At 40.9% G+C, this 144,179-nt stretch overlaps 2 protein-coding genes across 3 annotated transcripts; one reads left to right on the top strand and one right to left on the bottom strand.

Annotated features, from left to right (window-relative positions):
• Positions 1 to 40,860: 40,860 nt before the first annotated feature.
• On the bottom strand, positions 40,861 to 56,616 carry LOC126187680 (zinc finger HIT domain-containing protein 3-like). The gene is made up of 3 exons (XM_049928914.1): positions 56,459 to 56,616; positions 55,715 to 55,875; positions 40,861 to 41,930 (listed from the first exon to the last, which is right to left on the bottom strand). The coding sequence occupies exons 1-3, from the start codon at positions 56,527 to 56,529 to the stop codon at positions 41,758 to 41,760; spliced, it is 405 nt and encodes a 134-aa protein (XP_049784871.1). The 5' UTR covers positions 56,530 to 56,616; the 3' UTR covers positions 40,861 to 41,757.
• Positions 56,617 to 56,675: 59 nt separating this feature from the next.
• LOC126187681 (ubiquitin-related modifier 1) lies at positions 56,676 to 114,004 on the top strand. Of its 2 annotated transcripts, none has more exons than XM_049928915.1 (5): positions 56,676 to 56,891; positions 81,521 to 81,591; positions 100,911 to 100,992; positions 106,774 to 106,822; positions 111,790 to 111,962. In XM_049928915.1, the coding sequence occupies exons 1-5, from the start codon at positions 56,848 to 56,850 to the stop codon at positions 111,856 to 111,858; spliced, it is 315 nt and encodes a 104-aa protein (XP_049784872.1). In that variant the 5' UTR covers positions 56,676 to 56,847; the 3' UTR covers positions 111,859 to 111,962. The 2 variants fall into 2 exon arrangements, with proteins under 2 accessions (XP_049784872.1, XP_049784873.1); XM_049928916.1 differs by lacking the exon at positions 56,676 to 56,891 and adding an exon at positions 57,935 to 57,971 and having other exon boundaries at positions 111,790 to 114,004.
• Positions 114,005 to 144,179: the final 30,175 nt, after the last annotated feature.

The following is a 144,179-nucleotide window of genomic DNA, read 5'->3' as shown; positions in this document are numbered from 1 at the left end:
TTTGCACAGCAGCAGATGGTATTTGGACTGGTCACATAAATTCAACTTCTGTATGCTCTGAATGTAATTCTGGAGGTCTGTTTTATGGTATCTCTGGACAGAAACCTGAGTTTTAGTAATGCACTGAGCTTCTCAAGTACTGTAAATATAAGGGGCATTCAAAAAGAAACAAGTCAGAGGTATAAGTACAGAAATCAGTACCTGACATTAGAAGTACTGACACTGGCTGCTGAGACACTTGTCCCACTGTGACACAAGGTGGTGAATGGCTGTCTCATAAAATTCCTGGGAATGTGATGTTAACCAGTTCCACACATACAGCTGGGTGTCATTGTCCAATGTGAATCATTTGCCCCTCAGAGCCTTTTTAAGGGGACCAAAAATGGCAAAATCACAGGGAGAGAGGTCCGGAGTGTATGGAGGATGGCCAAGAACCTCCCATTTGAATTTCTGCAGGAGTGCCACGACTGTGTTGGCCATACGAGGCTTTGCATTATCGTGGAGCAGAATGACCCCACAGGTGAGATTGCCTGGTCATTTTGATTTGATCGCTTGGTGAAGTGTGGTCAAGGTTTGTGAGTAACGCTGGGCATTCACTGTCTCGCACTGCAGGAAGTGAATCAGAAGGGGGCCATCTTGGTTAAAGAAGAACATCAGTAAACCTTTCCTGCACTCATATGAATGGCCTTGTTTGTTTGGTAGTTGTGACCCTGGATGCTTCCACTGGATACTTTGTTGTTTTGATTCTGATTCAAAGTGATGACACCATGACTCATCTCCAGCCACCACTCGTGCCAGGAACACATTCCCTTCCCAAGCATAGCGCTGCAGATGAGCAAGACAGTTGGCCATTTAACATGCTTCCTGGTGTGGTTGAAGACTGTGGGGCACCCATTGGCACACACTTTGTGCATATGCAGTCGTTCCTTCATGATGGTGTGAACAGTTCTGATGCTCAATCCGACCATGGTGGCTATGGCTTTTACTGTCACTTGGCGGTCCCGGGTAATGAGTGCATCCACCAGCTGGATAATGTTACTGGTAATGCAGTGTGGTGTTCCAGACTGTACAACATTGACTAACAACACCCGTCCTTCCCTGAAGTGCTTGTGCCATGCCTTGACCCTTACAAGGAACATGCAGTGTTTGCTGTACACTTGTGACACTCATCAATGAATGTCTGTTCCTCCTACGCCTTCTGCTGTCAGAAAATGAAAAACATCTCTCTGCTCTTCTTTTGATACCTCCATGTCACTGTTTGCAATGAAATTGGCAGCGTTGGATGATTGATGTGTGCTGCTGCTAGCTCTGTATAGTCACATGATGTGCATGTGTGCCCTCTAGCAACGGGCTGTGAACTTCCATGCTCTGGTCGGAACCACACCTCATTACACATGCCACGATATTAACCTCCTGTCACTGGTTTGCACATTCCAGACTCCAGCTCATTTCTTTTTTAACACCCGTTACCTTTGGCAGACCATGGCACTAGTCTTGTGTTGGTTTAACTTTTACTTTATTCTCACAGAAGAGTTTCCAAGTGCCCGCATCTCGTGGTCATGTGGTAGCGTTCTCGCTTCCCACGCCCGGGTTCCTGGGTTCGATTCCCGGCGGGGTCAGGGATTTTCTCTGCCTTGTGATGGCTGGGTCTAGGGGACTTATGACCACAGCAGTTGAGTCCCATAGTGCTCAGAGCCAAGTTTCCAAGTATACAGTGGATGAGGTCAGCAATTGCAATAGATATATTCTAGAAAAGACCAGTTCTATAAGATTGAGCACTGAGAATTATTTCCAATTTGGGTAGGTAGCATTTACCAAATTTGAAATGGCATAATGAGGCAAAGTCAATGGTTGCTTGTAAACTCCAAGACAATGTAACACAATAAAAGTTGTCAGTGAAGTAATTGCCACTGTGGGTAGTAGTGTTCATAATTATTGCTTAGATTAGATTAGATTAATTATTCATTCCATAGACCCACAAAAGAGGGGATCCTCCTGGGTGTGGAACATGTCAGATAAACACACTGCTTCTCCTGAGTATTTCTTTGGTACTTTATCCAGTACAGTCAATGGGTATGGGTAGGTTGAGCATCATTGTTACATCATGGTTACTAGAGTAAAGTTGAAATTATGACTCACTGTGAATATAATGCCAAGATTGTTATTAAACACAGCAGGTTGGCATCACTAAGCGGCTGTCCTCTGCTTGATGTAGTGTGGTAACATATCAGGCTGCCCTGCAAGAGGCTTCCTTAATAGGAGGGCCAGTGTCTGTTTTGTGTCTTCAAAGGGCACATATGGCACCACAAATGTCATCCTAACAAAAAGTTCTGCTTCTCTAGGCAGGGGTGGCTGGTGAGGATGATCTCTAACCAAGTACAAAAATCCAAACCTGATGTGAGTGCTGTGGTGTTACCGAAAGTTTGTATTGAGATTTGCTTTTTTAATACTGTTGATCAATGAAAAAAGTATAGTACCCATTTGATAAAGTCACTGGAAAGATAGTAATTGCATCTGAGAATCAGTATGGGAGTTTTGAAATGGTTAATAATAGTTTTTGTTTAAACTGTCAATTTAATAGAGCAGGGCTTGTTCAATCTGGCTCTAGCAGTGAAGTGTGAGCATTGTTAAGGGAGGGAAGTATTAGAATAGGTTGTGAGTATTAAACTGAAACACATCTTACTAGGAATTATTTTATCCTGGGTTACAGAATGGTATTGGACCACAAAATAAGCCTTGTAGTATGCAAATTTTCAAAGTCAGTTGTAATTAATTTGGTAGCAAAATAAGGATTGGATCAAGTAAATATTTACGATGAATAGGTTGGCCAATGAGTTCAGAATCACAGGTTTGAAAGGTTTATTGGAATGTGAGTATCAATTGATGATTAGGTACCTTCCATTCAGATGCCAGAACCAGTCTTCCTCCACATGCAGACACACCATGTGCTGAACTGACCAGTCATGTTTAAACATGTGGCTCCACCATGTTGCTGTCACAAGGGTAGGTAAATGGCTTGAAATCCAATGGTAAATGTCAATTAAAGGTTTTGAATTATTCACATCATCTTCTTTTATCTGCCAGGTTATAATGACCAAGTTTTTGTTCATAGTGAAGAACTAGTTTAAATTCACAGCTCATATGTTACTAACAAAAACACAGTGAAGCAAATTAATTGTTATGATTTCCTGTAAACAACCATTATGGTACATTATTTTACTAATTAGAATGCATTAGAGTACTGGTGTTGGGGAGGAAACTTTAATTGTGATGGTGGATGATGTGGCTAATTTGCCAAAATTTAATTTTTGTTGTGTTCCAGGGGATAAATTCTCTCAGTAACAGAAAGAAACAGTTTCAGTGACAGAGTAGGTTAATGGTTTGGTATTGGGCTAACAGATAATTCAAAAGACAGAAGGAAAAGTTATTTATCTCTGCACTACTAGGTTTTAATCACTGTTCAGTTGGAGGTAACATTCAACAGACCTCAGCGACTCATTTTGTGTGAACACAGATTGAATATTTTACTATCAGATACAACTAACAGTAGAGCGGATAATGTTATTATGGGAACTCATGCTATGTGCAGCAACTATACATGCATTTGAAAGGCAGGGCCCAGTAGTACATAATCATCAGCGGCTGGTCTCTGATTGGCTGTGGGCCAATATGGCTGCAGTGCAGCCACACCTAGCAAGAGCAAGCGTCATCTATCCCAAGTGTTTCATTTGTCAGACTGTATGGAATAATGATTCATAATTATAATTTCTTCCTTTCATTTATAATTTTACAGCAGATTTGACAGGATTGTTGTGGAATAGTAGAATATTATTCTCTCAACTGTTTAAACTGGGTTACTGACAGAATATTACAGTATGAATTGTTCAGTGTTTGGATAATGATCTCACAGCTGTTAGGTAGGTATGGTGGGACATGTGCTTACTGACAAAATAGTGGTCCAGTGTATACAATTTTCTTTGCTAGATGGAACAACCATGAGGCAAATATGAAATACCTCTGTTTGATTTAGTTTTTAATATTGCTTCAAACACAGATAAGAAAACTCCTTGGTTCATATAGTTCAAATTACAATGTATCGCTTTACTGTTTCCACTGATCTATTGTGTGTAAAGCAAAATGGGTAGTTCTTAGTAATGGAATTTCATTGAAGATAGTTTTAACTTACTAGAACACTGATCCCGCATTGTAGTGTACAATACTGGTCTTTATGATGACAGATCATTAGGACAGTGTGTTTGGCGGCCTCTTCAAGTGTATCTAGATCTAGTGTTGGTAGGTAGCTTCTTGCTCGTGTTTCCGGTTAGTTTCCAATACTGAATAATGACTGTCCACAGTTGACCATGGCTGAAAAAACTTTTCTTACATAGAAAATTCAAGTAGTGCAGTGTATAATTTCTTACTGGACACAGAATAAACTGATTAGCAAAACTATCTTCCCACTATTTTGTTGGTTCTACACTGAGGAAACTATTAGGTTATGTTTTACTACATTCATAATCTGATCAGATGTACTATAGCTCACTTATGTTTACTGGCCATGGACTGGCATGCTAACAGTTCAGTTTTACCAATTCACTTCACTTCACAATTGTTTATTTCATCTTCACCCTTTAAAAATCACTTATGGAGGAGTCCCTTCTCTCTTCACTTTACTAATCCTTATAGTAAACTAACTTAGGCACAGCACGTTACATCAACAAATCATTGAGAATTTCCTACCCTACATCTTGTTTCTTTGTGCAGAGCACAACAGAACATTTCCTCCAATCACCATCAGACATCATCTTGCTGAAAACCTGCTGCTCAATTTCTTTTGCAGCACAGAACATTAAAAAAATTACAGAAAAATCTCCTGCATGACAATCAATGGAACAGAATGCCTTTGCAATCTAGTCCTCTCATACTGATAACAGAACACTTGAAAATGATAAATAGTTACCTGGAATTCATAAAACCACAGTTAGCAAAGATTTACACTGAAACAAGGCACAGTTAATCTCAGGATCTCAAAGCATTTATATGTTTGTTTCTCAAAGCATAACATAGGAGGGTAGGAGGCCATTTCGTCATTGTTTTTCTTTATTTTGTTTACTACAGCATCTTTTCCTTGGGATAGGCCTGGAGCTGCAACAGGGGGTAGCAGAACTTGTCTGTGGCGTAGTTTTAATCTATAGAAATAGACAATAACAGCACCGTCTGGTAGTTGAATCTTGGCATTGACAGGGGGTTAGACATACGATTGGATAAGGTCTTTCTTATGAGGGTGAACATTTATTTGTTTTTCCTCTTTTTAATGACTGGATTTCAGAGCAAAAGGGAATCACCAGCTTTGTAAGGGGGATGGACAACTCATTTGTTACCACACTGCAATTGTTTAGTGGTAGCTTTGTCATTGTTCTGTTGCACCTTTTCCCAGATACTTTTTAGGCGGCACAACACTCCTTTGACTTCGACACACTCTACACCAGGTGGGAACTTGTCAAGTTCGAAAGTGCTTGTAAACTGTCTTGGCACTGAGCTATTATATGTAATTGCAACTTTTTTGGAATTACCATTCTGCTGGAAATGGGGTCTTATATATATACACAGGGTGTTACAAAAAGGTACGGCCAAACTTTCAGGAAACATTCCTCACACACAAATAAAGAAAAGATGTTATGTGGACATGTGTCCAGAAACGCTTAATTTCCATGTTAGAGCTCATTTTAGTTTTGTCAGTATGTACTGTACTTCCTCGATTCACCACCAGTTGGTCCAATTGAAGGAAGGTAATGTTGACTTCGTTGCTTATGCTGACATGCGACTCATTGCTCTACAGTACTAGCATCAAGCACATCAGTACGTAGCATCAACAGGTTAGTGTTCATCACGAACGTGGTTTGGCAGTCAGTGCAATGTTTACAAATGCGGAGTTGGCAGATGCCCATTTGATGTATGGATTAGCACGAGGCAACAGCCGTGGTGCAGTACGTTTGTATCGAGACAGATTTCCAGAATGAAGGTGTCCCGACAGGAAGACGATCGAAGCAATTGATCGGCGTCTTAGGGAGCACGGAACATTCCAGCTTATGACTCGTGACTGGGGAAGACCTAGAACGATGAGGACACCTGTAATGGATGAGGCAATTCTTCGTGCAGTTGACGATAACCCTAATGTCAGCATCAGAGAAGTTGCTGCTGTACAAGGTAACGTTGACCACATCACTGTATGGAGAGTGCTACGGGAGAACCAGTTGTTTCCGTACCATGTACAGTGTGTTCAGGCACTATCAGCAGCTGATTGGCCTCCACGGGTACACTTCTGTGAATGGTTCATCCAATAATGTGTCAATCCTCATTTCAGTGCAAATGTTCTCTTTATGGATGAGGCTTCATTCCAACGTGATCAAATTGTAAATTTTCGCAATCAACATGTGTGGGCTGACGAGAATCCGCATGCAATTGTGCAATCACGTCATCAACACAGATTTTCTATGAACGTTTGGGCAGGCATTATTGGTGATGTCTTGATTGGGCCCCATGTTCTTCCACCTACGCTCAATGGAGCACGTTATCATGATTTCATACGGGATACTCTACCTGTGCTGCTAGAACATGTGCCTTTACAAGTACGACACAACATGTGGTTCATGCATGATGGAGCTCCTGCACATTTCAGTCGAAGTGTTCGTACACTTCTCAACAACAGATTTGGTGACCGATGGATTGGTAGAGGCGGACCAATTCCATGGTCTCCACGCTCTCCTGACCTCAACCCTCTTGACTTTCATTTATGGGGGCATTTGAAAGCTCTTGTCTACGCAACCCCGGTACCAAACGTAGAGACTCTTCATGCTTGTATTGTGGACGGCAGTGATACAATACGCCATTCTCCAGGGCTGCATCAGCGCATCAGGGATTCCATGCGACGGAGGGTGGATGCATGTATCCTCGCTAACGGAGGACATTTTGAACATTTCCTGTAACAAAGAATTTGAAGTCACGCTGGTACGTTCTGTTGCTGTGTGTTTCCATTCCATGATTAATGTGATTTGAAGAGAAGTAATAAAATGAGCTCTAACATGGAAAGTAAGCGTTTCTGGACACATGTCCACATAACATATTTTCTTTTTTTGTGTGTGAGGAATGTTTCCTGAAAGTTTGGCCGTACCTTTTTGTAACACCCTGTATATCATCACATAGAAGAAGGTGTAATTAGATGAATGACGAACACTAACTTCACTTAACGCAGGTTTATTCAGCACTTGCACATACAAGAGCGTGGAGAGAACTGCCTACGGCCAGAATACATACAGTATATATACAGTTACAGAACATTTCTGTACAATGATTCTTGACATTTGTGGATACTGCTAGAATGTACTTGAACCAAATATAGTAATTAAAATTGCACAGTCCAGGTGAGTTTTGAACTCACTACCCTCCATGCAACAGTTTAGTATCATGACCACTACACCACGGTGGTACTCAGCTTCTTCTGCGACACTGCTCCCTCCTTAAGGGAACAGCGTCTCTAGAATTTCTTTTGCCACTACACTCTTCATCACCTTTTCGCTGTTGCCTGTCGCTGGAGCATCAAATTTACGCTGGGTTGCAGGATCCTTATAGGGCTTCAGTCAAAGGATGTGGACTGTATCTCTGATCATTTGTTGTCTTGTGTCGGGGTCAAAATCTTCAACTTCATTAGTAACATCAGGCAACTGTCTTACAACCTTATAAGGTCCAAAGTAGCGCCTGAGGAGCTTCTCAGAGAGATCAATCTTCCAAACAGGAGTGAAGATCCAGATGAGGTCACCAGGCTGGTAGACAACAGGGTGGTGGCTTGCATCATACCTTCGCTGATCGTTTTCTTGAGCCTGCAGCGTGCGGAGTCGAGCTAACTGCCGAGTTTCCTCAGCTCTGGTTAACACCTGGCCAATGTAGTCATCGTCCATGTCATCAGGATGTAACAAAAGCACAGTGTCTATCATTGTAGTCACCACATGCCCATGTACCAGGAAAAAGGGCATAAATCCTGTGGTGTCTTGTTTGGCAGTGTTGTAGGCAAACGTCATGAAAGATAGCATCTCATCCCAGTTGCTCTGCTCAACACTGATGAACATTGATAGCATGTTTGCCAAGGTCTTATTAAGGCATTCAGTAAGCCCGTTAGTTTCTGGATGGTAGGCAGTCATCATGTGATGAATAATGTTGCACCAATGGTTTATCTCTGTCACAAGATTCGATTGAAAAACTTTCCCTCAATCCATAATTAATGACCTCGGGGCACCGTGTTTCAATACAATGTCTTTCATGATGAATTTGGCTACCTCAGATGCTTTGGCTGTTTTCACTGCTTTTGTAATGGCATAGCGTGTCAGATAATCAGTGCAAGCTATAAACCATCTATTGCCACTAGCAGATACTGGAAATCATCTGAGGAGGTCAATCCCATCAAGCTGGAAAGGCGTTTTGGCTGGTGGAATTGGTATGAATAGGCCAGGTGGTTTCTGAGGAGCTGCCTTTCTCCTCTGGCACTCTCAACAGTGCGACACATAGTGATGGACACTCCTAAATAAACTGGTTGGAAAAATCTCTTGTGGATTCTATCATATGTCTTAATAAATCCTACATGTCTGGCCTCAGGTGTGTCATGGAATTTCTGTAGAACATCTAAGCGCATGTGTTTAGGAATCGCTGGTAGCCACCTCTTTCCAAACAGATCAAAGTTTTTCTTGCAAAGTTATCCATTAACTACCTTAAATTGTCCTTACACATCCTCTGACTGACTTAAGGCAAGCATAATTGGAGATATCTTGGCGTCCTTCTTCTGCTCAGCAGAGAGATCCTGGAGTGCAGCGAGACAGTCACTATCTTCATCAAAGTCTTGATGATCTTGCACAGGGTTTCTTGAAAGACAGTCAGCATCTTGGTGTTTTCTTCCACTTTCGTACACTATGGTACTGACGTACTCTTGAAAACGTAGTGCCCACCTGGCAAGTCGTCCTGTTAGATCCTTAAGACCTGTCAGCCAACAAAGTGAATGATGGTCTGTAACAACTGTGAATGGCCTTCCATAGAGATACTGTCAAAATTTGCACGTGGCCCAGATCACAGCAAGACATTCTCTTTCTGTAGTTGAGCAGTTTCTCTCAGCTTGTGTAAGTGTCCTAGAAGCATAGGCTATAACCTTCTCTTTTCCATCTGAAATTTGTACCAGAACAGCACCAATCCCATATCCAGTGGCATCTGTGTGTAGTTCTTAGATTAGTTTTTCGTTCCATAGATCCGTGCTGAGGAGATCCTTGTGGATGTGGAACAAGTCTTTTTTTTTTTTTTTTTTTTTTTTTTTTTAAAGCTGAAATAACAATACTAATAGTATGAATATATACAATACATTTGTTTCTATTAAAAAAATTGTCAATGGAGTATAAGGAGTTGGCCACTAGTAAGTCTTTCAGGCTCCTTTTGAACTGATCTTTATTTGTAACTAAATTTTTTATGTTTGCTGGCAAATTATTGAAGATGAGTGTTCCTGAGTAGTGGACTCCTTTTTTAAATAAAGTCAGTGCTTTTAAGTCCTTGTGCAGATCATTTTTGTTCCTGGTATTGTATGTATGAACTGAGCTGTTTGTTGGAAAAAGAGATATATTACTTAGGACAAATTTAATTAAGGAGTAAATATGCTGAGAGGCAGTAGTTAGTATACCCAGTTCTTTGAAGAGGTTTCTACAGGACATCCGTGAATTTACTCCACAAATAATACACATTACATGCTTTTGGACTCTGAAAACTTTTGTTTGACTTGAAGAGTTACCCCAAAATATTAAACCATATGACATTATGGAATGAAAGCAGGCAAAGTATGCAAGATTTTTCATTTTTATGTCGCCTATGTCTGCTAACACTCGAATTGCAAACACAGATTTGTTAAGGCGTTTCTGCAGTTCTGTGGTGTGGTCCTCCCAACTGAATTTATTATCAAGTTGTAATCCCAGGAATTTAAGACTGTCAACCTCTTCTATCTGCTCTTCTTCATACTTAATGCACATGCTGGGTGGAAACCTCTTACAGGTTCTGAATTGCATGTAGTGAGTCTTTTTGAAGTTTAAAGTCAGTGAGTTGGCTTTAAACCATTTATTAATATCCATGAAAATATCATTAGCAGATCTTTCTAGAACTACACTTAACATACTATTTATTGCAATACTTGTGTCATCTGCAAACAAAACGAACTTTGCTTTTGGCAGTGTAACTGATGAGAGATCATTAATGTACACAAGAAAAAGCAATGGCCCTAAGATGGATCCTTGTGGGACACCACATGTAATTTCTTCCCATTTTGATGATGACTTAATTCACTAGCCCCTCAATCAAAAATTAAGTGTTTTAGAAAACTGCCCAAAGATATGAACTGGAAAGATGTTTATAGTGCTCATGACATGAATGAAAAATATAACACATTCATGAACAATGTCAGTACCATGTTTGAAAACTGTTTTCCTCTAAAAGTTACTCAAATTAAACAGAAGTCTATAATAAAACCATGGATTACATGAGGAATAAAAATTTCCTGTAAGACAAAAAGGAAAATGTATCTGTCGACCAAGAATAGCTCCAATGCTGATGATTTAGCTAAATACAAGGAATACTGTAAAATATTAAAAAAAGCAATTCAAACATCTACACAAATGCACTGCAAGAAGAAGATAGCAATGTCAGGGAACAAAATAAAAACAATATGGGATATAGTGAAAGAGGGAGACTGGTAGAACCAGAAAGGAACAGGGGCAAATAGCACTAAGGATAGATGACACATTAGTAACCGATGGGCATAGTGTGGCAAATCTATTTAACAAGTAATTTATATCCGTTACTGATAGAATGGGACTGTCAGGATCAGTAAATAATGCCCTTGAATATCTGAAACTAGCCTTTACAAATAGCTTCAGGTACATGAATATGTCACTCACTTTGCCAAAAGAAATAACTTCCATAATAAAATCTTTAAAAACAAAGCATTCTAGTGGTTATGATGAAATATCAGCAAAGTTAATTAAGGCATGTTCTTGTGAGTTTAGTACAATTCTAAGTTACTTGTGTAACCAGTCAATTATAAGTGGGACATTTCCTGACTGGCTAAAATATGCAGATGTTAAGCCAATGAATAAAGTGGATAATGAGATACCGTCAAACTACTGACCGATTTCACTTTTGCCAGCATTCTCAAAAATTTTAGAAAAAGTAATGTACAGGCAGCTATCGAAAGAATCTTGTTGAGCACCACCCCAAATAAATTTAGTATCAGCTTTTAACAATTCTTGGAGTGGCCTGGCTTTGATACAAAAGCCTGTGATAAAATGATAGTAATAAGAACATAATCCGAGGAAGCTCCTCACATCTCTAATACTTTCAGGAATAGGAAATTCCGTTACAGATCTCACATTTTCTGAGTCTGACTGCACACCTTTGTTTGACACAAGGTGTCCAAGTATTTTGATTTCTTTTGCTCCAAAGAGACACTTTCTTGGATTAAGTTTCAGTCCACCTTGTTGGAGACACTTAAGAATGTCCCTCAGTCTTTTTATATGTTCATCAAAGAACTCTGAGAACACTATAATGTCATTTAAATAACAAAGACACCTCGTCCACTTCAGGTGATATAGAAGATTGTCCATCATCTGCTCAAAAGTTGTTGGTGCATTACACAAACCAAACGGCTTCACCTTGAACTCATACAGGCCCTCAGGGGTGATGAATGCAGTTTTCTCACGATCAGCCTCATCTACTTCGATTTTCCAGTATGCCGAGTACATGTCCATGGTTGGGAAAAACTTAGCCCCCTTCAGACAATCTAGTGTATCGTCAATTCATAAAGAGGGTAAACGTCCTTTATAGTTATCTTATTAAAGTTCCTGTAATCAACAAAAAAAGGGCCAACTGCCATCCTTCTTCCTGCCGAGGACCACTGGTGATGACCAAAGGCTCTGCGAAGGCTGAATGATGTTATTCTTCATCATTTTCTCTACCTCGTTGCGAATTATTCGAAGCTCCGATGCCGACATGCGGTATGCTCTCTGGCTTATTGGTTCATGGTTTCCAGTGCTAATCCGGTACTTCACCATCGATTTGTCTAATTTGATCTTCACCTGTGGATTGAAGCATACAGAGAACTCTAGAAGAATAGCAAGTAGCTTCTTCTGTTGTTCCTTAGTGAGTTCTGGTGATAGTTGAGCTAGAAGATCTTGTCTTGTAGTGGTGGTGCTAATTTCGCCGACAGACTTGGCATGGGAGGTTTCTATGACATTCAGCTGTTCTTCAATTAATGGCTCGGCATTTGATATGCACATGCATCTTGGAAGGATCTTCGGTTTTCGGCGACATTTAACTATCCACAATTCACCGAATCCATTCTTAAACGAGATGACAGAGGCTGGGATGACCAGTTATTCTTCAGTGGTATGCTTCTCTTACATTCCACTACAACATCCATGGGTTGATGCATGGCATGACACATGATGGTTACTTTTCTAGTGCTGACTGCGGGAATGATCACTTCACCCAGCACACAGTCTCCACACACTCGGATGCGCATCTTCCTGTCCACAGTATTTCATTTCATCTAGCATAATCTTTGAGATATCACAATCTATAATTGCCTAAGAAGCTTTCAAAAAGTCCCATCCGAGAATGATGTCATGACTACACCCTTGTAAGACAATGAATTCAATATATGGTCACTTATACTCACATGAATGGTTTTCTGCAACTGGTGACGGTACTTTTCCAAAATGACTGAATATGATGCTCCAGAGTCCACAAGAACTTGGGCTGGTCAGCCATCCCTGAGGATATCGAAGTAGTTTCCTATCATTTTTGTAGTGACTGATGGCGGACGATTTTTCTCTTTGGCAGCCTCACCTCCAAGGAAGGTCACACCCTTTAGTTTTCCAGGTTGTGGAGGCTAGGTGATCGGCTGGAGATTCTAAATGGTGATGGAGATGGTCGTCTTGCAACCACAACTTCTAGTTCATCTTCGTCATCCCGGAGTTGGTGTCGGCTAAGATCATTCTGCTTTCTGGCACAGGCATCATCAAATATCCTCCGTGTTTCTCGACAATAGCGCACCACATGTCCCGGTCGTCCGCAGTGGAAACATACTGGTTGGTTATCCCTGGTCCTCCAGAGGTCAGTCTTCCTTGGTGTCCAAACAGGTTCCTCATGCGGCATTGTAGGAATGTAAATCCACCTGGGTCTTGACTTTTTCACCGTTTTAAACAGAAATGACGGACGAGAGACTCGGTTCAATGTCTGTTCTAATTCCTCCCTAATGACGTCTTGAAGCGTCTCAGTTTTTTGCTTGCCTTGTAATCCAAGTGCCTTCTGAATTTCCTCTCTCACTATCAGATGAAGAACACTTGTGAAATCAGTTGCTTCCTCCATCACAGACATTGGTATGACATTCGGAAGCCATTCAAACATCTTGCATGTAATTCTTTTTGGATGCATTGTCTTGATATACTGGCACCAATTTATGACGTCTGCTTTCGAAACTTCCTTCTGGAGTAGGGCTTGATACATGTCCTCAGCAACACCCTTCATGAGATGTGCAACCTTGTCTTCCTCCTTCATTCTAGGATCCACTATTTTACACAGCTCCAAGATGTCTTGAATGTAGGATTGCTGTAGTTTCTCCTGGATGCTGTGCCCTGCACTTCAATTTATCTTCAGCCTTGCACTTCTGTCATTGTGTGTCGCCAAAATACTTGCGCAGTTCTGCCTGGAATACTTCCCAGCTTGTGAATTTCTCCTCGTTGTTCTCATATCATTGCTTGGCAGTGCCCTCCAAGTAGAAAAATATGTTAGCCAAACACGTGGTGTCGTCCCATTTGTTAAATTTGGCTACACGCTCACATACCTTCAGCCTCTTGTTTGGATCTTGGCGATCATCACCAGAGAACCTGGAAGGAGGTCTCATGTGGTGGCACACCTTTGCTGTCATCATAACATCTTCTTCTTCTTCTGTCTCTGGTAGATTGCGATCTGTTGAATATGGCACGAACTCAGGTTTCTCCCCACGTAAACAGTGGCTCTGTCATGGCCTGATGGGAGCCACTGTGTCATCAATAATGTGCGCTATCACAAGTTCCAATACCTGGTGTCTCCACCAGAATAGTGTCATGTATAAGAAGGTGTAATTAGATGAATGACAAACGCTAACTTCACTTAACGAAGGTTTATTCAGCACTTGCACATATAAGAGCATGGAGCGAACTGCCTCCAGCCCGAACACATACAGTATATATACAGCTACAGAACATTATAATACAATGAGTCTTGACATTTGTGGATACTGCTAGAATGCACTCAAACTGCATATAGAAATTAAAATTGTACAGTCCAGGTTAGTTTTGAACTCATGACCCTCCATGCAACAGTTTAGTATCATAACCGCTGCACCACAGTGCTATTCAGCTTCTTCTGCGACTGTATTATACCATTCTCTGCAACAAAATCCAGATGGGAGGCATATTGCTGACATTTCTCATCTCTTTCTTGTGATTCTTGTATTTCTTCTATTAAAACATTGTCTGCCTGCACCACCATGACTATTCGGCTTAAAATATCTGCATTCTGCTGCAAACGACCCAGTTCGTGAAGCCCATCATAGACATATTCTGATAATCTTAATCCCCAGTGAGTTAAATGACTACTGGGATCATTTAAAATTAACATCTACAAAAGGGCAGCATTGTCAGTGACCACAGTGAATTTTCTTCCATGTTGTTGTTGTTGTGGTCTTCAGTCCCGAGACTGGTTTGATGCAGCTCTCCATGCTACTCTATCCTGTGCAAGCTTCTTCATCTCCCAGTACCTACTGCAACCTACATCCTTCTGAATCTGTTTAGTGTACTCATCCCTTGGTCTCCCTCTATGAGTTTTACCCTCTACGCTGCCCTCCAATACTAAATTGGTGATCCCTTGATGCCTCATAACGTGTCCTACCAACCGATCCCTTCTTCTAGTCAAGTTGTGCCACAAATTTCTCTTCTCTCCAATTCTATTCAATACCTCCTCATTAGTTATGTGATCTACCCATCTAATCTGTAAGGTCATTTGCAAATATTTTGGCTGAACTTATCTCCAGCTTTAGACAGCTTTTGGTGTCTATAACTTGAGCACCAGTGCTTTCTATTAGTGCTTGGAGCTTTGGTGTTTTCCCAATACAGCTATGACAATTCACAACTGTTATACAAATGGTTCCTAGATCTATGTTCTTCCTGTGTTTGACCTGCACTCTTTGAGACCGAAGCCCTTCTTGTGTTTCCTTAAGACCCTCTAACCTAAAAAACAGCCCAGTCCGTGCCAAAGATAGGTACCTAGCTTCACTCCAGACAAACTTAGAACATGCCCCAGGTACTGGCTCTATGGCTTGCATAAGAACACTTCTCTATTCCAAACTTAAGTGCACACGTTGCAAACTAGACAATACAATCCTCAATCATTCAATGGAGTATGAGAAAACAATGATTTTGTCCACAGCAACGTCTTTCTGGGACTCCATTATTAAAGAATCCGTAGAAATACGACTGGCAGAAAATCTGTTACGCCGTGACAGCGGCTACCAGCTGGACAGTGCATGGAATCCCATCATCTCCACAATTTGCTCAAATCGAACACGACAGAGTACATCGACGGCCGTGGCAATCAGCAATGCAGAGGGCAACTGAGTTCCGCTATTCCACCAGCGAGGGCGCTGCCGGCGGGCAGTGTGGTTCAACTATAAAGTTTTCGACGCATGCGCAGAATAGTTACAGTACGCTATATATTGCGGAACAGAGGACGTTTTCGCCAGTCTGCGACGGCTCACCTGAAGATGACTGGCAGGTGCCCAGTTGAAATATTGTGCAAAGTATTGAACGATGACCGCCTGCAAGCCCGAAATTTGTTTGAACAGTCTATTCGCTGGGGAAATTTTAAAATTCACATGTAAAAATGGTCAAATCTTCTGAAACCAGCAATTAAAACACAAATAAATATGAGCAGAGCTAAAATAATTACATGAAGAAATGTGACTGACTGGTCACTTACAAGAAATGTGGATGAATTAGCTATCCTGATTATAAACTTCTCCCTAAAAATTTAGAGAACAAGTTGGACATTCCACAAAACCTTAGAAGTCTTACCACATTCATTTGACTGTCAATCAAAACAGAGGGCAAATCTGTCAGCAAATGAGCTGCTGCCCTCTTGTTTGAGTATTAAATATAGTCTACTAAAATGTGGTGCACCATGATCTGTACACCACAAGCACCACACATGGAATGGTTCTCTCATTGGAGCAAGAAGTCATGCATCTGAGGACTGTATCCTATGGGAAGGCTAGTGAGAAGAACCTCTTCATATTTCTGTGGCTGAAAGGAGGTATGCCATGGCTGAGTGCATCATAAAGTTGTGTCCTTTGTGAAGGACCTCATTCCATCTGCATGGCTGGAAAGAGGTATGCCATGGCAGAAGTAGACTTCACCAGGTGCAGCTTGTTGTCTGCCAATTCCATCCACTCTTCTTCCCATTGACGCATGACACTCTGCCTCAACAGTGAGGTTATAGAATGTGTGGGGATGGCAAATTGAAATATCCGAGTATTGTGACACACCTCTTTGACTATTACATGAGCCATGTCAGCTCCTTTTCCTTTTAAAAATTGTCCATCTGATCCACATGCGTTCACAGCCACAGTATAGAGTGAACTGTTTATCTACAGGGCGTGGTGGTGGTGTCACGATTGAGAAAGCGAGGCATTGCCTTGCAGTGGTGAGCTGGGACCAGTGGTGCTTGGGCAGTGACATCCTCCTCTGTTGGTGTCAAGGGGGTTTACATGGCTGAATATGGGGTGAGGTGCACTGACTTTGGGCATTGGAAAGCTTGTTTGTGCATAGTGACTTTCTTAGAATAAAGCTCACTCAAGTCTTCTGGAACTGATTAATCTGTCATGTGGTAATCTAGTTGCACATGGTAACTGATTTGTGGCCATGAATTAAGTCCCCTTGTTCGCCTAATGGGAAGTCTGGCTCTGAGAAACCCACTTATTGTTTGAAAGGGTACATCAAATTATAAAAGTGAACATGACTGTTCTGTCAGTGTAAGAGTCCCATTGTCCGACGTGTCTTGTTCCCGATGCCTTTGTAAATCAGAGTTGAGCTGCTAATTTCTGGGTGTTTAGGTTTCTTAGTCCATGCTCAGAAATACTTGTGGAATTATCTTTCTATTCTACCATCTTTTGTGATACCCACAGTGCTACAGTGCAATGTGTACTATAATACTCACTCAACTCGAGCCTTCTCACTGAGGACTGTAACTGTGTTGAGTGTGCAACAGTTGCCTGGACTTAGACACACCTTTAGTTTGTTCTAGCATCATGGACAGTGTGGTATGCTGCCTTATAGGACTCTTGCACCATAGTGCCTTCACAGCTGTGCTTCTACATTCCTGTAATCTGTTAACTGTTCCAGGTAACTGCTGTTTTCCTCATTCTAAAGGCCTAAGCAGTCAGTGGAGGTTGCCACTTGCTAACTTACATAATTGTAATCTAGTAATTCTTTTATGTAACTACTGTTTTTCTCATTCTAGGGGCCTGTGCAGCCAGTTATTCTATGCCAGTTTGGTACCCCTCATTTTATCAGTGTAGTATTTTAGAATTTGGCCAATTCTTTTTTAAAATTACTATGGGAAGCCACTCCTGTTGTACATTGCTCATTCTTTTGGTTTAGGAGTGTATTTAATGTGATACACCCCCCCCCCCCCTCCCGCCCTTCTTTTAATGTCAGGGGCTGTAACAGCACTGGCTTTGCAGACCTCACACTTGTTTTTAGTTATTCCTTATTTGATCAGGTCATTGCCCTGTTGGCTTCTGTTTGTGTTTGGTGTTAACAGTCAAATCTTGTGAGAAGAAAAGCATTGCATTGCTTAAACCTAGCATTTAAGGGATTTTTCTAAGGTTAGTCACAGCACCAGAACTTGTTTCTCATTGGAGATATAGAGGCAGCAGCCTAGCCCTGACATTTCACATTATTTGTTGTTTTTTTTAATTCTAGTATTTAGGCTGTTGTCCCTTAGTTTCATGGTTCTTTAATGTTGAGTCAGCCCCGTGGGGCAATCTGTAGTGTTTTTGTCAAAAACAGTGAAAGTTATATTTAACTTATTTGTGCCAGTTACTGTTCTCCCAAGCTGTGCCCTTTGTTAAAATATATACAGTCTGTGGTTTAGGTGATAACATTTGGTAATAGTTTGATATCAATATTATGAGGAGTTATAATTTGATAGAAGGCCCTATTTCATTTTAAAACTGTTGTTGGTGTCCGAGCTGTTGTTCCCTTTTCAACTGCTGTTTCATGTGATTGTTGCTGATCTCAGAAATTGTTTCTCATAGTACATATAGTGTCCTTTTAATGGTAATAAAGTTTGTCAGATGGTGAATGATGTGTACTCAGAATCCTGGCTCAGTTCTTTCATGGGTCTGATTTTGCTTAAGCCACACTCTGAAAGATGACGTTTCACTACATCCGTCATTTTGTTTCACCATGTGCCCTGGCACCCATCGGAAAGACAACTCCTTCCTGACACTTTGTAGGTGGAAAAGGACATACTGGATGTCTAGGACTATTTTATCTGCTAGATACAAATGTTGTAGAGAGCGACAGCAGTCAGGGAGTCAGAACAGGTGAGGAAGTTAGTGGTCACAATTCATCTCATCTGCTCCAGTACCCTCAAGATTACATGTATTTCCATATTAAACACGGTGAATCCTTGAAGTAGCTGGATCTTGAGGACATGATCAGGTGAAACACAAGAGAAACCAATGGAGTCTCCCTGTTTAGGCCCCTTTGGCAACACAGCTATACAGTTGTGATGCCCTTTTAAAATGTCATAAAATATTATAGGAAAAATGTATGCAAGAGGGCAGCCTCTCCTGTACCGCACTAAACCTAAAATTACTCTGGGCCTCTGCAGTAACCAGGATGGCAGTTAACGAAGTCCCTGGATTTGCTTTTATACATCACACCAGCTGACTCCGGTACATGCGTCACACAGATCCCAAGAGACCTTACTGCATATGGATAATTGGAGAAAAGGTGTTCCATAGCTGAACAACCAACAGTGTAGTATGCTGTAAGAAGGTCTTTCCAATCCATCCACCACACACCCATAGCTAGCTGCAATGTCACGCAAGTCTCTCTCTCTCGAGCTGCCCTAAAATACTGTGTCTCCAAGTAGCATTGTACACCTTACTGATGTCAAAGAATATACCTAAACATACCGTTTACATAGGAAAGCCTGCTGGATAGCTGCCTCTAGCATGAGCCAGTTGTCGGCAGTGCATTGACATCTCCTCAATTTACACTGAAAGTGGCTAAGGAGCTGCCTAGTCTCTAATATCCAAACTAGGTGATGATCGACCATTCATCTGGAGCCTCTCCTATGCAGCTCATGAAAACAACTCTCTGGTAACACATGGACATGTTCTGTCCTTGCTTAGTTTGAGGAGAGGTATTGAAGTTGCCTCCCTCAACAAGTTGGGAAATTATCCTGTCTGTCATATCATATTAAAACAATCTTGGAGGACTTTCTTTGACACTGTTTACAAGTTTCACAGCATGCTGTAGTGGATTTGATCAAGATTGGGTGCGGTAGCATAAGTCTTAGACAGTCCATCTCCCATACGGAGAAGGGGCAATGTTGTGATTCACAAATGTTGGATCCAAAGTCCAACTCACCCCTTTCCATGGTTGTATGGTAGTGGCAGAATACTAGATCCTGGCTGGCAATGGCAGTTGTCATTACAAAATGATCTGCCATTGTCTGTGCGATGTCTCTGGATGTTTGGGGACACCCCTGCTCCATCACTGCTGCTATAGGCAGATGACTGCTTTACCTGATAGTCTCTTGATGGCTCCCCCATACATTTGTAGAACAAGTGGAGTAACTGATAGAGTCGTGGAAGACTTGCCTTTACCTTTTTTTGCTGCACTTGAAGATGTGTCAAGATTTGGCTCTTGATACTCGAAAGACTGTGAGTTTTTCTGCTGTTGGGTGGCACTGAAACTGTTGCAGAACTGCACACCTGACACAGATCACTGTGTGGCATGCAACAGGTCATTGAGGTACAGTCTGCCTTTGAAGATGATCCAAGAAATTCAGGATGGATAAGTTGAGGGCATGGTGGATCACTAATGTGATGTGATCCACCCATTTCTGGGTGCTGCCTGTTTTCAAATACTGCCAGCCGGATAAAGTGTCCAGTCAGCTTTGCCATCTAGTTAGCTCCCTTTCAATTATTGCTCCATTTGTTAGGCGATCCATAGTGAGAAGAAGTCACTGGAATAAAGATCAACAGCAACTTCCCACTCAGAACTATATGTGAGAGTGGAGTTGTCCATGTTGACAATGCATAGCTCCTGAGGCATTATGAAGTTCTCTAAAACTCAGTTACTGGGGCAAGTAGATGGGAGCCCCATAAGAGCCCATAACATATTAAGGACACTGTAGTCTCCCAGTAGGAGAAAATATATTGAAATTGATCATTAAAATTTGTGGAAGCCTCTTTCTTGTGGAGGCAAATAAAGTAAGCATAAAGTGAACCTGTGATCCACATGAACTTAAACTGCAGTTGCTTGCAGTTCAGTAACCAAGAATAGAGCAGAGGAGTGGTGTGTGTGTGTGTGTGTGTGTGGGGGGGGGGCTTTCTCTACTCATGTCATCCTAGTGGTGGATGGTATAGCCACTTAGTACCGCGATGCCAGTCAGTTTAAAATGTATCTCCTCTAAACAAAAGCACAGGAGTCATTTCCTTCACATGTGTCCTGAAACTAGACATCCTACTGTAGTATGGGACAAATTTTATTAGTGAAGTTTTTCTTTCACCCTGTCTCTCTGCTTATGTGGGGATCCACCAACATTTGGGGCTTAATCACGGGCTAATGGTTGCTTCAGGCAGACTTCATATTCAATAACCTCCAAAGCAGAACAATTAGAACTGTCAGAATAAGGTCTACATAGTCTGATGTTTAGCATCAGTCTTTTACTGATGTTGACACTTATGTGACAGTTCATTTGCGTCACATCACTAAGCCATTTAAACACCCGCCAAACATCATACATCCTGTGTGTGCCACCAGAAAAATATACAAGTTGACTGTAACTGGTGAGGTGCTCTGGGCTTTGCTCTGTGGGGCACAGCTTTCTGAGCTTGGTCTTCCCCTTGAACCATCATCAAGGGAACATCACCTGACATCATACTGGCAGTGCATGGGTTTAGTGCCACATGCCTCGATCTGGTGAGAAATTGGCATCATCAACAATATTCACTGCCAGCATATTACCTTGGGTTTGTATTAGCTCAATTAGCTTGTACAAAATTACAATCAATTGTATCAAATGAACTGTTATATTCTTACCTACTAGAAACCTGTTGTGTGACTGCAGAGTTGGGTTTTGGACATCCTGTGAACTTTGTTAAAAGGCAGTTGTAGTAAGCTGTGCTGAATGATGCATGCTGGTATTGTCAAGCTCAATTTTTTTTTTAATTTCTACAAAAGTTTTTTTCTGTTCACTATTGACTAATAATCATAGGCCTCATGTTAGATTACTGAATGAATGGCAGTTGTAGTTTTCATCACTGGTGTCCAATAACTGGAAGTCATCTTTATGTTTTGGGTATTGCATGTTTTGGATGGTCCCATTTAAACTAAACTGTGTTTCCTCAAACTCTGGTGATTAGTGTTTGAGGTTGAGTTTTTGGAAGGATCAGTCTTGAGTTTTAAAACTGTAATGGTATGCGTGCTGTGTACTATCAACAGTGAGTAGGTGGCTAATGTACTCACATGAATTTGTGTTATGTGATCTTTTTAAGGGAAATGTAAATGGCATCATAAACCTGACATCTCTAGGGTAGTTCTTTTCTTTGCAGCATTGGCAGCCATTTACTGTGGGGGTTAAATTTTGTAAATTGCAGTAGAAGTGATGCGGTATTGTCTTTTATTTTTTCAACGGCCATGTATTGCGATTATTATATGTTGCGTTATTGAACTGTAAATGTGAACTGGAGCTTGATTTTGATCTGCTATTTGAGATTTTTAAGTTGTTAATAAAGATGTTACCTAAATGTTGCTGCACACCTCTCAACCTAGCACCACCAATCTTAGCTGCCCTCACACATTGGTAGAAGAGTGAAGAGTGGCGATTAGTGTGCAAAACGGAAAATTAGCACAGGTGACAGATGTCAATTTTCAAAATTTTAAATTCTCATAGTTTTAATAAGGACATTTTCTTTTGTCTTTGCCTGCCCTACCAGACACTATTTGTGGATAATTGTGTTTCAGAATGTCTGAGAGGGTGTTGCCCTGTGCCCCAGAGCTATGGAAGGATGAGCTTGTGTGTGGATTATCCATGAGAGGTTGTGACATTTCCTGGAGGATGGCCAATCTGGCCACTGGCTGAACAAGGCAACTGACTGCATTTTGGCCCCACCAAACTTGTACCTGACTGAGGTGAGTGATGCTGTCACCAGCTTTCAGTGGCTGCCAGGAAAGCTTATTTCGTAAGGGTCTTCTTTCATACTACTCAGCCATCACACTTGGAAATTAGTTGAATTATGACGTGAGTGGTGCATTATGCTAACAGTTACAGGAGCAAGCTGAGATATTGCCCAGGAGAACATACAGATTAATCAGTTGTTCCACTGAATCAGTGATGAAGGAGGCAGCTTGTATCTATGTATCAAGAGCATAGTGAGAGAACTAGCCAAGAACCGTATGTGGGTTATTCAGCCTTTTTACAAAATTGCCTAACCCTCAAGCAGGACTGCTGCAGGAAGGGGGACTGTAGTCTATGATGTGCAGTGAGGTGGTCAAATGGTCACTTTATATTCTCTTGGATTTACAGGAGTATGGATATGTGTTAAACCTGAGAGACAAGTAGTTTTACCAACTTTTGTGTCTGATGGCCACTTGGTGTTTTGATCAAACTATTTTTGAAGGAGGATTTTTGGAATTTAGGCGGTCAGTATCTAGGGACTTTGACCACACAGAAGTGCCATTAGCACATAGAAAAGCGTTACTTTGGTGTATCGCTGCATGATGAGCCATTACAAAAATACATATGCTTACAGTTTCAGGAGCATGAGATTATTTGTAATATTTTGAAGGGAATGCTCCCCAGAAACTGATGAAGTGTCATTTTTAGTGAGCAACGTAAGAGCTTCAAGAAGATGGAAAGACTGATTTTGAAGGTGCAGGCCATATGCCATACTGAAGATACTCATGTGGGGATTGAGTTAAGGAGTCAACAGTCACATGAGAGTATGGCAGCCATATGAGAGCAAGGTGTCAGACAATAGATCACACTCATCAGGTATCGGATGTTATAGGTGCCAAGTTAAGAGCCAACTGGTGAGGAATTTCAAGTAGCCAAAGAACAAGTCTGGTATAAGCCAAGAGGTGAAGGGTATTTCAACTTAAATTCCATTCTGTAAATGGATCTTGGATATTTGTGTGTGGGAGCATCATTGAAGAACCAATGTGTGCATTTTGGTTTTTGGAAGTTCTATGAGCCTGGTCAATCTGGCATAGAGCTGGATATGCAAATTTCCTGTGTCACTGGTGGGAGAGTGTCCTTAGGGTAGCAAATTCCAGGGAAATGTAGTTGTTGGGGGAAGTTCAGATTAAAGTTCAGATCCACTTACCGAGATGATTAAAGCCAAGGTGGCTTGGAATTTGTCAGTTCCCACTACTTTGGGGGCGAATTATGTCCAATATATGGACCTAACCCCAGATTGGAGGAGAGGCAAGTTTTCCTTTGGCGCCCATAGGGTGCATGCCTAAAACTTTCGTAAACATTTGTCAGGAAGAGTTGCACGGGAATCAAATAAGACTAGTCATGACAGATGCTGCTGAGAGAGAGAATTACAATTTTAGTCATTTATCTCCTGAACAGGTTCATTGGCTCTGCCAGCTATGTAGTCATGCAGACACTAAACATGTCTCGATGAAATGAAACGGGAATAATATAGAACAAAGTTTACAGAGAATATCCCCATAAGGTATCCACCATATCAAATGTTTCCATTTTGGATTAAGCATCTTAAGGCTGCTATAGATGAGATGCTGGAAGAGGGGATTATGAGACTGTCTAAATCACCCTATTCTTCCCCCATCTTTGTTGTACTTAAGGGGCAGGATGGATATAGACTGGAATTTTGGATGAAGCTTTTTCGTATCAGCAGTTTTGGCGTCTTGTAACTTTTAGTGAATGTTTTGAGTAACATCTTGAGCATATTACAATGCTGGATTCGCTGTTAAGTCATCAAAGATGAGCTTTGTGCACTGTGATACTTTCTTTCTGGGTCACGTAGTTTCCAGTCAGGGTGTTGGATTAACTATCTGCATAGATGAATTAGAGTCTTCAAACCCAGCTGACATAATCTGCCTCTCTGAACATCATGTGACCACTGGTATAGAACTTTTAAGTGTTACAGGGTTTAGGTTAGCATCTCACTTTTGTAGATCAGAAATGGAGAAAGGAGGAGTTGCCACATTCATCAGGAACTGTCATAAATTTAAGAACATAGACATTCATAAATTTTGCCTAGAACAGCATATGGAAGCATGTGCAACAGAATTAGATTTTCATAAAAAATCTTTCATAATATTAAGTGTATATCGAGCACCTGCAGGTAACTTTAATCTGTTTGTAAACCACCTTGAAGCTGTACTGGCCTATTTAACAACAAAAAACAAAGAAATAGTGGTTGCTGGTGATTTCAATGTAGATTTCCTTAAAGACTCTCCCAATAAGAACTTATTTGAGTTAATAACACTATCATTCAACTTAATTCCCACAGTAAAGTTCCCCACTAGGATAGCCACTTGCTCACAAACAGCCATTGATAATATCTTTATAGAAAAGTCAAATGAACAAAATTATATTACAAAACCAATAGTCAATGGCCTCTCAGACCATGACATGCAGTTCCTTCTGTTAAATGTTAATACTGAACAGGATATAAAATCTGTTAAATCTGAGCTCAAGAGGGTAATCAGTAAACCAAAAATTGATTATTTTAGGACACTCCTCAGAGACATTCACTGGACTGATGTTTACAGTGCTCATGGCATGAATGAAAAATATAACATTTTTGCTAATAAAGTGCTTACCTTATTCGAACACTGCTTTCCCCCAAAACTTACCAAGGTTAGAGCAAAGTCTACAAAGAAGCCATGGATTACTCAAGGAATAGGGGTATCTTGTAAAACAAAAAGAAAACTGTATCTGTCAATCCGAAACATTTCCAATGTTGATGCTATAGCACATTATAAGAAATACTGCAAAATATTAAAGACTGTAATACGGATGTCAAAGCAAATATATTACAAGGAAAAGATAGTCATATCAGATAACAAAATAAAGACAATATGGGATATAGTGAAGGAGGAGACCGGTAGAACCAGACATGAAGAGGAACAAATAGCATTAAGAGTAAATGATACATTGGTGACAGATGTGTATAGTGTTGCAGAACTTTTTAACAAACATTTTATAACTGTTACTGAAAAGATAGGGTTGTCAGGTTTGGTAGGTGCTGCTATGGATTACCTTAGACCAGACATTTCAAGTAACTTCCATAATATGAATTTGACCCTCACTACCCCAACAGAAATAATGTCCATCATAAAATCTTTAAAATCAAAAACATCTAGTGGGTATGATGAAATATCAACAAAGTTAATTAAAGAATGTGATTCTGAGCTAAGTAACATATTAAGTTATCTATGTAACCAGTCGTTTATCAGTGGAATATTTCCTGAATGGCTGAAATATGCTGAAGTTAAGCCACTGTTTAAGAAGGGAGATAAAGAAATAGCATCAAATTTCCATCCAATTTCACTGTTGCCAGCATTCTCAAAAATTTTCGAAAAAGTAATGTACAGTCGTCTTTATAACCATCTTATCTCAAATAACATACTGTCAAAGTCACAGTTTGGATTTCTAAAAGGTTCTGATATTGAGAAGGCTATCTACACTTACAGTGAAAATGTACTAAATTCATTAGACAAAAAATTGCAGGCAACTGGTATATTTTGTGATCTGTCAAAGGCATTTGACTGTGTAAATCACAATATCCTTTTAAGTAAACTAGAATATTATAGTGTAACAGGAAATGCTGCAAAATGGTTCAAATCTTATATCTCTGGCAGGAAACAAAGGGTGTTATTAGGAAAGAGACATGTATCAAGCTATCAGGCATCATCTAACTGGGAACTAATTACATGTGGGGTCCCACAAGGTTCCATTTTAGGGCCCTTACTTTTTCTTGTGTATATCAATGACCTTTCATCAGTAACATTACCAGATGCCAAGTTTGTTTTGTTTGCTGATGATACAAACATTGCAATAAATAGCAAATCAAGTGTAGTCTTAGAAAGATCAGCCAATAAAATATTTGTGGACATTAATCACTGGTTCCTAGCCAATTCTTTGTCACTAAACTTTGAAAAAACACACTATATGCAGTTCAGAACTTGTAAGGGGTGTCCCAAGAGTATATGTCTAACATACGATGACAAGAAGATAGAAGAAGTGGACAGTGTTAAATTCTTGGGATTACAGCTTGATAATAAATTCAACTGGGAGGAGCACACCACAGAACTGCTGAAGCGTCTTAACAAATCTCTGTTTGCAATGCGAATTTTGTCAGACATAGGGGATATAAAAATGAAAAAGCTGGCATACTATGCTTACTTTCATTCCATAATGTCATATGGGATTGTTTTTTGGGGTAATTCATCAAGCCAAGCTAAAGTTTTCCGGGCACAAAAACGTGCAGTAAGAATTATATGTGGTGTGAACTCAAGAACATCCTGCAGAAGCCTGTTTAGGGAACTAGGGATACTAACTACAGCTTCCCAATATATTTATTCCTTAATGAAATTTGTCATTAAAAATATATCACTCTTTCAAACCAACAGCTCAATTCATGGAATCAATACTAGAAATAAGAATAATCTTCACAAGGATTTAAAGTCACTTAGTCTTGTACAAAAAGGTGTGCATTATTCAGGAACACACATTTTCAATAACTTGCCAGCAGCCATAAAAAGCTTAACAACCAATGAAATTCAGTTTAAGAGAAGCCTAAAGGATTTATTGGTGGCCAACTCCTTCTACTCCATTGATGAATTTCTTAGTAAAACCAACTGATTTGTATATAAGTACAACATAACTTCTGCACCATTTCAGTGCAGTAATGTGTTCATTGTAAATAAGTATTACAGTAGTTGTATTACATGTTTATTACCTTATAAATAAATAGAAAACTTTTTTATTTTAAATTCAGTGCATTAGTATTTGTAAAATGACTCTTAGTGTTCATTAAAAAATGACGATCATTCCACTTGGGACCTGTGGAATGGTACATTAGCTTATTTGTTTTAGTTGTAAATATTTGTCATGTATTGTTGTTTTTCTGACATGTTCCACATCCTGGAGGACCTCCTCACTACGGATCAATTGGAATGAAAGTAAATCTAATCTAATCTAATCTAAACACTAAGTCCATTCAGTCATGCTCACACCTGAAAAATTCGTAGGGAATAGTGCACTTTATTGGTTTGGTATCTGTGTCTGTCTATAATGCCATGACAATAAAGAACTTGGAACTAATGATGCTGGCAGCCAGCAAATTTGTTATGGTGGACAACGAAAGGGGCATCTGTGTCATGGTATTGGAAAGAGCTTCTGGTGTCAGAGACAACAAGGTACTGTGGCTGCCAACTCAATGCACTTCTATGTTTGCTAGTTTAGGAAGTCAGACATGATGATATTCTACCACTCATAGACGGCTACTTGTTGTAACATCCACAAGATAAATTTTAGCTACAGTGCAACGAGAGGAAATTATGCCTCTAACAGTTATAAACATTATCTATTCAACATATGAAAAAATGGTGAAAACGATGATAAATATTAATTATTTATATAATACACTCCTGGAAATGGAAAAAAGAACACATTGACACCGGTGTGTCAGACCCACCATACTTGCTCCGGACACTGCGAGAGGGCTGTACAAGCAATGATCACACACACAGCACAGCGGACACACCAGGAACCGCGGTGTTGGCCGTCGAATGGCACCAGCTGCGCAGCATTTGTGCACCGCCGCCGTCAGTGTCAGCCAGTTTGCCGTGGCATACGGAGCTCCATCGCAGTCTTTAACACTGGTAGCATGCCGTGACAGCGTGGACGTGAACCGTATGTGCAGTTGACGGACTTTGAGCGAGGGCGTATAGTGGGCATGCGGGAGGCCGGGTGGACGTACCGCCGAATTGCTCAACACGTGGGCCATGAGGTCTCCACAGTACATCGATGTTGTCGCCAGTGGTCTGCGGAAGGTGCACATGCCCGTCGACCTGGGACCGGACCGCAGCGACGCACGGATGCACGCCAAGACCGTAGGATCCTACACAGTGCCGTAGGGGACCGCACCGCCACTTCCCAGCAAATTAGGGACACTGTTGCTCCTGGGGTATCGGCGAGGACCATTCGCAACCGTCTCCATGAAGCTGGGCTACGGTCCCGCACACCGTTAGGCCGTCTTCCGCTCACGCCCCAACATCGTGCAGCCCGCCTCCAGTGGTGTCGTGACAGGCGTGAATGGAGGGACGAATGGAGATGTGTCGTCTTCAGCGATGAGAGTCGCTTCTGCCTTGGTGCCAATGATGGTCGTATGCGTGTTTGGCGCCGTGCAGGTGAGCACCACAATCAGGACTGCATACGACCGAGGCACACAGGGCCAACACCCGGCATCATGGTGTGGGGAGCGATCTCTTACACTGGCCGTACACCACTGGTGATTGTCGAGGGGACACTGAATAGTGCACGGTACATCCAAACCGTCATCGAACCCATCGTTCTACCATTCCTAGACCGGCAAGGGAACTTGCTGTTCCAACAGGACAATGCACGTCCGCATGTATCCCGTGCCACCCAACGTGCTCTAGAAGGTGTAAGTCAACTACCCTGGCCAGCAAGATCTCCAGATCCGTCCCCCATTGAGCATGTTTGGGACTGGATGAAGCGTCGTCTCACGCGGTCTGCATGTCCAGCACGAACGCTGGTCCAACTGAGGCGCCAGGTGGAAATGGCATGGCAAGCCGTTCCACAGGACTACATCCAGCATCTCTACGATCGTCTCCATGGGAGAATAGCAGCCTGCATTGCTGCGAAAGGTGGATATACACTGTACTAGTGCCGACATTGTGCATGCTCTGTTGCCTGTGTCTATGTGCCTGTGGTTCTGTCAGTGTGATCATGTGATGTATCTGACCCCAGGAATGTGTCAATAAAGTTTCCCCTTCCAGGGACAATGAATTCACGGTGTTCTTATTTCAATTTCCAGTAGTGTATTCTATGATGTAATTGGACGTATCGATGTGTATCATACAAAGACAATGATAATTGTAAATTCCTTTTATGATCTGCGTTTGTCTTCCTTTGTTTTTACCTTTTGTTGGTTGGCTTTTGTAGGTTGTGGACGCATATCAAACTGAGGTCAGTTAAGAAATTGTAATTATTTGTTAATTATTACTTGAGAATAGAGTTCATTATTATTATAAATATGAGTGAATAATTATTTGTAACTTTAATTCCTCTCTCAGTAAGCATTATCTGTGTTAATTATTTCTTTCCGCTGCAAGGAGCGCAGCCATTGATGATAGCGATTTGTATTGTGTTTTTGTCTGTGTTTTCCTTAGAAACAAATCAAATGTTTGCTTGATGAAGTCTAAATAGTGCACAATACGAAAGTAGAGTTTATAGAGTTTAATAAGCATTTCAAATACTTACTTATTTGGTCTAACAATAGAAATTCTCTATCAATTTTCTGCCCCAATCTTAACAATTATCTCAGCGGCAAATTCAAATTACGCAACTCTGCAGACATAAATGCCAAACGTAATACAAATGTGTAAAAATAAATGTGCACCGGTGGTTCTGAACTCATTTTAATGAAAATAATTCAAATCAGATTGGTTTTTTAAAAACAGTGCTCATAGCACTATCATTATAACAAACTTTTCTAGCTGATGTATGGAGCCAAAATTAATTACGCACGAGTTGCGAAGAATATTGTTTCAGGTAACATACATCAGTGTTGTGCGCGGCTGATATTCGGTGGTTTTAATGATCATTTTGCTGAAGATAACTATTTCCATCATAATCCATAGTTGTATAGAATCTGTTGTATGAACTGTGATTTAGCAACACTTACACAGCTTACACACAACACTTTAACATGATGTTAACTTGGAGTTCTTTAGCAACTTGACCAATTCTTTAGCCGGGAGAAAAATTATTTAGTAATTACTCAATGTAATAAAATAAGATTATAATTTTCATTTACAAATTAGTTAAATACCAAACCACAGAATAACACAGCGAACGCCACATTGTTTAGAGATCTCTCTCCCAATTTGCTCTCCTGACATACTTGCCATTTTGTACTTGGACAGTTGATGTTCCAGGCTTGTGTATGGTTTAGATTGGTTCAGTTCTTTGTATGTTATTAATATCAATGATGACTGCTTCGTATGGCCCAGAGACTGTGTGGTGTTTTCCACCTTGTTTGCAAGTTTATACTTTTAAATCTGTACCCCGGGAATAAGTTGTAAGAACTGGCATGATCAATGTTTTTCAGAAATTTATTTCCAACTTTGCTCAGCTTGTGCACCTCTTGATGACCACAGGGGAAAAAAGGAGGAAATTTGAATGTGGCTTTTCCCAGCAAACAGCATGCAAAGCCTTGAAGGTAGCTTTGGCTTGTGCCCCTGTGATGGCAATGCTCAATTTTAATAGGGAATTTACTGTCCAGACTGAAGCATCAAAAGTAGGTGTTGTGGCTATCCTTCTACAGGAGGATGCTAATAGGAGACTGCCTACTGCATATGCTTTGTATACCCTCTCCTCACTTGAACCAAAATATTCTGTGTAGGAACTAGAGGCCCTGGCCTTTTTGTTTTGAGTTGAGAAGATGAAAATCTATCTTGAACACTGTCCATTCTTGTTAGAAACAGATAACAGGGACCTCAGTTAGGTGTTGACAATGCCAAGATGTATTGCAAGATGGGCAGTGAGGATATCTGCTTTCTAATTCTGGGTTAAGCACATCTGCAGTACCGAGGATATTATCGCTGATGGCCAAAGCAGGATGTTTGGGGAATAATGAGATAAACTTCTGAATGAAAAGACGTGAACTCTGTAAATTGGATGCCTCATATAATTGAATTTGCTCAGTATTAACCACATGTTCTCTTCTTTTTTAAAGATGTCAGGAAAACACCAGGAATCTGTCCCACAGCTAAGCAGATTGAAGGAGGGAATTAAGAAAGGGGAAATTGTTATGCTGTATTTCATGAAGGGGAATATTCTGTGTTGTTCTGCTCAGGTAAGCCATGGTCATAAAATAGTGTCACCCATGGATTTAGTCTCTCGTTTCTAAATACTACAATGAAACTCCTGCAGGAGGTCATTTGGGGGTTTAAGATGAAAGCTATGGAAGGCTATCAATAAGCAAATTTGGGGTTTTCTATCAGATTATAAGATGCATCGCATTAGCAATCTAGCATTAAATACCTAACAATGATTCCTATCATTGAAAGTCATTAATCAGCCCATGGAAAAGATGTATGTTGATAACGTGGTGGTGTTCCCATGCTCTTGAGACTGCAATCAGTATATGTTTTGTGTACGTGAATGTGTTAACTTTTACTAGTTGCTTCTTATTCAGGGCACTAGAACCCAGATTATGATAAACTGCCTCCAATCAATATGTGGGACATTTGGGGCGTGCATGGTTTTAGTCACAGATAAGGCCAGTATCTCCGTCTGGGCATCCGTCCACTATTTCTGCTTTGGTATTGCTCATGCCACGACAACACCATATTACCCTAATCAGCCATTTGTGGGGGTAGGTAAACCACAGATTTTGCACTGCCATACTGACTCCCCATCACACAGACCATATCTGCTGCGATAGTTCCCTACCCTGCTTTGGGTACGCCTTCAATATGGCCATGTATGAGGCTTGTAACCAAACACATTACTCTTATGTTTGCCCTTAGTCTGAACTCCCCCTTGTCCAACCTATGGTCATTGAATGATCTGCTTTTGGAGATTTGATGCTATGCAGATTTATGCTACCTGGAAAAGTATGAAAATGACATGAAGTTTGTCCACATGAAATTGGAATACTGCTAGAATGCTGGGACGTGGCCAATCATATTAAAGCCGGATGACAGGATTTGGGTATTAAACTTTGGGGCAGTAAGCTGGGAGAAAGGCAGACAAGGTAATGGGGAAACATTTGCCCACGTTTATAGATCCAGTGCAGGTCCTCTCCTTGCGACGTCTGTCACCTTGCTTGTCAGAAACCCTAGGACAAGGTGAATTTTAGGGGCTATGTTTCTCCAACCAAACCATTTCAAGATGGTGAGCATAAAGTTTATTAAATTATGCACTAAATGCTACCCTTTCATTTTTTGTGGCACTTTTCAATGATAATAAAGTTAATCAAATTATGCACTACATGGTACCCTTTCCTTTCTTGTGTGTGGTAGGTCCTCCACAGGTTGCCCACTAATGATGGTTTCACTTCAATAGCCATGCAGCATACCTTGAGATTCAGTTTTTTTTTTTTTTTTTTGGGGGGGGGGGGGGGGGGGTTGTACCATCCTCGTAGCCCAGGCCATTAAATCAAGAAACTCATTCCCTGTGACACACCAAGTTCCACTGCTGTGATGTATGGACTGACTACTGATACAAAAACTTGTTGTCAAGACTATTTTTCATCTCAGCAAGTGGGTTAAAATAGACCTTTTACAGCAATTCAGTTTCTGCAAATGCTGGCCCCATATACAAGGTTGTTTTTACACGAAAACGGAAGAAAATATGTTAAGAAGTGTTTGACTATTACCTCAACAACAGTGTCACCATTTATGACATTGTTTTCATGAAGAATATCCCTTTTCATTAATTAAATTATGCTTGTCATAACGTGTAAAAAATAAAATTATGTTTTGGGAAAGGCATGCACAGCTGCTCTGTGGTGTACTGAACCCCAGCACCATATATTAGTTAGTTACGTGTTCCATTAATCAATCTCATAGTAACTGTTATGATGTGGAACGTGTCAAGTGTAAAGAAATTTACACATGAATCATGGTTTCCTTTTTTTTCTTTCTCTCTCTCTAAAAAAGCTTACAATTTTTATTACCTACCCCATTTCCTTAAATGGTACAAAACACACATATTATACCTAATAGATTAATTTATTCGAATATAATAGAGGGAAACATTCCACGTGGGAAAAATATATCTAAAAAGAAAGATGATGAAACTTACCAAACAAAGGCGCTGGCAGGTCGATAGACCTATGTTTGTGTGTCTATCGACCTGCCAGCGCCTTTGTTTGGTAAGTTTCATCATCTTTCTTTTTAGATTAATTTATTCCTATTAAAGAACTCATCTATGGTATACAGGAAGCTGTCAAGGAGATATGATTTCTATTTATTTTTGAAACTATTACTGCTGTCTGTCAGTCATTTTATTTCATCTGGTAATTTATCGAAAGTTTTACAGCAGCATATTTTACCACTTTCTGTGGTAAAGATAGGTTAAGTAGAGGACAGTGTAAGTCTGTCTGTCTTCTGGTATTACAATCATGAATGTCACAGTTGTTTTTAAACTGGTCCATGTTGTTGAGAACAAATTTTATTATTGAGTAAACAAACTGTGAGGCTGTTGTAAGAATTCCTAACCTTTTAAACAGGTGCCTACAATATATGCAACTATGGGCCTTACACATTATTCTCACCACTTACTTTTGAGCAGTGAATACCTTTTGCCTAAGTGTTGAGTTTCTCCAAAATATTATTTTGTATGACATCTGAGAAAGTATGCAAAGTAGGTTTGCTTGCTAACTTCTATATCCTCAAAATTAGCAATTATTCTGACTGCTGCACCTAGTCGCTTTAGGAGATCCAATATTAGAAAAATAGATGTACTGTGTTTTTTCAAAGTTCAGAGCAAGCCCATTCATAGAAAACCAATCGGTAACTTTTCCAGAGATATTATTTGTATCATTTTCTATTGGAGTCTCTTTTGCTGGATTAATAATGATGTTTGTATCATCAGCAAACAGTGTCAGTTTAGCTTCTTGTTTCAGATAAGAAGGGGACCCACAATTGAACCCTGTAGAACACCTAATGTAATTTCACCCTAGTTAGGTGAAGTGGGGAAACTTCCTTAAATCACTTAAACCATATGAAGAAACCTTTTGCTTCCTGTTCTGTAGATATGACTTAAAGCAATCATATGCTGTTCCATTAATACCATAGAATTGCAATTTCTGTAATATAATGTCATGGTTCAGACAATCAAATCCTTTGGCTAGGTCACAGAAAATTCTTATTGGTGACATTTTACTTTTTAAGGACTGTTATGTAGGCAGTGGAATTGTATATTGCTGTTTCAGTAGAACAGCATTTTTGAAATCCAAACTGTGATTTACTAAGTACTCCATTACTGTTGAGATTGCTAACCACCCGAGTACATTACTTTCTCGACAATTGTTGAAAATGCTGTAAGCAAGGATACCAGTTGGTAGTTATTGACATCTGTGGTGTCCTCCTCCCCCCCGCTCCCCCTTCTTTGAGAAGCTTGACAATCATATTTTAACCTGTCTGGGAAAAATACCTTGAGTTGGTGATGCATTACAGATGTGACTGAGAACATCAGATGTAACTGCTCCACATTGTTTTAATATCTTGTTAGAGATATCATCTAATCAAACAGAACATTTATTTTTCAAAGATTTAATGATCCTCCTCATTTCACAAGGGGTTGTTAGATGAAAATTAATCTGACAAGGATTTCTCAAAACTGACTCTTCCATGTACTACTGCTTTTTCTTTACTAATTCTTGCTGTCTCGCAATTTTCTTTTTCTTTCTGAAGATACTTTAATACCTGTAGTAATCCAAGGTTTCTTTGAAAACTGGTGGTACATTTACTAATTTTGTTGGGGGTAACAATGTTCAAAAGGGGATATAAATTTATCCAGAAATAAGTTGCACTTGTCATTAGCATTTGGTTCATTATATACATCTCCCCAATTAACATTTCTTAAAGTTGCTCTGGAGTGCTCTATAGATACTGGGTTGACCAGCCTTACACTTTTACTTAATGGTTTCTGAACTGTACACCCTGCTAGGTTCCGTAAGTTAATCAACTGTGCATCATGGTCTGAAAATTAATTTATCACAGGGAAAGCATGTGTTAGTTTTAAAGCCTCTTGCTGTACAAATACATTATTTGGTTGACTGCTACTGTCTTGAGCTATATGTGTATGGAAGGTGATCACTGATTCTAAGTTGTATGTCATTAATAATACTTCTAGTTCACTTTTCCTATCAGAATTGCTTAGAAAGTTTACATTGAAATCACTACAGATTAATAACTACTTCTTTTCTGATAGACAGCATAATAGGGAGTTACACTTCTTTATGAATATGCTAATATCAACACTACATTATCTAGCTGTAGTTCACATGCACAAACTTCAAAATGCTAATTGGCACAAAATTTGCTTACATATGCAATTTTGTACTTATACCCTTGATTTGTGTAAATGAGAACTCCTCCTCTATCCATGCTAGATCTGCGAGTGTAAGATGCTAAATTATACCCATTTATACTGACACTTCCCATCCCCACAGTTATATAGTGTTCAGACAGACAAAGTATATCAATCTCACTATTGTTTTTTATATCAATTAAACACACTAACAGCTCATCTACTTTACTCTTTATTCCCCTAATATTTTGCTGAAGTACTTTGGCACTACCCTTAGCTTTATCCCTATTTAGTGTACATGAAGCTTCTTTTATTCTATTTTTCTTGAATGTTGTTTGTCTGGACTTTGGCTTTAACCTAAAAAACCTGTCTGCCTGGTCCCATTAACTACAGGGATCATCCTGTGTGTGACTGTGGTCCCCCTTACAGTATCAGCTAGTAGAGAAGCTAACATATTTCCCCTTCTTATTTAGGTGCAGGGCATGTGTAGTGTATCCCCACCTACCAATAGCATCAACTGGAACTCCACTTACGTGAGATTTTGCTGGTGTCTGGACCATCCTGTTCAGCTCAGTGTAGACATGTCTTACAGCAGTATTTACCCAGGGTCGTCAGGGCACTGAAAGACCTCCACAAACCCCACATTTGTGTGCTCAGTTTCTGCTCTTATTTTGTCCAGGTTGCTCTTAATATTATATCTTGGATTCATAGCCAGGCTGTTTCCTGCTCCCCAACTACAATTACCTGATCTTCCTTCTCAAAGTCCCTGCATAGCTGACATAAGTTTCCTGTCACCTGGCTAAGTCTAGCACTTGGTTTCACAAAACTTGTGACCTGGTACCATGCACCTCTTTTCTCCTGAAGCTGCTAGTCTACACGCCTCCCATGACTGCTACCTAGAAGCAGAATTCTTCTTTTACTGTTCTGTTTTGATCCCCACCTCTCTTTTTTCTTTAATCAAATATTCTGCTTCAACCTACATTCAACTACATCTGGACGAGGCACTTCCTCCACTACTTCAGATAGCAAGCAAAACTGATTTATTAACTGAATTTCCAAAGTTTTATCAACAGTTTCCCTTTTTCGCCCTCTGCTTGCTACCTTTTCCCAGCACCGTCTCTTTTTCCTCCCGTTGCCTACATAATTCCAAATTTGTGTTTTCCAATTCAGCATTAAGTGCACAAATTTTTGTCTCCTGTTAAGTGATTTTTCTGTCCTTTATACATAATCTGCATTGCCATGGAAGAGCCTCATTACCAGTCTCCATTTACTTGCCGCTACATTCGCCCCAATTAAACCGTAACGTACAGTTTTCACAGAAAACTTGCCCCTTTAGATTTCTAAGGCAACCACCACATTTTTCACACATAGTTTGATAGAAAAATTTACATAAAAGCACAAGAGCACTGAAGTTTCTAGCACTTACCAATATGTAACTAAACGCTAATGTAAACAAACTTTTAAACCTACTTTTGAAAGTTTTAATTAAATACCTAAATCGTATACAACAGACATGAATTAATTTAACTTTGAACTGCTAAGTCTAATAATAATAATAAAAAAAAGAGGATCTACACTCGCATGAGATTCGCGACTAAAATGTAAACAAAACTAACGACTATCAGTCTCTATTAAATACTTCCTTTTTGATCCAAATACATTCAGAAAAGCAAACCCTTCAATAGATAGCCTAGATAAAAAGTAAATGCACTAGAGTGGCCGGCACAATAGTAGAGTCCTCAAGGTCACGGCCCCTTCCTGCCGCCAGGAGGGGCTGCGGATTGAGATTCGCCCGCCTCTCGGCTTTGTTTCCATCTAGGTCCCATTAGCGGTGCGGTAGGTCAGAGGAGCTGAAAGCTCAGTGTTACCGTGCTATATCGAGTGTTCACATCTGATCTCAGACTTTAGAAAGGTGCTTTGATGTGTGTTCGGTGGTGAATAAGAATGCAGGAGCAACGGCCTACTTGTAGTGCTCCTCCGGTCGGTGTGCATAAAGGGCAGAAAGACAATCGAAAATTGCCCTAAAGCGTGTGGTGTCTCCAAGTCAACTGTAGGCCGTATTAGCAAATCTGTGTCAATGGCAGAATCTCCAAATGAATGAGTGTTTCGATTCTCCAAGAAAGGGATACGAATGTGAATGGAAATCAACCGAATTTGACAATTTTACCAAAGAGCTCGTGCGTAGAACTGTACTTGGATATTATGACAGAGGAGAGTATCCAATGGCTGGGCTCAGGAACCTCCGTTCTTCATCTTCCCCACTCCCTTGGTTTCCGATTCACGAAATGTAATGACGGACGGAAATTATTAATAGAACGCAGAGACACTGCAGCAGAAAAAGCAAAGTCTTTGTGTATGATGCACTTCTTGTGTGTTGAAGACACCAGGCCTGTAGTGCACTTGGATGAAACTTGGGTATCACAGAACCACACCAATAAGTGTATATGGCACGACTCCAACGGAAACGGTGGTTTGAAAGTGGCCATTTAATCATCATCCACACTGGTTCATTAACCACAGGCTTCATACCGGAGGCCAAACTTGTTTTTCGTGGCAGGAAAAGTTCTTGCCAATCTGATTACCATTCAGAAATGAATGGAGAAGTTTTTAAGAATTGGTTTATTCAACTGTTGTCTGTGCTGGAAGAAGGGTCAATTACCATGATGGATAACGCCAACTACCACTCCATTCAGATAGAAAAGTTGCCACATTCAAATTGGCGCAAGGCAGATATTATGGTGTGGTTATAGAGAAACAATGTTTCACTTTGATTCAATGAAACGAAGGCTGAAATCCTGTCTAAGGAAGAAATCGTAGGTGCCAAAAAGACTTGCAAATTAGATCAACTGGCAAACAAAATGGGACACCAACTGGTCGTCTACCACTGCATCACTGCCGGTATAATCCCATTGATTGATATATGCCCAAGTAAAGTGAGAAGTGGCGAAAAGAAATACTACTTTCAAACTTGCTGGTGTCGAGAAACTAACACACGAAGCTCTTGACAATGTTACTCAGCAGGACTGGGAGAGGTGCTTAAAACATGCAGAAGCATTGCAAGAAACTTATTTCTTGAACCAAGGTTTAAGAGACACCATAGTGGAATCTGTTATGATACACCTGGATGAAACAAGCAACAGTAAATCTGAAGACACGGAGCCAGAAAAGAGGACATACTGCGAATGTTTTTCCCTTACAGTATACGTCTGATAAATTTATCACAAGTGGTGGCGATTGGTTTACTTGACAGTTAGTGTCAATTAAAATAAGATTGTCAATTCTGCATTAATTAACAACAGTTTTCCCTAAAAACCTGTATCGAATGTCTTTACATTTGGATATAATCTTACTGCATTCAGTTTAATTGTACATTCGAAATTTAACTCCTTGTTTTCATAAAAGGATTTACTGGCTGTTTTGTAGTAAGGTGGTAATGCAGTTCATAAAATCACAAAACGTTGTGGTGCTTCTGTATCGACTCTATATATAAACAGTGCAGTAACATCAGAACAGTCTCGGCACTTATTCTGATTCTTCGAGAAGAGCATAGAAATCTATGATATTTGACAACTTTTACAAAAAGCTAGAACGTTGAATTGTATTACTTTAGTTTGACAAGAGGGTAGTATCCGACGTCTAGAGAAATACAGGGTAATGCCCCTGATAAAATTGATTATTCTGGCCAGTCACTTCAATGCGCTATCTTCTCCACCAACGTTTTTTAAAAATTCAGAACTGTAATGATGGATGAAATTTGTAACACAAGACAGGGACTTTGTAGTAGTAAGAACGAAGTTTTTGTGTACCAAGCACCTATTATGTGCGGAGAATAATAGGCTTACAGCAACTTTAGATACAACCTGGGTTTCACAAAACCTTTTGAACAAATATTTTGCTAGACTTCAGTGAAAATATTGGTTTCAAATTAACTACAATTACTTTTGCATAGCGTATGGTGGCATTTTGAGTGATGGATGCAATGACAAAGGATATGTATTAGCAGCTAGTAAAATATTTTTGGGAAGGAGAAAATATTCTCTGTCATATTAAAGCAAGCCGTTCGAACAAAACTCTTGGCGATAGCCTACAATGACTCGTGCACTGCTGCGCACGGAATATCATGGAAGTAATTTGTCTCTCTATGTGATACAATACAATAATGATCTCTAAAATGTTACCAAAAATAATTCAGTAGTTTTCTTAACAACTTTCTTGTGGGAAGTTTCTTCGCAGTCCTACAGAATGAAAATACATCAGCGACAACATTTTTTGCTATGCAGTCAGCATGGTTTCACACCTCTTTTAACATTTTATTTTTTATCTTGAAATGCTTTTAAGTTTCCGAAATAAAAGATGGAGCATATGTATCTGTAAACTTTGAGGATGTTCATATATTTTTTTCAGTTAAATTACATTAGTGATTCTGTTGCTACCACAGGTTGAAGTAAAAAAATATTTTCCTCCAAAATTTCTTGTAATGGTAGTTTCATTTTTTTCTCTATCAGCTAGTGAGAATTTGCTTTTGGAAAGCACTCCATCATATTGTAGACTAAAAACAGAATTGCCCAATACGTGACTGTAGGCTTTCCCGGCGTAAACTGTTGAAGGTTTCTCGGGTTTCCAGCCAGGTGGTAGCGTTGATATCTCACGACGTTTCGGGTAGTATGAAACTTCTCAAAACAATGAGAGAGATCAACGCTACCACCCACCTGGAGACCCGAGAAACCTTCATCAAGAGTTGTCCACTATTTTTCTTAAATTTTTATGAACATTTGAAATTATCAGTGGGAAAAAAGCTGGCAATGCTGTAAGACGGAGAGATGACTTTGAAGCCCTTTTTTTCCATGCCGGCCACTATAGTCCAAAATGTAATTTTAACTAAACTAGCTTCGATTTCAATATTAATCACTTAACATAGCAAGAGCTTCATGGACGCGTGTCTGCCAGAGATCTGAGGCACATTAGGAATTAACTTTTAATTACGACTTTGCCCTGAATGAGTTCCAAACCATTTTCATGCAGCTGTTCCATTTCCAGATGACCCAGAACACTCACTTGTTAACTGGTTCAATAGTGTCTATAAATTTGTACTGCTTTCTTTTCAGCATACTGATTAAACATAATTCTTTCTTACTTTGCAGATAGTTCACACATGAATTACATTACAATGGCACATTATTTTGGGAGAATGCACACATCTTTATTTCAACTTAAAGTGCACCAAAAATTCCATTAATTCTGAAAACATTCTTCATACATTTATCAAACAGGAACACTGAATACGACAAACAAATAGATTTTACTGTAGCGATTCACTTATTTGCCTTACAATACAGACTAAAGCAAAAAAGTATTTGGGGTTGAAAGGAGCTGTTATTTTACATGAACAGTTCCAGGTGATCAAAATAATCTGCTTTGAAAGAACAGTATTGGTACCTTTGGCATATATGAATGTCTAATATTAATGGCACTGTCAATGCAGATATTCAATTGATAGTAATCATGTCTGACATAACAGATCTAAAGTATTGCAACTGGAAACAGTTAAGCACCATTTGAAACTAGCTTGTTATGCACAATGACAAACAATGAGAACTTTTTCTAATTTTACATTTTTTAGTTACAGAAATGAAACTATGCCTACCTACATTTATATATTTTTCCACATACGTATATGGATAACAAAAATTATTTGGAGAGGGACAGTGGTCACATGTATGGTGCCCTATGACTAAAGACTGGCTTATTTGCACCAGAAACAACAAGTAAGTTCTTGTCTTATTTTGCATTCTTGAAACTATTAGCTAGAAAATGTGTGTATTCATTAGAAATTTAAGCAACAGCAACATAAATATTATGCCACAGTCAATACATTTGTTCTGCTACTAAAACGAAGCATTTTTAATGTATAACAAATTTATAAAATGATGTTTGCGGCAAGATAATTACATCACAACAATCTTAAATAAATAATTTTTCACATACACAACAATATTTTCACATAAAGAACTTAATGCAGCACGCACAAATATTATATGGAAAAAAACCATTCCGAGTATACAAATAGGCTTTTCATTCTGCTGGTGGCTCAACAATTTTCAGGCAAATGTCAGCAAATTCCACAAACATAGGTTCCATCATTGCCGCCTGTATTGCTTGTGAAGGAAATTTAGACTTATCAATTGCTATTAACATCTCTCTTAATTCATGGTTTTTCAGAACATCTTTGAGTTCATCCGATTCCGCTGAAAGATAATTACAATAAGAGTATTTAATTTAGTTATATGTAATCTGTTGTTCAAACAATCATCAATGCAGTATATAAATGTAGAGAAGTATTCAGTATCATAGCAACCACAATATAAAAACCATTTAAAATTAAATTTTTTTCCACATATATTTTTGACTGATATAACAAAGTTACTTTTTTTGTAGTTTTCTTTCATAGAAATACATTTTCAGGCAACTTCTTGACCCTTCATCAAAGAAAGGTGAGGGACATTCCAACAACCAACTGCACATTTTCTGTTTAACTGTTCCACTGTCACTGAATTTTTGTCCACTAGACACTTCCTATTCCGGTAAGAACCCCAACATATGCAAGTCACACAGGGATAAATTAGGTTCCTATGAAACACATTCAGTGGGTACCCAGTGAGTTCCATAGTAAGGCTGCTGATGCAACTGCACCTCTTCTGGAGAAGCGGAACATCAGTAATTGGTTCCCAGTATTATTTCCTCAGAGACAGCATTTACATCCACCAATAACGTACAGTAGTATGCTATATTTATAGTCTTCATAATAAAGAAATTTAAATAGCTACACTTTCTGAATGCGGGGGAAAAAATGCATTTCTTAACAAAGTGTCCAGGTGCCAGGGTGAGGAAAAGAAGATTTAACAGCTAAAAATAAAAAATATATATATATATCTGATACAGGATACATGGGACACACGATGGGGTGGTGTATTTGTCACCAGTCATTCAAAGGGACAACACAAGTCAATGATTAAACAGAGTCCGAGAAGTTATCAGGAAGACATAGTGGGAGAGTCATGCCATAACAGGCTGAGAATCAAGTTCAGAGAGAGATAGAATGTGCCTCCCAACAGTGTGTTGGTCAAGTCCCAACAGAGAACATGTAGTTCTCTTCCCATGAATGTTATTGGTTGCCAACAGATGCCACTTGGGGAAGCTCTGCCTATCAGCAATCTTAACTAGAAGTAACTGCATCTAGCATTACATCCTGATTGGGTTGGATTTTTTTTGTTTTAGGGTGCAAAAACAACTGGGGTCATATGTGCCCAAGTCAAAACTATGGAATATGAAGACAGGAGTTAAAAAGTGATTGCACATCAATCCCAATCGACATGAGAATACAGCTAAAAACAGGGATGTGGAGAAAGGTCTGATACAGGGCGCACAGAAATGGAGGTCCAGAACTAAAAATTAAATGGCCTTTGCCATATTGCTACGACAGATAAAAAGTAAAATGCAGTCTACAGCCGAAGCGCCGCTCGCCAAAACGGCCAATAACTAAGATGGCAAACCCAAGTGGGAATGTAAGCGGTTAAAAAAAATGGGCATTCCATCGGGAAATGGCAAATAGTTAAAACTTGGGCACAATGTGCACAAAGTGGTGGGGGGAGCGCTACTTTACAAATGGCGATGGCTAAAAAGGCAGTGCCCAATACATAGCGTAATTAAAATTACCTCCTCGTGGCGGGAGGGCCGAGAAGAGATCGTCCAAGCCACTGATAGAGCCTTAATGATCTGGAGCTTATTCCCATTAAGCGAGGATCAATGTTGATGCCAAAGTGACACCACCACATGTCAGACAGCACAACAGAGATCGTCAGAGGGAACATAGGAACTAATGGGCTGAGGTACGAGGACTGCAGCCTTGGCAGCAGTGTCAGCAGCCTTGTTTTCTGGCAGACCGACACGACCAAGAACCCACATAAACATCATAGTGGCTCCATCAAGAGCGAGAAAGTGACAGTTTTCCTGGACCCATTGCACTAAGGGATGGGCAGTTTACAGCGCATAGAGACTTTGAACGGCGCTGAGAGTGTCTGAGCAGAGGACACAATCAGAAAGCCTGTGTCGCCGGATGTGCTCTGTGGCCTGATACAGGGTGCTTCCATCCTGATGTCGGCCAAACAAAAGAGTGGCGAGTACTGGCTTTAAATCAAATGTGAGAAAAATTTTTAAATTGTCAATAAAGTATTTCCTGCAACTCCCTAAATGGATGCTGACTTGGACAAAAGGAATGTACGTATAGGTGTTTCATCATTACAAATCTTGAAGAAATAAGTGCTACAGGGTAGAGCATACACTCCAACCTTCCGTAGTGCCCACTTAATAGCCTCAACTGCCCCACTGATAGATTGTGATTGTTGTTGGTGTTATGACCACATTTCAAAATCTTCTATCCTCCTTTTGTCTGTGCTTTTTATCACTTCTGTTTCACTTCTGTATAAGGTAAATACTGTCACAACAGATTTCGTAACAATTACTTATATTAGATTGTAACAAGTTTCTCTTTTTCAGAGATGGTTTTCTTGGTATAGCCTGCCCGCATTTGATACCTTTTCTACTTCAGTCATCAGTTATCAGTTATTTTGCTTCCCAAATATAGCAAAACCTATCTACTACTTTTAGTGTCTGACTTTCTAATCTTTATTTCCTCAGCATTGCCTGCTTTAATCTCATTACACTCTATTAATCCTTGCTTTTACTTTTGTTGATTCGTTCTACAACCCATTTTCAGAAACTATCCATTTCATTCAAAGTATCTTCCAAATACTTTGCCACTTCTGACAATTACAATGACATCAGCAAACCTCAAAAGTTATTATTTCTTCTCCCTTTTCGAAATTTCTTGTTTCCTGTACTGCTTGCTCTACTTACAGTTTAATTAACATAGGCAATGTAATACATCCCTGTCTCACTTCCTTCTCAATTACTGCCTCCCTTTCGTGTTGTCCTAATCTAACTGCAATCTGTAACATGTTGTAGAGTTTACACCATCTAACACTATCAAACAAAACCTTTTATCTAAGCCCACAAATGCTATGAATCCCGGTTTGACTTCCTTCAGTCTATTTTCTAAAATAGGTGATTCTATATTGCTCTGGAAACCAAACTTAGATATCCCCTGAGGTAAATTTCTGCCATTCGTTCCATCCTTCTCTACATAATTCATGTTACTATTTTGCAAGTATGAATTGTTACACTGATAGTTTGTTGACACACACATCTCCAATTGCCTGCCTTCTTTGGTATTGGCGTTATTGCATTCTCCTGGGTGTCTGTGGGAACCCGTATATCTTACATACCACGTGGAACAGTTTTGTCATGGTGGATTCTCTCACGGATCATAATAATTCTGAGAGAAAATTAAGTACTTGAGGTACTTTGGTTCAGGTTAGGTCTTTCAGTGTTTTGTAAAGTCTTTTTGCAAGATCATGGCCCCATCTTACTTTCATTCACATCCTTTTTTCATAATACTGTCTTCAAGTTTTTTCCCCCCTTTTTTGTAATATTTCTTCACACCCCTTCCCAATTTCTCTTATGACCAACTTAAAATTTTGGCTTTTTATGCTAATACGGATGCTTCTCCTACTTTCAAAGTCTTTAGTTAATTTTTGTATAGTCATGCATGCTTCTACAACACTGCATTTCTTCCCTAGCCAGCCCTGCTTTAAGTGTGCCACACTCATTTTTAGATATCGGTATTCTCTATTGTCTGCTTCATTTGCTGCACTTTGCTATTTTCTTCCTTCCTCAATTAAATTCAATATCTACCGTGTTAACACAAAAATTTCTGCCTTATTCTTCTTTCCATGTATTCCTTTCATTTAACATTTTCTTAATGTTCCCTTTGGAACACTCAACATCCTCTAGTCCTTTCAATTTATCCAGGTCTAATTTATTAACCTTAGAGTAGGTGCAATGGGGGATCGAGTACCCCATTGCAGAATTTCTTAGTGCTGTAGCATAACACGTAGCCCTGTGACATGGCAGCTCTAATATTTGTCCAGCTGCCGCCCCCTCCCCCCTCCTCCTTCCCTCTACTACCCTCCCTCCATGACTCAAGAGCCCACAGTATTGTGTTGTTTTATAGGGACAGCGGTAGTGGGCACTTCAGACCCTGCGCACCTGCTTGTGTTAATACTTGATTTTTTCCTGAGAATTTTGAAGGTTTGTACCATTTTCACTTTCACTTTATCTACTAACACAGAACAGGATGACAAAAGCGAGAGTGAGTAAGAAATAAGTTCAGAAATTGAGGTGTTCTTAGGAAAACACAAACTTTCAAAATGGAATAAAAAAACTGGCCTCTAAAACAAAACCAACTAAGCAAAATCATAACACAGAAGTTTCACCCAGTCTCACAAAATATCCAAACATTATTTATAATGAAGTTTATACATTTTTCAAGCTTTTCCAAACTGATATGACTGATAATTTAGTATCCCATTCTGACAAACAAACGGACAAACTTAGAATACACTAGAAACATACAAGAGATTGTTAAGTTACATAGAGATGTGAAATTATGGCACTATTTGCATCTTATTTTTGGTAGATTTAAAGAAAGGCCAACATGTAAATTTAAAACAATCATGGGAGTCAGTTAGTACTGGCATGGATATCCTGAGGGCCACAATGAGCTATAAGAGATTTTTAGACATAACTTATCATAGACACAGACAAGTGATATGGGCCACCATCTCCTGTGCACAATCCTTTTATTCAAAACTAGCCTGTCGATTGTACTGCAACCAATTTGACCTTTGTATCGTCCATCTTCGTGGTCTCCTGTCAGCCACTGCTCTAGTCGGCAGATGTATCCACACTGGGAAGTGGTCACTAGAATGTAAATCTGTAGCCACTTCCCACTGAATGGCGTCTGCAATAGCTGGGGGAACAAAAACAAAGGCCTATGGCTGAAGAAGGCCCTGTGGCTGTGGAAAAGTGTGTCATCTGACCCATGTTCAGAAGGCAGATATTTTCAGAATGGACAAGTTGCTCGATCATCCGAACCTTGTAACAAAGGGTAGCCGAGCCCAACAGCACACTGTGTGCATTGAAGTCTCCCACAAGGAAGAATGTTTGGTTGGTTTAAAAGAGGACAGAAGGGACCAAACTATAAGGTTATCGGTCCCTTGTTCCTAACAAAACAATGCCACAAGTGTGAGAAGAAAATGGATGAAACACATAACACAAAACAGAAAGATAGGAAAAGCCACAAGAACGAAGGGAAGGCAACCAACACTAAAAGGAACAAAAGAGGACAAGAAAACAACAGAGAGACGCTAGAAACAGAAGAGAGCAAAACATGAAAGCAGATTACAGTGGCTGGCCAACCACGAGAATAAAAAGGGAAAGCCAGCCACTCTGCAACACATTAAAACCACCACCCTAAAAGCACTACGGGGAAGGACACAGAGGGACAAAGGACATATGCTAAAACCTACATAGAAGTATAAAACCCACTCTCACGGATAAAATGTAAAACTAAAGCTGCTGTGGAGGCATTGTCGCCCAACACCGAAGGTAGTGTACTGGGACAGTTAAAAGCCTGCCGCAGAGTGGCAGAAAGTGGGCAGTCCAGCAAGAGGTGAACGACTGTCATTTGGGAGCTACAGTGACACTGAGGTGGGTCCTCGCGATGGAGTAGGTAACCATGCGTTAGCCATATATGGCAAATGCAGAGCCGGCAGAGGAAAACTGATTCCCTGCGAGAGGCCTGCATCAAAAACTTCCACACATTCATAGTCTCCTTAATGACACACAGTTTGTTGTGCGTACTGTTATGCCATTCAGTCTCCCAGAGCCGGAAAACCCTGCAGTGTAAGACAGAACGCACGTCAGCTTCGGAGATGCCTATCTCCAGAAGCGGTTTCCGCATCACCTGTTTGGCCAGCCTGTCGGCAAGTTCGTTGCCGGGGATTCAGACGTGTCCTGGGGTACACACAAACACCATGGAACGGGACTACTCCTGAATGGACACTACCAGAGGGTGGCAAGAGTAGCACTGGTCGATAGCTTGTAGGCTGCTCAGTGAGTCAGTACACAGGAGAAATGACTCACCAGGGCATGAGCAGATGTACTCAAGAGCACGAGATATGGCCGCCAACTCTGCAGTGAAAACACTGCAGCCAACTAGCAAGGAGTGCTGCTCAATATGTCCTCCATGAACATATGCAAAGCCTACGTAACCATCAGCCATTGAGCCGTTGGTGTAAACCACTTCAGAACCCCGGAACACGTCAAGAATCGAGAAGAAGTGACAGTGGAGAGTGGCAGGGTTAACAGAGTACTTAGGGCCATGCAAAAGGTCCAGACGAAGCTGCGGGCTGAGGCGTATACCATGGAGGCATACGTGAACGGACCACAAGTAGAGGTGGTACAGGGAAGGACTCTAGTTCGGAGAGAAGAGACCGCACGGGAACCGCAATCGTTAGCCCCGATGTGGGCTGCTGATGCAGGAGATGGACTGCGGCGGGTGCGAAAAGGAGACGATAATTCGGATACTCAGGGGAACTATGAATGTGTGCTGCGTAACTGGCCAGCAGTTACATCTGATCTGCAGTGGAGGGACGCCAGCCTCCACCAGTACACTGGTCACCGGACTTGTCCTAAAAGCTCCTGTCGCTAATTGAACCCCACAGTGGTGCACAGGGTCGAGTGAATGCAATGCTGAAGGCACTTCTGAACCATAAACCACACTCCCATAGTCAGTTTGGGATTGGACAAGGGCTCTGTAGAACTGCAGCAGCGTACAGCGATCTGCAACCCAATTGGTGTTGCTTAGGCAACGGAAGGCACTGAGGTGCTGCCAGCACTTCTGCTTAAGCTGATGAAGATGAGGGAACCAAGCCAATCAAGCGTCAAAAACCAGTCCTAGGAATTGCTATGTCTCCACTACAGTGAGTGGATCATCATTAAGGTGAAGTGCGGGTTCCGGACGAATGGTACGAAGCTGACAGAAGTGCATGACACACGACTTTGCGGCTGAAAACTGGAAGCCGTGGGCTAGAGCCCACGACTGTGCCTTTTGGATGGCTCCCTGGAGGTGCTGCTCAGCAACAACAGTATTGGAGCAGCAGTACGAAATGCAGAAGTCGTCTGCATACAGAGAAGGTGAGATGGAGGGCCCAGCAGCTGCCGCTAGACCGTTATTGGCCACTAAAAATAGACACTCTCAATACAGCGCCCTGCGGGACTCCATTCTCCTGGATATGGATGGAATTATGGGAGTCACCAACTTGGGTGGTGGTGGTGTGTTGGAGCTTACGGGCGCTCAACATCGAGGTCATCAGCGCCCACCAACTTGGGCACGGAAAGTACGGAGCGACAGGAAGTTTTGGATAGAAATCTGGAGTTGTCCCCGGAGACCCTACTCATACAATGTGGCAAGGATATGATGTCACCAAGTCATGTAGTATGCTTTATGTAAGTAAAAAAAGACGGCAATCTAGTGTTGCTGTCTGGAAAAGGCTGTTTTGATGGCAGACTTGATGGACACAAGATTATCAGTGGTAGAGCGACCCTGGCGGAAGCCGCCCTGACATGGAGCCAGCAAGCCACGTGATTCCAGGACCCAACCCAACCGCCGACATACTATACGTTCCAGCATCTTACGAAGAACGTTGGTCAGGCTGATGGGCCGATAGCTATCCACATCAAGCGGGTTTTTACCGGGTTTTAGCACCGGAATGATGGTGCTCTCTCGCCATCGCACCAGAACTGGTTGAAGATGACGAGAAGATGTCACTTGCAGTCAGATGAGAGGTGTTTAATCATTTGGCTGTGGATCCGATCTGGCTCAGGAGCTGTGTTGGGGCAATGTGCAAGGGCACTGAGGAGCTCCCACTCTGTAAATGGGGTGTTATAGGATTCACTGCAGCATGTAGTGAATGAGAGGACGTTCTCTTCCAACCGTCGTTTGAGTGTGTGAAAGACTGGGGGGTAATTCTCCAATGCAGAGGCTTGAGCAAAGTGTTCGGCAATCACATTTGCATCGGTACAACTGTTGGGGCCTGGTACCCAAAAAGACGTTTGATCTTTGCCCAGACTTGGGAAGGTGACGTGTGGCACCCAATGGTGGAGACGTATCTCACCCAACACTCCTTCTTCCATTGTTTGATAAGGTAGTGAACAAGGGCATGGAGCTGTTTAAAGGCTATGAGGTGCTCCATGGAAGGGTGCCGCTGTAGAGCTCGCCGATGCTCCTTAACTGTTTCAGCGACTTCCAGTGACCACCAAGGGACTGCCTTAGGCCTCGAGCACCCTAAAGACCAAGGATCACGTTTTCTGCCGCAGAAACAATTGTGCTAGTCACCTGCTCAACCATCACATCGATGTTACCATGTGGGGGAGATTCAGCGGTGACAGCAGAGGTGAAAATTCCCCAGTCCACCTTGTTCAAAGCCATCTGGGGCAGGCGTCCGTGTGCCTGATGCTGGGGCAGTGACAGGAAGATGGGGAAGTGGTCACTACCACACAGGTCATCATGTGCTCTCCAGTGGATAGATGGGAGAAGTCCTGGGCTGCAAATTGATACATCAATGGCCGAATAACTACCATGAGCCACACTGAAATGTGTGGTGGACCCAGTATTTAAGAGGCAGAGGTCGAATTGTGACAGTAAAGTTTCAACATCTCTGTCTTGGCCAGTACGCATGGTACCACCCCATAAGGGGTTATAGGCATTAAAATCTCCCAGAAGTAAGAAAGGTTTAGGGAGTTGATCAATCAGTGCAGCTAATACATTCAAGGGTACTGCACCATCTGGAGGAAGATATACATTGCAGACAGTTATTTCCTGCGTCGTCGTCATTCTGAAAGCCACAGCTTCAAGAGGGGCTTGAAGGGGTACATGTTCACTACATGCCGAGTTTAGGACATTAATGCAGACTCCACCTGACACTCAAGATTATAGTTGCTACAGTACCTGTAATATCCCTTATAGCTGGCAGGGGTCCGCATTGCTGGGAACCAGGTTTTCTGGAGTGCAATGCAAATGGCAGGTGTAAAGCTTAACAGTTGCCGTAGCTCAGCCAGGCGGTGGAAAAAACCGCCTCAATTCCACTGGAGGATGACATCGTGAGACTGGGTAGGCATGGAACATTCAATGAGGCAGTTTACGCCTCCGAGTCACCTGGTGCCACCGATTTATTGCCTGAGCAGTCTATATTCATTGTGTCTGAGGGTCTAGCGAAATCTAGGTCCTCAGCGGACACCAAAATATCCACCCCCATCCTCAGCTGCAGAGTTTGTAGGTATCAGTGGTGTGGGTGCCACCGCAATTTCCTTGGTCTTAGACGGGTTTTCTTTTTGGATTTCTCTTGCTGCTCCTTGGGTTTCCCTGGCTGGGAGGACTTCACTGGCTCAGCCTCCAGGACTGAGGATGAGCTTGAAGCCCTACAACCAGCTGCTTTTGGGCTCTTCAGCCGCTGGCAGGTGTCATCTTTCCCACTAGAAGAAACCTGGGAAGGGAGTGACCCAAGGGACCCCGTCCTAGCGAGAGGAGCCAGAGAAAACTTATGCTTCTCCGGCTTACAAGTGGGGATGGATGTTGCTGATGGTTGAAGGCGGTGTTGCTTCCAAGGTATGTGGTGCAGGAGCAACACGGAAGGAAATGCCCCCCACCATCAAGGGGGCAGGTGTAATCTTCCTGCTCTGAGAGATCACTTGGGTTGGTGGAGCTGATGATGCCAGAACTGTTGTAGTGGTGGCGTAAGGTGATGTCATATGCACAGGATGCAGGTGTTCAATTTTTCTCTTAGCCTCAGTGTAGGTTTGTCGGTCCAGGGTCTTGTACTCTATGATTTTCCTTTCTTTCAGGAGAATCCTGCAGTCAGGCGAGCAAGGCAAATGGTGCTCTCTGCAGTCGACACAGACGGGAGGCGGGGCACATGGAGTATTGGGATGTGATGGGCGTCTGCAATCTTGGCGTGTGACGCTGGAAGAACAGTGGGAAGACACAGGGCCGAACTTCCAGCATTTAAAGCACTGCATCGGGGGAGGGAGATAGGGCTTTACATCACACCGGTAGACCATCACCTTGAGCTTCTCGGGCAATGTATCTCGCTTAAAGGCCAAGATGATGGCACCGGTGGCAACCTGATTATCCTTCGGACCACGGTGGACATGCCAGACGAAATGTACACCTCGCCGCTCTAAAACTGGCATGCAGCTTATCGTCAGACTGCAAAAGAAGGTCTCTGTGAAATATGATACCCTGGACCATATTTAAGCTCTCATGGGGAGCGATGGTTACAAAAACACCCCCCAACTTATCACAAACGAGTAACTCCTGTGACTGGGCAGAGGATGCTGTTTTGATCAAGACTGACCCAGATCTCATTTTGGACAAGCCCTCCACCTCCCTGAACTTGTCCTCTACATGCTCAACAAAAAACTGAGGCTTTATCGTCATGAAAGATTCCCCATCAGCTCTCGAATGTCCTCTACATGCTCAACAAAAAACTGAGGCTTTATCGTCATGAAAGATTCCCCATCAGCTCTCGAATACACAAGGTACCGGGGCGAATAATATCCGCTACCATCCTTAACCGGGTGTTCCTCATATGGTGTGACCAGGGAGGGGAGCGATTTGGGGTTGTACTTCTGTGCGTTGAATTGAGCTCGTGATCGCTTAAGAGACTGCTAGTGTTTCACCACCAGCAAGAGATGATGGACTATGCTTCATTGCGTGTCATCCACCCTGATACCATCCACTCCAACCAGGTGCCCTCCCAACAGGCGCCACCCAGCCGCACCAAACGCCACCTGGCAGGATGGCTATTGCCAGGAGTCCCAACGCCCCAGGGGGATGGGCATCTACCCCTTGGCATACGTGGGGAGTTAATGCCGCAGGCATCAGCAGAGAGATACCTGTGTGTTCAGGGGGCTACAACCAACAGGGTACATGGCAGTCCCACCACAATGTGCTGGATATCAGGTGCAAAGAAGTCCATGGTCATCGTCGACGCAGAAATCGACAGTGCATGGTGGAAAACGCACCCAGGAAGGTGTTTTCGACCAAGAGATGGAGAATGGGCAGGACTGCAATGCGACTACGAGAAAATGGGCTAAAGATCTCAATGCACGATGGACAACATGCACCTTGTAAGGCGCCCTTCCCCAATTGGCTCGCTCTTCAAATTTTGAAGAATGGAGGTGAAACCCTACAAAACCCTACAGGGATCCATCACATAATGGCTGAAACGTGTGAAAGTCCTTTTAGTCACCTCTTACGACAATTACGACAGGCAGGAATACTTCGGGCCTATTCTAACCCCTGGACAAGCAGGGGGGGGGGGGGAGGAGGAATGGGCGTGGAGTGCCAGGAAGAGTTCTGTCAACGTGTCTGCATCCAAAGCATCATTAGGTGGAAGATACAATGAACGCACTGTTACATTAAAGGGCGCTAGGACTTTCATTGCAACTGCTTGTATGGTCATGGTAAGAGGAGTGGCATCTGTCATCAATGAAATCAGCCACTTCACCTTTAGCCCTGTTTCCAGTAATATCATTCTTCCCGTAGGCATGGTAACCCCACAATGCTGGTGTGTCGGTGACTTCAAGATGTGTTTCTTGTAAGCAGATACAAAATGGTTTCTCCTGGACCAGGAGCTGTAATGCTTCCAAATGTGAGCAACATCCATTTAAATTCCACTACAATACGAGAAGTCCCTGCGGAAGACATTGTTTAGCAATTTTAGTTCTTCTCTTTCTCACTCGGAGGTGACAATTTACCGGGTAGGTCAGGGGGAACATTAGCCGGTTCCTGGCTCTCCGGTTCCTCCGATTAGAAGTCCATACTCTCAAGAGCATAGTCCCCATCAGATAGGGAGGGAGCTTGCCGATCCAAAGGTTAAATTACCACTTTCTTTGACTTGGAACTACTTTCTGAATAACGGTTTTCTATCTTATGGGAGGAGGTGGTTGCTTGGGTTGAGGGGACAGTTTAGTAGGCTTCTGATGGTGGGCAGTGGTATGTGGCTTAGGTGGTGCCCATTGCTGACTGCTTCTGAGTAACTTTTGTTACCAAGTGTTCCCCCCCCCCCCTCCCCCACATGTACACTGGCAAGTGCAAGTGCTCATACTTGAATCTGTCATCTTAGTTCATGTATGGGCATAACACTTGGCAATTGAAGTCTTATGGGCTGATGCAAAAGAAGTAGCAAAAGCGGAGGTCACACAGCTTTGAAAGCTTTCTTAGTTTCACCATAGTGTGTGTGTGTGTCTGACTTTCAACTCCTGAATTTTCCTTCCCTCACTGTAAACATTACATTCTGCTCCACACTGGGTGATCCCTGAAGTAGTTTACACATTTCGGAGGAAGTATATAAGAATTGCCTGATTTGTGAGCTGAGCCTCTAAAATTGCCACATGTATCCCTCCCTTTAAGTCCCATACTGGTATGGCCAAATCTTTGACATTCGAAGTATCGCATTGGGTTAGGAACAAACGGGTGAATCTTAAGACAGATGTACCGTACCATACAAAAGAGCATCGTCAGTAAACAATCACAGATTGCTGCCTGTCTGTCTGCCAAATCATTTATGTGTATAAAGAACAGCACTGATCCTATCACACTTCCCTGTGGCACTCTTGATGATACCCTTGTCTCTGATGAACACTCACTGTCCAGGAGGCAATATACTGCATTCTATTGCTTAGAAGTCTTCGAGCCACTCACTCACCTGTGAACTTATTCCATACGTTCATACCTTTGTTAACAGCCTGCAGTAGGGCACTGTGTCAAACACCTTCCGGATATCTAGAAATATAACATCTGCCTGTTGCCCTTCATCCATTGTTTGCAGTATATTATGTGAGAAAAGGGCAAGCTGAGTTTTGAACGAGTTATGCTTTCTAAATGTACACCGATTTGTGAACATAAAGCTTCTCAGTCTCAAGAAAGTTTATTATATTCAAAGTGAGAGTATGTTCAAGGATTCTGGAGCCAACCAAAGTAGCGATATTGGTCTGTAATTTTCTGGGTCCATTCTTCTAACCACCTTATATACTGGAGTCACCTGCACTTTTTTCCAGTTACTTGGGACTTTGTGCTGTGCAAGAGATTCACAATAAATGCAAGCTAGGTAAGGGGCTAATGCCGCAGAGGACTCTTTGTAAAACCATATTGGGACTCCATCCAGACCTGGTGATTTATCTGTTTTCAACTCTTTCTGTTGTTTGTCTATGCCAGTGATGCTTATTACTATGTCCTTCATTTACATCTACATATATACTCCGTTAGCCACCAAGCGGTGTGTGGCGGAGGGCACGATTCGCACCAAAGTCATATTTTGGGAAACTGTGTTCAAGAGAACTTCGGAAGACTGTGTGCCTGTACCCCCTGCAATGAATAATTTATAATCTGTAGTTTAGAGTCTCCTCCAATTAATATTGCACAATGTGGGTACTTCCATACTACTGACCGTAGACTGACTGTCAATGACTGTAAAACTGTCACAGCAGAATCAAGTGGCCAGTAAAAACACCCAACAATTAACTACTTTTTCCATCTAGATCTGTTGTATGTGACCAGGTAACTTCACTCGACAGATCAAATTCAGTCTCAGTAGAGAGAATATTGTTTCCAATGTGGAATTTTTTTGGGTCCAAGTGAAAGCTACATTTTCATAATTCATTTAACAGACCTAATTCCTAACCTGTAATTAGATTTTTGTTGGATATAGCAGTACATACGTGATATTACAATGTGGAATAATTGAAGTTTCACTGCAATTTCCTTACATTTGCTAGACGTATCACATTAATGCATGGATACAAAAGAAAAAGAAAGTAAAGCTAATGAAAGTGAACATTAATTTTAGCGCGAAGTAAACTGGTGCCCATTACATAAATAACACTGCACTCACTCACTCACTCTCACTCTCTAGCTTTGCCATTTACACATTCTTACAAGTAGATGAACTATATAAGGGACGACTACTGTATCACTAAATACTACTATGTAAAAAACAGCAATTTATACCTAATGCTTGTAGCTTCTCCTTGGCAACAGCATCTTCTGATGTGGATTCAGCATTTTCTTCTGCTGCACTTACCAAATTAAGACGACGCTGTACCTGTCTGTATACTACAGGCTTACATGTTGTTGAAGATTTGTGAGTCTTCCAGCAGTCAAGAGAACAACTGAAATATGTATTACAATACAATGATACCATCTATGGTATTAATGGAAAATGTATTCTATTTTCAATACTCTTTCCCTTATGCACAAATTTTCTAAAAGTCCAAGCCTTCACCATGGTGTGATGGGTAAAATCACAATGGCGTAGCTGGCTTTACAGTGGACTTTAATCCAGGATTGGAGTTCTGTTGTTGCTACAGAAACTAAAACAATATATAGGCCTATAATTCTATAATGCGACTCCTGTTAAGATGGTAAAAAAATCCGGACTTTGAAAATGTATCTGCACAATCTCCTTCAATTTCAGAAAAATATAACTGAAAATAGTTTTTGTTATGGCTAGGGGTGATATTTATTTAAGATTCCGGTCTCGAGACGAATCAAGCACTATGCAGTTCGCCATTAGCTCTGAGCTCATAGGAGTATTTCAGAAGTGCATAAAAGAAAAAAGAAAACAAGTAGGTCGTAAATCCTACAGAATATATTCATGGTGCAAAATGCAAAAAATGGGCTGCTGTTGACAGTTACCATCACGGCTTCCACATTACAATAATATCCTACATATCAGACAGAGTAAATACTTACTAAGAAATCAGACATTCCGGACATTTATACTTCGACTTTCCAAGCTCGCATACATTGCAAACAATTGTCATCTTCCAATCCTTGCACTTCACACACGGTTCTGGCGACTGCTATATACAAACACTTACTTCAGTAACTGTAAATTATAATGTTGGTGCGCTTGTCTATTCTAGTAGTAGTAGTAGTTTGTTTTTACAGTAGTGCCATGAGATTTTTTTTAATTTGAAGGATTATATTGAAGAAACTTCTTTGTAACTTGTGCATTTCTTGACATTTAATATGAAACATTAATGTGTCAATAAAAATATTTTTTCAAACAAAAGTTTTGGAAAATCCTAGAGGAACAACGTACACCTGTGTTATCGTTGTGTTGTCATCATTGTGAAAATATGGCAGATACAAATTTGCCGCTTCGTCTAACTTTAGAGTTTGGGTATGTAATTTTTTCTGACTTAATTTTATTGCTATGGGTAATTTTTTCGCATTTCTCCTGCCTTTGAAGTACCGTTGTGTTCACTTATTAACATTTCCCAAAAGTCACTTTACCAAAAAAGAAAAATGTAATGCTAATGTGTCAGTCGTACTTACAATATATTTATTAATCCTGCTCTGCCCTGCCGCTGTGTACAGTCGTTATTTTATGCTTCTGTGTGTGATAAAATACCATTTTACTAGCGGTAGTGTATCTTTCTGTAGTTTCAACGTAATACAGACTTTCTGGACGAATGTCATCAACGAAACTTTTATGATTGTCAACAGAAATAGACTTGCTCTTCATGAACGGCGGAGCACGTTTCCTAATCCTTACGTTCGATAGGAGGGCATTACGTATCATCAGTGTGTAGTATGTGGTAGCGTAATCTGCGATGTCAATAGCATGTGTTGAATCTCTAGCGAATAGTAGCGTGTGACTCTTACAACTCTCGACAATCTAAGAAAATTCCGGCAAGATTATATTTTACGAGCATTATTTATTTATTATTTTCGTAATTAATTTTTCTCTTTGCACGTACCTCTGAGATTATAGAAAAACGACTGCCTGCTGCTAACGTTTTACTATACATTCACTCCTGTATCAGTGTTAACAGTGGGCTTCTTGAGATTTCGGTATTTCTATGGTAAAGAATGTGCTCTTTAATTTTTTCACGGAGGCGTATAACAGAGGGGGAAAACTATTTTTCAGAGGAATGTAAAATGTTGCATTTGAATACTGTATGTGAATTAAAGGATGGTTATTACCCTAATAAAATTTTTGGGCTTCCCCATAATGGTTGCTGAATGCTTCAGATATAAATTTCGTTCAAAAAAACTTATCATTTCATGTGGTTATATCTTAGTAGATAGGTTTGTATTCACCCAGATGCTAAATTTATCACTTACAGTAAGTACTCTGATCTGTTTAAATACGTGTTTTGACATAGTACATTAAATTTGCTTACTGGATCTAAACGCTTCACTAGACCACATGGTCTTCTATCAGCTATGCAATGTGCAAATCATTGTTCGTTCCATGGTAGAAGTTAATTGCTACTAAATAGTATTGCTTGTGTCCTCGTATACCTACCATGCTCAGTTGAATCATATCTTCACTACAGAAGCTACATTTGATAGTCTTTAGGGTGTTCCAAAATCACTGACAGAAAACATATTCCTGGAGTGTGGTATGAAACTACTAAGTGTGTCCATTGTGATTCTTGAGGCTAACTCAGATTGGTAAATACATTCCCCAAGTCCTACTTGAGATTAACAAACCATTTGATCATGGTAAAAAGTTGTCCTGTCTACTACACATCCATAATTTGTCTGTTAACCATTGTAGTCACGAGAAAAGTAGTGTTAGTAGTATATTTAAAGTAATTATAGTAGATGAACTCCTCTCCATAAAGACTGACACTGTGCAAAATTTGTCCTGTTGTAGTTTATACAGATTAATGTAGCTAAATGACGGGTAACAACTATTTAAGGGACAAAATAAACTTATGCTTTATTCGCACAACACACATTAATACATTTGACTACCAAATTAATATTATGTTGCCCCATCAACAAACATGGGACATCTATATTCCATAGAGTCTAATGCACTCTGCACATCATATCTTGTGCGCCACTATGCACGCTGGAAAATGTTTCTTCACATATACCCAACACTCCCCCTTGAACAAATGTTTTTCAGATACTCAACACTATACATCCCAGGTTAAACCATAATGTTTCACCAGCTTCTGAAATTTGTCCTTACTGAGAGGTTTGGTTAGGAGATAAGATAACATTTCTTCCGTGCATAGATAACTGAGGATTATATTCCCCTGTTCCACACGATGTCTTATAAAGTGATGCCTTATGTCAATATGTTTGGATCTTACACTGGTGACATTATTTTTTGCAAGTTTAATAGCTCCCATATTGTCACAAAATATCACAGTTGGCTTTAATGTTGGAGGAGATTCTGTTTCACTCATCAGTGTACGGATCCAAAGAGCTTCTTGGATAGCGGAGGACAAGGCCATATATTCAGCTTCTACAGTTCTCAAAGCAACAGTTCTTTGTCTCTTACAAGACCATGATATCAATCTTCCCATTAGTCTAAAACAACTTGCAGTGATGGAGTATCTTCTTTCCAACTCATTTCCCCAGTCTGCATCACTGTATCCTTCTAAATTTGCATTTCCAGTTTCAGAATATTTTAACTTATAATCAGCAGTTCCATTTAAATATCTGAATATTCTCTTGACTGCCATCCAGTGCTTTTCTTTCAGATCACTGCAAAACTTGCTTTCTGCATTTGTGGCAAATGCAATGTCTGGTCTGGAAGACTGTGCTAAGTACAGTAGACTTCCTACAGCTTCCAAATAGGGTACACTTTCCTTACATTTCTTGTCATCATCAGTTATTAGCAGTTTTGCATTGTTTTTCATAGGAGTAGGAACAGGTTTACAATTTTTCATAATGAACTTTTCTAAGATCCTCCTTGTTTACAGAGATTGATCAATCCATAATTCTCCTCTGTTGGCACTTCTTAGGATCTTCATGCCTAAGTATTGATTAATTTCCCTTAAATCATGCATATTAAATTCTGACCGTAACTGTTCTTTAAAAACTCCATCTGGCTTTCACTATTGGTTAAAATAAAAGAATCATCTACCCATATGGCCATGATTGCAATTTCTTCATTACTTCTTTTTTGATATATAATGGGATCTCCCTTTGACTGTAACATACCTAGTTTTATCAAACTTTTATGCAAACATTTATTCCAGCAATGGCCACTTTGCTTTAAACCATATATGCCTTTCTTCAAACGCCAAATTCTCCTTTTCCCTTGATAAGGTCGCTTAATTTCATCAGGTGGAATCACATATGTTTCCTCTTCCAGTCTTCCATTCAGGTAGGCTGTTTTCACATCCATTTGATGAATTAATAAGTCTTCCTTTACTGCCAGAGCTAAAAGGTATCTTAATGATGAATACTTCATCACTGGCGAGAAAGTTTCATTGTAATCTATTCCTTCTTTCTGGGAATATCCTATAACTACCAATCTGGTTTTGAATTTTGGTATTGCACTTTCAGGATTTTTAATACTTAACACCCATCTTGTTCTCAGTGGCTTTTTATTTTCAAGCATGGCAACCCATTCATATGTATCATTATCCACAAAAGATTGCAGCTCCTTTTCAACAGCCTTTTTTTCAATCTTGAGCATTTGAACTTGCTGAAACTTCATCAGCTGTGATTGGTTCATTGTTGATTGTTTGGGCAGCATATATTTCATAATCTGGATATTCTTTTGGTTTTACTATACGTGAAGACCGCCTTAAACTGACTTCCTCTGTTGAATCTTCTTCCTCAATTTGATTCTCGGGTAGCACATCAGCTTCCTCTTTATTCTCGTCTTCTTCTGTTTCAGTTTCCATCTCTGTTTCAGTACTATCACACATTATGCTTGATTGCATTACTGTGTCATTTTGACTACTTTTCTTTATTTTAGGTCTATAATCCTCCAAAAATACTACATCTCTACTACGTATTGTCTTCTTATTCACAGGATTATAAAATCTGTAGTCTTTTGAATCCTCACAGTAGCCAACAAAAATATATTTTTGAGATTTTGCATCCAACTTTCCTCTTAATGGTTTTGGAATCTGAACCAGGGCTTCACATCCAAAGACTTTTAAGTGCTTTAGATCCAGTTTCTTCCCAGTCCATACTTCATAAGGTGTCTTGTGTCTCACAGCTTTGGTAGGTGATCTGTTAATTAATTACACTGATGTTGACACAGCCTCTGCCCAAAAACACTTAGGTAGCTCAGCATCGCTTAACATACTTCTTGCCTTTTCTACAATGGTTCTGTTGGCTCGTTCTGCAACTCCATTCTGAGAAGGACTGTAGCGAATGGTAGTCTGATGCCTAATACCCATTCCATTCAACTGTTCCTTTAACTGTATGTTTACATATTCTGATCCATTGTCTTATCTAATAATTTTAATTTTCTTCCCAGTCTGTCTTGTTTGGGCAGCATATATTTCATTATTTTGCAATAAACAACACATACATCATTCACTTGATCCTTGCTACTTATAAAATAAACATGCACGTATGTAGAAAAATCATCTATGAATGTCAGGAAATAGAAGCTACCTCCTAAGGATTCATTCTCCATAGGTCCACAAAGATCTGAATGTATGAGTTGCAAGACTTCGGTAGATCTGCTCCGACTAGATTTAAATGGCAATCTAGCCTGCTTCCCTTGCAAACTCACATTGAACATTATTCATTCCATAATTTTCCATTCCAGTTGCCATATTGTTAAGAAAAGTCATACTTTTCCTATTCAAATGTCCAAGTCTCCTTTGCCACAAGAAACCTTTTGCAGCATAAACAGAATGATTTTCTGTTTCAGCATTATTTTGAACTGTGTTCACATAGTAAATACCTGTTACATTACTTGCAGTAGCTACAATATCACCACAAGAGTCTATCACTTTGGCTCCCTCTATATCAAAGATAACTTTGTTACCCTACTTTACTGTTTCGCTTACTGACAACAAATTAATATATTCTTTATTACTATATATATATATATATATATATATATATATATATAAACAAAGATGATGTTACTTACCAAATGAAAGTGCTGGCAGGTCGACAGACACACCAACGAACACAAACATACACACAAAATTCAAGCTTTCGCAACAAACTGTTACCTCATCAGGAAAGAGGGAAGGAGAGGGAAAGACGAAAGGATGTGGGTTTTAAGGGAGAGGGTAAGGAGTCATTCCAGTCCCGGGAGCGGAATGACTTACCTTAGGGGGAAAAAAGGACGGGTATACACTCGCGCGCGCACACACACACATATCCATCCACACATATACAGACACAAGCAGACATATTTAAAGACAAAGAGTTGTCTTCATCCTTCCGGCGGACAAGGGTTCCACGACTGTGGTACTTGATCGTCGGGAGTATGTGGCTGAGGGACTACGTCAGCTTTCAGACAACACCACATACAAAGTTTGCCAAGGTAATCCCATTCCTGATGTCCAGGCGGAGCTTCAAGGAATCCTCAGAACCTTAGACCCCCTACAAAACCTCACCTGACTCCATCAACCTCCTGACCCCACCGACACCCCGCACCCCTACCTTCTACCTTCTTCCTAAAATTCACAAACCCAATCATCCCGGCTGCCCCATTGTAGCTGGTTACCAAGCCCCCACAGAACGTATCTCTGCCTACATAGATCAACACCTTCAACCCATTACATGCAGTCTCCCATCCTTCACCAAAGACACCAACCACTTTCTCGAATGCCTGGAATCCTTACCCAATCTGTTACCCCCGGAAACCATCCTTGTAACCATTGATGCCACTTCCTTATACACAAATATCCCGCACGTCCAGGGCCTCGCTGCGATGGAGCACTTTCTTTCACGCCGATCACCTGCCACCCTACCTAAAACCTCTTTCCTCATTACCTTAGCCAGCTTCATCCTGATCCACAACTTCTTCACTTTTGAAGGCCAGACATACCAACAATTAAAGGGAACAGCCATGGGTACCAGGATGGCCCCCTCGTACGCCAACCTATTCATGGGTCGCTTAGAGGAAGCCTTCTTGGTTACCCAGGCCTGCCAACCCAAAGTTTGGTACAGATTTATTGATGACATCTTCATGATCTGGACTCGCAGTGAAGAAGAACTCCAAAATTTCCTCTCCAACCTCAACTGCTTTGGTTCCATCAGATTCACCTGGTCCTACTCCAAATCCCATGCCACTTTCCTTGATGTTGACCTCCACCTGTCCAATGGCCAGCTTCACACGTCCGTCCACATCAAACCCACCAACAAGCAACAGTACCTCCATTATGACAGCTGTCACCCATTCCACATCAAACGGTCCCTTCCCTACAGCCTAGGTCTTCGTGACAAACGAATCTGCTCCAGTCCGGAATCCCTGAACCTTTACACCAACAACCTGAAAACAGCTTTCGCATCCCGCAACTACCCTCCCGACCTGGTACCGAAGCAAATAACCAGAGCCACTTCCTCATCCCTTCAAACCCAGAACCTCCCACAGAAGAACCCCAAAAGTGCCCCACTTGTGATAGGATACTTTCTGGGACTGGATCAGACTCTGAATGTGGCTCTCCAGCAGGGATAAGACTTCCTCAAATCCTGCCCTGAAATGTGATCCATCCTTCATGAAATCCTGCCCACTCCACCAAGAGTGTCTCTCCGCCGTCCCCCCTAACCTTTGTAACCTCTTAGTTCATCCCTATGAAATCCCCAAACCACCTTCCCTACCCTCTGGCTCCTACCCTTGTAACTGCCCCCGGTGTAAAACCTGTCCCATGCATCCTCCCACCACCACCTACTCCAGTCCTGTAACCCGGAAGGTGTACACGATCAAAGGCAGAGCCACGTGTGAAAGCACCCACGTGATTTACCAACTGACCTGCCTACACTGTGAAGCTTTCTATGTGGGAATGACCAGCAACAAACTGTCCATTCGCATGAATGGACACAGGCAGACAGTGTTTGTTGGTAATGAGGATCACCCTGTAGCTAAACATGCCTTGGTGCACGGCCAGCACATTTTGGCACAGTGTTACACTGTCCGGGTTATCTGGATACTTCCCACTAACACCAACCTGTCAGAACTCCGGAGATGGGAAGTTGCCCTTCAGTATATCCTCTCTTCTCATTATCCGCCATGCCTCAACCTCCGCTAATTTCAAGTTGCCGCCACTCATACCTCACCTGTCATTCAACATCATCTTTGCCTCTGCACTTCCGCCTCGACTGACATCTCTGCCCAAGGTAGAGGTAATTTTATGAATGGTGATATGTTGAAACTCACTAGCATGTCATCTCTTTGTAGGTTTGTGTCCTTAACTACTTTCACCACATTGGCTGAGTTCTTAATATGTCCCATAAGGGATTTTAGAAGTTTGCAAAAACAGACATAATGTCTTATGGGATAACAGCAATCAGTGATTTTATAAAGTTACTTAAAATCCGTCTTGATTGCAATTTTTTTTTTAATTCATATGACCGGGTTCGGTTCATTCAGAACCATCTTCAGATCTGTAAAATTAATGATACTAATTTACTATTTCATGGAAGCAAATCTTTTTCATCCTATCTAATTAACATCAAATGTACCAGAACGTACCTGATATTTCAGTTACAGGAGTAATCCGTCCAAATCCAGCAACTTTCACATGCTACGTCACATAAAATTGGTTGGCAGAGTGCACGTCATTTATATTAATTGTAACACTATTACCAACAGGTGGCGTCTGGTACAGTTTATGCAAATAGAATGTAACAAATGTACCAGACGCCACCTGTCGGTAATAGTGTTATAATTAATATAAATGACGTGCACCCTGCCAACCAATTTTATGTGATGTAGCATGTGAAATTTGCTGGATTTGGACGGGTTACTCCTGTAACTGAAATATCAGGTACATTCTGGTACATTTGATGTTGAATAGATAGGATGAAAAAGATTTGCTTCCATGAAATAGTAAATTAGTATCATTATTTTTACAGATCTGAAGATGGTTCTGAATGAACCAAAACCGGTCATATGAATTTTAAAAAAAATTTGCAATCAAGACGGATTTTAAGTAACTTGATTTTAGAAGTGTTGCAAGATATTTAGCTAGTCCATAATTGTGTGAATTAATGGTGTTGAGTATTGGCTTCGTGGGCACCCCTTCCTTGTGAACTAGCCAAATATCTTGCAACACTTCTAAAATCCCATATGGGACATGTTAAGAACTCGGCTGATGTGGTGAAAGTAGTTAAGGACACATGGCTACAAAGAGATGACCTTGTGGATTTTGGGCAGTCCATACAGGTGTGACATCACTGGCACCCTGGGAAATGACCACTTCTTCACGTCCTCTGGTAGACCTGAGCTCTTCAGTAGAGTCACTGGTCGCCATAGTGGTTGGATCCTTCTTGAGCTTTCTATAGGTTGGACCCTGTAGCAGTGAGCCAATTTTATGATAATAGTTGTCGCTGTACATCACCAGCATTGCATTCCCTCCATCTGATGGAAAGGCCATAGTGTCAACATCAAAAAAATGACTCTGAGCACTATGGGACTTAACTTCTGAGGTCTTCAGTCCCCTAGAACTTAGAACTACCTAAACCTAACTAACCTAAGGACATCACACACACCCAAGCCCGAGGCAGGATTCGAACCTGCAACCGTAGCGGTCGCGTGGTTCCAGACTGTAGTGCCTAGAACCGCTCGGCCACCCCGGCTGGCGTGTCATCATCATCTCTCAGTGATTGGATAATCTCTCGTTGCATTGCAATCATGTACGCTTTCAGAAACACAGACTTGTTGATGACCATGCGTGTTTCCCACCTGATCTCCATTTCTTCCTTTGCTTCCTCAATGTCATTAATAATTTTCCATTTCAGTATAGTCCTTGCGATGGGTATGATGCTCATACTTTCATGAGGTCTGAAGTTGTAGCTGAATCCAGTACTTTCTTTATCATATTCGCAATAGCCCTGGTGTTACTTGCCTCCTTGTTGGCCTTTGGAGCTCCTGACAGTGGCAAATTTGCTGAGCTGTTTTGTGGTATCATGTCATTTCTGTACCTCATTATCAGTGGAAGAGTTGCACTCCACCCATTTCCATGTGTATCCTGGTAGTGCCTGTGCCATATGCAGGTGGCATGGGAGCAAAGTTTGCGCATTCTTGTCCAGCTCTTTCTGCGTAAAGTGAATGCACTCCCTCACTATGGCCATGCCTGCCCAACTGGATTTTACATACAAGTAAGCACGTCTCGTACACACGAATGCCATCTTTGGCAGCTTGGACTGATTCTCACTGCCGGAGACAGCAGTAATATGGGTGTGAGGTGGACTTGCTTGTGTAATGAATGTGTGCATGTGCGTGCACACACATTTCCGTTTCTGAAGAAGGCTTTGGCCGAAAGTTAATTGTGTAACAGTCTTTTTGCTGTGCCTCTCTGCAATTCAGCATGTCGTACATGACATCTTTACAGTGACTAGCAGTCTATCTTTTCCCTTATATTGTTGATTTTTAACCTGGAGTTTCCATTGTTTAACTTTTGAATTTTATTTTCATGTTAATACTTCATTTTCACTTGTACAAATGTTGTACAAATATATATGTTGCTTAATATTTGATCTAAATTTGAACAATTATTTCAGTAAGTCCATATGTAACAACTGTATTGATTTGGAAATGTGTGTCATGTTTGGCCATATTTGGCATGGAAATTATTTGCACACTTTTAATACTACCTCTACAACACTTTGATTAAAATAACATTGTGGTTGACATTTTAGGAAGTTGGGTAGTAGGGGCTGGGCATCAGTCAATCACAGCTGTAGCTGGGGCTCTATGTGCTTGCTTCATAGCCTATTCTGCAAGCAGAAGTAGAAGTGCATTGTTAGACGATATGGGATATATGGGGTGGGATTCAGCATCCGACTGGTACTAACATTATGTTTGTACTTTCAAAACACGAAAGCAATATTTAAAACTTTAAAAACCATGTTCAGATAGGAAACACCATTAAATTGCAGTGATGTATCAAGATGTACCAAAAACAACCACCCAGATGAAATTATGTAGTCTGTTGGAAATAGGAATACTAAATTGTATTTGTATAGAATGTGATCATTATACAGATGCTGACACCGAGTAAGTATTTCAAGTAAGTATTTAAGGAGAACAAACAGCCAAGGTCATGAGTCTGCTATTCACCTCCTCCCCCCCCCCCCTTTCACCCTCCCACCCAGTACAGAAGCAGTGTACCCAATCTCTCTGCATGTAGAGTACATCCTGTATGCTAGTGTGAGAAAGTGTATGCGTAGCATGAACCTGAGGTGAAACTTGGGAACCAGCCCAGTATATTCACCTTGTGGGATGTGGGAAACTGCCTAAAAACCATGACCAAGGCTGGCCAGCACACCAGCCCCTTGTTAACCTGCTGGACGGTTTTGATGTGGGGCCAGCATACCTCCCTGCCCCGGAAGTGGTTGCATTAACATGTGGCTACCTGGCCAGGTATTACACAGAAGTGGAGATATTATATTAAAGTTGATTTCGGAAAGATGCATCACATTTGGCACAGAAATACTAAGGGGAGAGTTGCTGGTAAGGTGTGCTATCAGAAAGATGTGCATGTAATTCCCATTTATGTCAAAGTGTTGTGCAGTGTTAGCACCAGTCTTTAAACCTTAATGTGTATGATTCATAAATGGAACCAGAAACAGCAATAAATCTGAAAAAAATTAGGTGAAAAATTTAACATTTGGAGAAGAGTTAAAGAAGGAGATCTGATCTCAACCAAGTTATTTACAGTTTGAAGAAACTTTAGAACATGCCTGTAGAAGACAAGATTAGGAGAACCCAGGAATCACAACTACAGGAAAGAAATCATACCACCTGACATTTGCAGATGAAGTAGTGCTCTTCGCAGGTAGTCCAAATGATCTATAGGGATAAGTCCTATAATTCAGCAACAGCCAGCAATTGGAAATTGGTACTCAGGCTACTAACAAAAAGAGAAAGTATTGGAGCTTTATATATTTCAAGAAGGCTAACTTAGTAGTATGTCTAAAAAAGGTGGTTTTCAATTTGTGTATCGATCTTACCATCACACATGGCTCTCAGACCTGGTATTTGTCATACAGGCTTTAAATAAGAAAACAAAATTAGAATGCATTGAAGTGCAGCACGTAACTATATGGAGAAGATTGTTGTTGTTGTGGTCTTCAGTATGAATACTGGTTCAATGCAGCTCCCCATGCTACTTTATCCTGTGTAAGCTTCCTCATCTCAGAATAACTATTGCAACTTGCATCTTTCTGAACTGCTTACTGTATTCATCTTTTGGTCTCCATCCTACATTTTTAGCCCCTACACTCTGATACTAAATTTGTGAACCCTTGATGTTTCAAGATGTGTCCTATCAACCGATCCCTCCTGCTTGTCAGGTTGTGCCACAAATTTCTTTTCTTCCCAATTCTGTTCAGTACCTCCTCATTAACTATGTGATCTATACACTTAACCTTCAGTAATCTTCTATAGTACCACATTTCAAAAGCTTCAAGTTCAATGTTAACAAATTTCTCTTCTTCAGAAATGCTTTTCTTGCCATTGCCAGTCAGCATTTTATATCCTCTCTGCTTAGACCATCATCTGCTATTTTACTGCCCAAATAGCAAAACTCATCTACCACTTTAAATGTCTCAGCATCACCTGATGTAATTCAGTTACATTCCATTACATGTGTTTTGCTTTTGTAGCTGTTCATCATATATCCTTTTTTCAAGGCACTGTCCATTCCTTTCAACTGCTCTTCCAGGTCCTTTGCTGTCTCTGACAGAATCACATCATTCCATCCTTATCCCAGTACAAAGTGAGGGAGTGAATCATCTTACTAAAAGCATCTTTTAATTCATCAGTGATATTGACTTTGATGCATAGTTGGCAAGCTTCTGCTAGTTGTCAGTGTATTCACAGCCTCAAAGTTATGAAAGAGTTTTATTGAGTCGGTTATAATCTGCAGCAAAAATGCTGTGTTATTCTATTATACATTACAAATTAAATACCTGTTTCATCTGTGGATACTCTCCAGGGCTCGTGATTCTTTCTTGAATTTGTACGTGTACACTCGGAGCCCCAAGCTATTGCAGCCTCGCTACCTGGTTTGAAGTAGGATGGACGGGGACACATTCATCGCCACAAAGCCATTGTTTTTGTGGAGGACAAGTTTGACGAAATGGAGTCTCTGTAAGCTGAGGTTGGGCTCCTGGTTGATCATAGCTTTTTCTACATGCGTTTTATCATCTAGTCCCAGTGTCTATTAACCCTCACCAGTCTCTTAATATGGTCCAGCGAGTGATTTTTCATAGGGACCTCATCCTTTGAACTGATGAGGAATTCCGGGCTAATCTGCAGCTATGAGGCATTTATTTTATTCGATGTGTGCAGCAATGTTGTAAAGACAACCACACTAATACCGGCACTTTTATTCTGGCTTTTGAGGGAGATACCATTCCACAGAAGCTCCAGGTTATATGTTACCAATGTGACATGAAGCCATACTTACTGCCACCCATGAGGTGCTTTTCTTTTGGGAACATATCTTCCTGCTGTACAGCGGACACACTGTGTGGTGACTGGACATCCACTCCATGAGGGAAGCCCCATTGTTTCACTATGTATGTATAAATAGTCATGACTGACACTCTCCATGTTTGCCTGATTGTCCATCTTACAACAAAGAAAAGGAGATCCAAGAGTATAAGTCCGTAGATTGTCTTATACTGAGGCTCACAAAACTATAACTGACTTCACCCAGTGTTGATGTCTTCTACTTTTGGCTCTGTTACATCCTTTCCTCCTCCTTCCTCTTCCTTACTCTGGTCTCATGCCCCCTCCTCTCTCCCACCCCTGCTGTTCCCCCTTCCCTCCAGCAGCTCTTGTCCCTCTCCTCAAGGAACCGCTTCTCCTCCTCCTCCTCCTCCTCCTCCTCCTCCTTCTCCTTCTCCTACTCGGCCAGAGAAGAAATTGTCTTCCCTGGCTCCAGATAGGGATGGAGCCCCCATCTCCAAATACCTCTGCCTGGTGTTCTCAATGTAGGAAGCATGCAACCTCGGGTCAGATGAGGGCCCCAAAGCTGCTCACACACTGTCCAGTCTGGACATCACTGCCACATATTCCCTTACTGATAACACCTCTTCCCTCCCTCCAAGGGAGAAGAAGAAGCAGGAGTACAAATCCAAGGTCGAGACTTTGCTGACATCTTGGGTGGCTTTGCCCCTTCCTTCTCACTCTGAATCAGACCTAGTTTTTATGGATGTCACCCCATCCTCATCGGTGATGACCACTGACCCGATAACATAACCTCCCCTCGGCTTCTTTATTAACCTGGACTCTTGCGACACTATAATCGAGTGGAATTGCAATAGATGTTGTCATCATCTACCACAAATACAGCTTGTTTCTCTTATTCTGTGTTCTGCCTTTTTCTTTAAGAAACACATTTTCATGGTTATTGAGCATTCTGTCAGAACTGTGCTGGCCCCGAGATAGCATCTGAAGGGGTCTGCATTTTGGTTCACAGTGATGTCATTAGTGACTGGATCTCCCTTTGTACCAACCTGAAAGCAATAGTGATACGAGTGCATACGACCCCAGAAATCACCATTTGCAATTCCTACCTGCCTTCAGATAGGCCACTTCCTTATATTGAACTACCTACCTTAATACAGCAACTCCGACCCTTGTATCTCCTCCTCAGGGACTTCAGTGCATAACACCCCTTGTGGCGGTCACTCAACAATTTATACACCTTTCACAGGCTAACCTTGTCACTTTTAAGTGTCACTGTGCTAAGGCTCACTACGTTATTAAGCAGAGTAAAACGGAATGCTGGGAGCACTGTGTTTCCTCCCTGGGGATGTATGGCTCTTCATCCCAGGTTTGGTCCAAGCTCCGCAGCCTTCTGGACCATCAATGACAATCAACTGTCCAGGGTCTTATCCTGCAGGGTTCTCTGTATACTGATCCATCAGTCCTTGCAGAATACCTCACGACACACTTCGCGACAGCATAGGCGTCCTCTTCCTATTCTGCTACCTTTCTCTGGCAGAAATGATGAGTTGAAGAATCCTCTCTCTGTTTCAACACCCACCAAGCTGAAGGCTACAATGAACCATTCCATGAATGGTAATTCTTGCACCCTCTTACCTCTTCACTTGACTCAGCCCCAGGCCCAGATTCCATCCACAACCCAATGGTGTAACACTTGGATGTTACCCAAAGGCAACATCTATTCAGAATCTTCATCTGCATTTGGCTCACGGGTGTCACCATTGCAAGGTGAGATGGCTTAGTTAGCCCGTATTTAAGCCCAGCAAGAACCCAGTGTCTCTCGACACCTGTCGACTGATTAGCCTGTAAACTGCTCAAGAGGATGGTTAGCTTGCGATTATGTTGGGTACTCGAATCTCAGGGCCTTTTGTCCATGTATCAGTGTGGTGATCAGGTGATAATAGGTGTAAATATGTATAAGCTATCTTTAACCAATCAAAAGATAATTCTCTCTGAACTGGGGTAGGAAAAAAATGTGGTACACTATTTGCTGCGAATAATTTTTATATTTCTCAGGTGAAGAGCCAGAAGAAAATTTATTAAGTTTCCATTCCAATTGTTCCCAATTAAAAATATGATGGCCTATAGGATTCTTTTCTCATTTGAAGAAGCATCATCAGTTATGAGTAATGACTACATTTCTCATGTTTACAGATTCCATTTTTTTTCTTTTGCCAAAATATGGTATAATTAGCACAAACTCACCTTGCAGTAGTTATTGCAGTAGTTATTGCAGTAGGATCTTGAAACAGCATCTTATTAAACAAGCAGTAGGTAGCCAGAGAGGTCAATACGTTACATAAAACTTTGTGCTTGTTTGCAGTAACACAAAAGTAGAAATGTCATGTTTATTTTCATACTAGCACATACTCTTTTCACTACCTATCAATGATTTTATAAAAAATACTGTATTGGATTGTAAAAATTAAATAAAAGCTACAGCTATGGCCATATTGATGTAGAAGTTCCGTGTGTCAAGCGCACGGCAAAATACTCTCCACTTTTCCTGCTATGATTTGCCAAAACCTTGCTTCAGTATTTCAAATGGGTTAGGAGGTATGGGGCATATCATGAATATTTCATTCTCATGCACATTTGATCGGAAGTGAATGTTCATTTTCTCGAGTTTGGAGACCTCCTCCCAACTGTAAAGAAAAATTCACTATCATAGCTAAATTTCATAGAAAGAAACATACATCTGCATCCACATCTTCATTTACATTTAACTCTACAGTGTGTGGTGTGTGTAGTATGCTGTACCACTACTAGTCATTTCCTTTCCTCTTCCATTTGCAAATAGAGTGAGGGAAAAGTGACTGTCCATATGTCTCTGTATGAGCAATAATTTATTGTATCTTACCTTTGTGGTCCTTACGCGCATTGTATGTTGGCGGTCATAGAATCATTCAACAGTCAGCTTCAAATGCTGGTTCTCCAAATTTTCTCAATAGCTTTTCTTGAAAAGAACATTGTCATCCCTCCAGGGATTCCCATTTGAGTTTCTGAAACATAACTCGTACATATTGTTCGAACCTACCAGTAACAAATTTAGCAGCCCACCTCAGAATTGCATATGTCTTCCTTCAGTCTGACCTGGTACGGATCCCAAACACTTGAGCTGCACTCAAGAGTGGATTGCACCAGCATCCTATATGTGTTCTCCTTTACAGGTGTACCAGTTTTTTCTGAAATTCTCCCAATAAACCAAAGTCGACCATTTGCCTTCTCTACCATAGTCCTCACATGCTTGTTCCATTTCATATCACTTTGCAACATTACACCCAGATACTTAAATGACTTGATTGTGTCAAGCAGGACACTAGTTGTACTGTATCCGAATGCTACAGGTTTTTCTTCCTACTCATCCTCATTAACTTAGATTTTTTCACATTTAGAGCTAGCTACCATTCATTACACCAACTAGAAATTTTGTTTAAGTCATCATGTCTCTTCGTACAGTCACTCAACTTTGACACCTTACTGTTGTAACATAATGTTTTTGAGTTGTGAAGTTTGGGATGTGTGTCGTTGCTTAAAAATCATGTTATGGATATCCTCCACCAAATAAATAATAAGTATGTTGTGTAATCCGGGGTGCTGCTTCTTAATGCTGCCATAGGTTCATCTTGATGTTGCTGCATCGCCACCCAGGTATCATGCAATGGTTAAACAAGCTTCCAGTATTTCTTGTTCGCAAAGAGTTTTATTTCGCATGTTAGATGTTTGGCGGTGAACTACATACGTAAAATTGAGTTAACACTGTCTCATAACTGACGTAAGACTGACCTCAGACTGAAATTCTGGCTGCGTACAAATTGCCTCTATTTATGGTAGTTTTTTTCTTTCTTTGGGCCTTGTCCCATGTCAGCGTGGGGTCAGCCTTGTTATTATGGATTTGGCAGTGTTAGTTGCAGAGGGTGGCCAGATACCCTTCCTACCGCCACCTCGAACCTCCTGGGACGTAAGTAGCGTACCTCAGCTGTCTGCGTTGAGTGTAAGCCATGAAAGAGTGCGAACGTGTACAGATGTATGTGAGTCATGTAACTGAGGCGGAACACGGGGACCAGCCCAGTATTCACCTAGCGGGATGTGGAAAACCGCATAAAAACCACATCCAGGCTGGCCGGCATACCGGCCCTTGTCATTAATCCGCCGAGCAGATTCGATCTGGGGTCGGCGCGTCTACCCAAGTCCAGGAAGCAGCGCATTAGCGCTCTCGCCTTCCCTGGCTGGTAAACAATTACTGTCATTGTTACATATTTAATTTTTAGATTTATACAATTAAAATTTGTACATACATCTTCCCAAATTACACAGAAATGTACATCAAATAAAAGTGAATAATTTTATACAAAGACAGGAAAGAGTCTGTTTCTATTAAGACTATAAATTACACGTTTTATCATTGCAACAATACATTTTATTAATTTGCATGTATCATTTTATATGCTGAAAGGATAATCACTCTATCATTTTCAGGATAACAGAGGGGTTAGTTTTATTGAATGAATGAAAGGCCTAGATTCAGTTAATTAAATTTTGTACGAGTAAAATTTTATATTTCTATATAGTTGTAATTACAGTTTTATTAACTAACACCAATTAGAACATGAGCACATTTAGTTCTGATTGAAAAAAATCATCATGTCATATTTCTATTAGGGATACAAACAATTTTGTACCTTGAAAATATAAAATTAGCTGTCTTTTGATGACTACAAATATCGGAACTTTAATCGTTAATTACTCCATAATTACAGTAGCAAAACTATTCCTACCATGTGCCTGAAGTTTGTATAACGTACAAATTGTGATGGTACATAAGCTTTTAATCCAGCATGTTTCCTTCATTCTGCATACTGGTGAGGCCCAAGGTAAACAATGTCAGAAGAATAGCTTAAAAAAAAAAAAACCTTTCATGTTTTCGAATCCAGATAACCAGAAAAGACAAAATCAAAGCAGCAGTTTAAATTGGTGTAAATAACTGATATGACTGTGTTCTGGAGGGTAGGGATGAGACTGGAAGAGGATACAGGATCCCAGAGAGGGTTGTGGTATTACACTGTACATGATAGCATTGTCAGCAAACAATCATAGATTGCTGTCCACCAGTTTATTTAAGTATATAGAGAAGAACAGCGGTCCTATCACACTTCCCTGGGGCGCTCCTGACGATATCCTTGTCTCTGATGAACACTTGCTGTCAAGGATAATATAATGGATTCTATTACTTAAGAAATCTTCGAGCCACTTACATATCTGTGAATTTATTTCGTATACCTGTACCTTTATTAATAGCTTGCAGTGGGGGACTGTGTAAAATGCATTCTGGAAGTCTAGAAGTATGAGATCTGCCTGTTGCCCTTCATCCATAGTTTGCAGTATATCATATGAGAAAAGGGCAAGCTGAGTTTCGCATGAGCTATGTTTTCTAAATGTATGCTGATTCGTGGACGTAAAGCTTCTCTGTCTCAAGAAATGTTATTATATTCAAACTGAGAATATGTTTCAGGATTCTGCAACCAACCAATGTTAGGGATATTAGTCTGAAATTTTGTGGATCTGTTCTAACCTTTTTATTTACTGGAGTTACCTGCACTTCTTTCCAGTCACTTGGGACTTTGTTTTGGACGAGAGATTCATGATAAATGCAGGCTAGGTAAGGAGCTAATGCCATAGACTACTCTTTGTAAAACTGATTTGGGATTTCAAATCTGTCAGTTGCGTCTCTACGCCAGGGATGCTTATTGCTATGTTGTCCATTTGGGAGTCTGCCTGAAGCGTCAAATCAGCTGCTGCACCAGACTGTTAAATCAGGAACAAATGGAAGCCTTAGACCTGCTTAGTGATTTTTACATAGGACCATAATTTTCTTGGGTTCTCTGTCAGATTTTTTGCTAAGGTGTGTGATGGTGGTGGTTGGTGCATGCTTCATGCAAAGATCTTTTCACAGATGCACGAGTCTCTAGTAACCTTTGCTTGTTGTCATTTGTGCACTTTCTTTTGAACCGAGACTGCAACAGCCTCTGCTTCCTCAGCTTTTTCCAATTTCATTATTAAACCATGGCGGATCTTTCCCATTCTTTGTCCACTTACTAGGCACATAACTCTCCAGACCAATATTTACAGTCCGCTTAAACTTTGCCCATAATTCCACTATATCCATCTTACTGGAACTAAGTTATGCCAATTCAGTGTCTAAGTGAGATGCTAACAACTACTTATCTGCTCACCTAGTAGAAATGCTCTCCTAGTCTCCTTGACTGATTTATTACCTTTTTTAACCATAATTGCTATAATGACATAATGATCACTAATTCCTGTTTGCATATTAACCTTTCTGATAAGATCTGGCCTATTTGTAGCTAAAAGGTCTGTGGGCTGCCGAGCTTGTTGCTCAAGACATTTTTCAGAAAACATATTCAGAAGTATTTTGCATGACTGTTTGTCTGTACTTCGCACAGTGAATACTTAGACATCCCAGTCTATACTTGGTAGGTTAAGGTCACCTCCAACTAGTATTACGTGATCTGGGTATTTATGCATAACAGACAGTAGACTTTCTTTGAATGATTATAGAACTGTGACAGCAGAACCGGATGACTGGTAAAAATATCCAACAATGTTCTTGTTTTACCGACACCTATTATACTTCACTGTCACACTCAACTTTGACCTCAGTAGAGACAATATTTTTGTGAACTGGAAGGAGCACTCCCTGTCCAGTGGCCTCTAATCTGCCTTTCCAATATATGTTCCATGACTTGCTAAATATCTCAGAGCTTTCTGCTTTGGGTTTCAGCCAACTCTTGATCCTACATATAACGTGAGTACGAGAACTTTCCTGGAGGACAGTAAATTCGTGAACTTTATTACAAATACTTTAACAGTTTACTGATAAAATTTGGGGACTTGAAGTGTCTGTACTCTGAATGCAATCTGACTTCCCTTGCTGCATATTGCCTGACGAGTGTTCATCAGAGCTTCTCAAAATACTGCCTAGCCGAAAAAACCTTCATTGGCACTTCACAAGTACTCTGCTACCTGAATAGTTACTTCCTTTGTGTATTACATCCCTGACCTATTCAGGGGGATTCTACAAATCCCCACATAACACAGGTTAGAAATCTGCAGCCAAGACCGTCACAGAATCAACAAAGCCTTTGTTGGAGACCTTCCACTCGGCCTCAAACCAAAGAACCCCAATCAACTCTGGGAACAGTGCTGCAAATTGTGAGCTCTGCTTGCACCCAACTCATGAGGCCAGCAGTCTTCATCACCTCCACCAGCCGTTTGTGCAAACCCATGTGACAGGAGTCATTGCTGCCAGTGTGAGCCACAAAATGCAGATGACTGCACCCTGCACGCTCAATAGCCACAGGCGAGGCCACTTCACATCTTGGATAAGGCCCCCCCCCTCCTCCCTCCCTCCCTCCGGCAGACATACTGAGTGCACATTGCTTTCTTTTCAGCCCTCAACATTCTCTGCATAAGGAGCTCCATAATGCGCATAATGTTAGAGCTCTCGATAACTAGTAAACCCCTCCCCGTGTGCCTGCTTGGACTTTGCTGAGGGAGTGGCCACCTGTCCATTCACATTGGCCACATTGGCCATCCATATTGAGAGATGCAAACATGTTAGCACACTCCACTCACCCTGTGGTGAGGGCAGATAAACCATGATGGGCAACACTGTGAGGTGCCTCAGAAGCAGAGCCCTTGCGCAAAACAAGTGGCACCTGAGGTGTCCCACATGACGAGCCAGATTCTCCGCCACTGCTACACCCTGAGGCAGCAGCCTGAAGGTGACGGACTGTAGCCAAAAGCGCATTCAGCTGTCTGCGAACTGTGACCAGCTCCTCCTGCATCCACGCACAGCATGCGCACGTCCTAACCATCCTCGCAAGACTAACTGAAGAAGTAAACTATAAAAGGAGACAACGTCCTATGCTCCAGATGTGCCACCAATGGATGCTGACATGTTAATAAGCTATGAAGCTGGCTGCTCAGTGAACAGCTATTGAGCTACAGGCTAAATGAATTCATCCTTGCAAAAAGCGAGGTTGAACTCTTATACAGAGAAGTACACGAAATTTAATAAATGTACTATGACAAAAACACAGAAAAAGATAAACACTTAACTTGCTGCTCTGTAGATGTATATCAGCTGAGAGCTGGAGCCTGACTGACTAGCTTACCAAATGTATTGTCTATTACCTTTCGTAATAGTCAATTTTTCATTTTTGTAATAAATGGTTTCTGTAAAATTGCGTGAGGAAGACTGCAGAGCTCAAAACAAATGAACAGCTCCTGCGCTACAGACTGAATGAATTGACACTTACAAAACTGTGAGATTAATCCTAATCCTCTTTAAAAAAATACACACATAATTTACTAAATAGGTTCCGAGGAAAACAGAGAAAAAGATAAACATTTAACTTGCTGATTTGTAGATATATATCAGCCAAGAGCTGTGGCCTGATGTCTGGTGTAATAATGCACCAAGACCATTAGAGGAATGATGGGCACATCACCATGAAGCTGCCATACGAAGCTAAACCTTTCGTTATAGTAAATTTTTTTGTAATAAGTGGTTTTTGTAAAATCGCGTGAAGTGCGCATGATGTTTTACTCATAATGGGGCTGCTGCACATTGACTAGCAAGCTAACCAGCATTCTCTGTGTGCACCTGTAGGAGCATATAGTTCACTGGACAGTGTGATGAATCAGCACCCAGACTACCAGCTTTCTTTCCAGACCCTGGCTTAGAGACAGGATGAAAGAAAAACCTCACTGATAAAATGGCTCCCATACTACAGCAGAACATCAGTGGGTTCAGGACACATGTGAAGGAGCTGCAACTACAGTGCAGGAGTTTCCCCTGTTCTCATGTTTACAAGAAACCCATTTTAAGCTTACTGCCATCCATTGGGCATGATGCTGTACCCTCCACCACAAGGGTGACATGACAGGGGCAAGCCGAGGGAGGATAGCTGTGTTTCTTCACGATACATACCACTCTTCTGCACTATCCTTGGTCATTGAGCTGCAAACATTTGCAGTTGAAGGTCATATCGGTCAGAGGATCGCCATGTGGTCACTGTATTTGCCTCCACAAGAAGCAATAGATTCTTACGCTCTCACAGATCTTACCAAGTCCCCGTACTTTTTGTCCTTTTGTGAGACTTAAATGCCCATAATGTGTTATGAGGCTTCCAGTCTTCTTGCCCCAGGGGTCAAGCATTAGAGAGCCTTATGATATCTTGAAACGGGCAATCCAACTCATTTTGACTGTGCTACTGGGCTATCCCCAGCCTTAGATATCTCTTTCTGCTCCTCAGCAGTTGCAGATTCTGCTGAGTGGGAGGTTACTGTTGATCTTCATTCCAGTGACGACTTCTTACTGTGGATCCACCTAACAGATGGAGCAGTACTGAAAAGTAAACCACCTAAATGGATGATCAGCAGACATAACTAGACTCTGTTTAGCCAACTGACTGTGTTTGAACACTGAGGCAGCTGAATGAACTACATCACTTGAGTGATCCACCATGCTGCCGACTTATCCATCCCAAAGTCCTTATGTAATCTTAGAAGGCAGCCTGTACCTTAGTGAATTGAGGAATGGCACTCTGCAGTTGGGGTCAGGTGTTAAGCTCTGTGACGGTTTAAGTTCCGCACAACTGTAGAAAACCTTAGAGCTCTTCAAATAGCTAGAACCAGGGCCTGACACATAATCAATAAGAGCAAGAGAAGCTCATGGCAAAGAGTTCCTGGGCTCTATCAGTCACACCACTTGTTTTGTGGAAGTATAGAGGCCATCAGAAGGATTTCTGGTAAATGCATTTATGTATGTATTGCAGCGGTTCTGAACCAGGGATGTCTCCAAATAACACCATAAGACATCGTCCAGACAGTGGCAGTGCGTTTTGCAATGAATACTGACACTGCCAAGCACGATCCAGCACTGTGCTGCTACTGTGCAACGTGGAACTTCAAATTCACCAATTCTTTGTCCTATAATTGCTCTTTCTCCATGTGGGAGTTGTATTGAGCACTGTCTGTGGCTTGTGATACTGTGTGCAGTTACAACCAAATCCGATGCAGCAGGCTGCAAAACTTGCAATCAGCCACAATGGAAATACTCATAGTGTGTTTTAATTTGACGGTGGACAAGTTCTCAGTTGGTCAGGTGAGGCACTTTTGATACCTCTCTTCAAACCAGAAAAGCAGAAAATGCGTCCCAGTGGTTTCCTGGGTGTCACCTTAACACACTGTGTAGGAAAGTCCTTGGAGCGAATTCAGCATCGGTTCAGGAGACAGCAGTCAACTGTTGACTACCTGACCCTGGTGGAGGTGGCTATCCAGCAGTATTATATTGGCATATTTTAAGTGTCACCCTCTTTGCCATTGCCATTAACAGTATGACATGAATGGTGAGGAGTCTTGTGGCCAATTCTGCAGTTCTATCCCTCCTCCAAAACCACAACAGTTACTCCATTACTTACAACTTACAGTGAAGAGGCCGGAGGAGTGAGTTGCAAAGACGAGTATTACAGTTTCTGCAGATAAATAAATGTGTGTGTTTGTGTTTGTCTGTGTGTTTGTGTGTGTTTTATTTTTATCGTTGTCATTGTATTTTTAATTTACTTGACTTGCATACAAGGCATACCATTCTATACTTTAAAGACATGGCGAAGTTTCTGGGCCACATTTTTGATTCCAAACTGTTGTGGTTACCATAACTAAATGACAAAGGGGAAGAACACAGAAGGTACTGGGTATCTTAAAGTGCCTTAGCCTCAGGACAGGATGAGTATGCTGCAGTATTTTTAGGGCTTTTATGAGACTGCAGCTAGACCATGGATGCACAGTGTATGAATCAACAAGCTGTTCATGCCTGAAGATTAATGACACTAATCACCTTGAGGAGATCAGGCTGGCCACGAATGATAATGGGACCAGTCCCATACACAGTCACTATGATGAGCCTGGGGAACCACCACTCACCATCTGGCCGCAGCTCCTCATTGTGTCAAGCATGTAAGGTCCTCACTGCTCTTATTTCACCAGCATACCGTACTGTTGCTCATGAGACTTTGTAACACCTCCAATTGTCCACGAGCAACTAGGCTGTTTGGGATTTGCGTGAAACACTTGCTGGAGTAATTTGGTATGGGGCAAGTACAAACTCAAATCCAGGTTTTTAACTGATTATCCCACTGGTTACAGTAGAGGCTCAAATTAATTTTAGATTTAAAATGGTACTGGAGAGGTTGCACTCCTCCATCTCATACAATATTTTGTGATGTTTTTAATGAGCACCACAAGTGCATAGCTGTATTATCAGATGGATATAAACAGATGACTCTGTCCTCATGATCCAGTTACTCAAGACTTCACTGTTTTCAGTGTGGAGGATGGAATCTTTCTCTCTCATCTTTGTGTAAGGACACAGCCGTATGATGAAGGAGTGGTGCTTGTGGCGTGCAGGTCACAAGAGCACAGTGGCTCATTTGCCAACAGATTTTCACAATATTTTTACTGACAATGAGTCAAACATAGTATGTGTTTTACGATTTTTTGAACTGTCCGAATTGTTCCCTCAAATTTTAATGGGAAGTTTCTAAAATGTTATCAGTGTGGTTGGCTCATTCATGGTTTTTGTAAGTGATCACCCAGCCACATATTCTGTGTCCTTATTTTCATTTGCCTCTTGTTTTAGATGTATTTTAGTTGAAAATTTATTTTAGTGTGATTGTGCAATTCACCATGGGTGAGATTTGGAGAGGGTGAGTGGAATTTTACATCAGATTGCTTCAAACTAATTTTAGCACATTGTTGGCGTTTCACCTACATTCGTTTCTCCTAATTGTCTTAATGGTTCAGGTAACCTTGCCATTGGGTACCTCCCAATCACACACACACACACACACACACACACACACACACACACGGGAACTATCTAATTCATTTTACCAAAACTTTTTGCATTATTTGCTGTGATTTGTTACCATGCAGTAACATCGTTACCCAAAATCATATTATCAATATACTTATTCTTAAACACCAACTCTGTTGTATTCAATTTTTGGGATTCAAAAGACTTTCAAACACTGATGTGTTTATTCCAGCAACTGTCAGCCTATGTGCCCAACTGCAGTGCATTTACAAGCCTTAAATCTCCATCTGACCATCCTGATTTAGATTTTATTACGTTTTATTAAATTGTTTAATGTGCATTAATCAAAATAATTAAATGTTACTGTGTTAGCTATACCAGTTTACATTGCTTATGTTAATCTGTACATTCTTAAATAATGTGGGTAGTGCTTGCATCAGAATTATGCTTGTCACCGTTCCTTATCTAATTTCATTGTTACTTCTTTTTGTAGTGGAGGAGCAGAGCTGCTGTTTGACAAAGTGAAGAAACATACACTGGAGTTGCCCCATACTGATAAGACATGTAAGTGAAATTTCATGAAAGAGTTCACAAATTGAGTTTTCACTTTTGCCATTTGATATGTATGAGTAAGGCTGTTCACTGAGTGGTTGATTTTACACAGCAGATATCATGGTGGTACAGTGATGGCATAAATATGTGAAAATTACAAGTGTAAAATAATTGCAATGTCTTAATTTGTGAGAACTGTAGCACCTTGAGGGTAGGATGCAATGGTGGTTGGTGCCAAAGTCAGGTCATAACCAGGAGTTCAATGGAGAGCCATTCAGGAGTATGGGTATGCCATCTCATAGGTAGATGCCTGTCTGATCCCTGAAGGTGGTATTAAAATAGGGTCGCAACATTAAAACACTTATTGTCAATAAAATATGACAGTTGAGATATATAATAATAATAATATGAAAAGGAAAGAGGCTACTCACCATGTAGCAGAAACGCTGAGTCACAGATAGGCACAACAAAAAGACTGTCACAAATAAGCTTTCGGCCTCATCAAAAATAGACGACAGACACACACGCACAAATGCAACACACGCATATAACTGCACTCTCTGGTAGCTGAAGCCACACTGCGAACAGCAGCTCAAGCAGCCAGCAGTGGCAGTGCATGATGGGAGTGGCAACTGGGTGGGGGTAAGGAGGAGGCTGGGGCAGGGAGGGGAAGGGATAGTATGGTAGGGCTGAGGGACAGTGAAGTGTTGCTGGTGACCGTGCAGGGATGCAATGGAGAGAGGGTTGGGCAGCTAGGTGCTAGCCCTCACCAACATAGTCCTGCAAAACCATATCAGTCAGGCCCAAACCTCCATGCAGTACCTTCTCTCCATCTGCAAAATTCTCCTGCTATGCAATCTCAAATTCCTGGAACCCATAACTAGAGCAACATGCTCAACACCACCTCAAAAAACTCTCCACCCTGCTCACTTCGTACTCCCACTTTGTAATACCACTGTCCACCACCTCTACAATAACCTCAAAACCTCCTCCACACCCCCTCATAGCTGACAAACCCTGTCTTGCAGGGCTACTACATTTACCCCACCCTCCAAAACTCCCTCCCACCACCACACAAAATGCAGAAGCTAAACAGACCTCAAACACAGTCATGAACCTTTTCTATAAAGCCATAGCCCCCCAGAAATATCAGTCCTTTAAAAGGCCTCACCTTTTGCCCCACTCGGCAAATTCAGTCGTGCAGGACTTGTTAAAGACCTCTCCTTCTCCTGGTCCCTACAGTGGAAACACTTTTTTGCCACCAACCCTACCAATCAGACTCAACCAAAGACCAATGTTGAACACTGCCTGACTCAGTTCACTCCTCCATCCATCTGTGATCCAGCCCCACTGCCCCCATATCACCTCATTAACTTTTCAGAATTTCTTAACCTCGAACCTTGCCTGACCATTATTCCCTAAATCCCTCAACATGCAAACTAACCCTACATCCTCAGAAAGAACCATAGCCATCTAAAAACTTATCCTGACCTTCTAATACTATCTGTGGACAAAGGCTCCACCACTGTTGTTTTGAACTGCAAAGATTACCTGGCAGAAGGACTCTGCCAATTGTCAGATACGTCCACCTACAAACCTTGCCACTGTGACTCCATATCAGAAACCCAGCAGGATCTCCAGCCACTCCTCAAGTCCTCAAGCCCATCCCAGAACCTCTCCCTGGAGTCTATCTCTCTGCTCACCTCTCTACCAGCCCCCCCCCCCCTCTACTTGCTCCAATGAACCTAACCACCCATGATGCCCCCCCCCCCCCCCCTCCCCGAGAGAATCTCTGCTCTCGTAGACCAACCCCTTCAACCTATTACCCTCCTATAGAAAAGATACCAGCCATTTCCTCCATTGACTCTACGCAGTTCGTGTCCCTTTACCACACTGCGCCCTGCTCGTCACTGTTGGTGCCACCTCTGTTTACACTAACACCTCTAATGCCCATGGCCTTACCTCTATTGAACACTACCTTTCCCAACGTCCGACGGATTCCAAACCAGCAACCTCCTTCCTAGTTGCCATATCCAACTATATCCGCACCCACAATCACTTATATGAAGGCATTACCTACAAACAATCCCAGGGTACGGCTGTGGGCACCTGCATGGCACTATCATATGCCAACCTATTCATCAGTCATCTAGAGGAATCCTTCCTACGCACCCAGAATTCTAAACCCCTCACCTGGTTCAGATTCATTGATGTCATCTTTGTGATCTGGATTGAGTGTGTGGACATCCTCACCACATTCCTCCAGAACCTGTGGTGGTGTGCTCCCTGCCGCCGTTGGATAAGCAGCTGCCAGCAGCAAGTCGTATACTCTTAGCTCACTTATTTGTTACATAGTTTAATTCTTAATTTCTTTGCGTGTTTTTGGTACTTGCATTGTTTAATTCATAAATTTCGGGCGTATTATAGTATTTGAGAGTTGTGGCGTCGCGTTGTAGTACCTGAATAGTGTAAAATCGTGTAGTCTCCTTCCTCCGCCGAGCAGTGTGTCAGCAGTGTGCAAGTAGCAGCATTACTGCATTTACTAGGCAATCTTGTATTTTAATAACAGTTTAAATTTTGTGACGATTTGTTTGTGCTCTCTGTAGATTAGTTCAGACGTTCTTTGCACAACAGTTGTTAGCATGGATAGGGACTGCAACTGCTGTGTTCGGATGCAGGCTGAGTTGGCATCCCTTCACTCCCAGCTTCAGGCAGTGTTGGCTTCGGTCACACAGCTTGAGGCTGTTGCCAATGGGCATCACTGTGGGGGTCCGGATCGGGGTTTGTTGGGGACGGCCAGCTCGTCCCACGCATCCCCTGATCGGACTGCGACTGTGGCTGCCCGGGATACTGCCCACATTGAGGCTGATCCCTCGCCTGTGGTAGAGTGGGAGGTCTTCTCGAGGTGTGGCAGGGGGCGAAAGATATTCCGGAGGGCTGAACGGAAGGCCTCTCCAGTTTGTCTGACGAACTGGTTTCAGGCTCTGTCTCAGGCTGATACTGATCTTTGGCCGGACATGGCTGCTTGTCCTGTTCCAGAGGTTGCCCCTCAGTCTGCAAGATCCGGGCGGTCGCAGAGGGTGGGCTTACTGAGTTGGGAGCTCCAACGTCAGGCGCGTAATGGGGCCCCTTAGGGATATGGCAGCAAGAGAGGGGAAGAAAACCAATGTGCACTCAGTGTGCATACCGGGGGGAGTCATTCCAGATGTGGAAAGGGTCCTTCCGGATGCCCTGAAGGGTACAGGGTGCACCCATCTGCAGGTGGTCGCTCATGTCGGCACCAATGATTTGTGTCGCTATGGATTGGAGGAAATCCTCTCTGGCTTCTGGCGGCTAGCTGATTTGGTGAAACCGCCAGTCTCGCTAGCGGGATGAAAGCAGAGCTCACCATCTGCACCACTCCTTCATCATACGGCTGTGTCCTTACACAAAGATGAGAGAGAAAGATTCCATCCTGTCAATGTTGGAAAGAGGTACGCCACAGCTGCATTGTTGACTTTATCAGATGCAGCTTATTGTCTGTCACTTCCAGGCACTCTTCTTCCCGCTGACTGATGACACTGTACCTTAACAGCAAGGCGATAGTGTGGACAGGGACGGCACACTGAACTACCCGAGGATCGCAACATGCATCCTTGGTTACTACGTCTGCCTACACATGTGCCCAGGCATCCAGGACTGACTGCGGACCTTTGGTACAGAGCTGAGTGGAGGGTCTGAATCAGAGGCTGAGACGGTTCTGCGACCGTGTGGGCTGCAGATTCCTCGACTTGCGCCATAAGGTGGTGGGGTTTCAGGTTCCGCTGGATGAGTCAGGAGTCCACTGCACACAGCAAGCGGCTACACGGGTAGCAGGGGTTGTGTGGCGTGGACTGGGCGGTTTTTTAGGTTAGATGGCCTCGGGCAAGTACAGAAAGGGCAACAGCCTCAAAGGGTGCGGGGCAAAGTCAGGACATGCGGGGACCAAGCAGCAATCGGTATTGTAATTGTAAACTGTCGAAGCTGCATTGGTAAAGTACCGGAACTTCAAGCATTGATAGAAAGCACCAAAGCTGAAATCGTTATAGGTACAGAAAGCTGGCTGAAGCCTGAGTTAAATTCTGCCGAAATTTTTACGAAGGCACAGACGGTGTTTAGAAAGGATAAATTGCATGCAACGGGTGGTGGCGTGTTTGTTGCTGTTAGTAGTAGTTTATCCTGTAGTAAAGTAGAAGTGCATAGTTCCTGTGAATTATTATGGGTGGAGGTTACACTCAACAACCGAGCTAGGTTAATATTTGGCTCCTTTTACCGACCTCCCGACTCAGCAGCATTAGTGGCAGAACAACTGAGAGAAAATTTGGAATACATTTCACATAAATTTTCTCAGCATGTTATAGTCTTAGGTGGAGATTTCAATTTACCAGATGTAGACTGGGACATTCAGATGTTTAGGACTGGTGGTAGGGACAGAGCATCGAGTGACATTATACTGAGTGCACTATTCGAAAATTACCTCGAACAATTAAACAGAGAACCGACTCGTGAAGATAACATCTTGGACCTGCTGATAACAAACAGACCCGAACTTTTCGACTCTGTAAGTGCAGAACACAGGGAATCAGTGATCATAAGGCCGTTGCAGCATCCCTGAATATGGAAGTTAATAGGAATATAAAAAAAGGGAGGAAGGTTTATCTGTTTAGCAAGAGTAATAGAAGGCAGATTTCAGACTACCTAACAGATCAAAACGAAAATTTCTGTTCCGACACTGACAATGCTGAGTGTTTATGGAAAAAGTTCAAGGCAATCGTAAAATGTGTTTTAGACAGGTACGTGCCGAGTAAAACTGTGAGGGACAGAAAAAACCCACCGTGGTTCAACAACAAAGTTAGGAAACTACTGCCAAAGCAAAGAGAGCTTCACTCCAAGTTTAAACGCAGCCAAAACCTCTCAGACAAACAGAAGCTAAACGATGTCAAAGTTAGCGTAAGGAGGGCTATGCGTGAAGCGTTCAGTGAATTCGAAAGTAAAATTCTATGTACCGACTTGGCAGAAAATCCTAGGAAGTTCTGGTCTTACGTTAAATCAGTAAGTGGCTCGAAACAGCGTATCCAAACACTCTGGGATGATGATGGCATTGAAACAGAGGATGACACATGTAAAGCTGAAATACTAAACACCTTTTTCCAAAGCTGTTTCACAGAGGAAGACCGCACTGCAGTTCCTTCTCTAAATCCTCGCACAAACGAAAAAATGGCTGACATCAAAATAAGTGTCCAAGGAATAGAAAAGCAACTGGAATCACTCAAAAGAGGAAAGTCCACTGGACCTGACGGGATACCAATTCGATTCTACACAGAGTACGTGAAAGAACTTGCCCCCCCTTCTAACAGCCGTGTACCGCAAGTCTTTAGAGGAATGGAAGGTTCCAAATGATTGGAAAAAAGCACAGGTAGTCCCAGTCTTCAAGAAGGGTCATCGAGCAGATGCGCAAAACTATAGACCTATATCTCTTACGTTGATCTGTTGTAGAATTTTAGAACATGTTTTTTGCTCGAGTATCATGTCGTTTTTGGAAGCCCAGTATCTACTCTGTAGGAATCAACATGGATTCCGGAAACAGCGATTGTATGAGATCCAAATCGCTTTATTTGTTCATGAGACCCAGAAAATATTAGATACAGGCTCCCAGGTAGATGCTATTTTCCTTGACTTCCGGAAGGCGTTTGATACAGTTCCGCACTGTTGCCTGATAAACAAAGTAAGAGCCTATGGAATATCAGACCAGCTGTGTGGCTGGATTTAAGAGTTTTTAGCAAACAGAACGCAGGAGCTTGTAATCAATGGAGAGACGTCTACAGATGTTAAAGTAACCTCTGGCGTGCCACAGGGGAGTGTTATGGGACCATTGCTTTTCACAATATATATAAATGACCTAGTAGATAGTGTCGGAAGTTCCATGCGGCTTTTCGGGGATTATGCTGTAGTATACAGAGAAGTTGCAGCATTAGAAAATTGTAGTGAAATGCAGGAAGATCTGCAGCGGATAGGCACTTGGTGCAGGGAGTGGCAACTGACCCTTAACATAGACAAATGTAATGTATTGCGAATACATAGAAAGAAGGATCCTTTATTGTATGATTATATGATAGCGGAACAAACACTGGTAGCAGTTACTTCTGTAAAATATCTGGGAGTATGCGGAACGATTTGAAGTGGAATGATCATATATAATTAATTGTTGGTAAGGCGGGTACCAGGTTGAGATTCATTGGGAGAAATGTAGTCCATCAACAAAGGAGGTGGCTTACAAAACACTCGTTCGACCTATACTTGAGTATTGCTCATCAGTGTGGGATCCATACCAGATCGGCTTGACGGAGGAGGTAGAGAAGATCCAAAGAAGAGCAGCGCGTTTCGTCACAGGGTTATTTGGTAACCGTGATAGCGTCACGGAGATGTTTAGCAAACTCAAGTGGCAGACTCTGCAAGAGAGGCGCTCTGCATCGCGGTGTAGCTTGCTCGCCAGGTTTCGAGATGGTGCGTTTCTGGATGAGGTATCGAATATATTGCTTCCCGCTACTTGTACCTCCCGAGGAGATCACGAATGTAAAATTAGAGAGGCTTTCAGACAGTCATTCTTCCCGTGAACCATACGCGACTGGAACAGAAAAGGGAGGTAATGACAGTGGCATGTAAAGTGCCCTCCACCACAGACCGTTGGGTGGCTTGCGGAGTATAAATGTAGATGTAGAACCTCAACAATCCGCCATTTGCTACACCTGGTCCTACTGAACACAAGAAGCTGCCTTCCTAGATGTTGACCTCCACCTCAAATATGGCTACATATCAAACCTATTAACTCCACTTTGACAGCCGTCACCTGTTCCATATCAAGAAGTCCCTTTCATACAGCCTAGCCACCTCTGTTCATTGCATCTGCAGTGAAAAACAGTCCCTCTCAAAAAATACCGAGGGTCTCACTGGAGCCTTCACAGACCGTAATTATCCTCTCAAAAGCAAATGTTCCATGCCTTATCTTTCCAGTCTCTCGCCACCTTCCAAAGTTTCACCGACTGGCCACAGAGGAGCATTCCTCTCATAGCTCAGTACGACCCACGGCAGGAGCAACTGAATTACATTTTCCTCCAGGGTTTCGACTACCTCTCGTCATTCCCTGAAATGAATAATATCCTGCCCACTATCCCAGCCATCCCTTCCACAGGGTTTCTATTGTCCACCGAACTTACACAATATACTTGTCTATCTGTACACACCACCTGCTCTCAACTCCTTACCTCATGGCTTATATCCCTGTAATGGATGTAAACCTGTCCCATACATCCCTCTCTCCAGTCTGGTCACAAACATCACCTATCCCATCAAAGGTAGGGCTATAGGGCTACCTGAGACACCAGTCATGTGATCTACAAACTAAGCTGCCTTGTATGTGGGCATGACAACCAACAAGCCGTCTGTCCGCATGAATGGCCACCGTCAGACTGTGGCCATAAAAGTGGGCCATCTTGTTGCTGAGCATGCTGCCCAACATGACATCTTTCATTTCAGTGACTGCTTTACAGTCTGTGCCATATGGATCCTTCCCACCAACAGCACCTTTTCTGAATTGCACAAGTGGGAACTCTCCCTGCAATATATCCTATGTTCCTGTAACCCTCCTGGCCTCAACCTTCGTTAAAATTGTCCTTACCCATCCAGCCCCTTCCCTGTTCCCATTCCAGCACCAGGCAGCCCTCATTCCACCATCACACCCAGTCTTTTTACTTGTCTCCTTTTCCGCAACCCCCCCCCCTCCCCCCTCTCTTTCCTCTCCACTGCCCACCACCTAACCTCCCGAGTGCACCTAGCTTCCCTACCCTCTCTTCAACTTGTCCCTGTGTGCTCCCCAGCAGCACTTCACTGTCCACCACCCGTACCCTACTATCCCCCCCCCCCCAGTTCCTTACTCCCACTAGTTGCTACTCCGCAGGCCGGGTGGCCGAGCGGTTCTAGGCGCTACAGTCTGGAACTGCATGACTGCTATGGTCGCAGGGTGGAATCCTGCCTCAGGCATGGATGTGTGTGATGTCCTTAGGTTAGTTAGGTTTAAGTAGTTCTAAGTTCTAGGGGACTGATGACCTCAGAAGTTAAGTCCCATAGTGCTCAGAGCCATTTTTTAGTTGCTACTTCCATCATGCACTACTGCTGCTGCTCGCAGTGTGGCTCCAGCTGCCAGAGAGTGCAGTTATATGTGTATGAGAGTTGCATTTGTGTGTGTGTGTGTGTGTGTGTGTGTGTGTGTGTGTGTGTGTGTGTGAGTTAGTGACAGTCTGTTTGTTATGCCTATCTGTGACTCAGCATCTCCGGTGTAAGGTGAGTAGCAACTTTCCTTTTCATATTATTGTTACAGTCATCCTGGATTTTCCATTGTTTGACAGTTGAGATATGGACATTCAGTGAGTGCAGAAGTGCAGGCTGCAAGCGACCACCCGGTATGTGCTAACCAGGGTGTGGTTCACAGCCACAGTGGCAGTGGCTGAGTTGATGGTGTGCACCAGTGTTGTCACAAGGACATTGCCCCATGAAATTAGTACATGGTGGCATCTGCGTTGTTCCGGGCAACTGACAGCTTCCTAGAGAAGGAAGGGCACCAATGACTCCATTGTTCTCTGCACACATGCAAGAGATCTGCCAGTTCTGCTCGGAGTATGTTAATTTGTGCAGAGACACGTGTAGCATCCAGTGGCATCGAAGCCTGCCACAGGAATAGAGATGGGTGGCAGCTGTGACGTGTCTGCATGACGACGGATGATGATCTGCACCCAGGCCCTGCATCCAGAAGGCCTGCTGGATGGTGATGGTCACTGCTCCACATCAGTCTTGATTCACTTGGTGTTGTGGCTCACAGCATCCAAGTCATTCCAGACAGGACCAAGTGGATCTCATGTGTTCTGGTACAGTGAGGTGGCAATGACTTCATTTGTTGTTTATCTCATCTGGCCAGCCCTGTGGGTTGCTTCAGAATTTTACACTTTTACCTGTCAGACACGCTTTCTGCCATGTCAGTATACTGTGTAGCTACTCTTGTGTCTGACTTAAGCTTTCTTGTTACACTTTGCACAGTCAGTATTGTGATGATAGCTCTCCGTCGCCTCGATGTCATTCTGCTATGTTGATGGCTTGGATGCCCAGCTCATTCAGGGTGTAGTAATAGCTTCTGTGTTCACTGCTGCACCATCAGCGGTCCTTTCTTTCTGGAATTATGCCAGGCTATGTGCCCCTTCTGTTCTTTGTCTTTCGTTGCTAGGGAAGGTCTCTGAAATGTTTCTGGCTGCACCAAGTGTACCATTCTGTTATGCAACAGAATGTACATGTCATTTCCAATTAGGGACATCTGTGCACTCCTGCCCTTTATTAGGTGATGTATTTATAAAAAGCTTCTTTAAGTTGTGAAGTCTCAGCAAATCTCTTTCGGTAGAACATCGAGCTGTCTATAACTGTAGCACACATTTGTTGGTTAATGTTAATTGTCATCGCATTCATAATTATTTGTGTGGCTATTTTTAACATTCATGTACCATTTTGTTCCATATAAGGAAGTATCACCTTTTTGTCCTCTTAACACCTTACTTTTGATTTCTGAATGATGTTAATAATCTTTTTGTTTCCAAATGTGTGTGTGTGTGTGTGTGTGTGTGTGTGTGTGTGTGTGTAGTTCTGGTACACACTAAAATCCCCACATCAAAAGATCATAGCACGCTGATAGAGTAGTCGTGTCCACTTTACCAATGTGCTGTGCCATTTTGTATTGACTCCAGCATTGGTGTAGGGAATTCAGTGTGTACCAGACGAGGACTGCTGACAAGTAGATCGGAAGCCTACCAAAATAGAAAAGTGAGCAGTTATTTGAAACTTCCTGGCAGATTAGAACTATATGCTGGACTGGGACTCAAACCCAGAACTTTTGGGTTTTGCAAACAAATGCTCTGCTGATGTTTAGAGTAGTCGATGAAGGAAAATTAGGGGAAAAATTCATGTAGTTGCAATGTTTTGTACATTGGCGGGAGGGAGTGCCAGGAACAACATACTAAAAATCTCACTGGCGAGGTGTGAGGGAGAGGGTGGGGGATGTTGAAAGGTCCCTTTTTTTTATTTTTAGTGAATAACTTGAAATTCCCAGTATAAAATTAAACTACATTACATTTCCTACAAAAAGTACTGTATTCATTTTTTTTCTCTATGACTAATAGTTTCTGCATTGCGAGGGATGAAAAAAATTGCAGCTTATTAAAAAAGATGATGTAATAGTGTATAATAATGTTTATTGTTAAATGAAATGGGTCAAGAACAAATATTAAATATATGTACCATCATTAATTGCAGTAAAACTGTATTAAGGAAGATACTGTGTTCTGGGTGTATAGCAGGATCTTTTTTTCGGGGAGGGGGCCGGGGGGGAGGGAAATGTGCAAGGAAGATGCATTAGGAAAGGAAGGTTAAACTGAAGAGCGAGCAGGTGATTCCCCTCTCTCTATATCGCAATAAGTTATGAGGAACAGCTGCAAGGTATTTCACAAAATTATACTGCCCCTTCGCCTTTTAAATCTCTGGTGACATGTAAGCTGGGAGCCTACTAAAAAAGAAAAGTGTGTAAGGATTTGAAACTTCCTGGAAGATTAGAACTATTTGCTGGACTGGGACTCTAACCCAGCATCTGGGTGTCATTTTCCACAAAATGTGTCAACACTACTTGGAATACAGATATGAGTTACTAGTAATACTAGCACAAGAAACAGCATATGTACAGAATTTATGTAAATCTATGCACACTGTTCTACACTCCTATAGGGGAGAGCAATTCTTAGTCATCTTGTACAGTGCTTATAGCATTCTTCCAAGAAAGGTAACATCTCCCACTATGAGTGGTGCTTGCTGGAAAGTTTACAGCCAGCATTTCCTGTTCAATGTTCTTATGTGACTAGACGAAATAACTTCACTGAGCTCAAACAATCGAAAATCCAGGATGGAATGTAACAATATTATGAAAAAGAAAGTTGCTACTCACTATATAGCGGAGATGCTAAGTCGCAGATAGGCACAACAAAAAGACAGTCACAAGTAAAGCTTTTGGCCATTAAGGCTTTTCTCAACAATAGTTCACTCACTTAAAAAAAAAAAAAAAAAAAAAAACACACACACACACACACACACACACACACACACACAACTCACTGAGCTCATGTTTATATAGTTGAGTAATTTTCAGTTTATTAAGTGAATACTTATTTGCAGTTGTTAAGTGAACAGTTACAGTATTTACTCGAATCTAAGCCGCACTTTTTTTCCGGATTTTGTAATCCAAAAAACCGCCTGCGGCTTAGAATCGAGTGCAAAGCGGAAGTTCTGAAAAAGGTTGGTAGGTGCCGCCACAACTAACTTCTGTCGTCGAATATATGTAGCGCTTCGCAGGCACAAAGATAAATACTGGCACCAGAACCTTTGCGTCAGTAAATAAATTTATAAAAAAGGTGGAAGACGAGCTTTTTTTCTCCGCCCTGAGTTTCGACCACTGCATTTTCACACATTATCCAACGAAGTAAATACAAATTCCGTATTGTTCATCTTCGAATGTAGCAGCATTTCAATGCACTACGAAAATCCGACTGGCAAGACTGTTTGGGATGTTTGTCAAAATGGCCAACTCTGTGTTCTGAATTTTTTCCTACCTGTGAGAAGAGTTGGTTGCTAATAGGAACTTTTATAAATTGTGAATCACATGCAGTATTCTCTTCACCATAATAATAATAACGAATATAAACATTTTGCCATGTATTCTTTCGTGTTTGCTGCTATCTCAGTTAAATCCTGTCTGCCTAATAAACTACGAAACTAGAGTGATACAACAGCAAACGCGGAAGAATATACATATCATGTCATGTTTATATTCGTATTATTCTTATGCCGAATAGTGATACAGTCAGAAATGAAGCACGGCAATTGATTAGATTTTTAAATCTAAGATGACTCTAATTTCTGTGCAGAATGTAATGTACTAAAGAGGCGTCTGCAAAGATTTTCAAACGGAGAAAAATTTTCGCTAAACTTTCGTTCAGAACATCTTCTATCATACACAGTCTATTATTTGGTTCTTGTTGATCATTATTAAAGAAAGCGGCAGTGTAAGTAGCAACAAATAGCAGTCTCTTGCCATTGTTTGGCTAATGAGACGATTCCTCTCTTTTTTTAAAAAAAATGTAAGCGGCGGTAGCGCGCACAAAAGCAAGCCATGACGCGAGCGGCGACAGGTCGTAAACACTCATTATCAGAATGCGACAAACAATGCATGACACAGTACAGTAATGCATTTTCAGCTTTGAGTGATGTAAACACCTATAATAAAGAGAACGGCACTTACCAGATCAAAGAAAAAATAAGCAATCAATTCAAACCAGACGAAGCACGTGAAAAAGGAAGGGTACCCGTATAAATACGGACGGAGCGCCTGACGCATAGCAACGGCTACCTGGTAAAGCTTAACTGCTAAGCTTACGACTCGAACCAAACTACTATAGCTGTATCGTCATTCATTCGACCTAAATTGTGTCTCATATTACAATGGACCAACTTTGTTTCGATTTAGAGGTGCGGGCTGAAACTTTTCTCTCCTCTTGAATTTCGAGTCCCAGATTTCTGGTGCGGCTTAGATTCGGGAAAATTTTTTTCCCCTCGATTTTGAATCTCATTTTTCATGTGCGGCTTAGATTTGAGCGCGGCTTAAATTCGAGTAAATACGGTATGTAGAAATCTCAACAGCAGGAGCTGTTGTGTACGCCACTGAAGAGCCTATCCCAGGTTTCATTGTCTCCGTTAGCAGTGGCTGGAATACTTTTCATAATGTGAGGGGTATCAAATGCATCTGCCCAACCTCAGCTCTTTGAAATTCTGATGAGACGCAGAGGCTCCCCCTGCAACAGCAATAGGTCATCAAGGTGTTAGGGAATGTAAGACATTTCAACAAAAGTCAGGCAATGCTTTACAGCACATACACTTATACATTATTAGTCCCATTCCATCAGGCACATTCCCACCTACTTTGCATTATGTACTGGTGATGTGCCAGCAATTCCTTTATGCAAGAGATTTATATAGTCTATCACTTACACAATGGCGAGAGAAGTGCAGTAACTTTGTGGTATACATTAATTCACCACCAACTGCCTACAAGATGGCTACACAGCCTTACAACACACTGTCAATATAGACAGCAAGAAGTTGCAACATTTATGATTCCAATCCCTTTTCCACCAACACTACATAGGTCACTTACAGTATAAACTTCCAAACTAAACACTTCTCAGGTGTTGGTTATGGGAACATATTTTACACAAAAGCTCAATTAACAACTGAAGATAAGTACTCACTTAATAATTCCATTATATAAATAGAGATCGATTAAGTTATCTTGTCCACTCATGTAAGAGAACTGGATGGGAATTGCTGAGGAGCTATAGTCTGTCTGTAAACTGAAAAGTTAGCAGTGCTGACAGTGTTGGAAGCCACCTTTCCTGGGAGAAGGCCATATAGAATGACTGAGAATCAATTTTCACTCTAGCAGTGTTTAACAGTTTGCAGAGATTTAAGTAGAATCTGCCCATGTGTTGGTATTATTACTAACTCATGTCTGTATTCCATATAGTGTTAATGCACTTCACAAAAAATAAACACCCCCAGGATGTGTCTGCACACTGCATTGCCATTCATTAATAAGCTGAACTGAGGTAAAGTTCAGTACAACTTTGTGAAACACTCTGTAATTGTTTGTTGTGACATAATGGATTAGGGAGAGGGGACTCACCTGCTTGCTCTTCAGATTGCAGTCCTACAATGTAGGGAAGTGCTTGACCACTAACTGGCAACCTGCCTTCCCTCACATGGTAACACCCCCCCCCCACCCCCCCTCCACATATTTTCAGCCTGTCCCATCACCAGAACACATTTACTCCCTTAATGTGGTTCTACTGCACTTAGATGTGGTGCACACATTTAATATTTGTTCTTGGTCCACTTCATTTAACAATAATCATATTCAAATACTATTTTTAGCAATCAGTGATATTTTCATCAACTGCAATATGGAAACTATTAGCCATAGAAAAAAGTGATAAGGATCCTCTTTATAGTGAAAAAATGATTAGGATTCTCTTTATAGGAATTTAATGTTGTTTAATTTTGTACCAGGAATCATTTTTGCTAGAATCTGCGGTTTTCGAGTTATTTAAGGAAAGCATAAAAACATGTCCTTTAATCCCTGCCTTCCCACCCACCCATTGCTCACACCCCACCAAAAAGGACTTCCAGTAAGTTGTTCATGGCCCTCCCTCATACCACTGTAAAAAAAGTTTTGAGTACACACATTTTTTACCCAAATTGGCCTTCTTTGGACTTTGTTGATTGGAATCTTTCCAGGGGAGAGGTACTGTGGAAGTGGAGATGTGAAGGTGGGCCAAGTGCTGTGCCTGAAGAGCTGAGTTGGAAGAACATTTTCCCACAAAAGATAAAGGTTCCAAATTTGACTCCTTGTTCAGAAGAAAGTTTTAATCTGCCAAGAAGTTTCAGATGAAAAATTTTGTAACTGTTTTTTTGAGATGATAATTAAAACCACATGAGTCCCTTCCAATGATCCAGAAAATAACTGAATAAATAACTGAAGCTTTAGAATTTTATAGCCCCATGATACAGCCACATCAATGGAATTAAAACTGAAATTTCATAATTTGAGAACCTATTGTTCCTTCTTCATGGCGCTATAGAAATAAAAACAGAAAAATTACGGTAATATGTTTATACAGAAGAGAGAGACCCAGAAAACACCAGTTATTAGTTATTAGATTGCTTCATTCCAATTGATCCGTAGTGAGGAGGTCCTCCAGGATGTGGAACACATCAGACATGATTATATCCTAAATTAAAAATATGTCAGTCTTCCTGTCATTGAAATCTGAGGCAATCATAAGCCTGGCTCTCCCATCAGAATTTCAAAGTTAGAATGTTCATCAAACTTCATGGACAGTCCATGGTAGATTAGTAAAATAAGATAACAGTATGTTACACTTACAGGTTAGCTCTTGGATGTCACTCCATCCAGAGCAGCTACATTTGTGTTGCAGGAGCCCAAAGATGTTAATGGAATGTTTAGAAATCCATCTTTATTCTCACATTTAGCTCATTTGTTTCTAATATGTTTTACACACACACACACACACACACACACACACACACACACACACACACACACACACACGCAGAGAGAGAGAGAGAGAGAGAGAGAGAGAGAGAGAGAGAGAGAGAGAGAGAGAGTCTAAAATCTATCTTTTGTTATCTTTTCATGTTTAGTAGTGGAGCTGCAGTAACTGTAGTAGTTCTCTAGTAGAGGTGGGCCAAACGGTTATTCTGGAGTAACCGTTATCACAGTTCCAGTTATTCTTTGATAACCGTTATCGTTAACGGTTATTAATAACTGCCAAGTTATTTTTCGCTAGCGAATACCGATAACTCAGACAGTTAAATAACGACATAGTTGGAATCCATCAGTTTAGTTATCAGTATAACTGCGAGTAGTGTGAAATAGCAGGAATGTCGTATGAATTGCGTCATAACCTCAGCTTATTAACTCCGGGTACATTTTAGTTGATGTTAGAACGATTATTAGTGTTTCAGATTATATGTTTGTAGGTTATCGGTCGCTATTAGAAATATTATCTTCGCAGCTGCGTACGTGGAACTTTGCCAAAGCACTGTTTAAGTAAAATGTTAACAACGTGCGTTTTTAAGTATGAAGTAATATGTAAACTGATTACTGTAGGTTAAATTCGAAGCTTAATTTCTTGTGCTGCTCACATAATAGAATAAAGTGTACAGCCTTGTAATACAACAAAAAATATGCGTAATGTGACAGATTCGTTTACTCTTGTGCTGTAAAAGCTAGTCCTATTGGGGAAAGTGTGAGTACTCTAATCCAAGTTTTATGTCAGATTTGGAAACTGCTCGATTTCTCCAGCGACAGCATGTTTGTAACATATGAAGACATGCAGATCGAAAAGGTTGACAGTGTTACATTTCTGGGACTACAACTCGATAATAAATTCAGTTGGGAAGGGAATACCACATTTTTTCATTCTATTATTTCATAAGGGAGCATATTCTGTGGTAACTTATCAAACGTAGCAAAAGTTTTTCGCATGTAAAAGCGTGTAATAAAAATTGTTTGTGATGTCAATTCAAGAACATCATGTAGGAACCTGTTCAAGGAACTTTGTATTCTAACTACTGCTTCCTAGTATATTTATTCCTTAATGAAATTTGTTACAAGTATTTCCAACCAATAGCTTAATACATAATATCAGTACTAGAAATGGGAACAGCAATCTACATAAAGACCTAAAATCACTTACCTTGGTCCAAAAGGAGTCCAATATTCAGGAACATGCATTTTCAATAAACTGCCAGCAAGTCAGCAACCTTTAAAAACTTGGTTTCAGATAAAGCACGGTTTACAGTGTGTTTGAAAGACTATTTGATACAGAAGTGTCTGATTCCACCCGTCATCAATATGCCGGAAATAGCTATTTTAAGTGTGTCTATGACGTTACTACATACACATGGCAACAAACACGAAGATACATATAAATAATACAGTAACATTTCCCACCAAAAATACAATCAAACCAACGGGACAACTACGGGAAGTTGGGGGTTTTAGAGTGAGGACAAGCTAGTAAAAAAAAACACACCATGATCCCAAAACACAAAATGAAGAACAAAAAGAAAAAAAATACAGCATTCTGCTACACCAACAAAAATCTGCAGGAAACGGACACTTCCCTTGAACAATATAGGTCAACCATAGGTGACCATACCAAAACACCAATACCCACAACTAAAAGTACGAAAATTGGAATCGGACATTTTCCTTGACCTACATAGGTCAACCTCAGATGACGATACTAAAACATCAGCACATACAACTATGAAAATGGCAATCAGTCATTTCCGGTGACCTATATAGGTCCACCACAGCTACTGATGCCAAAAAACCAACACCTACAACTGCGAAAAATAAAACCACAATCCCAAAAGTCCACAAATCAATCATCCCTACATAAATTAAATCACATTCAATACTTCATAAATACTCAAAACATCACAGCTAGAAAAAAAAAAATAATAATTACCACCAGCAAATTCCGGCACTGCAACCTAGATCGATACACAGAAAAACCAACTCATAAACACCGTGCCGTAATGACATTCACACACCACAGCACCTTTACGTCGAAGCAGACGGGTGGAATCAGACGCTTCCATTGACCGCTCCTTCTACTCTGTAGATGCATGTCGTAACAGAGACTGATAGACCAACTTAGGTAAAAATTCTGCTATATTTCAGTTTTGACAGCACTTGGTATTCTGTGATCGGATATTCTGTGTATGATAAATTTATTGAAAGTGCGTATCTGTGTTTTATTCTGACAGTGTATCAATTCTGTAAATATTAGCAGTCACTGTGATATATTCACATATTTTGACAATCTCCTGACAAATGATGAGGATAATAATTATTATATTCCACTGTATTATGTTATACGTTCTGATGTGTTATTTGTCATTCGCGACGGCCAGCGGCTATTTCCGAAGAAGTACGTAAATATTTGTTCGCTCCAGTAACTATCATCTCTGTAATATCACCGGTGTCTAAGACTGGAATCACTGTATCAGGAACACGGACACACAGTTATTCCGTTACCAACTTCCAGGTTACTTGTAATGGTAGTCCGATAACTGTCGGAGAGCGAGAACTGTGAGCCAATAACGATAACTGCCAGAGGAAAATACCTATCTCTGACAGTTATTTCCATAGTCGCTCGAATTCCTTATGGTACCTCTCTTTATACAACCTGTCCAAGCTAAATTGACATATGAGGCGATGGCTTAAGGGAACGACCGTACTTGTTAATGCCTGTACTGCAGCTCCTATCAGCCACCGCTCGGACATTAATCTTATTTAATTGTTTGTGCTAAAAGTAACGAAGGCGCACGATATAGTACACAGTTCTTATCAACAGATGCGCGCAGTCTCACAGTTATTCCCATGGCCTATAGAACGCCTTCCAAATGGTCTATCTTCTCCTTAGTTCCTAGCCAGTTCTCCGATGAGTTGACGGGAAAGCGTAGTACGATCTTCGGTCAACAGATGGCGCGAGGCACTGTTGACATTAGACAGTTATTGAAATAACTGCCTGTATCAGAGGAACGGGTATCGCAGTAACCGTTAGTTTTCAGTAACCGGTTATTGCTATCAGTTACGTTATTTTTTGCCACCTCTATTCTCTAGTATGAGGGCTGCTTTTGAAGTTTTACAAAACAATGTTTCTGAAACTATTGCCGTTTAAAATTTGTACTCTTTTTACAGGCATTTGAACCAATTCTCAAAAAATTTCTTCCACTATGATGTAGGTACTTCAAAAACATGATTTAGAAGTATTCAGCAATTCAGCAGCTTCTTGGGATGATAAAAATAAATGTCCGTGCGTTCTTGAATGGCATAAGGGAACAAAAAGAAGTTGGGGCAATAAATCAGATAAATAAGGGCAATGAGACAGGATTCCAATGTTTTTGTCTCTCAAGTAACCAATTGTTTGATGTCCTTTCTGACAGCTTACATTGGCATGGTGAAGACCATCACATTTTTGTTATTTTTCCTTATTTCATTAATGACATGGGGCAAATAACTTTTGTATAAAATGCAGCTTTCTATGTTCTTCGATCTTCTAAAGGAATGATCATTACAAATCCAATGTCATCAAAGGAACAAAGATCATTTTCTCTGTCATGAATCACAAATGAAACACTTTTGTAGGTTTTGCTTCATCTCTCAATATCCAAACAGTCAATTGCTGTATACTTTCAGGATGTACAAAAGTTATCCACATTTTGTCTTCTGCTTTATGGATTGGAAGTACTCTTGTTGTATTTTATGAGCATTTCCTTACACAAATTTACATGAACCTGTTTTTTGAGCTTTGGTTGAAGTGTGTGTTGTCCATGTGGAACGAATCTTGTTCACATCTATCAATGCAAAATGGAATGGCTGTAATGCAATCTTAGGTTTTTCTGAGAATGTCTCTACCTCATGGTAAGTCATGTGCCAGTCCTCTTCAACCTCGTTACACCATCTACTGGCAGTTTGTAGAACTTAAAAGTGCTCCACATTTTAGCAGAGGTTATGGTGATACTAAAGGTATCTTACCATCACAGTTGATACACAGCTTACAATTTTTCTCTTTTAACAGGGACAGTTCGGAAGCTTCTTTTGTGGATTAAGGATAACTTACTGAAAGAAAGACCAGAGCTTTTTCTACAAGGAGAAACTGTGTAAGTCACTTACTAGAAATTATGCAATGTATCTCTGTTTTATTTAATTTTACTTAACATTACTTTTCCAAATTAGGTAAGTAATATGTGGCTTTTCAATCAATTTTTGTTTTAAAGGTAGGTAGTTTTTATCGTGCTTCACTAGCAAACAATAGCAACTTGTTTCAAGAGCAAACAATAGCATTCTGCAGAATACCTTTGCAATGGAGTAGAGTTGTGGGTATAGCAGATAGAAAATTAGGAAAATTTGCTGCAGATATGTGAAGCATAAAAATCCAGTTTAATGTTTTGAGATGTAAGATGAAGAAAGCATACAAAACTTGTGTTAACATGCTAAAGATTTGTGGTCCTAATAAGCTTTTATTTTGTTTAAGAAGTGAAATTTCTTAGTGCCAGAGAAAATTATTGCAGAAAGTTACACAAGTCGTGTGAAGCTAAAACTGTTGTGTAAGAAGAGTGAGGCTTGTCAGAAGAGAGTAAATCTTCCGAGTTCCCTGCAGACACAGTTCTACTTGGGTATGGATAATAGGTGCTTCGCAGTGTGGGAGTGAAATGGCACAGCAGGTGGAAACATATTGCAAAGTTGAAGTGTGCAGGACAGTAGGATTCTTGTGGGCAAACATCTGAGTTACACACAGGTTCACCATGAAGTTCTGGAAGTGTACAGTCAAAATACAGTGTTGTGTCCAATAGGAATGAAATGGTGCCAACACTTTGACCAAGGCTGCATAAATGTGGGTGATGCTGATGGGGAAGGAAGGCTATCGACGTCGACTAAAGATGAGAATGTCTGAACAATTGAGGAATTGATTCACAGCAACCAGTTTTTCCAATGATGAGGACATATACATAGTGGTTCTAGAATGGCTCCATGGTGTGATTTCCTGTTGTCAATGAATGGAATGGTTAGTAGAATAGTTCAACTGTTGTTTGCGGAAACACTGGTGACTGTATTGAAAAGTAGTGTCGTGTATCTGCGCTGCTTTGAAGTGTAGTGCTGCATTCCAGAAAAGTTACTTGATGTGCGTAGTAATATGTAACTTACTTTTTAGTTTTTGAAGTTCCTTCGTTCTTCTGATTACTGAAACAAATGCTAAAAGTACAATCCTTTGCAATTTTCATGTATGTATTTGATTTTGTTCTAAAGACTGATCGAAGTTAAAAGCCTACATATGGATGGTTTGTAGTCAGTGGCCAGTTGGGGGCAAACAGTTTACACATGGGCAGTCAACACTGTGCTCTAGGAGGAGATGATGACTAACAAGGAAATTTTTGTTTATACATGTGAGGTGCACAACCTAAAAGTTTCTGAAACGTTAAAGAGTTAGTAAGCTTGATTCCATTGCAGATGTAAATGTGCAAGAATGACTACAGTGATGGCTGGCTGTATGACTGTTCTCTTATCATACACCCAGCCCGATGAGTTCAAATCAAATGTTTTTTGCTCTTTGACAAGGTAATGCTGTCGTGGAATTTATATAGTGTTACTTTGGATAAAAGAAATTTTAAGATGAGCACGGAAAAGGCATTGCCATACATACCTATGAAGTTTGACTTTTCTTGGTGCAGACTGTTCATTTTTGTGATTTTTTTTTTTTCCTGTTCTCCATAAATATATAAATGTATTATTTTTTCGGAGAATATGAAGATGAGAAAGAGATCAAACATGTTTTTCAATTTTTGCTTAAATCTATCTCTCTCTCTCTTCCCCCCTCCCTTCCCCCTCCCCTTTCCCCCTCCCCTCTGCCTCCCCCTCTCCCTCCTCTTCCCCCTCCCCCTCCCATTCCCTCCTCTTCCCCCTCCCCCTCCCACTCCCTCATCTGTGTGTGTGTGTGTGTGTGTGTGTGTGTGTGTGTGTGTGTGAATGGCAACAGGGCAATTCTGCTGCCAGCGTGGTGCCAAGTTTCCATAGTTTAAAAAGGTGGGTTTTCGATCTACACAACATAGTAATTTTGGTTCCTACTGGCATCAGCTATCCAGGGTTAAAATTTTGTGACACAAGTTTTTTCCACCCGGTATATATTACAGTTTTGTTGCTAACAATGACATCAAACAGAATAACCCCTTCAGAATCCCAGAAGACTGTCCCCATGACTTTACCGAGGGTGTGACTTTCTTCAGAGGAGAGATGTTGTGGCGCCACTACCATGAATTACTGTTTTGTTTACCCATGTTTCATCACCTGTGGTGATGATCGACAAAAAATTGTCGTGATCGACCTCATAACATGCAAGCAATTCTGCACAGATGGCCCTTTGTAGCACAGTATGGTCTCGTGTTAGGTGGCAAGTAACCCAGTGGGCACACAACCATGAGTACCCCAACGGGGTGACAAGTGTCAGCAGTACCAACAGAGATGTCCGGTTGAGCAGCGAGGTGTTTGATTGTCAACTGTCGATCACCTCGTATGAGAGTGTCCACATGTTCCAACACTGCAGGAATCACAGCTGTTTGCGGCCGACTGGCACACAAGAGATTGGACAGGTTTATTCAACCTTCTTGCAGTGATGGAAGATGCTTCATCCACCAATTCATTTTGTCATTGTGTCTCGGTCCGGCACACAGTTTTAATCTGCCAGGAAGTTTCATATCAGCGCACACTCTGCTGCAGAGTGAAAATCTCATTCATTTTGTCTTTATTCACTGCCAGACATTCTGCAAGTGCCTATGAATGTCTGTGATGCAGTGGTTTTCTACCAGAAGAAATCCATTGATAGTTTTCTGCTTGGAATACTCCTCCATTACAGACGTCTTTTTGAAGGCTGTGTATAGTGCTACCACCTATCGGAACTTCATGAAAGTATAAAGGCATAAATGGGAATATTCCATGATGTCCCACAGCAAATACCACATTTTTTCAACTAGAATTGGCTGAGAAAAAAAAGTGTTGTGTTAACTTATTGAATGCCCCTTATGAATGTTTCGGTAACTAACGTTCCTGGCATCACTGATACAGTTATCATAAATGATGGGATTAGTGATCACAATGGTGTTGTTGCACGGTGGGTGAATGCGATTGGCAAAATTTCTATGGAAGGGAGGAGGAAAAAAGAAAACGACATGTATTTAGATCCAGGAGTAAAATTTTCCCAAGATCTGTAGGGAATATCTGGTTAAAATTCCTGTTTATTGACAGAATGTTCTGGATAAGTATGCTTTAACTAAGGCAGTAAGAAAGTTTAAAAGACACAGATCACTAACAAATTATGAACTTCATTAGGTAGCCGAAAGAGCAACATTGCAGATTCAAATGGAGTCATCAGATAATAGATAAGCTGAAGGTAATAGAAATCAAACAAAAGTGTTATCTACAAGAGCTGTATCACAATAAATTCTGGTAATTTTTAAATTCAAGCAGGGATCTGAAATTGCCTGTTCAGTTGTTTGTTGATGAAACTGATGCTGAAGCAAGTGCAGCAAAATCAGTATAGTTTGACACTCCAAACCCAATTTTATCATTCTTTCACAGATGAAACTTTAATACATTTCTCTGCCTGGCCATTCCACAGATGCAAAGATGAAAAATGCACAAACATACATCAGCCAAATTAAAATCCAACTAAAACATCTTCATAAAGTAGAGACATTCAGACCTGATCAAAATTTCGTATTAAGTTTTGTTTTTAGTAAACGCCTCTAGTTGTTTACTGCAGGTCGTTACACTTGAGTGAGTAATCCAGTTTTCAAGGACGTTCTAAGATGACTTGCATAATTAATAATATTAATGAAGTAGGTTTGCAGTCAGTTATTTGTAATGCTGTATATAATAGGGAACAATGTCACTCGATTTCTTCAAGTCTTTCCATACTACTGTTTGGTCAGTAAACAGTGTGCTAATGGAATATCTAGCCAGATGGATGATTTGATCAAGCATGTATTCTTATATGGATCCCACTATGTTATTCAATACAAAAAAATTTCAGGAGACCAACGCAAGATCTAGCATGCTTCAGGATGTAAACTTTTAATATAATTTTAGTAATTCTCACAGGATTGTAAATACACTATACTGAAGCGAGGTAGTCTGTTGTGGCAATCGTTAAGACATTCAGGAAGATTCATAGTACATGAGCGCTTGATGTTGCCACTGGGGAATTTAAAATGGTGCATCACAAGAGGTGCGTAAATGAACAGTGAAATGAGTAAAGATAACGTCCCACTATATAGTAAAGAGACTGGGAGCTAGTGAATGGTTATTTTGGTATATTCTGTTGTTTGTTTTCCACAGAGGATATTCCATTATGGCTAGTTTTAAAATTTTGGGGGCATTTTGCAAAGGATTGTAGATAGACATTATTCTGTCTTAATTACACATATACACATAAACCACACTAACAAAATTAGAGAAATATGGGTACTTGCAGAAATATACACTTAACATAAAATTATGTCACTTTCTTGTGAAGTAAAAATGTAAATGTGGACAAAAATATTAGGAAAATAGACTCGTACTTTCCGTAAGGGTGACATGTTGATTTGCAGGCGGACACAGCAAAAAGACTATTACACATTAAGCTTTTGGCCAAAGCCTTATTCAGAAAAGAAAGCGTGCACACACACACACACACACACACACACACACACACACACACACACACACACAGGACTGCCATTTTTGGTAGTAAATCAGTCTTTAAATTGTCATGTTTAATGAAAGCAGCAATCTGGAGTGTGGCTGGGAAGGGACAGGGATAGAAGATTGGGGGGGGGGGGGGGAGGGGGGGGGGTGACAGTTGCATTCTCGTCTTAGCTTCCGGATATGGTGGTCATGTGTGCATGGGATATGCTTGCTTTTGTGAATGTTTTCTTTTCTGAAGAAGTCTTTGGCCAGAAGCTAATTGTGTAACAGTCTTGTCATTGTGCCTGTCTGCAACTCAATATGTCATATTTACCATGAGTTGCAGTCTATACTTTTCCTAGTATTGTTGGTATTCCAACTTGGAGTTTGCATTGTAAATGTTGACAGCAGGTTTTTGTCCATTGGTTCTGATTGCAAACTTGATACTTGTCATACACAAAACACATGCATGTTGTGTCAATGGTAGAGCTCTAGATTATGGTATTTGATGTATGTATAAAGATAGTTTTGCTTGATATGTAGTAAAGAGGAATGGGCTGGCAAATAATGTGATACAGTCTGTACTTCTACCACTGGTGCAGCATGCCAGCAATTGTGTGAAATATGTAAGTATGCATGTGGCCTGTGATTAAAACTAATAGTTCTGTCCAACATTCTGTACTGTGTGACTAGCAGCCAAGGCAGCTTTATCAAGGTAAATGGCCAAGTATAGACTGTCTACATTGGACAAACTCAATATCTATGTTACCATTCATGATCTGGAACAGCAAGAGCAGGAAGAATTTTTTTCATAATTTCTGTGATTTTGGTCCCTTCCTTTTTTCCACTGAACTCTCATGATGGAAACTGCCTTGTCAGTACAAATTCACAGTCTTTTTTTATTTTAAATCACACTAATTACTGCTCCTTTTCACTTTCTTTAACCCAATCTCATCCTCATTATTTCTGCCACACTTACTCGCCCTTATTGTTTTTTCTTTGTGAGTTACTTCTCTTGTGCACGTCCTGTTACGTTATGATTCATATGTACAGAAACAGTAGGAACTGAAATGAGTATAGTGTATTATATTTGATTGTACATTAATTTCCATTTGTTGTCAGAGTGAATGAAAACCTAGTATTTACATTACATTTGGTTTCTTACTTGATTTGGAAAGTTTTTATGTCTAGCTATTTATTTTATTCTGTATTTATTGTTTCAGGAGGCCTGGTATACTTGTTCTAGTTAATGATGCTGACTGGGAACTCTTGGTAATATATTCTTTTGAATTTTTAGTGTTGCTAGTAACTGCAACAGTTGTTGCCTCTTACATGTTTCTATTGTTGCTGCACTGAGCAAATATCCTACAGCATGTGTGTGCAGTATAGATAGAATGTGGTGAAAATATGACAGTTATTTACTTTAGATTACCTTTTCAGCAATTGCATCTTGCTGCTTCAGGAATATCATCAGCTTGAATGAAAGAATCTTGAAAGTGTTTGCTACATCATTTTCTTAAAAGTTCACACTCTATAGCTTCCATTTTCAGCTTATCTGAAGTAATGTTTAAAACTTATTTGTGTGCTATGGTAAGATATGCATTGTTTAGTAAGCAAAAGAGTGTCACAAAGTGTTAATTGTTACCTTAATTACCAAAACATTTGAAAAACAATTTAAATTACTAAGTGCTAGACAGCTGCTAACTTCGAATTATAGTAGAGTGTTTGTGGATGGTCTGTCATGACAATCATTTTGTTTTATCAAGTATAGCAAAACATACAGAATTTCTTTGACCCCTGACAAGTTTTTAAGGGACTGTTCTTCTTGTTTGAATAGAAGAGGAAGTAAACAGTGGGGAGGAGGGTATGAGTGTAAAATGAGTGAAGTGAGGTTCATGAGGATGGCTGGGAGAATGTGGTTGTGAGACAGGGGCGAGCAGAGGCAGAAGCCAGGAGAATCATAGGATCAGGGGATGTGTTATAAGCACTGTTACTACCTATGTAGCCCATAGAAGCTGTTATTGAAGGGGATGTTTGAGATCGTGTGGGTTGTGAAGCAGCCATTGGAGTGTAACATGTTGTGCTCAGCGTTGTGTTCCACAGCTTAGTGGTCAACTCTGCTCATGCTCACAGTTTGATTGTGGCCATTCATTTGAGTGAGCATACCCACATAATAGGCTGTGCAGAAGTTACTGCTGATTTGATACATATGAAATGACGGTTTTCACAGGTTCCCCTTCCATTGGCAGCATAGAGTATGCCTGTGATGAGACTGGGGCCAGGGTATGCTAGGTGGATGCATAAAAAAGGTCTAGCACATAGGTCATCCACTAAGATGTCATTCATGTGGCAAGAGGTTCGTAGACTGGGTGCGTGATGGATTACCAGTTTGGGATGGTGCGAAGAATTATGGCTAGGATGTTTCTCATTTTTGGGTGCAATGATAAGTAATCAAAGCCTAGCCTTGGCAAATGATGAATTAAGTTGTGTCAGCTTTGGGGTAATAATGGATATTAGAGAGGATACTCCTTTGTGTCCGTTTCAGATGGTCATTGGAGAAGTAGTGGCATGTGTAGATAAAGCATGAGAAATATGTTTGTGTGCTAGGTTTGAAGGATAGTGCTTCTCTGTTAAAAGTTTACAGCCATGATAAAAAAGTAATTTAGTTTTGTTATTTTGTGTTGAGGAAGGGTGCTGCATAGACTTTGACAAATTACTGTCCAGCTGTTGTGAGCATTTGTGGTACTGTGCCACGCTGTCTAACTCCAAGTGCCTACAAAAGTTTAGTAATATTTAAGTAAGGTGCTGAAATGTGGTAAATAATTATCACAATCAGTGGTTTGTTTAATAAAATATTAACCTTGGTGAGTGTTTGGCTTTCACAAGCTGTAAGCTTCTCCATGTTGAGGTGTTATGGCATTCACTAGTTGAAAGCTTCTCTGCATTGGTGTGTCCTAGCATTCACTAGTTGAGCTGTGCTCCAAATTAATGCAAGCTATAAAAGCTCTAGAATATGAAATTGACAATTAACTGTGTTAAAGTACAAGTTAACGGTATTCAAAGCAGTAGCATGAGACAGCACTCAACCTGTGCAACAGCTGATTACTAGTCACAGTCAGCCACTAAGTTCTGATGCTTGGAAAATATAGAATTACCTTAGCAGTGCAGCACATCACCAAAGAGCATTAGTTTGTGGAACAAAGTGTCACAGTTATGTTGCCTATAACTGAATGCGAGTGACTGATTCTGGTTGCTTTCACTGCCAGCTTGTACAGAGAATCTTCTTAATATTGCCCATTGTTCAAATTGTATTAGAAATATGGTTACGTATTATCAATTGAGAGGATTTGAGAATACAGTGATAGTAACACATCTGATTGAAATGCATATAAACATCAGTTTTAGTAATGTTGATCTAATTTAAACAATAAAAACCTGTCTTTAAATTATCAACAATATTATGAAAAGGATACATTGCTACTCATTGTAAAGATGACACAAATTGCGTAGAGGCACAAAGTATAATTGTCCTTAAAAATTCTGGGTTCTTGAGCAATTTCACACTAATTGACTTTTCTATGGAAAAGTCAAAGTTCTTGATGTAACATACAACCAGCCAGGCAACACATGGATTGTTTGGTGCAAAGCAGTGAAATTAGTAATCATGCATTTCAGAAATATTCAGCAGCTGCAATTTAAGCTGTGCCCTATGCTCTGAGGATCCTGCCTAAGTACACCCCAGAAAAACAACAAAAATATTTGACAACCAATATATTGATGGTAGGCAATGAAAACCATTCCATTTGTTAAATTTTGCGGGTGAAGCGAAAACAGTTCCATAAAAAAATTATATAAACTGGTACAGAAGGTTGCCACATGTGTAACTGTATAGTGGAAGCTTCGTTATTGACAGATAAGGGGAATACGTGCACTTTCAAATCTCTCTCTGATTATGGAGTCACTGGTTACTGGAATTACGAATTTTCACAGACAGATGGAGTTATGAGGTTTTCATTGCCTACAGTCGATATGTGAAAGCTTTGCCTTTCTTGTAGCTATGCTTTGTGTATATTAATTTGAACCATTAACTTTTCCTATTTGTGTGTTCACTCTACTTGACAGTGATATTGTTGTTTGCTGTCTACGTAATGCGTCCTGTTCTCTGAATATTCGCTGTCATTGGCTGGCGAGATCATGTGACATGAGCTATGATTGGCAGACACAAATTCATCGCCCAGCGCAATCTTGATTTCATGGCTTGGAAATCTGCTGTGCTGTATTTGGTGGAATTTGTATTTATAGTTTTTGGATATGAAAATACACAGTGTACATGTTGCCACACATCTAAGATTTTTCCAAAAAGTGTTGTTTTTTACTGTGTTTCATTTCCTAAAGTTCTACCATGTTTTACACTGCTGTGTGTAAAACCAATACCATTCAAAGGATTGCAGCTCCAAGGGAACATACGTTGTCACTTAACACAGAAAAAATGTACTTTCACTTAGGATATAGTGTATTTTAACCCATGAAAAAGTAAACTTTTAACTGGGAAATCTGGGAATTTTTTTTCTTGTCCACAGATACTTCCTGTGCTAGGCATTAATTAATAAGCAGCACATTAATGTGGGACCTAACATTAATCAAACCACATCACAACACAACATAAATTAATTTTTGTGTATGAATAGCTACAGGATCCTTTTTGTCCACAGTGCTACAGATCTTGTTAGTTTTGTGAGCGATTGTGTGTAGTTTATCACTACATGTTCATGTGTTTTAAATGGTGGAAACTCCAGGTTGGAATATCAACAATGCTGGGAAAAGGATACAGTGCTACTTACTGTAAAGATGATGCATTGAGTTGCGGACAGGCACAGTGAAAGGGCTGTTATACATTTAACTTTCGGCCAGTGCCTTCTTCAGAAACGGAAAGATGCACACAGTTACACAAGCAAGGACACCTCATGCACATGACTGCCATATTCAGCAGCAGCTCGGACTGGAATGCTGCTGTCACATTGAGCGACAATCTGGAGTGGGGCAGTGAAGGAAGAGGGATACCAGGGTACAGGGCAGAGGGGAGGGAGAAGGGCGCTGTCTGGCGGAGCGTGCAGAGACGAGGTGGAGGCATGACGTGACTGCCAGGTGCAGCATCAGGGACTGTGGGGCTGGGAGATGACAGAGCAGTGAAAGGGGGGGGGGGGGCATGAGGGGAAGGGGAACAGGGAGCACAAAAGGAGAGGAGCAGGGAAGGGGAAATACGAACATGTGCATTAGCAAAGGGTGTCATACCAGGAAGGTTAGGGAATCTGAATAAGGAGGAGATAATACAGTAGAGGGGGCAGAAACTGTTGAGTGGAGGGTGTGGGACAGTAAATTACCATAGGTTGAGGCTAGGATAGTTTTGAGAGTGGAGAATGTATTGTAATGTGGTAACCTACTGTTCCCACAACCTCCACCCAACAGTTTCTGCTCCATCTGTTCTATAACCTCCTCCGTATTCACATTTCTTTATCCTCATTGTGTACCTCTGGCATCCCCCCCCCCCCCCCCCTCCACCTCCCTGCCTCCACAGCCTCTCGATGCTGCACCTGGCAATCTTGCTGTGCCTCCATCTAGTCCCCTCCACCAGACAGCACTTTACTCTCTCCCCACACGTACCCTGCTATCCTTGCACCTTCCCTGCCCTACTCCAGACTGTCGCTCAACGTGACAGTTGCAATCCAGTTCGAGTTGCCAGAGATGGCTGTCATGTGTGGGTGAAGTGTGCATTCAAGTGTAAATGCGTGTGCCCATGTTTCCTTTTCTGAAGATGGCTTTGGCCAAAAGCTAAATGCGTAACAGCTCTTTCAGTTGCAATGTTATGAAATGGGTAGTTCCTACTCACCATGTAGCGGAAGTGCTGAATCGCAGATGCTGAGTCGCTATATGGTGAGTAGCAACTATCCTTTTGAAAATATTGTTACATTCCAGCCTTTTCAGTTGCCTGTTTGCAACTCAATGTGTTATCTTCACAGTGAGTAGCAATCTATATTTTTCTCACTATTATTGATACAGGTGTTTTAAGTTGTTGTTATTAGCTGAGATGTACTGCCCACATTAGCTTGACATATGCCCACATTAGCTTGACATACACAAGAACAGTGAAGTTTACTATTTTGCTGTGACAGTTTCCTAGTAATAAAAAAGTGTCTGGAACTTTTTATTAATTTTTTTAATTTTATTTATTTACGTTCTAGGGGGAGCTTGACTATGAGCTGCAGCAAGGTGATAATGTGATGTTCATATCGACCCTTCATGGAGGCTGAAGAGTCCTGAGCACTGTGCGACAGTGGAATTTTGGCTTTAACCCTGCTGTTGATGCAGCATTAATATACTAATTTATGTACAACACTTTTCTAAAAATATATGTATATAAATGTATAAACATTCGCTTTCCTGCCATTTAAAACTTTCTAGTTGTTACAGTATGCAGAGTTAGTTGTCACAAAAAGTTCAGTCATTTCTGAATCAGGACGACAACTTTGAATCATCACACAATTCAGTTATGAAGCAAAGCAATGACTGATAGTGTCTCAGTTAGTTTTCTCTTCTGTCAAAAAGTTCACAACATAATGCCACAAAAACACATTTGCATTGAAAATGTAGGACATTGAATGAGCTGCAAAGTGTCATTTCAAATCTTTAGCCCTGAAACAGTGACACATGAAATGTTTGCCATTGGAAAGTACTAGTTGGACCTAGAGTGACGACTTCACAACGAGATTGATGTCTGAACATTGTGGCCAATTAAATCTCAGTTTTGAAATGGGATTCGAACTCTGGAAACTTCACATTTTGCTGGCAAGTGTTCTGTTGGCTTAGCTATCGAAGCACTACTTAGCAGAAGAGATACTGGTGGAATTTAAGCTGTGAGGTTGGTTTGGGAGTCATGCTTACATAGCTCAGTTGGTAGAGCATTTCACTCGTGGAAGGCAAAGATCTGAGTTTGAGTCCTGGTCTGGCACTGTTTTAATCTGCCTGGAAATTTCAAATCAGCTCATACCCTGTGCTGTAGAGGGAAAATTAATTCAGGGTTGATATCTGGCTATAACTACGTGACAAAATCTGTTTGTAAGGGAAAGATAATACATAATATGATGAGACCAGACCAGTTTGTTGATGATGGGGCTCTGATAAGGAGGTGTAAAGGAGATTGTGCAATTTTCGGAGCTTTACATTTTGATTGGTGAACTAGAGACCTCATGTCTTGACAAATGATGGTGCAATCTCTCTGTCTTATTTCTCTGCATTGTACAAACTGTATTAAGTGTATGTTCCTTCAGAAGTCTGGAGGCAAGGCTGCAACTTGTGAACCAGTTATCTGCATAACATTGCTACCGGAACGCAAAATAGATTGTCTAATTTGTTCCACTAAGTCTCTTGTTTTATTGCTACAGCCATCTGGCTGTAGACCTATATAGGCTCCTAAATTCACAGCCTGGCATCAATTAAGGCAGAGATGTTCAAATCATACTTTGCTGTTAATATACAAAAAGATACATGTGGAGGAGCTACTGGAACCGCTTGTGTTCCTTTTTAGTGATATGGTTCATCCAGACTTTCTCTTTGCAGACAGTGCCCATCCACACAGAACTGCTCATTCCGATTAACTTTTCTTAAAATTTGAAGATCCTTGTAGGATAAACTGGTTTGTGGATCTTACTCTTATGTTAAGTGAATCTTAATGTCAGCAGTAAAATATCAGAAGTTAGTCAGGGATATTTTATTAGTGTTTTGGTACCTGGAACCTATGGTCTGTGGTTGATCGTTACAGATTAATTATGATTTAGGAGCATCTCTCCCATAGGACTCAGTGAATCCATACTCAGGTGCATTTGTCCAGATCTTTATCAGTAGAATTTTTGTTACTGTGGTATGATACTATTAACGTATAACAAAAGCTGCAGGTAAAACAAACCATGGACAGAATTGAGCAGTATTGAATGCAAACTTGAGGGTGAAGAGTAAATTTGTCATCAGTGTTGGCAGGGGGTGAGTGAAGGAAACACAGTTGTTTCCAAACAAAACATGCAGCGCATGCCACCAAGATGTGGACTGTCATACAGATGTTTTCAGTGCAATACGTATACGAAGGTGAACAGGGTAAGAAATCAAATAAAATGCAAGTACTCTGTACTGAACCACTGGAGATCACTGGTCCTTATTTCAAAACACTTGGAAAATATCCCTGAACAACTTCCGGAATGTTGTTGGTGGAGTTTGGGTATATGTCTGGTACATGCAGGTAACAAATAAGAACCTGTTGCTGCCAGCAAAGGGTGTCTTCCAAATCTCTGCTTATGTCTTTCAAGAATGGAACTAATTGCTGATAAAGCTGTTGCACTGCCATACAGACCATTGCAGTTAGTGTAACGAAATCTTGTCTTAATTGTTTTGTTTTGAAAAAGTGTTTGTGTGTGTGTGTGTGGGGGGGGGGGGGGGGGGGGTAGGTGGGGTGAGCACGGGCAAGTTTTATTTATGTATTGTGGACATTTTGTTTTTATGATTTACTTTTGCATACTTCTGTAAGCCTGTCAGCATCCTATCCAGGAAACATTCTCTCATTAACTGAACATGCTTAACCCAGCACTGGTGTGACCTGAAATACATCAGTGGTCTGTGCGGTGTAGTAGACCCCATGTACTCTCTTGTGTATTTTAAATATTTTAGCATTTGAATTAGTGGCTTAATAAACTGCAACTTATTGGTATAGTTTAGTAGTATTGTGTATTATTAATATAGATGACAGTGATTGAATGGATTTTTATTTACTAGTTATTAGTTACATACTGGTTACAAATATCGAGTCATACAATATTGAAACTAATGTTTTGTGTCCAAAGCTATTGTACTGAAATACTGAACACATTAAATTAACAAAGCTCAATATAATGTAGGAAAAAACTCTAAATTAGGTCATATACATTTACTTGCTCTGCATTACAAAGTCGTGTACCATAACAAACACATTGTCAAAAAAACCTTTCCATTATTCGTAATCTAATTTCTCCTCACTGACAAAGTCATAACATTACTATGAAATGGTCCATACACAAACATCTGTCACATCTCTTGCAAGTATATTTTGTTTTGTGGTCTTTTATCCTTGGACATTTTACATGAACCCCTTTTTTTTCTAGCTTTGTTTGGAGATTCTTGAGATAATAATTATGTTGCATGTCATCAGCCACATGCAGCCAGTTCTCTAAGGAGATTCACATTTTGTTTCTGATTTACTCGGCTCCTAATAAGTTCTAGAGATAAATTCTTGAAGAACTTCTGATGTATATACTTGGTTCTGGTATTAGAATCATAAGTTATTTGGGAATTAATACCTGCCACATTCTTTAGAGCAAGGGTTCCCAACAAAATTTTCTCGAGGACACCCTCATCGAGCGTGATTGGTATCTTGTCATATCACATTATCAAGTACCTAAAGAACCCAAATTAAGAGTCTTTTTATACGTTTTCTATTTTTGGTACTTAGAAAAAACATTGACATATTCATTATTGGAAAAATATTGAGCTTAAAACTTTTTCAATTTAGTCATCATTGTTGTTTGTTGTTAAATTTTTGATTATTGCTCAAAATCTTTGTCTTCAAATCTGGGTGTTTAGTATAACAAACTCCTTAAAAAAAAATAAAAATTGAGTATGAACTGAAAATGACACGAAAATATTAAAACTGAGTATATTGGTCTTTCAAGTGTACTACACTTGAGATTGCATTGAATAAACGTGTGAAAAATAAGAAAACACTAATTTAATACAAGGTGTTATTTATTTGAAAAAATTCAGTTACAACAGAGTACTCCATCAGTATACAGTTTAATTTTCAGTTCTTAATAAGATGAGTTCAATCTGACCTTTGAGTCCATTATTTCTGAAATATTAGGTTCCAAACTTGAAACTTTCACTCTGAAATCTGACCGCATGTCGAGCCGATTCCTATATTTGTTTTTCATGAAACACAAGGAAGAAAATGCTTGCTCACACCGATATGTGGTTGCAAATGGGAGGATCTTTTTCATTGCCTTATCTCCAAGTTTCTTGTAGTCCTTGTGTGCTGATGCCCAGAAATCTGTAATTTTATCACAAATGAAAATGTTTATCATCGTACCACAGCTGGGCAGATCCACAAGTTGATCTTGCTCTTCTTCAATGTCCTTTTTTTCCTTGTAAACTCAAGTTTAACACATTCAAGTGTTCAAACATATCAGCCAAGTATGCAGCTGAGCAATGCCAAGAGAAGTTAGTGAGAAAATCTGTATACTTTGTGTCAAGAAGGAAGACACGAACCTTGTCTCTAAGTTCAAAAAATCTTGACTAGATCCTACCTCGAGAAAGCCATCTTACTTCCGTATGAATAAGAAGTTGCTCATGCTCTCTGCCCATCTCTTTACAGAAAAAAGAAAATAATCTGGATTGCAGATGTCGAGTTTTAATGTAGTTGATGATTTGAACTACTTTGTTAAGTATCTTTTGCAAAGGTTCAGCCAATCTTTTGACTACTAAGGCTTCACGATGGGTACAACAGTACAGTGAGTCCATTTCACCTCAGGGGCTACTGCTTTGATGTGAGCTAGAAGTCCTGTTTTTTTTGCCAGCCATTGACTTTGCTCTACCCATTGACAAGCCTACACATTTTGTCCAGGTGACATTGTGTTCATTGAGATAATTATTTAATGCAGTAAAAATATCGTCTGCTGTTGTATGCAGTAGTTCGCATGAAAAAAGAAAATCTTTGTTGAACAGTTGGTCCTCCCATAAGGATCATGCGAAAACCAACATTATAGCTTTTTTTGATACGTCTGTGCTTTCATCCAATTGTGGGGTGTACATGTCACTCACGCAAAGTCTAGCCAGCAATGTTTCTTTGATGTTAACTCCATATCAGTAATTCATCTTCGAACAGTATTATTTGAGAGTGGGACAGTTCCTATTACCTTAGCAGTTGCAACACCTAACATTCTTTTGCAAAGTATTATTGCTGATTGATGGCAGTATAAGGTCCTCAGCAATTGTGTCGTTTTTCCCACATTTAGCAACAAGCTGAGCCACCTCATAAGACGCAAGGGTTGCACTTTCATTTACATTTGCACCACAGTGTTTGGTAATTGTTTTACGAGATGTTTTCAATTCTCCTAATTTATTTTTGAAAAAATCTAGTGACTTACTTTTGTACTCTGGGTGCTTTGTTTCAAGATGGCGGCGGAGTTTTGCTGGTTTCATACATTCATTCGAAAGGCTTTCATAGCAAATTACACATTGAGGTTTATGCTGTTGCTCAGGTCCAGTGAACGTAAAACCGATTTCCAAGTAATCAGAGTTATATTTTCTAATTTTTCCATTAAGCTTAACACTGATCTTGGAAAGGTTAGGTTCAAGGGACGCTGACAGTTTAGGTTCAATGGACACTGACAACTTCGGTTCGAGAGTCACTGACGTATTTGCTTGAACATCAAATGCATTTTCTTCCTCTTCATCTGTAGGCCTTTCTCATTTTAACGAACCACTTTTTGACCAACTGTCCATTTTTAACTACGCGAACTGTAGCTTCCGCGAAAACACTACTGTTTTATTACAGAATATTGAATATGTAAACAACATGGTCTTTGAAAGCACTGGCAGTAAATTAACAATGGCTGATTGTCGTATGAAATGTGAGTTTCTATGTAAAGTGACTGTCAGTTGTCAGCTGCAAAGAGGCAGCGCGCGCAGTCTAACGGCATACAGCAGAACTATTTGCTTCTATCTAATTCTAGTTTTGCGCCAGTGTGTGCTAGTGTCAGTTGGCTCTAGGAAGACGCTAGACGCAGAAGTTAGTGTTCGCTAAAGCTCTGCTCGTGCAGGAAGCGGCCAAAACAAAAAATCTGTTATCATACAAAATATATTTAATATATTTTTTATTCTAATAGTGTCTTGTGGACCCCTCTGGCATAGCTCGTGGACTCCTGGGGTCTGCGGACCACCTGTTGGGAACCACTGCTTTAAAGTAAAGAACAAGATCAGTGGCCACAGCCTACCTTTTTTTGACACATAACGTGAAGCAAGAAGTTCATCTACAACATCAAGTCCACATTTTGCAATACTATAGAAGATGTTAAACTCTGGTTTAGCTGTATCACCTGCGGAATTATTGATGGTAGCATCATTGTGCATTTTTGACTAGAGTATTACCACTGTACTCATTTGGGGAACATACAAAACCAAAGTTTTCTCTTCATGAAATCCAAAAATGCTGGAGTGAACGCTTCGACCTCATGTGTTGACAAGTAGTAGAATCTCTCTTGTCTCTCTGCATTGAACAAACCATTGTACATTTATGTTCCTTCATAAGTTTGGAGGCAAGGCTGCAGCTTGTGAACCAGTTATCTGTCGTAACAGTCCTACTGGAACCCAAAATGGGTTGCATAATTTGTTCTACTAAGTCTTCCGCTTTATTTTTTAACTTTGAAAGGTCCATCTGGCTGATGACCTATATAGACTTCAAAGTTCCTGATTTAATACAGCAAGGCATCAACTAAGGTAAAGATTTTCAAATCATAGTTTGCAGTTCCCACAAGATGCTTCTAATGTCTTGTCTAATGTAATGTATTCACTGACAGAGAAATGCTCTATGCACTTACTTATAAACTGGTCAAGAACATCTCTAATGGGAACCAATTGTGTACTTATATCATTACTGCTTAATTATCTTGGCCATCAAAATGAAGACACTGCAAGAGATTGGAATTTTTGGAAGGACATAGTAGCCCAAGAAAAAAAAATCTGTCTTCCAGTTCCATCAGATGCCTAAAGGTCTTCCAAATTCAATCTACTTGTTTTGTTTGGCCCTGCTGAATACAGTAGCACTAGTAATATCATCATTTGATGCTTCTCTGTGGGTTTTAGTATGTGTTCATGTGAATGCTTCTGTCTCTTACTACCTGTCTCCTTATGTGTAAACAAAACAATTTTTTCAGTAATGTAAGGAAAGAGATACACTAGCAGTGTAGAATATTGTTTAGCATCACCAACAACACCTGTAAGGTGCAACAATTCATACAGTAAACAATTGTTTAAATATGGGTATTAAAGCTATTAAAATGTAAAACTGAAGAAAAGTCCAATAGTCCACTGCAGCTGTATTTATTCAAGTCGATTACAGACCTACGCTACTGGTTTCACAACTCCTAAGTTGGACCTTCTGGTGTATATCTGTACAGAATTTTTTGTAATTAATGCTTTGATAATGGGGTATTGAAGTCATCTGAGATATCTTAATTTACTGATTCAATAGACTTAAACTTGAAAGAAAATATTACACATCTATTTAACAAAGCAGGCATTCTAATAGTAGGTTGTGAAAATTATTTTCTCCATTTTGTCGTTCCATCTTTTCCCAGATAATAACTATCACTGACCACGTCTTCATTGTTTCATTTCTTTGTGCTCTGATGATGTGTTGTGATCACTGACAATAACAGCATCTTCATCTTCATCATCAGATGCAATTGCTCCCTGATCAAGTAAGTCATCAATCAATGCTCGCAATTGGTCCCTTAGGATCCTGTAAGGATCCATCCACAGCAGTATTTGCGACTATTAGTTACACAGTAAAATGTTGTATCATATCCAAAATGGCAATGGCAAGGAAAGCGTTTCTGAAGAAGAGAAATTTGTTAACATCGAGTATAGATTTAAGTGTCAGGAAGTCGTTTTTGAAAGTATTCGTATGGAGTGTAGCCATGTATGGAAGTGAAACATGGACGATAAATAGTTTGGACAGGAAGAGAATAGAAGCTTTTGAAATGTGGCGCTACAGAAGAATGCTGAAGATTAGATGGGTAGATCACATAACTAATGAGGAGGTATTGAATAGAATTGGGGAGAAGAGGAGTTTGTGGCACAACTTGACGAGAAGAAGGGACCGGTTGCTAGGACATGTTCTGAGGCACCAAGGGATCACAAATTTAGCATTGGAGGGCAGCTTGGAGGGAAAAAATCGTAGAGGGAGACCAAGAGATGAATACACTAAGCAGATTCAGTGGGATGTAGGTTGCAGTAGGTACTGGGAGATGAAGAAACTTGCACAGGATAGGGTAGCATGGAGAGCTGCATCAAACCAGTCTCAGGACTGAAGACCACAACAACAACATCCAAAATGCAATGAAATAGATACCTTGACTTTTCTTCTTCTGGGATGATAGTGGTAAGTTGGGGTTTCACAAACCCCAGTAAACTCAAACTTATTTCAACAACACCTCACAAAGTCCTGTTCACAACTAAAGTTACAGAAACACACTTGGAAAATCCAGGATGGAATGTAACAAATTTATGACAAGGATTGTTGCTACTCACCGTATAGTGGAGACGCTGAGTCGCAGATAGGCACAACAAAAAGACTGTCATAATATAAGCCTTTGGCCAACAAGACCTTTGTTCAAACACACACACACACACACACACACACACACACACACACACAGAACCTCTGGAAGCTGAAGCCAGACTACGAACAGCGCAGCAGCAGCAGTGCATGATGGGAGAGGCAACTGGGAGGGGGTAAGAAGGAGGCTGGGGTTGGGAGGAGGGCAGATAGCAGGGTAGGGGTGTGGGATGGTGAAGTGCTGTAGGGGAGTGTGCAGAGATGTGCAGAGAGGGTAGGGCAGCTAGGTGCAGACGGGAGGGTAGAGGGAGGGCACCCTGCAACCCACAGTAAAATATATAAATAAAAAAATGTTTTCTTTGATCTCTTTGTGACTTCACAGCAATTTTAGTGGCTTTTTGCCTTTCACTATCGTCGTACTCCCTCAGATTTAATGTTATTCTCCCTATTTAATCCTTTCTGTGATTTTTTCCCCACATATTTGGATGTATTTTTGCAAATTTTCAGATGTAATTGTACGCCATGTATATAATACATAATTTTCACATTTTTGCCACCACCATGGATTCTTGTTCCTCCCATCTGCATCAATATAGAAAAGTTTCCTTATCCTTAGCCAGAACCCAATCCCACATACTGTTTCTGCATTGTTGCTTGGCACATGGAATCCCCCCAAATGGGGGATGACCTCCATCTGTTCTGATTCTGCCAATCCTTAGCCCTCACCAACATAGTCCTGCAAAACCATATGAAACATGCCCAAACATTCTTGCAATACCTTCTCTCCATGTGTAAAATTCTCCTCCTATGCAATCCCAAATTCCTGGAACCCATATCCATTGAAACTCTTGTCCTCCAGGAACTAGAGCAATATGCCACCTAACAAACTCTCCACCCTGCTTGCTTCCTACTCCTGCCTTGGAGTACCACTGTCTACCACCTCTACAACAACCATCAAACCTCCCCCATATCCCCTCACAGCTGACAAAGCCTGTCTTGCAAACATTTACTCTATCCTCCAAAACTCCCTCCCAACACCACACAGAATCCAGAACCTAAACAGACCCAAAACAGTCATGAATGTTTCCTCCAAAAGCCTTAGCCCCAGAAATATCAGTCATGCAGGACTTGTTAAAGACCTTCTCTCTGTTCCCACAGTAGAAACACTTTTTGCCGCCAACCCTGCCAATCAGATTCAACCAAGGACCAATGCTGAACCTTGCCTGACTTAGTTCACTCCTCCATTCAACTGTGATCCATCCCCACTGCCCCCAAATCACCCCCTGTTAACTTTCCAGAATTTCTTAACTTTGCCTTACCATCGTTTCCTAAATCCCTCAACATGCAAACTAACTTTACATCCGCAGAAATGACTGCAGTCCACAACCTAACAACTGATCCCAATCTTATAATCGTACCTGTGGACAAAGGCTCCACCACTGTAGTTTGGAACCAGAAGGAATACCTGACAGAAGGACTCTGCCAGCTGTCAGATAATTCCACCTAAAAACTTTGCACAGAGACCTCGTTCCAGAAATCCAGCAGGATCTCCAGTCTGTCTTCAAATCCTTAGGCCCAGCCCAGAACCTCTTCCCAGAGTCCATCTCTCTCCTCACTCCTATCACTCTCCTCACTCCTATCACTCCCCTCACTCCTTCCTTCTACTTGCTTCCTAAAGTCCATAAACACCACCACCCAGTACGCCCCATTGTGGCCAGTTACTGTGCCGCCCCCCCCCCCCCCCTCCCTCCCAAAATTGGGAGAATCTCTGCTCATGTAGACCAACACCTTCAGTGTATTACCCTGAACCTACCCTCCTATATAAAAAATACCAACCATTTCCTCCACCAAATCTCCACAGTCCCTGCTTCTTTACCACATGGTGCCCTGCTCGTCACTATCGATGCTGCCTCTCTTCACACTAACATCCCCAATGCTCATGGCCTTACTGCTATTGAAAACTACCTTTCCCAATGTCTGATATATTCCCAACCATTATTTCTTCTTTGAAGACATTACCTACGAACAAGTCCAAGGTACAGCTGTGGACACCTGCATGACACCATCCTATGCCGACCTGTTCATGGGCCATCTAGAGGAATCCTTCCTAAACACCCAGAATCCTAAACTCCTCATCTGGTTCAGATTCATTGATGACGTCTTTGTGATCTGGATTGAGGGTGAGGACACCCTATCCACATTCCACCAGGACCTCAACAGCTTCTCCTCCATTTGCTTCACCTGGTCGTACTCAGCTCAAGCCACCCTCCTAGGTGTTGACCTCTGCCTCAAAGAAGGCTAAATCAGTACCTCTGTCCATATCAAACCTACTAACCACCAGCAATATCTCTACTTCAATAGCTGCCAACCGTTCCATACCAAGATGTCCCCTCCATACAGCCTAGCCACCTATGGCTGTTGCATCTGCAGTGAAAAGTGGTCCCCCTGAAGATATTCCAAGGGTCTCTCTGAAATGTTCACAGATCATAATTATCCTCTCAACTTTGTACAAAAATAGATCTCCTGTGCCTATCTTTCCAGTCATGCACCACCTCCCAAAGTCTCACTGTCCAGCCAGAGAGGAACATTGCCCTCGAACTCGGTAACACCTACAACTGGAGCAACTGAATTACACTCTCCTCCAGGGTTTCGACTACCTCTCGTTGTGCCCTGAAATGAGAAATGTCTTGCCCACCATCCTTCCCATCTCTCCCACAGTGGTATCCTGCTGTCCATTGAACCTACACAATATAGTTGTCCATCCCTACACAACCCTCCTCCCATCCCCTTACCTCATGGCTCATATCCCTGTAATAGAGCTAGGTGCAAGATCTGTCCCATACATCCTCCCACCACAACCTACTCCAGTCCAGTCACAAACATCACCCATCTCCATCAAAGGTAGGGCTACCTGTGCCAGTCATGTGATCTACTAGCTAAGCAGCAACCACTGTGCTGCATTCCATATGGGGATGACAACCTACAAGCTGTCTGTCCACATGAAACAACTGGACCACCTTGTTGCTGAGCACGCCAGCCAACATGAAATTCTTCCTTTCAATGACTACTTCAAAGCCTGTGCCATGTGGATCCTTCTCACCACCACCAGCTTTTCTGAATTGTGCAGGTGGGAACTCTCCCTGCAGTATATCCTACATTCCTGTTAACCCTCCTGGCCTCAAGCTCCGTTAATCATTGTCCTCACCCATCTTGCCCCCTTTCCTGTTCCCATTCTGGCACTACACAGCCCTCTATTCTACCAACGAACCCAGTCTCCCCCCCCCCCCCCTTTCCCCTGCTCTCCATCTAACCTACCATATGCACCTAGCTGCCCTACCCTCTCTCCACCTCACCCATCATGCTCCCCAGCAGTACTTCACCATCTCTCACCCCTACCCTGCTATCTCTCTCCTTCCCCATTCCAGTGTCCTCCTTACCCCCACCCAGTTGCCTCCTATCATGCATTGCTGCTGCTCGTAGTCTGGCTTCAGCTGCCAGAGGGACTGTGGTTGTTTTTTTTGTGTGTGTGTGTGTGTGTGTGTGTGTGTGTGTGTGTGTGTGCGCGCGCGCGCGCGCGCGCTAGTTTTGACAGGGGCCTTGTTGGCTGAAAGCTTATTTTATGGTAGTCTTTTTATTGTACCTATCTGTGACTCAGCATCTCCATTATATGGTGAGTAGCAACTATCCTTTTCATAATATAGAAACCCACTTGGGCCACTCTACTGACATCGTGTGGCAGCTACCTGGAAGAGCAAAGCAATGTGATGTGTTATCTGTAGGAATTCATTTTATAGGGTATATCACAAAAAAGAATGATTGAAAACATGTTTTAGAAATGGTAATTAAAAGAGTTTTTGTGAATTTCTCAAATAATTCCAGACTAATGTCAGTATCCTTTTTTCAGTAAAGTCATGTCTGATTTCTTCCACCAACATTCACACCAGGTGTTTCCACTGTTTGGAGATAATGAAAAGCATTTCTTTTGTAGTGCCACAACCCAGTCCTTCATAGGAAAATTAGTAGTCTTTAACAAAAGTAAAAAAAGTGGCATGGAAGTGTCGTAGAGCATTGTGTTAACAGGAGTGGAAGCCGCTGGAAGAGGTTAGCTATCTGGGCCATGTCATTAGTAACGACTGTGTGAGGACTGAGCCAAGGTTAATACAGGCAGTGCAAGAGTTTCTGGTACCGGAAACGACCAAGGAATTAGTCTTTTTCTCAGTCTCACAGATTATTATGGAAAGTTCATGAAGGGGTTATCGAACATTGCCAGCCCACTTACACAGTTGCTGAAGAAGGGGATTAAGCTTGTATGGTTGGAAGAATGCGAGGAAACATTTGTTGAGTTGAAGAGAGTATTGAGGTGTAGTCTGGTGTTGGTATTTCCAGACTTTCAGGAGTTCATATTATCAGGTGACGTGTCAATTCATGCTGTGGGGTGTACTTTGAGCTATGAGATTAACGGACAGGAACGTCCTATTGCCTACATATTAAGACAGTTGATCACAGTAGAGAAGAATTATTTTTACAATAGAAAGGGAAATGCTTAGCTGGATATACAGAGTGGTGTACTTATGTTACCTGTATGATGAATTATTCTGCAACAGAAAAGGAAATGTTTAACTTGATATATGGGGTAACATACTCCTGGTGTAACCTGAAGGAATTTCAAGGTAGTGATGGACCATGATGCTTTGAAGTGTTACTTAGTTTGAAGGACTCATTCAGTAGATTGACAAGGTGAGCATTGAAACTCGGTGAATTTGTGTATGAAGGAATCCACAACCAGGAAGGAAACATGGCAATGCAGACGGGCTTAGGAAACAACTGTAGTACAGGCACTAGATCACGACCTTGGGGAATGGCAAGCAGTGCAGAAGAAGAAAAATGTAAGTAGTTTGGCAAGCAACAAAAGTTTAGCATGCACAATGGATTGTTACGTAGAGAGACAAAATTGGGGCCACAGGTAGTGGTGCCAGCCAAGCTGAAACTAGAAGTGTTACACGAGATGGATGATCACATTTTATCAAGCCATGGGGGATCTTGGGCAACAAATCAGTGTGTGGAATAAAAGTATTAGTGGAAGGGAAAGAAGGGTGATAATGATTAATAAGTCAAGAATTCTGTGAATTGAGTACATTGAGTGGATTTGAGTCTGAAGCAGGTACTGTAACAAAGGCTACTAGAAGCAATGCAAACATTCAGTTTATTGGGGTGGACGTGTTAGACCCTTTCAACTAATCATTGGTAGGTAATCATTATGTGCTTTATTATAATTTTGTGTGTGAGTCACTATGTTTGTTTGCAGTCAGGTTATTAATTTTCATTGGTTCAAAAATGGTTCAAATGGCTCTGAGCACTCTGGGACTTAACATCTGAGGTCATCAGTCTCCTAGAACTTACAATTACTTAAACCTAACTAACCTAAGGACATCACACACATCCAGGCCCGAGGCAGGATTTGAACCTGTGACCGTAGCGGTCGTGCGGTTCCAGACTGAAGCACCTAGAACCGCTCGGCCACACCGAATTTTCATTGGTAATGACCGTTTTCAGACCTAGAAAATAAAAGCACATAGAGGTAACCTAATTTACAAAACACTCGTAATGATATGAATTTAAAGGAGAAAACAATAAAAGAAGTGTACCAGATATCCATACCTGAATAAGAAAGTGTTGTATTTTACATATTACGCTATTACATGCGATGCTGCATTCAAAGTTATTAGCCGTTTTGGCTACTTAAGCAAGTAACATTATGGCATGTATGCAGCGGCAAGAAACATGCCTCCATCAAAGGCCCACTTGATTTCACCACTGCATTATTTCAAAGAAGTACATTCCTTATACTCAAGTGTATAAAAAGTTAATTCAAATCTTATACAAGGAAAATGTAGCAGATAAAACAGAAACAATTGTGCTTGCATGTCATAAAAATGTAATAGGAAAAGAGGTGTTACTAAAACAAATGTATTTTAGCAGATTATATAATTCTCCGCATAATTGAAACAATTTAATTACAGAAAGAATTACAGCCACTAGTGAAAACATTATCAAATGTGACCAGTGCCCTGATGAAACACTCCTGCCAGACGGGAGCTCACAATAAACACAACAGTAAAAATTCACATACAACAGTTGTTGTTGTGGTCTTCAGTCCAGAGACTGGTTTGATGCAGCTCTCCATGCTACTTTATCCTGTGCAAGCTGCTTCATCTCCCAGTACCTACTGCAACCTACATCCTTCTGAATCTGCGTAGTATATTCATCACTTGGTCCCCCTCTAGGATTTTTACCCTCCAATACTAAATTGGTGATCCCTTGATGCCTCAGATCATGTCCTGCCAACCGATCCCTTCTTCTAGTCAAGTTGTGCCGCAAATTTCTCTTCTCTCCAAGTCTATTCAATACCTCGTCATTAGTTATGTGGTCTACCCATCTAATTTTCAGCATTCTTCTGTAACACCACATTTCTAAAGCTTCTATTCTCTTCTTGTCTAAACTATTTATTGTCCATGTTTCACTTCCTTACATGACTACACTTCACACAATTTCAGAAACGACTTCCTAACATTTAAATCTATACTCGATGTTAACAAATTTCTCTTCTTCAGAAATGTTTTCCTTTCCATTGCCAGTCTACATTTTATATCCTCTCTACTTTGACCATTGTCAGTTATTTTGCTCCCCAAATAGCAAAATTCATTTACTACTTTAAGTGTCTCATTTCCTAATCTAATTCCCTCAGCATCACCTGATTTAATTTGACTCCATTCCATTATCCTCGTTTTACTTTTGTTGATGTTCATGTTATATCCTCCTTTCAAGACACTGTCCATTCCATTCAACTGCTCTTCCAGGTCCTTTGCTGTCTCTGACAGAATTACAATGTCATCAGCAAACCTCAAAGTTTTTATTTCTTCTCCATGGATTTTAATTCCTACTCCTTTTTTCTTTTGTTGCCTTTACTGCTTGCTCAATATACAGATTGAATAACATCAGGGATAGGTGACAACCCTGCCTCACTCCCGTTCCCAACCACTGCTTCCCTTTCATGCCCCTCTACACTTAACAATTGCCATCTAGTTTCTGTACAAATTGTAAATAGCCTTTCACTACCTGTATTGTACCCCTGCCACCCCAGAATTTGAAAGAGAGTATTCCAGTCAACATTGTCAACAGCTTTTTCTAAGTCTACAAATGCTAGAAAGGTAGGTTTGCCTTTCCTTAATGTATCTTCTAAGATAAGTCATAGGAACAATATTGCCTCACGTGTTCCAACATTTCTACAGAATCCAAACTGATCTTCCCCGAGGTCAGCTTCTACCAGTTTTTCCATTCATCTGTAAAGAATTCGTGTTAGTATTTTGCAGCTGTGGCTTATTAAACTGATTGTTCGGTAATTTTCATGTCTGTCAACACCTGCTTTATTTGGGATTGGAATTATTATATTCTTCTTGAAGTCTGAGGGTATTTCATCTGTCTTATATATTTTGCTCACTAGGTGGTAGAGTTTTGTAAGGGCTCTCCCAAGGCTATCAGTAGTTTTAATGGAATGTTGTCTGCTCCTGGGGCCTTGTTTCGACTTAGATCTTTCAGTGCTCTGTCAAACTCTTCATACAGTATCATATCTCCCATTTCATCTTCATCTACATCCTCTTCCATTTCCATAATATTGTCCTCAAGTACATCGCCCTTGTATAGACCCTGTATATACTCCTTCCACCTTACTGCTTTCCCTTCTTTGCTTAGAACTGGGTTTCCAACTGAGCTCTTGATATTCGTACAAGTGGTTCTCTTTTCTCCAAAGGTCTCTCTAATTTTTCAGTGTCTATCTTATCCCTAGTTATATATGCCTCTACATCTTTACATTTGTCCTCTAGCCATCCCTGCTTAGCCATTTTGCACTTCCTGTCAATCTCATTTTGAGACTTTTGTATTCCTTTTTTCCTGCTTCATTTACTGCATTTTTATATTTTCTCCTTTCATAAATTAAATTCCATATTTCTTCAGTTACCCAAGGATTTCTACTTGCCCTCATCTTTTTACGTACATGATCCTCTGCTGCCTTCACTGTTTCATCTCTCAAAGCTACCCATTCTTCATCTACTGTATTTCTTCTCCCATTCTTGTCAATCATTCCCTAATGCTGTCCCTGAAACTCTCCACAACCTCTGGTTCTGTCAGTTTACCCAGATCCCATCTCCTTAAATTCCCACATTTTCAGGTTTAATCTACAGTTCATAACCAATAGATTGTGGTCAGAGTGCACATCTGCCCCTGGAAAGGTCTTACAATTTAAAACCTGGTTCCTAAATCTTTGTCTTACCATTCCTTTCCTTACTATTGAATTCCAGTCACCAATGACTATTAAATTTTCGTCTCCTTTCACTATCTGAATAATTTCTTTTATCTCATCATACATTTCATCAATCTCTTCGTCATCTGCGGAGCTAGTTGGCGTATAAGCTTGTACTACTGTGGTAGGTGTGGTCTCCATGTCTATCTTGGCCACAATAATGCATTCACTATGCTGTTTGTAGTAGCTTACTTGCACTCCTATTTTTTTTATTCATTATTAAACCTACTCTTGCATTACCCCTATTTGATTTTGTTAAAACTTCAGAATCTGATATTATCCACAACACACTAGTTGCACAGCTTACATCCCTGTAATACGGCTTTCACTTCTAGTTTTTACTCAAATAAACACCTAAGACTTTATAATATGGTGGACCCGATACTCGTATTACATGTATTTGATTTTGAGAGCATACAGTTAGCTCCTCCTTTCATTTGCAGTCATGTACAAAGTGTAGCATGCTGAGGCATGAATGATTGGTGGTGATAGGCTATGGGGTGTAGGGCAAACAATGTTGTTAATTACAAAGAGCATTATTGACCTTGGTACATGGCATAGTGAGGCAGGCGTGCCTCTCCTCACTGACCCTGGCTGGACCCACTTTGGCATTGGCTTCTGCCTGAGGTTGCTGGACTACGCATCTCATGCTGCTGAGACCAGCCGCCCCTGTAGGTCATGGACATTACATCAGCGGTGCATCAAGTGCTGCAATCGCGCCCCATTTGGGAGGTGGCCTCTCGGCTCTGTATATTCATGTGTGGTGGTGATGTGTGCACTACTTTCCTCAGTGTCATGCAGATCCAGTGGCCACTCGCCTCACTGTGACAGAACGCGTAGGTGGTTTTGTGTGGTGTATGAATCACTGTCCTCAGATAGCAGTTGACTGGCAGCTGGGACTGTGGTACCGAGTCGTGCTAGGAAATCAGAATCAACAGGTGCAGACAGCAGATCAGCTGGGCTGAGACACTAAGTCCCACGAGTGACTTGGTGGAGATGGCAGGTGCAGCCTAGTGTAGAACCAATGGCTGCAGCTGGTGGAGCCTGGTCATCTTGCTGTACAGTGTTGCTCAAATGTCGTGGTGGTACTTCTGGATTTCAGCAATGCCTTAAAATCCAGGCTTATTCATATACCTCTAGAGCCCACATGTATCATTAGCCATGTTGCCAAAACAAGAGACTTACCCTGGCGTGATTACACCACACCACTTGAGACATGGTTACGGCTGCAGTGTAATGTTTACCATTGAGCTCGGTTGTCCCCACTGCGCAATCCACTGGCATGTCTGTTATTGTAACCCACATGTTGCCACACCTGTTAACTAAATGCTCTATGGTGCTTCCATTCTGCTTTTCCTTACTTTTGTTAAAGACTAATAATTTTCTGTTTAAAGACTGAACCGTGGCACTTCACTGCTTTCCCCTACAGATAAAACCTGGACCCTCAGGTCTTACCCCCGCCCAGACTCTCTTGTAATTACTTCCACCCTCTATCAATAAAACTGTTACCTAAGACTAAATTGGCTATTCTTAACAACTCAGCTGTTGTATTTCGGATTAATAAATGGTCCAGGCTAGGTTTAAGGAATGTAAGGTTTTGTTGGAACAACATCACTAATGGTTCAATGGCCAGTATGGCTGTGGCTGTGTCACATTTAGTGGAATAACTCCCATCACAGTAACTGGCAAATGAAACATGGATCCGAAAATATAACACATGATCCCATTCGTCAACAATCTGCTGCCTCTTAATCCACTTATCTTACCCCCATTAGTTTCCCCTGCTTATAGCAACTAGAAACTATCACTACATTGTTGTGCACTTGAGAATATCCAGTGCAGACTTGTCCTACAAAAATATGGTTCCAGTTCAATCACCTTCTTTTGGAAAGAGCATTCCTCTGTTTCACCCCTGAGGAGTTGCATGCTGCATGTGCTCCTACTTGTCACAATTTCACGAGTCAGGCACGTGGTAACAAACCTGCTGTGGCATTGCTGGAGCTCATCCTTGGTCATCAACACCTGTTGATCCCAATCTTTCACTAATGGCAACGCCCCTACCTCTCTTACTTGCACAAATTTTCCAACTTCCTCAAACTGTGTAACATCTGAAGACTGCATGCTTGCTCGCTACTGGTACCTTCATCGATACGGACAATCAGGCTCTATCTGTTGCATCACCCACTGTTGCACTGTGGTAGTATATTGGCAAATTCTGGTTGCTCTGCTCTATGAGCTATAATTCTGGTGGCAATTCTCCTTGCACTTTCTTCAGTCCTCTCAAGTTCTGCTCAGGTAACAGCAAGACAGGACTTAACTGGCTCATGTAGCACTTGACAGATGCCTCCTGCAGATTTCATAATTCCGATCTGGCTACTCTGGTACTACCTCCCAGGGACTGTAGTAGCCTCATTAATGTCAGTGTTACATACAGCACCTGTGTTAGAGCTGGTACTGTTTCCAAATCCCAGTTCAGAGTGCCAGCTGAGGACCTGGCATAATCCACAACTTCCTTATTCCTTAGTCAGTTTCTGGGGCATGCATGTGTTGTTTAGCACTCTGTTCTCCAAGTTCATGATCAACATAGAATGCCACTCCACAGTTACTTTATTTGCCTCTGCTAACCTCCTTGCGGTCTCTGCCATTTTGTTTAACCTGCATACAATGCTCCAGTCTGCTGTTCTGAGGATGGTCTGTAATATTCTGCCCACAGCATATATTGACCCTACCCCCTTTTACTCCCCTGGATTCATGCAGAACCACTCCAATCACCTCCTGCATTTGCTCCTTCAATCATCCATGTGTCTCAAGCAAATTCCCATGTTTCTTTGAGACACCACCTCCCTCCCACTAGTACCTGCTAATTGTTGTATGCAGTAAAAAATTCTTCCAAGCTCCTAATTTCATTCTACAAGTCCCACAGATTAAACAGTGAACCGAATGACCACCTGTGTCTTGGTAACACCATGTCTGGTTGTGTGAAAAACACGACTACTCCATCCAGGTGATGATCCTACCTCTGACAAAGGGGCGCAGTATCATCAAAACTAGCATCCTTCTTCTTCGGTCTTTCTCTTGTACAGAAATCTCAGTCAGGGACAAATATCACCTGCCTCCACACCTCCCCCGAACTGCGCTGTCTCCAAACAGCATGTCTCAGTACACTTTTAATTTGATCCAAAATGATGTTAATGCCCTGTACTATATACACCATGTACATTCAACTGTGATGTAGTTTTAGTCACTTGGTAGGGATCGTGGTCTGTGTTACAGACTTCACTTTTCCCTTTGGGCTTGACATTATAACCCACTGAACCACTTCATTCTCAGGTAATTCCCCCATTTGTTTGACTGGTTCTTCCTGCTTCTCCAATGACTTAGTTTTCACTCATTATACCTTCCGCCATACTTCCCTTACTGTTCTAGCCAACTCTCTTATTCCCTCCCCTTTACTGCCACTTTTCTGATGACTTATATCACATGCTGATGGAGTCTTCTTCCTGTAAACCATCTCTAATGTTGGCAACCCTGTACTAGTGTGTACTTCGTAGTTGTATGCACTCACCATGAAGGATAGACATATGTCCAAATCTGAATGGTGTGAGTTCACCTAACAACTAAGCGTCTTCCCAATTGCTCAGTTACTCATTCCGTTCTTCCATTACTTTGTGGGTGAAGTAGACTGATTCCCAGTTTGTTTTGCCTGGAGCAAGTTACCACAATTCTTTCATCAGGTTGTTGGTAGCCCTGCGCCTGCTATACGGGCATCTTGAGTCACAGCTCTCGTACAAAATAAGTAATTTAAGTAGTAATAAACTGTTTTTAACACTTTAAACTAATTTATTACGTTGATTATAGTGCTCTTCAAGCACACCATTAAAGGTTTTTATCTTACTCGCGTATTTTCACAGCAATCATGTAAAGTTCGTTTTGTTTACATATCGCGGCCAGGCCGAATTTTTGAGCTTTCAGATTAAACTTCATACCGCAATTTTAAGTGCATTTACTGATAGTTTAGTGTCCTATTACGTTTGCTGCCACTTCATATCTGTAGAGTATCGTCATCTCTTAAGTAAATTCCAGTAAAAAACTTCTGAACCACTGTTTACATAGTCGCGAGTAGGCCTAATTTTTCGTACATGTATTTTCATTGTTTTCCGGTAACTTAATTGTCTTTCTGTCACTAAAATCGATTTGTACCATGAGTGTAAAGTGCCTGACGTGCCATAGAATCATTAGCTCCGGGGTCTGGGGTGATGGATGTAGTAACTTTTTTCATTGGGGCGATTGTAGTAGCGTGGGAATTGGGAAAATGAGCGAGACTCGTGGTTCTGTAGGCTATGCAGTAGAGATAGAAAGGTTGTGGAACAGGAGGGGAAAATTGCTGCCCTTCAGGCTGAGTTAGATGAGGCTAGGTGAGAACTGGGCAGGTTAAGGGGGGAAGAAGGGTAAACAGGGGTGGGAAGTGGCAACAGGCATAAGGAACAGGCCAAGAAATTCTTCTGACAGCTTTGTTATTAATGTACAAAATAGGTTTGACCTGTTGCCTCAGTCAGAAACTGATGAGCCTCTCACAGAAGTAGTTGTAGACAGGGCTCAACAAGCTTTCAGCAGCAAATTGAATAAGAATGTAGGGAAGTCTGCAAAGAGAAAGAAAGTCTTGTTGCCAGGTAGTTCGCATGCTAGGGGTGTCGGCCAAATAGGGGTGTGGGCCAACTTCTGCAGGATGAATTAGGGTCAGAATACCAGGTCACAAGTTTTTTCAAACCTAGTGCTGGACTGGGGCAGGTTATGGAGGATTTAGTTTCACTATGTAGAGGCTTTACTAAGGAAGGTACCGTGGTTATTGTGGGTGGGCCGGGCAACAGTATTGACAGCGATCCGTGGTACAGCATAGAATGTGACCTGGCAAAGATTGCATCAACATCGAGTCATACCAGTGTTGGGTTTGTGTCGGTTCTGGAGTGCCATGACTGACCTCATTTGAGCTCTTCTGTCAGGAGAGTTAATTTGGAGTTGGAACGGCTACTTGGATCTGGTGCAGGGTCACACATTGGTGTGGTTCCTGTTGATTCACTCTGTAGGTGGGACAATACTAGACATGGCCTACACCTCAACAAGAAAGGGAAGGGTAAACTGGCTGGTCTGATAGCAGGAAATTTAAAGGGGAGAGGAACTACATCTCATGGTGGAAACTCTTTTGTAGTGTAAGATCAGTGTCCAGTGGGAAACTCAGCCAGGCAAGTACTAAAAATGTTAAAAAAGTTCAAGATACTCACAAAAGCAAAGTGAAAAATAATGTTAGTATATTTCATCGAAATATTGGGGGATTGAAGAATAAAATTGATGAGCTTCTGCTTTGTTTAGAAGATATAGAAACTGAGAATGTAATAGATGTACTACGCCTGTCTGAGCATCACATTGTCACTAATATGCAAAAGGTTTGCATCAATGGGCACAAATTAGCTGAACATGTAAGTAGAGATAATATGATGAGAGAAGGAGTTGCCATATATGTCAAAAGCTTCCGCAGTGTAAAAAATTTAGAAACTAAAAAATTTTGTGTAGACCAACATATGGAAGCATGTGCCGCTGAACTTAAACTAAATGATGGCACTTTCATAATTGTAACAGTGTATAAGTCCCCTCAGGGAATTTCCAGCTATTTCTAGAAAACTTGGATGCTTTGTTGTGCTATCTGTCAGACAGGGGGAAGCAAATTATCATTTGTGGGGATTTCAATGTTGATTCCCTGAAAGAGAGTAATAGGAGTAGTATTACTCAGTTCTTTCAATTTGAGCTTCGTCATTGATTTTCCTACTCGGATAACAAAGAACAGCAGTACGTTGATAGATAACTTTTTTATAGACCAAGATAAGTTTAAGGACATAAATGCTTATCCTGTTGAGAATGGTCTTTCAGATCATGGTGCACAGCTAGTTACAGTACATTACATAGCTCCATGCAGTATATCAAATCAGACTTTCAAAGCAGTGCGTTCAATTAACAATATAAATATTGCAAACTTTAGGGAAAGCCTACTGCAGCTAGACTGGGATGAAGTGTATAAGGAACCCAATGCAAACTTGAAATATAACTTATTTCACGATACATTTTTAAGGGTATTTGAAAATTGTTTTCCCAAGAAAATAGTTAAACATAATTCCAAGAAAACATATAAAAAGCCTTGGCTAACTAAAGGAATAAAAATATCTTGCAACCGTAAAAGAGAACTGTATCTAACAGCAAGAGGGAGTACTGACCCCGAAATTGTTCAGTATTATAAAAACTATTGTGCAGTACTAAGAAAAGTTATTAAAAAGTCCAGAAGCATGTGTATCATGTCTGAGATAAGTAACTCTGATAATAAAATTAAAGCAATTTGGAATATTGAAAGGGAAACAGGGAAACCAAGAGCACAGGAAGACTTTAGTGCCATAAAACTGAATGACAAGTGTACTAACAAACAATCAGAAATTGAAAATATTTTCAATAATCATTTTTTAAATGTTGTGGAGAAAATAGGATCTAGATCTTCACTAGAAGAGGCAAGGCTACTAATAGAAGAGAACCTGTGCAGTTTGAAACAACTGTAATTCCACCAACCTCTCCCTCTGAAATCAGTAAAATAATAAACTCACTGAAAAGTAAAAGCTCTTACGGAATTGATGACATTTCCAGCAAGGTACTTAAAGCTTGTTCCCCACAGATAAGTAGGATTCTCAGCCACGTATGTAATAGCTCTTTGGAGCAGGGTGTTTTCCCCGATAGGCTGAAATATGCCATTGTAAAACCATTGCATAAAAAGGGGTATACGTCGGATGTCAACAACTACCACCCAATCTCTCTTCTGACAGCTCTATCAAAAATTTTTGAGAAAGTAATGTATTCAAGAGTACCCTCCCATATTTCTAAAAATAAAGTACTAACAAAATGTCAGTTTGGTTTTCAGAAAGGCTTTTCAACAGAAAATGCTATATACGCTTTCACTGATCAAATATTAAATGCTCTGAATAACCGAACATCACCCATTGGTATTTTTTGTGATCTCTCAAAGGCCTCTGATTGTGTAAATTATGGAATTCTTTTAGATAAGCTAAATCATTATGGTTTGAGTGGGGCAGTGTACAAATGGTTTAATTCATACTTAACTGGAAGAATGCAGAAAGTTGAAATAAGTTGTTCATGTAATGTTAAAACAACAGCTGATTCCTCAAACTGGGGGGCTATCAAGTACGGGGTCCCACAGGGTTCGGTCTTAGGGTCTTTACTGTTCTTGATATACATTAATGACTTACCATTCCACATTGATGAAGATGCAAAGTTAGTTCTTTTTGCTGATGATACAAGTATAGTAATAACAGCCAAAAACCAAGAACTAAGTGATGTAATTGTAAATGATGTTTTTCACAAAATTATTAAGTGGTTCTCAGCAAACGGACTCTCTTTAAATTTTGATAAAACACAGTATATACAGTTCCGTACAGTAAATGGCACAACTCCAGTAATAAATATAGACTTTGAACAGAAGTCTGTAGCTAAGGTAGAATTTTCAAAATTTTTAGGTGTGTCCATTGATGAGAGGTTAAAATGGAAGCAACACATTGATGGTCTGCTGAAACGTCTGAGTTCAGCTACGTATGCTGTATGCTATCAGGGTTATTGCTAATTTTGGTGATAAGAATCTCAGTAAATTAGCTTACTATGCCTACTTTCATTCACTGCTTTCGTATGGCATCATATTCTGGGGTAATTCATTGTTGAGTAGAAAAGTATTCATTGCTCAAAAACGTGTAATCAGAATAATTGCTGGAGCCCACCCCTGGTCATCCTGCAGACATCTATTTAAGGATCTAGGGATCCTCACAGTAAATATATTCACTTATGAAATTTGTTGTTAATAATCCAACCCAGTTCAAAAGTAATAGCAGTGTGCATAGCTATAACACCAGGAGAAAGGATGATCTTCACTATGCAGGGTTAAATCTGACTTTGGCACAGAAAGGAGTAAATTATGCTGCCACAAAAGTCTTTGGTCACCTACCAAACAGCATCAAAAGCCTGACAGATAGCCAACTAACATTTAAAAATAAATTAAAAGAATTTCTAGATGACAACTCCTTCTACTCATTGGCTGAATTTTTAGATATAAATTAAGGGGGGAAAAAAAACCTTAAACATTAGTGTCATGCAATATTTGGTGTAATGTAATATCTTGTACAGACATCTTTTATTAATCTGACACGTTCCACATCATTACGAAGTGTCGTATTCATGATCTATGGAACAAGTATTTAATCTAATCTAATCTAGGTCTGACACGAAATTCATCCACTGGTTCACTGTTATTGTCACTGCTACCCAGAAACTCAGTATCTATCTATTCACTAACACTTGTGCAACCGCGACTGCCTGTTGGTCTGGCATATGCACCATCTTGGTGTAACAAGAAAAGTGGTCTATTACAGTCAGCAGAAAACGATTATACAAGTTGTGGCATAGTCATGAAAAAAATTTCAGCGATCCAGGAAAATACTTGCCTTAATATAATTCCAGTCTTGGATCATAATGTTTATTTGTAATCACATTATTAATTTTGGTCAGTAATGATCATCTTCAGATCTAGAAAATATAAGCAGATAGAGGTAGCCTACTTTGCAAAACAGTCCTAACTATATGCATGTAAAGCAAAAAACAGCTATAAAAGAATTGTACCACATACCCATACCTGAGTAAAAATATGTTGCATTGCATGTTATTCCATTACATGTGATGGGGCAGTCAAAATCATCAGCCCTTAAGGCTTCGTCAAAAAGCACCAGATCCTTATGTACTGCACATGAAAAGAGATTCAGTTATATTGTTGTACAGCGACAAGAAACTTGTCTCTGTCCAAGTCTGCTAGAACACCTATTGATTGGCAGAGATCAGCTTATCAACTGACATACATTTGTGTAACCAAATCTTTCTGGATATCGTAAGTGCCACATATACTACAGAATCTTTGACAAACATTTTTTTTATTAAAAACTTTTTTCTAGTTACACTTTGTGTTTTGGAAATGGAGCACAGCATGTACGTTTGATACATTTTCTTGGTTTTATTTATGATGCTGGAGAGCTTTTCTCTTTTTCTCTCCTATCATGATGCATGCACCTACTTGTCACAATTTCACAAGCTGGGCGTACAGTGGCTAACCCGCTGTGGCATTACAGGAGGTCACCCTTGGTCATCGCTAATAGCAGCCCTCCTTGCTCTCTTACTTGCATGCATTTTCAAACTTCCACTAACCTCACTGGATAAGTGTGTACTGTGCAAAAACTGAACACCATGTGCTTGCCCACTGCTGGTACCTTCACCAATATGAACAATCATGAGCTGTCTGTTATTACACCCACCTTTGCACTGTGGTAATAGAATGCAAAGTTCTCCCTGCTTGGCTCCACCACCAGCTGTAATTCCGAAGGCAATTCTTCTTATACTTTTCTCAATCCTTTCAAATACTGCTCAGGTGGACAAATGATTTACATTATCCATATCTCAGCTTTAGTAGGGCACAGGAAGGACTGAGGTATTCAGCCATAAAAATCTGTGGCCATCTATACAATGGTGTAAAGGATTTAATCAATAATAAAATTAACTACACATGAAAAATGGAAACATCTCTGCTTGACACTTATTCCTGCTGCACACAAGAATTTCTGAAAGTGTTGCAGATGATGTGTGTGTGTATATGTGTGTTTTTAATAAGAGAGAGATACATTTTCCACAGTTAAACTGGGTGCATGTTAAAGAAAAATAAAAAAAGGAAACCTTAAGAAGTCATATAAATGGTCAGCGTGTTTCCATATTTCCTGCTAATAAGATTTTCCATGATTGAAAAACTGACTTGTTCCATATTGTAGCGACAAGTTTCATATATGTATTTAATTCACAGAACATGCAAATTAACTAAGTAACTAGCTCTCCAGGCTAGAAATGCACTGGCCCACTCGAAGTTGTGTTGTGAACGACAATAGATGTGACCATGAAATTTTTGTATCAAAGACACCATGAAAGTTAGTTGCCAAAACACGAGGGTTGTTCAATAAGTACTGCAATACATCTTTTTCTCGGCCATTTTTGGCTGAAAAAAATATAGCATTTCTTGTGGGGCCTCAGCCCCTACAGTTTTATAAAGTTCTGATGGGTGACGGTGTTATAAATAGCTTTCAAACTGGCATGTGTAACGGAGGTGCATTCCAAGCAGAGAGCTGTCACTGAGTATTTTTCTGGCGGAAAACTAGATATTTATAGACACTTGCAGAATGTTAATGGAGGTCTGTCAGTGAACAAAAGCATTGTGTATCATTGGGCAAGGCATCTGTCATCATCGCCACAATGTCGCACAAACCTGTCCGAACTCCTGTGTGCCAGACGGCCGCACACAGATGTGGCTTCAGCAAAGTTGAACACATTACTGCTCAACTGGAATTCTTTGTTGGTAGCGCTGGCACACTCATCCACTATTTGGGGTACTGAAAGGTGTGTACCCATTGGATTCCTCGCCACCTAACAGAAGACCATAAACAGCAGCAATAGACCATTGTGTGGAACTGCTTGTGTGTTAGGAGGCTGATAGTGACAATTTTTGTAGAAAATTGTCACAGGCGATGAAACAAGAGTTTATTGCTTTGAACTGCAAACACAGCACCAGTCTATGGAGTGGTGTCACATCACCTCTTCTCTGAGGAAAAAGTTGAAAGCTGCACCCTCAGCCAGTAAAGTCATGGCAACAGTCTTCTGGGACTTTGTAGTTGTGTTTGACGTCCTCCCTCATGGTGCAACAATAAACTCTGAAGTATGTTGTGCTACCCTCAGAAAACTGAAGAAACAGTTTCAGCCTCTTTGTCACTGCAAAAATACAAGTGAACTACTTATCCTCCATGGTGATGCTAGGTCTCATCCAAGTCTGCACTCCACATAGTTCACAAAACTTCATTGGACTGTTCTTCCTCATCCACCCTACAGCCCAGATCTCGACTTCAGACTTCCATGTGGCGCACTGAAGGCTGTACTCCACTGGAAGCAGAATGTGGGTGATGGAGGGATATTGACGCAGCAAGATGTTGCTTCGGATGTTGACCGGTAGAGTGGTACCATGTGGGCATGCAGGCCCTCCCAGTAAGGTGACATAATGCCATCACATGGAATGAAGATTATGTTGAAAAATAGTGTTTCGTAGTGGGGAATAATATAAAATGTTGGAATCCAGAATAAAATCAACTTGCATTCAGGAAAAAATAGGTTGTGAATCCTGAAATAAAATCAACCGGTTTTCAGAAAAAAATATGTTCTGTTACTTATGCCCTTTGAATAATACACATGACCTTCCCCCCCAGTCTTCTCTTTTTTGAGGCGATGATTCTGGCTCTGTGCCACCAAGCTGAAAATAATGATGACATTTTGTACATCTTTACTCAGGCATTGTTGGGAATCCGGATCACTGTTGGGTATTGAAGGTACCACTAACAGTTTCTGCAACTATGCTAAGTAACTGTCAGTTCGAAAAGTACCCGTAATGGAGCAGATTGTATCATCTATGATAACCAACCATGGACCTATATTTTTCACTTACATGGCTTTAGATAATGTTCATTTCTTTAGCATTAACTATAGTCAAAACTTTCGGGCAGATTAAAACTGTGTGCCAAGTTGGGAGTCAATTCTGACAACTATGCCTTTCACAGGCAAGTGCTCTACCGACTAAGCTGTCCAAGCACGACTCATGACCCGCCTTCACAGCTTTACTTCTGCCAGTAAGACTTCACCTTCCTCTCAAACTTCTTCAGTATACCTTGTGGGATTAGCACTCCTGAAAGAAAGGACTTTGCACCAATGTGGTTCAGCCACAGCATGGTCGATTGTTTCCAGAATGAATTTTTATTTGTGGTGCGAAATGTAATAGTTTACACGACGACATTGGGCTCCGACGCTCGTTGCGTGGAATGAGTTGCAAGCAAGTGGTTTCATATATGACTGTAGACACGGCGACATCAGTATACACTTTAGTTTCGTCGTTTTGTGGGTCTGAAATGAACTTGGTGGCAGATCAGAACTGCCAGGAAGTTTCAAGTTAGTGCACACTCTGCTACAGAGTGACAGTTCATTCTGGATATTACGCCATTTTGTTTCTGGTTGAGATCGTGGCTAATGGGGGCATTATATAGTTTCTTATTTTGATCTTTCGACGCGGACCATCACCATTTCCTCTTCTGTGACAGTCTCTTTATCCGAATAATGACCGATATCGACATTAGTTTTCCTTGTATTGAGAAACAAAACTACTTAAAGCAAACAAGGCACTATGCCCTGATGAAATCTTAGATTTTATATTGAGTGCATCACAGAATTACTGCATTTCCTAGCTCGATAATCGCCTCCGCAGCAAATAATCCAACGTGACTGGAGAAGGGCACAGGAAAAGGATTGCATGCGCAGAATTACAGACCAGCATTGCTACAACCAGAACATATTATTAGCTTAATAATTAGGGCGTCCCTGGAGGAAAACAAACTTCTCTAAAAGAATCAGCACAACTTGCTTCATTCACAGTACGTGACTTCTTGCAAACAACAAATAAGTACTAACATAACTGATTGTTTCAACAGTAAATTACATGACTTTAGCAAAAGTATGAATTATAGTATCAGTGTTATACGACCCGGGACAACAAGGAGATTCGGGAAAAACCCGGCAATTTTTTTACAATTCCGGGAATTTTTTTATTGTTTTATTTTTTAGTTAGATTTTTTAAAATTTTGACTGGTAAGAACCAATATTCTAACAAAGATTATTACTGTATCCCGATACTGCAGAATAATACTGCAGCAATAAAACATGAACAAGAGAATAAAAACCACAATAGAACTTAACTTGCGAACGAAATGCGTCATATAAAACAACAAAACAATGCTCATACAAGCGTCTGCCCGCAGCAAAGGCTTTAGGAAGACTATGGAATGCTTCAGAACAACTAATTGTCTCCGGTGAGCGTGACGTCACAACTGTTTACATTAAGCCTAGTTTACACGACGACATTGGGCTCCGACACTCGTTGCGTGGAATGAGTTGCAAGCAAGTGGTTTCATATATGACTGTAGACACGGCGACACCAGTATACACTTCAGTTTCGTCGTTTTGTAGGTCTGAAATGAAAGTTTTGGCAGCTGCACGTCGCACGAGTTGTGATGTAGTTAAAGCTTGTTGCGTGGAATCGCTGCATACGAAAAGAAAAAAGAAACATGTTTCGATTCGTGACTGTATGAAGAAAAGACATCAGTTTGGTAATTGGTTGCTTAGCATCCTTGCTGAAATAATTTATAACGGAAGATCCAAGAAGTTCTTTTAATTATCTTGGAATGTCACCAAAACTGTTCAAGTTTCTTCTAAATAGAGTTAATTATGCGATAAGGAATAAAGGCACTACAATGCATGAAGCACTATCGCCATAACTGAAATTACAAATCATATTGCATGCATTACAATCAAGAACACTAGGCATGTTAGAAGATACTGTTTTAGTTGATGGTGACGCTATTTCATTAACACCAATTGTTGTTAACATTAACAGTAATAATTATTAACACGAGCAACAATAATTATTCGAAGCAGGCCGCATTAAGAACAGAATGGTTTGCAAACTACTCTCCTGAAGATAGATCTGTACAGTGGCAATATTTCAAAATTACGTTGTATTTGAAGTGGAAACAGGAATTTCGCGTCCAGTATGTAATTAGAAACAAGAAGACGTGCATTATTCATAAAAAATAAGTTTCATAAGCACGAGATACGATATAGTTCGTTGCGTTTGGTCTGGGCGGACGTCACACGTCATCCGTTCAAATTGATCGTTGATTCCATGACTCAGTTTTTTAATTACAGAGAGCACGCAGCCCTCTGACCGATCACGCTGAGCTACCGTGCCGGCTTTCAATTGGCAGTCCATTACACTACCGACTGCGCTACACGCTCGATCTAACTTACTGTATCAATTTCAATATACACAACGCAGGGAAAACTTCAAAGCTGATTATCTCCGGAAATTTATAAAAAAAACCATTAAGAAACAGCCTATTTCTTGGCACTTTTTAACCGTATTCCACGCGCATGTTTCATTACGGAACAGAAAGCAGGCTCAGCCATTTTTATGGCACGTTAACAGCGCGACAGAGTACAACGCTGCAGAGGCTGTGACTGTACACGATTTTTGAAATCAAAGCCACGTAACTGAAGCTTGAGTAAGAAAACCGTTGATGGCTGTTAATACATTTGAATATCTTAAAGTTTCATTAACGTAACTTAGTAATAAGATATCTAATACATTAGTAGGACTTACTTGCAATGGCGTAACAGCACCAGTATACGTGTGCTACGGCTTCTGACCAATCATCGCGTTTATGTTTATTTACATCAGGTTTATTCTTATGATGATGGACGGATAATAGTAAGGGCCAGTTGTACAGTTCCCAGCTAGCAGGCGCTTAAGGTCTATTCAGGGAGTAGCCCGGAAAACGCGTTCTACGAACGCGAAATAATGCCTAACCCGAGCGCGGGATAACTAAACCAGTGATTGTGACAGGGTTAGTAAGTTAACTGGAGAATAAGTTTTGACACTGGCATGAATAGTTACGGAATTAGTGATAGCAAGATTGTGTTTTAGAAAGAGGAAGGAGAGCAAACGGAGACATCACACAAATTATAGAAGAGTATGACGATTCCAAATTTATTTAAAAATTTCGTTCTACTACCCAGATAGCACAGTAAGCCGGTTTCAAACTTGTTTCCAGCTGTAAAGTTCAAGTATATAAGCTTGATCAAAGCTGGAATATTCAAGCCTGTTAGCTGGATTCTAGCTTGAAATGAACATCAAAGTTGGCAGAATTCAAGCTATATTTCAAGCTTGACTTATCAAGCTTGACTCCAGCTGTATCTACACACGTGGAATACAGCCTGGTATTTACAGCTTGTTTTAAGCTATATAAATATTAATCTGAATTTATTGAACCTAATTAATTACGTTACGTAATATTTAACATTTGTAACATTAACGTACCGAACTGTTTTCTAGTATAAAACAAACTTGTTAACAAACCACAACCATTAACGCGCGTCACAAAGGTAAAATGGCCGTAAACATAGCAAGGCTCAGAAAAGTAAATAAAATAAGATAAAACAGAACTGGAGACAGCCACACTCAAACCAAACTCCGCGCCGTCATGACGTCACACACGGCAACACCCTTACGTCACGGCTTATAAACGCTTGTGGCGCTTCCAGTGGACGTCTATGGAAGCTATGCTGCGCGCGCATCTGCTGTACAGCCTTCCAGGGAAATTACAGTTTATTTCAAGCTTGGGAAAATTATTTTAATTCAAGCTAAATTTTTACAGCTTGATGTAAACTGTGTAACAGGTTGATTTTTCAATCTTGAATTTTCAACTGAACCTAAACTCAATACCCACCTTGAAACAAGCTGTGTAACAGGTTGATTTTTCAATCTTGAATTTTCAACTGAACGTAAACTCAATATCCACCTTGAAATAAGCTTGAGTGCTAGCTGGGTACTTTTCGATCTCGTGATTGAGAAGATGAAGCGTATGAATGGAATGTGAAACTATTTCCTAACATAAAGCTTTTTCCTTCTAGTAGGCCTAATAGGCATTTGATACTTGTACTTCGTGAAATATATTCAGTCGTGACATAAAAATGACCATTTGTTCCAAAACAGTCTCGTTTATTTGGTGTGTATTACAACCGCTGCAACATTAGAAAAGCCTATTTCGTTTTATCTAGCATACAGTGACAAAATACACGTAATG

The sequence above is a fragment of the Schistocerca cancellata genome, chromosome 5 (assembly GCF_023864275.1).
Source record: "Schistocerca cancellata isolate TAMUIC-IGC-003103 chromosome 5, iqSchCanc2.1, whole genome shotgun sequence".
Lineage (NCBI taxonomy): Eukaryota > Metazoa > Arthropoda > Insecta > Orthoptera > Acrididae > Schistocerca > Schistocerca cancellata.
Note: the sequence above shows the minus strand (reverse complement) of the source record. Positions and strands in the feature narration are given on the sequence as shown.

What these genes read in the sequence shown, in the direction of transcription:
- LOC126187680 (XM_049928914.1), bottom strand. Translation starts at nt 56,529, where the DNA reads ATGACAATTGTTTGCAATGTATGCGAGCTTGGAAAGTCGAAGTATAAA. An exon ending in CCGGAATGTCTGATTTCTTA is followed by an intron (nt 55,876 to 56,458) that starts GTAAGTATTTAC and finishes TACATATTTCAG; the next exon opens with TTGTTCTCTTGACTGCTGGA. An exon ending in GGAGAAGCTACAAGCATTAG is followed by an intron (nt 41,931 to 55,714) that starts GTATAAATTGCT and finishes ATTATCTTTCAG; the next exon opens with CGGAATCGGATGAACTCAAA.
- LOC126187681 (XM_049928915.1), top strand. Translation starts at nt 56,848, where the DNA reads ATGGCAGATACAAATTTGCCGCTTCGTCTAACTTTAGAGTTTGG. An exon ending in CGTCTAACTTTAGAGTTTGG is followed by an intron (nt 56,892 to 81,520) that starts GTATGTAATTTT and finishes TTCTTTTTGTAG; the next exon opens with TGGAGGAGCAGAGCTGCTGT. An exon ending in ATGCTGACTGGGAACTCTTG is followed by an intron (nt 106,823 to 111,789) that starts GTAATATATTCT and finishes TTTACGTTCTAG; the next exon opens with GGGGAGCTTGACTATGAGCT.